The 144,179-nt window shown below is 41.9% G+C and overlaps 1 protein-coding gene across 1 annotated transcript; it reads right to left on the bottom strand.

Moving 5' to 3' along the window:
- Positions 1 to 45,881: 45,881 nt before the first annotated feature.
- On the bottom strand, positions 45,882 to 142,186 carry LOC120831963 (leucine-rich repeat transmembrane neuronal protein 4). The gene is made up of 3 exons (XM_040197933.2): positions 141,479 to 142,186; positions 132,897 to 134,458; positions 45,882 to 46,335 (listed from the first exon to the last, which is right to left on the bottom strand). The coding sequence occupies exons 1-3, from the start codon at positions 141,480 to 141,482 to the stop codon at positions 46,018 to 46,020; spliced, it is 1,884 nt and encodes a 627-aa protein (XP_040053867.1). The 5' UTR covers positions 141,483 to 142,186; the 3' UTR covers positions 45,882 to 46,017.
- Between the last annotated feature and the right edge of the window lie 1,993 nt (positions 142,187 to 144,179).

The following is a 144,179-nucleotide window of genomic DNA, read 5'->3' as shown; positions in this document are numbered from 1 at the left end:
AAAACAATTGTATGCATGCAGCATTTAACAAAACTCAACAGTAATGTTGGACTGTTATATCCACAGGGATGAGTTTCCCAAATATAATTTTCTCCATAATGTCAGCGCCGCAAAGCTAATTCCCGGAAGCAGGGTGGCAGCAGGAGTTTGAGAGGGTGCTATCTCAATAACACTTAAAATAACAACGTAAAAAGACTTCTTTGGGAGTTATGACGAATGAGAAGTGTGAGACTTTATATTGGATAATTGATGACTTAGAAGTAGCTCTTGATTAAATTGGAACAATAGACGCTGTAGTGGATAATTATAAGTTGCCAAGTGCCCTGAGTCACTCTTCATGATTGCATTAGCATTGCAGAAAAGAAGAAAAGAACACATTTTAACAAATATCAACAGAAATAAAGGTTAATACTAGCACATCTCTGTTGGAATCAGCTCCAAGACTGTCGATCAGATGAGTACACGTGTCAAATTAAGCATTGTGGCCACACACAGGATATCGTAAGCATGCTTTCTGATGGTAAAAAGAAAACAATTTGTAATTCTGTCTAAAACTGTTAGCTTGAGGTTCTGAGCCAGGATAAGGAGCTTCTATTGTGTTGCAATGGCAACCTGTGATGTTGAAAAGGGAAGCCAATGTGGAAGTGCCTTAAACCTACATTATTTGTAATAGCAATGCAAGGAGACTTCTCTGGTTACCAAAAGATGTCTGATTAATTAGTAAATGAAAAAGGGACGCTTACTTCTCAGTTGATTTTTTACATGAGTTAATGGTCTTAATATTAAGCCTTCGTGTTTTTAAATACAGCATCATGTTCCTTGTGGCTACTGCAGCATTATGCTATCTTGGATTTGTGCATATTTTCTTATTCGAAATTGAACCCTTTTTTAGTTCAGTCAGAGTGTTAATTGGAACATTTTGGTCACCAAAATAATGCGTTATTCAGCGTTCAGTTTATATAGCTCCAACCTCTGTCAATATTAGTCAGAGAAAAAAAAGGCAATGGTCAAATACTATAAGTTAGACCCAGAATCAGAAGCTATTTATTTATTGCCACGCATGTTACACAGGAATTTGTCTTGGTGATTGGTGCGATATCAGAATATACCAGCAAAAATGTACATTATAGACAGTATGTTAAAACATGTGTATATGGTCACATATTTCCATGGTAAGAACTTGAGGCTTCAAAAAAGCAGGCCTAAGCCAAAAGGACAACTGCACAGTGACTAAGCCCACCAGCATGCAGTCTTTGGGGCTAGCTTGTAGTTTTTTAGTATGATGAATCATAGTATGTTCACTGTCACCATCATCTGCCATCATTACGCAATGATCCCCTGATTACAGTTACAAGATAAAACACAGAGGTTATCTTATCTATCTTACCCCTGATGACCATATAGTCATGAATGGTGATTTCAAGAAGTGATTTATATGAAAATTAGAATTACAATACTGTACTTTCTTGTTGAATTGAACGGGAAAATGTGTGCAAACCTTTGACTGGTACTGTATATTATAATAACCTCAATATATTGTATCTGTCCAGCATACACACTCATCCACCCAGCTACAAAGCAGTGTTGTACTTGAAGTGAGACGCATAACCTCAGTGTGCTGGCTTGAGCATATTGAGTGTCTCAACACTATCGCACGCTTCTATTGCTTTCTCTGATGAAAGCAGGTAATCTGTAAATCTGGTTGGCTGGATCCAGGTGAGGTTCCATCCTGAACGTTTTAATGGTGCTAACAGGATCACCATTGGTGGATGAGACCAGGAAAGATAATAATGGAGGAAAAGGAGTGCTGCTATTGATTGTGCTCCCTTCCTTTTGAACGGGCTTCTTGAGTGCTTGGTTGTTTGTTTAAGCTCATCCTGGATATCTGTCCGTATATATTATTTTGCAAAAAAAAAGGTTGTTACCTAATCTATCTTTTTATATGTTTACATGAGTCACATCACATTGTTGTGGGAAAATGTTTTTTTTTTTAATTCCATAAAAGGCATTAGCTCCCAAAATTGAAAATGTGAAACAAATTCATCAAGCCTCTGTCAAAAACACAATAGTTGGAAAAACTCAGTGAACTCAAAAACTTGATTTGTCCAAAGGTTTAAATCCTTTGCGGGGATGAAGGGGAAACCCTATGTCCTAATCATCAAATCAGTTTATATGTTACCAGTGAAGAAATAAATTAGTATAACATACAAAAAACTTTTTTTTAAGAACCACATGTGAAAAAATAAAGCATGGAGTTGCCAAGCAAAAAATACATGGGAAGGGAAAATCTGGATTTCCGGGTCTGGTTTCAACCACTTTTTTGATCGTCTGATCCTACTAACACCACTAGGTAAAGCGCGTCTTTGATGAACAAAATGTACATAAGCTTAGTGAGCTAATTACATATTTACTAACTTGTTGGAGTTTTGTTTGGAGCAAACGATTAAGTATATATTTGTTCGTGATGAGTCGACAATATTTCTGTATTTTTCGCTTCAATGTTCAATAATGTTCAACAACTTTATTTTTCAAAAGATGAAAACTTTTGGGCTAGATTTGGCCCCATAGTTTTATCCCTTCGGTTTTGCCAAATCACTCTTTTATTTATTGCATAAACAACTTGTCACTCAAGTCAGTAGTCACATGTAATTAGAATATCGCAGGCCTGATTTAATATGTTCAATGTTTATGGACACCTACATTTAAATTCTCATCAGAGCCCTCCGAGGTGTCCAATCTGAAGAAAAACTTGAATAAATTAAGTGCCGGTTACACAATTATTTTTCAAAGCTGATTCAAAGGACTCAAACTGAGCTCAAGATTTTCAAAAAGTGAAGATAAAAGTCACCTTCTGGCTGGTAATTCAGAGTATAATAATTGCTATGGAAATAAGGAAGGTATCTAGAAAAAAAACGTTTTTACATTATTGTGCAGAATTGTACACCCTTCTTCTTTGACCTCCTTACTCCTCCACTTGGACCCAATTGTTGCATGACCTGCAGATACAACTGCAAATGCTATCCATGTTTGAGTCAAACTGGAGAGACAACTAAGGTCTCAAAACCCCTGAGATAAGTAAACTGTTTCTTTTTTTATATTGGATAACCACTATCACTTGGAAAGGGAAACACATTCTGGGAAACAGCAGCAAGTTGCTCCAAGTGTTTCCCGTCAGCTTCCTATATTCACCCACCAAAGGTCAATCAATTCAGAAGAAAGTGGTGTTTGATGTGTTCCGTTTTCCACAGGCATCACCTTAGTTGGATAAGGGCCTCATTTTAACCAACAACTCCTTCATTTAGTTTTGGCATTGAGGAAAGTTGGGTCAAGGTGTTCCATTACACGGTAGCAATTTAGAAAAGTGGATTGAGCCTGGCTTTCAGATGGGCCCCATGGCAAGGAAGAGTTAAAGGGAAGTGGTTGAGAATAAGATACTTGCTCTCCAGGGGTCACCTTTGCAAATCCGCCTCACTGTAAAGAATGACTGCTGCCAGAAACCATCCGAACTTTTTGGATGAATACATCCTTTCCCAATCTTCTCTTCCAAAGTGTTGTCGCTTCAGCTATCATAGAGGTTCTACTTTTCATACAACTATGAATTTGGAAAAAACATATCTGTCAATAACATAGTTTATAATATTTTGTACCTTGTGGCAAGGACAAAGCAGTTTATTATTTCTGTATATCAAACTGGTTTTAGGAACCGAAACATCATTGGTTTGCTCCAAAACCTCTGCCACGGTCTAAAAAATCTGCAGCAAAAAGGAGGATTATGAGAAGTCAGACTTTCTGATTTGTTCTGAATTTTTCATCCTTGTTGTCCTCTTTGAAACATGTTGTATTGATTTCCCTTTTTCTGTTGTTTGCCTCTTTGTTGCTAGTTTTTTACGCATGGTTTAGCAAAATTCACCCGGAGGCAATAGAAAATGCATGAAGAAAAAGAGACATCAGGGGTGATAGACGATGGGTACTTTTCATTTGAAAATATCTAAGTATCAAGTGCGAGCATGCAAAGAGGACAAAAAAATAATAGAAAACAATCAGTAGCTCTTAAGCATTGCTTTTATTTGGAGGGTTAAAACCCAAAGATCCCGATGGATGTGGGGTAACTTCAGATTGAACCCTAACCTTAATGCAGACAATCACGTGTACTACGTGCTTCCTAGACAATCTTTGTCAGAAAATATAATTACAGCGCTTTGTGTTGTCCAGGCTGACCTTTGAAAGCCTGTGAGGACAGAGCCAGGACAGTTTTTGTATAGAACCCTCCACCCAAAGAGAGACACTAAATGAAAAAAAAAAACATTTGGAAATGTCATGATATGTCGCAACCACATTGTTTACTGTTGTGATCTTAAAAGGCCAGACCTCAGTCATCCATCAGTGTAAAATGCTTGATATAGAGCAGGCTATTGAATACATTTTGTATGGAATCTGGTCCAATTAATTGAGGCCTGTCAATAGAGATTGAATTATTCAGTGCTGTTGTGCACCAGTGGAAGAGTGAGGATAAATCTAATTCTATAAGTGGGATTATAGAAGTCTAGGTAATATTGAAATCAATAAAAGAGGGAGGAAAAAAACAACAAAAAAATAGTCTACAGTATGCATTGCTCTTCAGAAAATCCATTTTGGGACCTTGGGACATATAATAATTCAAAAGTGGGGGGATTATTTCCTGCGTGCTGTTCTGGCTGAGATATACAGTCCAGAGGCCGCGCATAGGTCAGTACCGTTTTTTTAACTATCATCTTGGGAAGGGCTATGGTCGGTGCATAGCTTACAAGGTATTTTCGCCCCCCCGAGAAAGGTTGGGGCCATTTACAGATAGTGGCTGCCGGTTTGGGGAGTAAAATACGCCTGAATACATAGTTGGTGAGACAGGATGTCGTGTTCAGCGTTGATATATCTATCCAAACGCTAAAAAGTCCATGGTAAATATATTCAAAATAATCACAGATTGGCCGCTGGAATAATATACGTCCTTTTTTGAATGGTCAGTGGATGGAGTTGGGCAGTTTATTGCTAGACTTTATATGCGCACCGACGGCATTCGCAGTTAATCACACTTCAGAATTAATGCAACCGTATAGTTCATGATAAATAGGTTAACCATGAGACCTGCATGCAGAAATGCTGTTTAAGAATGTTTAGGGTCCATGGATAAATTGTGGCACAGTAAATCGGAAGAGGAAGTGTGTCTAGGCGGGGGTTTGCCGGCATTGAGCAGCAGTGAATCCTCCTTTGCAGTGGAAACACACCTGCAATCTGTTTGATTTAACGTTGGCTGACAGAGAGAGAGGAAAGGGAGGGCTTGGAATAAGTGAGTAGGGAGAGACACTGTGTACAGAAAAAAAAAAGAGTGAAGGGTAGGGAGTGGTGGAAGATAGGCCGAGAGATAAAGGGAGATTGAGCGAAAGAATAAGACTCCTCTTGGAAGATGGCCGACAGCTTTCTTGTAGAGGAGAGAGGAAGTCACTGAAGCGAAGGAAACACGTCCCCTTCTCTGCTCTTCCTGGAGCTGACACCTTTCCTCGCGTAAAGGTCATCCTCCCTTTTTCTCCACTATCCAAACTAACTGACTGTCACTCACAGATATCTTCTTTAACACCACCTGTCTCTGTTGGACTGTATCCATTTCTTACTTCCATGGACATTGACAGTGACAACCCCATATCATTTAAAGCAAAGCAAGCCCAAATATTTGGGCTTGCTTTGCTTTAAATTGTCTAATTTATATATATATATATATATATAAATAAATTAGACAATTATATAATTATAGACATTTGTAAATTAGACAATTATATAATATATATATATACAAACAGCCCTGGGCTCCTCTCCACTCATCGCCAGATTATTCCTTGACCAGTGGTATTGAATCTCAGCCGCTCTATGCCTTCCTCTAACTGAATAGTTGTTTTGTATTTCCTGGTTTTTGGTACTCTCTAACCTCTCCCACCTCTGCCTAGGACTCCTGCACAACAGACCAGCCACTGCCGCTCATTCCTGTACGCTCTCGTCACCTCCACCAGACCTTTCCCTCTCCCGTAAATCATCTTCATTATTAATGAACCATATACTCCAACTCTGCCGTCCAGTGTCTGCTCTTGGATTTAGCTAAAACCAACCCGAACCCAGCCATATACAACACTTTTGGAGGAACTGGAACGGCTCATCGCCCCAACATCCGTTGGATCCGTGGCATCTAACAATGCTCTTGTGACAATGTAAAATGCACAGTTCATGTTTCTTGTAACTTTTCACTTTCATTTTTTAAAATGCATTCCTTTCCGTCTGGCTGGATTAATGGATTTCAATTATATGAACAACAATAATGAAAATCTCCTTTTTTCACCTTATTAAAAATGTGGCCGTAAACTAAGAAACATTTTCGTATCCCACTTATCCTCAGATCTCTGCACCAGCTACCTGTTGATTTAACTCATTATCATCAAAGCCCAAAGGTAGCTTGTCAGAGGATATGTCCTCGCTGCCAGAGACATTTCTGCTGTCATTGTTACAAAATCTGAACAGACGCAAAGGTTATGAAACTTTTTGAATGACTTGCCTGGGGGATTAGGGCTTTGATTAAGTTTAACATTTTAATATAATGAGCTTATCAGTGACATAAGAAAAAGAAATATGCTAGGTTAATCATTATGTTTTTTCCTCTGTTTAAAATGTAGTATTTTGTGTGGGTGTTGAAAAATAAAATGTGCCATTCATATTATATCACGATTGTATTGTCTGATCTGGAGAAACTAATCTTTCACTGAGTTATGAATAATATATTTAATGGAAAGGGTTTCATGTCACAAAGAAGAAGGAAATGACGTGAGAGCATGTCAGCTTAATCAGCCTGGATGCAATTCAAGACTTAACTACATGCAATAATTATCCTTGTTGAAAGTTTCGCACCAATGGAAAGTAAAACTTGAATTGCAGAAAAGAAAAGTAAGAGAAATGATAATGGTCCTGGAGAAACTGTTTTGTTTCTGTGATTCACTTAGTCTGACCAAAGGCACAACAATAACATTTTCCTGCTTGCTGGTAAAACATTAAGACAGCTTGTGGTGTAGGGACATGTGGAGGTCCCAGAGGAAAAGTCATACTTTCAAGAAAGGACCAATCTTTCATGTACACTAAAGATAGTCAACTGGATAAAGGACAAGTCACTCTCAAATGTCACATGTGAAAAGGTCAAGTTTTTAGAATTGAGGAAATTATAGCAGTTATGGAATAAAAAGTAATTATGTTTTCACTTGGGTCGTTAAGTTTGTGTTGGCTCAGAATAAACCCTTCATAACTATTAAGCGGCTCCTCTTTATGGAGCCAACCAATTTCCTACAGTAGCCCGGAAGGGACAAACCATGCACCAGCTTTGTTTTTGCTGTTGCAGTACTACATGCCAAGGAATCCACTGCTCCTTCAACTAGTAGAATTCCCAAATGAAATAAAAGTAATCTCCTGAGGACCACAAATGTCTGTGTTACGCCGCTAGGGCCACAAGGGTCTAGACTCAAAAGCAGACTCAAGGCGGAGTAGTCAGAGGCCAAAATAGTCTTTACTTCAGGCAGGTAGTCAGACAGAGAAGGTGGATCAATCCAAAATCGGCAGGCAAAGGTTGACGGAGGGACAGAAATGGGTCAAAATACGGGAAGGCACACTCAGGAGAATCGCTGGTAAGCTCATTGGAAACAAAGAGACAAACTGGCACAGAACAAGCTGTTGGCACAGAGTAAATACACAGGAGAACGAGACATAGGTGGAAACAATAAGGGTGGGGCTTACAGAGGGCGGCGGTACACAGGGAGAGGGAAAGGTGAGTGACAGAAACACAACAGAAAACAACATGTGACCTAATGCCCCAGTCTGGGTGTTACAGTCTGTCAATAATGCCCTGCCAAGTTGTTGAGGTATTTAAGTGGTTGATCAACCTACCGTCACTGCCATCCATGAAGGCTTTAAAACTTGTATGTGCGACGAAATCATGAAAAACCAATTGCTCGTTAAGTGTTGTTTGCTTAAAGCGAGGGAAATTTCATTAAAACTGTCACGCCACGCTACCTTTAAATTGCCTTTTGCTTGCAGTTCAAATTGCTATGTTCCTGAGAGTGTATGTCAGTAATAATACTGACCAAAGTGGAAGTCTTAAGGCCTGTAAGTACTCACGTTATGCTTTCTCTTATATTCATGCATGCATAAGTCATGATGCTCATTGTTTAAAAAGGTACATGTGCCCGTGATAACGCTACCACAGCCGGGTTCCGTAAGGACGCACGGACACGCGTTGAGAGCAATAAGACTTTTATTTTGCAAGAGATCAGTGGGCAGGATTGAGGCCGCTCGTTGCGCTGTTGCTCGGCTCCGCTCTGTCCTGCTCAGCTCTGCACAGCTCAGCTCTCGTGCTCTGCGCCACTCTCGTGCTCTGCTCCGCTCACGTGCCTCGATCTGGATCCTGCTCACTGATTTTACCAAAGAGACAATCAGTGCAGATTATTTCCACCTGTGCTTTCTCCTCAACTACCGGCACAGTCCCCTGAACCACTCCCCCGCTCTCCCCCCTGAAGCTGAGCTAACCACGCCCCGCCACCACAGTACAAAATGGAAATTTGATGTGTGAATTTGATGACTTAGTGTGTTCTGTCGAAGGTTGTTTAACTGCATCTGACTGCGTTAAACATTTTTGTTAAGACAATTTCTCTTCAGGTTTTCCACATCAGAGTCATATTCACCCACTAGCTCAAGCACTCCACATGCCTCCACATATACATTGGTAATGACAGCCCAGGAATCCAAGATAGCGGACAAGCTTGAAATCATTTGGGCTTTTATTGATTTACTTTTCCTCTTTTAATTTCAGCTCTTAATCTTTATTTTATTCAACTAGCTGAGCCACCCTCAGAGCACATCAAGGCCTCTCATATCCTCACAATCAGAAAATGTATTAGTTCAACATCAAACCATTTAAATTAAGTTGAATGAAAAGATTATCACCAGTGATAAAAAATCAGGGTGATTAGAACCAACCATGCAGACTGAAGAGGTTACACCAGAGTGATCAACGGGGCAGCCCACACAATGAATACACTGGATAGTGTCGTGTTCAAAAATGAAGAAACGCCGGACGGACAAAGGGCACCGCAGATCTAAAGGTTAAAATCAAATGTATTTAATAAAAGAGATGGTGTTGTGGTAAAAAGAACATCTCACCTGAGGAGCCGCTGGTCTCTGCAACCATCCCTAGTGCCCGTCTGCTACCTCCACCAGCGAACTCGAGAACAATTGTTGCCTACAGGTATTTATACCAATCCGTAAAGGTGTGAAAGTTAGTGTCCACACCCCTTGGAGTGGTCTTCTGGTGAGTTCAATGTGACTCGGATTTTGAATGACCCTTAGTCAATATCAGTTGTTGTGCAAGTATTACATGCATGCATTCGAGTTGATTACATTACATTAAATACAATCATGACTGTACAATTACCATGGTTTTACAGTATTGTCATTACTTTATTTATTACAGTTTCAGAATTATGGCTGTATTCTGGTGTACACTATATGCATTTGATTAATTTCATGAACCGGGTCGTCAGTTTATTTCTAATATCCTACAATAGCAAAAGGTAGAATACAAGTATTCATGTGCCTCACTAAGTGACATTATGAATTCCTTTTATTGCAGACAGCGTTTAGTGCCTATTCATCAACATATTTTTGTACAGCATAAAACACACTGAGATATCCACCTTTTGTAAATTCTTTGGGTGGTAGCACATCACAATTGTTTTTGAAGTTTCGATTGTGTGCATTCAAGTTTTCCTAGTACAATTTTTTTCTTTCCCTTTTTAAAGGAAATTTAATGTTGGACATGTTGGTTTAAAAGTGAATTGTCCACTATCTCCCATGTGGTATTTATAGATATTTAGAACTTCCCAAATTGACACGCCTTTGTGACCACTCATCTGGATTACTGCAACGCACTTTATATGGGGATCAGTGGGTCCTCAATTGCACGTCTTTAACTGGTGCAAAATGCAGTTGCACGCCTTTTAACTGGCACAAGGAAGTTTGAGCACATTTCACCGATTTTAGTTTCACTCCACTGGTTACCCGTGCATTTAAGAATTTATTTTAAAATTCTTTTAATTGCTTTTAAATCTCTATTTGGTTTTGCCTCATCTTACATCTCTGAACTTTTGCACCCCCACACACCCAGCTGCTCCTGAGGGTTCCGAAAACAAGGCTGAAGCCCAGAGGGGACCGAGCATTTTCTGTTGCAGCTCCAAAACTTTGGAACAAACTGCCGCTGCACATTAGACAGGCCTCCCCACTATCTAATTTTAAAACTCTTCTTAAAACGTACCTTTTTTCTTTGGCTTTTAACACTACGTAGGTTGTTGATTTTACGTGCACGACAGTCGATTTATTTATTTATTTATTATGTTTTATTGTGTTTATTTCATTGTACAGCACTTTTTGTGTTCATTTTAACTGTGCTTTATAAATAAAACGGATTGGACTCTGAATGAACCAATCTAGACCGTCAAAGGGTCCTATTAACAAAACAACCAATATATTCCATTATATATTTCCTCCCTCCAACCATGGTTTTAATTTAACACGTTAGCGTGGGGTAACCACGTTCTGACCGCCTTTTAAAAATCCCTGAATCTTACCCCATTCGGAAGAATCCATTTAAACCATTCATTCCTTCATTCAAGAGTTCCTATGTCTGTTGAGCACTGACTATTTCCACGGCACAAAACACATGTGATGAACTTTTCCTTCACATCCCTTACACTTTTAAACATCTTGTAAAGAAGTAGTTTTTGGCAGGGATATATTCTATTGGTGTATTGGTCTTTAGGGTTGTCTTCTTTGGTTTGTTTGTTTTAATAGATTGTGTTTAACACAGGTTTAATGTAGGGTTGGTATACAAATAAATCAACTTCATTGTGCGTTACGTTTTATACTTAACCCAATGGGAGGCAAAGGAATTGTACAAAAATTGCGTTATATTGTGCAAGACTTCTTTCCTCATGTCCCGCCCACGTCCATGCCTAAATCTACAGCGTGCATATGCACTTGTGATAATGTGCTCATGTGTTTGAGAGAATGTTGTTTCAGACCCGTCAACCTAGACCTTTCCCTCTCCCTGTCATCCCTGCGGGCGTGCGAGCGTTGGAGCGTTAAGGCGAGCGCCACTTTCTACTCCCCTCATTGAGGATGCCAGTCGTCTCCTATGGTTTCCTGCAGGCACAGCGGCAGCCGACAGATGTCAAGGAGAAGAGAAGAAGATATTGAACGTATAACAACAACAACAACAACAACAACAACAACAGCAGCAGCAACAAATTCGAGAGGCGGGAGAACGCATCGGCCCATCGCAATCACTCCATAACCTTTTTTAACAATGTAGGAGGAGGAGAGAGCGGTGTTCTTCTGTCTACATCAGTGGGAATGATAGATACAGCCAAGACTCAAGAGAAAAAGAGAAGTTAGTGCCAGTTCCCACAGGGGGAAGCAGTTTCTCCGCTCCTCCTAATCATACTGCGTCCCCCATTTGAGAGCCAGAATGGCTAAAAGAATTATTGAATCTCAGGCTCATCTACTTGGTCTGATGAACCAGAAAAGAGAATCACAGTCACAGTATTCACTTTGATAAGGATTCCAACATGATGAAGTAAAAAAAAAAAGAATCATGACGCTTTAAGGAACACTCGTAGCACGTGCACGAAGCAGGTTGGCACAGTTTGTCATGACAATAACAGCTATTAACATACAGTAAAATAACGTACAAAATCTATTTCACAAGCTTTGAATTCAGTTCCTATTTTTATGAAAAAAACATCAAAGCGCATGTGGTTGCCTGTGTGGAGGAATGATTGCAAATTACAAGGCGATTTATTTCCATGTTACCGCAGGATGCACTGTTTTCTAAACAGTCAGAACGCGAGGGCATGACCCTGTCTCCACATCAAAATCCCCTGTGGTTGTCAGCTGAATGGATAGATTTGGACAGCAACATTACCCGTAGGCAGCCGAATTGATTTTAGCTTATGGAAGGCATGGATGTGCGGGAGGCATGAATAAGAGGAGTTTTAAACATGATTATGCATTCCTCTCTTCCACTTCTAAAATCCTCAATTCCCTTTCTTTGTGTACGTTTGCCATCCGCCCAGAGGAGCAAGAGATAATGCGCCCTCACTGTCCAGAACAACAGCCAAAGGCTAGTCAAATGCATGCAGTATTTGGAGAGAGTATACTTTTACTCTACTCCTCCAAGCCAACATTATTTCAAGTACGCACAAGCCCAGGCGAAGATAATAGCAGGAAGGGATTACATTTATTTCCCTGTTGCCAGATATCCAAGATATATTTCCCAGTAGTTGTACTCCGCATCCCTCTTCTCCTCTCTCAGCTCTTGGAAGGATCAGCCTGACATGCCAAAACAATGTTTCTGCAGCATATTTGTTTTTTTCGCTCCATGCGCTCAAGTCTCATTCCGAGATCTGAGCGCTTAGCAGTGTGGAGTAGCTGGGGGGATTTCCCTGGCGCAGGACGTTAATCACTACAAAACAGATTCAGCTGAGTCCTTTTGTTGGAATCTGACTCAATGAGCCAAGCAAATGCACACCTGACAAGGAAAGCACTTTCATAGTTTGGGAACTTTTTGTTGGCATTGAAATGCAAGCAAACGGTTAGGTTGCACGAAAAAAGATGTACTGTCTGAAATGTCATGTTACATTGCAGTTCTTATATTGAACTTTAAATCAGGAAATGAAAACGGTGATTCCTCAGAGAATTTACTGCAGTTTCACAATGTCTTCAATATATCATCATTAGAAGAAAGTGGACTACGGGGGGAATCTAGGGTTCGTCTCAAAGCTCCGATATACATAGTGTACTAAACGTGAATTGAATATGATGATTAATGTCAGATACTTAATATTCGGTTCCTTGGTGAAAACAAATGGAATGGCTAATATACTTATATTAGTTAACGACCGTTCAAATAAATTGAGACACATTGCTGAATAATCTTACATAATCATTTCTCAAACTTTAGTTAAATATATACCTTCTTGGCAAAATAGTGAAATGGAGGTAGAACTTCATCTTGCATCCGCACCCTATTCATTTTCCACCAAATCATATTTCCCGCTACTTGCGGTGTTACGGACCCCGGATTGACTGCAAATGATCATCGCTTTGTTTCAAATGATCTTGGGATATTCAAAATGAATGTTGTGAAAGGAAAAACAAATGCCTGTCTTATTTAGACATTTGGAATATGTATAGCCATAATCTACACCAGATGAATGGAAGCCATCCAAAGCAAAGTACCACACATGCTTTAATGCTCTCTCTCATTTGACAGAAGAGATTCAATTATACTGTACAATATTGAGGCTGGGGGGGCATTCATATATAATTTCCTCTGCAATAAAAGGTTAATTATATGCTCGGAGTGTTTTTTTTATACATATGAAGTTATTAATTTAAAATGTTTGAACAGACATAACTACTGTATAGTTCATGTAACAATTAGACAAGTGGCTTATTTCTACTGAAGCGTAATTAAAAGTGGTTTGATTTGATTTTTTTATAAGAGCTGAAGTCTGGAGGTTATGGCTTACGTTTTTTTAACTTTTGGACGATCGATTGACATACAATCGCAACAGTTCTACGTAGACGGTGATTGTAAATGCCTTTGCAATTCATCGCTGTCCATTGACAGAGGTTGTTGAAGTGAGAGACAAAGAGAAAAAAAAAAGTTCTCAATAAGTCTGGCAATGGCAACGCATTGATTTAGTGTCATTGAAAGCCAAGCCTGAACATTTTTCTATTGGCCATTTAGAAATGGCAGAAATGTGAGGTTGGATTGCATGTGCAGGTTGGTCCCTAAACAACCTTCGGTCGTGCGGTGCACACGTTTTCCGTGTCTGAACTTTGTTTGTCTATGTATGTGTGCCATTTTTTTTGCTTCGATTTTGTTGTCTTTGTTTTTTCAGAATTTCACTCACAGAATTGCTACCCGGGTAATTAATATTAACATTGACATTGTTTGATAAAATAATTGTCTTCATTTCTATCTGCCCTTCAGCAGGCGAGAGAGCCAGCAGCCAATAGGCTGGCTAATCCCCCAACCTCCATCCTGCTTGTTCAGGTGACAGTATTATTCAGGCCAGCGGACATGGCTCAAACAGTCTTCTTCCAAACACGACACAGCAATAACCATGTCATTCCAAGGTGAGCGGGGCTGCTTCTGGGAAGAGTGAAAATGCTCAGAGGAGAAGATACCGCTTGCCTTCTGACACCTTTCTTCTTACAGTCAATTCAGCTGTGTTCAATTCATTTAAAGAGCAATTTATCAGCTTTGGAATTCACGTACAACGTCTTTGACCGCAACCAAATTCATCAATAATCAATCAATAGAAAAGAAAATGATAATTGGAAGAAAGCCTCGATCAGTTTTGGTTCTCTCTCATCCTGTCAAGTTGGTTGTGGGTTCAGTAGTTTGGAATATTATCCTGTTACACAGGATTGTGTTAATAGCTGTAGCTCAGTTCAGCTGGTTTCCTATTTTAACAATGTGATTCATTTCTGTGCAATACACGAAATACAAAAAAAAAAAAAAGAAGAAAGATGGAGCAGTAGTGAAATAGACTTTCCAGGCTACCAATGCACCTGCACCCTCTGCTTGGTACAAACATTGCATTGGAGCAGCATCTGAGACACACACACACACAGCTATGCCAACCCACACACAGAGCAGCATAAATAGACAGCAAACAGGGCAGATGCATTCGGGATGCTGCTGTTCACTGGGGTCCAAACTGCTTGGTATTTTTTTCCCTTTTATTCTTCTCTTTACCAGTCCCCAATTCTACCCTCCATCTAATCATAGTTATTTATGGAAGCTTTTTTTATTGTTAATTTCGGTTCTCTCCCCATTTATTTCCTCCCTGAACATTCGAAGACTGCCCCGATTACTGTTATCCATCATTTGTTTGTATTCCCATTTGGAAAGAAGGACGGCGCTTCCGTTATTGCATTATAATTTCCTGCAGAAGTTACAGAAGGCCAAGGCTAAAAATCCTCCCAAAGATGATATGCTGCTCCTTTGTCTCCTTTTCAAAGCTCTCTCATGTCAATATGAACCAAACACAGCCTTGTCACAGAGCTGACATTGAAGAGTGGACGATGCTTCACGGAGGGACACCGTTGATAAGGTTTTCACAAAAAGTGTAAAACTTTCAAAAAAAGATCAACTGTCGAGAGTCTTTCGTCCCGCACAATTCGAATAGGGCTGTCAGGGAAATACAGTTGAAAGTACTGATACAAAACATCATATTCCTTGTGGTTGTCAGGCTGCTTTCATGCCTTGTGCATTCGCTCAGAGACAAGTTGTTTTTTGACATGCCGGTCTTTTATTTTGAGTCCTTTGTGACATCTGTGAATTGTTTGACTGCTCTACAATAAAAATTGAGGTTAAGCACCATATATGCACTTGGCTGTTAACTCCAGAACAGCTCCTGGCTTTCAGAGGGACAAGTATTTCTCCTTGTGCAGAATTATGATGCTCCACGCAGCACGCATACTGAACAATAACATCACATATCTGTCACGATGTATTCCAGAGGTGGCTATGTGTTAAGGGGTGTAGTTGGTGGACCCAAATGCACACGCACAGCAGTTTGATTTGTAGCCAATGATTTTATTTGTGAAGTGAACAAAAAACAAACAAACAGGCAAATAATCAAAAGGGGAACAGAAAGCGCTCCTCGGGTTCTACTGGGGTCGGGAGGGAATCTCCACCGACGTCTTGCTGTCTGGGGCGGATAAAGCAGGGTTCTGGTGTGGAAACCCGTCGCTCGACACGCCTTTATGCCCGTCACTGGTGATCCCCGGAATGAGCCACAGCTGAGCTATTGAGAGAAGGGTGGGACCGGAGGCGGAACGCAGGGTTGGAAACTCTAGGTTGACAAAAACAACGAAACAAAAGCACAGACAGGGGGGAAAAAACTGATAAGCAGATAGGGACCCTAATACTATGTGTCTCATTGTGTTAACAAAACAACAAATGGGAGCCAAGGAGGAGGGTGGGGGCAGTATTCTCTCTGAGCCGTGTATCCACGGTAACTCTGCTTTAGCGGGGGGAGTCATCTCATGTTACATCAGCCTAACAACTGCTATGAGGCTACCGCGTTGGATAAATGGCGTTGCCGGCCTGCCGGGAGGCTGAGTGGGGTTGCGACATTGTCTGGAGAGGCCATTGTCAACTGATTCACTACAGGCATTTTTTCACCGGTCTCAGGAAAGAGCAGGCTTCCAGGTGCTCGCCGTTCTCTGTCCTCTCATTAAGCAGCTGCCGGGGACACGCTTCTGGGCAGCGCTTCTGCGGCCCGCCATGATGTGTTGATCCTCTCGGCTTACATCCAAACCCAGGGGGATCTCGCTATACTTAGAAAGACCATCATAAGCATATCTGCAATAACATTATCAGGCAGAAATGAAAAATAAGGCCGGGCAAAGATTTTGGGGTTATTCAAGCTTAGTAGAGTAGTTAGCATCTGCTGTCTAATCTGTCTTAGGGCAATGTCCTATCAGAATAATGAGGACAGATATACTCCAGCTTTGGAGACTGTGCAAAGCAATCTTTGTCCACATTAATATGTAATTCATTCAGCGGCTAGCAGGACAATTCCATATCTCCATATCAGAGAGGAATAACTCATGTACAGTGAGCATACAAGACCGTTATATAATGACCAACTACTTGAAGTAAAGCCACTCTAATAATTGAGTAAGACTCAAAGCGTTGAACAAAACTTTGAACAGATTAGTTTCCAATCTTGGTATTTGGTGGAAAGGAACAGCAACCATTAGAAAGAGAGGACTTAAACTGTATTTCAACATAAAAAACTCAGCCCTATAAATACAAAGTTCTGGAATCTGTAAATAGTAAGCAATATGTATTTTTGTGTTCTTCGTGCCATTATACAAGAAATATGCTGAGCAGAAAAAGAGCAGTGCCAACATATGTTTTATTTAATTGATCTCAAAGCCAAATTGATAATTAAACAAAATAGACTGTACAGTAAATATTATACAACAAAATTCAAACATTTGGTTACAAGGTTTTATTTTTTTAAATGTTCATGAAAACACTGTGTGTAATTCCTTGGATTTTGTGTTCTCTGAATTTATCACAATTTCTCAAAATAAACATGAGAGTGCTATCCTTTTGGTAAATGTGTGAAGGTAAATATAAATTACCAATATTGCATACGCCCATTATTGAAAGGACTGCCAGTAGCATAAAGGTGGAGGAGATTGAGCATGTTTGACCTTATTTTATCTTATCCATCCATCCATCCATTGTCAGACCGCTTATCCTGCACACAGGGTCGCTGGAGTCCATCCCAGCCAACTTCGGGCGATAGACAGGGTACACCCTGGATTGGTCGCCAGCCAATCGCAGGGCAACACAGAGACACACAACCATTCACACTCACATTCACACAACTACGGGCAATTTAAAGTCCCCAATTAACCTGATCCCCAGAGCATGTCTTTGGACTGTGGGAGGAAGCCGGAGAACCCGGAGAGAACCCACGCAGACACGGGGAGAACATGCAGACTCCACACAGAAAGGCCACTGGGCGGAATCGAACCCAGGACCTTCTTGCTGTGAGGCGACAGTGCTAACCACCACGCCACCGTGTATTTTATCTTATGGAATTGTTAATTCACTGAAATATACAACTTTGGATTAGCCATGCAAGTGGATTAAAACATAACAACTACTGCTGAGGGACCCTTTTAGGCAAAGCCTCACCTGCACCACAATGTCTAACATCAAAAACATTGCTGCTACACAATGTGTGCATCTGTATAAATTTTAAGCAAGGCATCGTTGTAAGCGAACCTGCATGCTCAGCAAACCCTCATTGAATAAATAAAGCTTAAAATAGAGAGAGGAAGACATGTGACGAAAGGCATGAGACAGATTCCATGATCGTGCAAGTCCATATTATGCACCTACAGTGTGCGATTGCCCGGACACCAAGGCAGCCCCCTAGATAGAATTTAATATAAAGAAAGAAACACTATTTCAGGGGCACAATCCAAGGCTTTGACAGGAAGGAACTGCATTTCACAGAGTGCTGTGCAACTTTGTCAGGTAAACGTGACTGTTAGGGACAGGCAAAGATTGATGGAATCTTTTTTTTTCCTTGGCTCAGCAGTCTTTGATTTCCACGGCGCCAGGGAGGAGGAAAGGGAGAGGGAAGGACGGAGGAATGATAGATAGGAACTCATGTCATTTATATCTCCATAGGTCACTCTATCTCACCACCGATACAGAGAAAGAGAGAAAGAAGACATGCATTAAGTCTCGGGATTTAGAAAACATCCGTGTCCATGGCATCCTCTTTTAAAACACTGCAGCGCTTGGGTTCAGACATTTCTGTGATTATGAGTGCATGCTGTCTCAATTAGCATCGAGGCTCTTTTGCGTGATCGGGGGCAAAATAAGTAACTGTTTTCAAGTCCTTGAAGCGTAACTGTGTAGTGATTTTCAATTTCCACCTTTTGCTGCCTTGCCAGTGCCAGCTAACATTAACATTTACTAGGGGGCAAAGCATGAGGATGATTTGAGTTTAGAGCAGAAGTGCCTCTCCTTGTAATGGCTTGTGCTGAGACATTGGTCAATAAAAGCCTTCAGGGTTTCCAGGCCACATGACTGACAGGCTTTACAAAAAACAGGGACATGGTGGCTAAAGGAGCACATCAGTTCTTATTGTATTACATTTAGTTGTTTTGCTTGCTTTAAGTAAGGTATGGTAGCTGTTTGGTGGTGTACTTCTTTGCTGGCCGTTGTTTTACCAGCTTTGACAGTCATTAGTTGTGCTTGCGGTGGGGTGAAGATGACTTACTACGTCTACCTTTTTCCATCCATCCATCCATTCATCCTTTTCATAAATAAAATAAAAAATAAAAAATTCAAAATGTAATTTTGAGAGGTCTAAAGGTTTTATATTTCATCATTCGAGCAACTACGTCTTCATTTTGTCATCCTTTATTATTTAGGCTCAGATAGTGTTTTGGACTTTTCTGCTAATCAATTATTTGTAGTCTTATCCTACAAGGATAATGCTTTATATTTGATGTTTGAATAAACTTAGTGGACCAGTGGAGTCTTGATAATTTCAGTATTGTGTGAGCTCGTCATTAAAATATGTGCAGATATCATTAAACTGTTCCTAGATGGGGGATCATTTCAACGGTTCTGGGCAAACTGGCATCCGCTAACTGACTGCCTACTTTTAATGTTGAGACTGGACAATATTGCGTCTTCCAGATGATTTTGTGCTTTGGGTCTGTTTTTTTTTTCATTTCTGTTTTTGCATGTTCCCACTTCTCCATTAGTTAGTTAATATTAATGCTGGCCCTATCCTTGTTTTTTTTCAATCATCGTTGGAGTCCCGCATGAGTTCCACCCTTGTGCTTGACTGCTGTTTTGGAGTCCCGCATGAGTTCCACCCTTGTGCTTGACTGCTGTTTTGTGCTTGTAAGCATTTTTTCAATTAAAACACTACATTGTCCCTGCTGCCTCCTGATCTTAGTCTGCGTCCAACTCTGGTGGCCTGCTCTCCATATTGTGACGCTGGTCGGGTCTGCCAAGTCTAGGTCAAGGTGCAAACCGACAGCGGTTTTCTGACCCTTGAATGAATCACCTAGAAAAGAATTGCACAACTTACCTTGGAAAAAAAACAAACCAGTGGAGTCAAACCTGTGAGGAGAGCTTGCTGGAAGGCATCTGGTGGGACCCCCACTTGCAGGGAATTGCAGGGCATTACGGCTAGGTGCACGTATAACGTCCCCACTCTTGTGGTAAGGACAGGAGCTGGTTTTTGGACTAGTAACAACTATAACTAAATATATTTGGGCCCACGCATAATGATGGTTCAGAAATTTGATATACGGTTTTATATAACATTTCTATCTGTAGCTATTCAAGTGATTTCAAGTATTTATATTTATTAAAACTCCCACTTCCCTTGCTGCCAGGTCACCTGTCTTGAATAACAAAATCTGTAAAGGATACGTCAGATGTGTCTTTTGAAGCGGGGACAAAACACTGCATTCGTATGCCGCATTTGAGTGGGAGGAGCTAAGGAATGGGACGGCTAAGTTGCAGCCGAATTGATGGTTGACGAATGATGAGCAGCCGCCCAATTGGAACCTAGCTGCTGATGGTTGTTTGTGCTCATGCAACAAACAACAGCCCGACCTCATTTGAGTCTATGTGTCGTTACGGAAACTGTGCCTAATTGGAGCCTTCCAGGGTTCTGCTCTGGGACTTAAATACTATCAAGCATATGGATAAACCTAGAAGGGAATCATTGGTAAGAATAGCCTGCCTGATACGAATCAAGTAGTGCTTTGCTATTGGAAAAAGGGACCTCAGATTCGGGAGGAGCAATGTAGGTTCTGTCCTCGCTGTGGTGCAGCAAAACAGCTGTTTACTCTCACAGGGGTGTTGGAGCGGTCATGGGATTGGCTGATCAAATCTACAAGTGATGTACTTTCTAGAATTAGAAAAGGCTTATGATAGCATCCCTCAGGGAAACCAGTGGGATGTGCTGCAGGAATACTGGGCAAAGGGGTTGCTGCTGCGCGCCATGGGGTCATTGTTAGACAAAAGCAGCGTTCGTATGCTCATCAGATAGTCCAAATCATATTCAGTGGATGTTGGGTTTTTCGAATGGTTGTCCCTTGCCCAAAATAATGACTCTGCAGATACGAGCGGCAGGAATGAACGTCTATTTGTTGCAGGTACGAGATATTCGTCTATTGTTTATCCCTTTGCCTTTAATACTGTTTTCCGCTGAAGTCCTGACGGCAGCCAATCAGCAGGTGGGAAGACAGGAAAGAAAGCGCCAGGAAGTGGAGCGCGCGGGAGGAACGGGGGAGAACAGGATGGCAGCTGTTTGACCCAGCAGAAACGGTTTGAAAGCAATGACGTTTAGACCCAATATCGCTTAGCGTGAACGACACCAGGAGATTGCCGTTTTGCCTCTGGAGTGTGTAGCCGTTCGAGACGCTGGCGAGTCGCGCTACGGCGGCCAGAGGAAAAAGTTGTAATCGCGGGAGTTGTAATTGCGGTCAACTTTCATCTTTGCCGCCGCGGAGATTGACGGATCCCTGCCACCCAGAGACAGAGCTCCGATAACGAGTGCAAACTAGAGGGACACGTAAGGTGAAGTAACCCAACTTTGTACTATTTAGCAGCAGGCTACACAGAAGAATAACTTTGCCCGGATTGGATTGATTTTTCGTTACCACCAGCTAGAACCAAAACACTTTTTTGGCTACCTTATTTTATTTGGTACTCAGTGACGTTTATTGTGTACTGTCTTTGGTCACTGCTGTTAATTTCCTGTCATGTCTTCCTGTGATGAAACTATATTATTCATTATCAACTGAAAGCGTGAAGGGTGATTTAGGGTAACCAACCCATTCCTATATACTTTGTATTTGTTTGTTTATTTTCCTAGTGCAATTAGATGAATAAATCATTATAGATTTTCATTGTTCAAATGATGTGCTTATACTGTGCTCTTCTTTATGCTTCTCTGAAGTAGGGGCGTCTCATCCTCTGTCAGTATATGGTAGTAGAGGAAAATATCGGGTAAGTTGCACATTGGGGGGGGGGGGGGGGGGGGGTATTCATATTCAGTGAATTGCCAACAGGGTGAGTGATGGTTTTTCTGGTATATACAAGTTAAGTTACCCAGGAGCTTTGTTGACATAGACCTAGCTAACATTAGCTACAGCTTGATGAATTGAGTCATTTAACACAGCAAGAGAGAACGCGACGTTGGCCAGCTAGCTAAAGCTCCGGTGGAAAATGATTAGCTAACGCTACCGTTTTTGAGGAGGTAGATTTTGAGTTGAAGGGACTGACAAGGCAGAAGGTAAAGTGGTCCACCGTTCTATCAATAAGCAGACCTGCCAACCTGATATGCATTTTGACTTCAATAGTTGAGTCATGCATTAGTTATAACTCATGCAGCAATGAATCTAGAAAAGACTTACTGAATTGCAACACGCAGGTTCAAAGTAACAGATCAAGTGTGTTACCAACTATAAGCATGAAAATTAAGTTAATTAATATTTTCTTTTTATTTTAATCTTTCTGTTCCTATACTGCTTATGCTGTGCTGTAGTCTTGGCAACCACTTCTGTCTTGTCACCACTACCACAACACCCTCAAACGCCCCCTCCTCTTCCATTTCTCTCAGTTTCTTTTTTGTTTTTTTGACTCTCTATTCTAACCCCTTGAAGCTGCTTTACTCCCAAATCAAGTGTGAGCAGAATATCACTCAATTGCTTTTTTGTCTCCCCTCTAGCTTTATTCTCACACTCCTTTCTTCTTGGCTCCTCTGTCTCCTCTGCAAAAACCTGCCTGGCTTTCTCAGTTGAGTGACATGCCTTTCAATCTTTGATCGATTTTCTTGGCCCTCTGTCCCCATTTTTTTCCTTCGGTCCTTCCCGCAAACACACACCCACACTGGTCTCTTTCCTAATGGCTGCAATTGAACATCTTCCAGTAGCCGAGAATTCCCTCCAACTGTTACCCATCCATCCCATTTACTGTACAAACACACGACATGTGTGCCACCCATTCAATAATTTGTCTATTTCCTTCATGGTTTGCTGACATAGATTTACCGTTCTAAAACAAGAACACGGTCAAACAATTCTAACATTACTCCATGCAACACAGAAAAATGTTAAATGACCCGTCATGTTGTATCTGTGCAGAAGAATGCTGTAGCCAGGCTAGTTCCTTGTAACTGCCTTACTGAGGGGAAGAACCTTTGTGCTATTCCTGCACAAGCGCATCCATAGACTGTAGGCATCAAGCTTTCCCCATAAGAACCATTTTTTATATGCATATGCACCTCTGCTAACTCTTTATTATTTAATATGTGCATTCTGTTCCTTAGCCCTAACCCCCCATGCTTTTCATCATACAAAACAAAGGTGTTTACAAGATTCAGTACAGAACCTGCTGCTAGATATTTGAGGCACTGCAGAGATGCAAATTAGACACTAGTGAAAATTCTACAGCCACTAATCCATTTTCGATGCATATTCACACTCTGCCATCTCTTTCATGAATCAGAATAAAATGTCAAGACGTGATAAGGCCCTGGCAAATTTGAATGATTGCTTTAAGCACAACAAATGTCCAGGAAAAGAACATCAAGTCATTAAATTAACAAGTATGACGTTAATGACAGGAAAGTACATGACCGAACACACAAAGTAATTTATATTTTGCCTTTACTTTCCTAAGCAAGCACTTTTCAATTTCATGCGGACTGGGAATGCGTACAAAACGTGTACAGACAGCTTTTGGCTGATCTGTTTATGTTCACAGAAACATCTGGAATCTTTTTGCATATTAAAAATATTTTGTTAATGACCGATATTGGCACTGTAGAGCAGCGTTCTAATGTCCTTATTTAACACAAACTTTTTGCATTTTCTGTTACTTTGGATAACAAATATTTTCAACAGACGAGTGAAATAATTCAGCAGATTTAATAATTAAAAAAATCAAATATCTCAAAGGCTTTTGAAGATTACTAACCCTGGCTTTGATATACATGTTGTTACCTACACCTCGAGTCCCACACACAGTTGGCTGTATTCCATCTGTGGGAAACGTGTGCTCTTCTTTAAGCCTCTGAAGGGCCGTGCCAACCGACACACTGGATTAGCATTTCGTGGTGGTGGGATGGCCTAAATTACCACTCTTTCGTAGCTACTTCTGCTGGTGACACATTTAGATTTCACATCGACTATAATTACACAATTATTGTATGGTATAATCAGAATATTCAGGCTGAATTTTTTCCAATTTAAAAAACTGCCACCAATAATAACTGCGATTGAGGGGTTTCATTGGCATTTCATCCAAACCGACAAACACAAAAAAGGTTTCTTTGTTTATGTTCTCCCCGATTCTTAGCATGTGTGGCTTTGCCTATCAGAGCTGCAGCCCCCAATCAGACAGCTGAAGGGAGAATGCTTGACATGAAGAAACTATTTTCTCGGCTGATTTTCTCATCCTCCTTGTTCCACTGATCCAACTTGGACAAGGAAGGGAGGGGGTTATCTTTGGAATATCTGTTAACATCCTAATTGTAAATGACAAGCACAGTGGCGCGTGCAGCCCTACAGGGGAGATCAAAGAGTTGGAGCTCTGTGAGACATCAAGTATAGATTGGAACCTAACCGCCCCCCACCCCCCCCCCCCACACACACACACACACCCTTGGCTTGGCTAATTAACACCTAGCTCCGACTAATTAGCTAAATCTACTGGCAATCCGTAAAAAGCACCCAGAAAGAGGAAGAAGAAACAGGAAAAGTTGAAGATTTACAACCTGACGTTGGACCTCATGTCCCCGGAGCCTGTACTTGTCTCCAGGAGCTAATAGAGGAACAGGTGTTCTCCTCCCTCTGCTCTACCGCAGAGAGCGGTGAAAAGAGAGAAAACAAATCGTAGCTGGTGCTTTGTATTGATAGTACTGCCTCTTAAGTGATCCCAGTGGGGTTTTGTTCATGCTGTGATATGCGCGACAGTTCATGTCAAAAAATTAATAGGCATCAGTTTCAGCATCACCTAACCTCAACAATAACTCCATCAAAACATACTTACAATTTTCCACGTTCAGCTTCGACAAACAAGTGCAGCCAATAGGAACATCTTCAAGAGTAACAAAGTACAGGTTTGTTTTCCTCAATACATGAGGAATTTGTCATTCAAAATGAATTTACCTACTATTGGCATAGCACTGATAATCCTTCCCAGTCTGACAAAAAGACGCCTCAAGGCTGTTTCAGCTGACAGATTGAAGACTGCTGCAATAAAAAGCCTCTCAGCTTGGCTGCCTTGGCAACAAGAAAGCAGTAATTATATAAAATGATATATCCTAGCTGGTTGCTCTCTGCTGGCACTGATACATTTTGAGGTTGAGCACCTCTGAAAAATGATTATTCTGCAACAAGCACTTGAAAACTTAAATAAAATAATTTATTATTCCACATATTGAGAGAGAAATTGCATTGGATACTACTAGATTTGCTCTATTGCCCTGCGCTACTTAAGGATAGTTTAAAAAAAAGGAAACCCACGATAGCCTGTGCCGTGTGTTGATCCTAAGAGGAAACAGCCTGCATCAAAAATGTATTAAACCCAGCACATTATTCTTGGCTTAACTCGTTGACAGTTTCTTTCCCCTTGCCCGGCTCTTCAAATAAATACAAGAGCCCATGTTTGCCCTGCTGATGGAAATCCATGATAGAGGAAGATGCTGTGAAAAGCCAAAGCAGAGCTGACGCTGAGAGGACAGTCATTCTGCTGTGCTGATTACAGACGGTAATTAAGACACTGATCCTGTAATTAAGCGGCGGCAGGTAGCAGGTGCTTAGAATACGTAATCTTTTGTCCCTCTTTATTCCTCAATCCTCACGACAGAGAATCTCACACAAATATTGGAACGAGGTGCTCACCACAGGTTATCATATTGGAAAACGATTGTCCTCCCCCCGGAGCTGTCGCCAGATTATACATTTTGAGCTAAGTCACTCTTGGCGTTGGTGGATTTCATCTGTATCTCCATCCCGTTTGTCTGTCTCATTCTAGTCATTCTCATACTAATCCTCCTTTTTCTTCGCTGAGGCTCTTCTTTAAGTTCATCCCTGTGTTTTAGCTAGAGCTAAATTCCCCCGTCAAATATTCCAAAATATTTCCCAATTGCCCGGAGCTCCACGCTTGATGGCTGGGCTAAGTGGGATAAGAGAAGGTGACGCAGTTACACAAAACTTCACTCTCATCCCGGATATCTGACAGTAGACAGTAGTGACTATCTGGGGTCCGTGTAGTCTATATTTGCATTACTAAAGCACACTGTCCTCCCTCGGGGTGGCTGACAAAAAATGAAAAGGTCCTGGTCATGTTTTCCTGATTTTAAAAAAAAAAAGGAAAGTAACTATTAGGAAGTAAACACTCTCTTCCAGTAGGTGGCGCTGTAAACACAGAATAAGCAGATGCTGCAAATAAATAAGCAAATCTTTCAGAGTATGTATGGAATGTGTGGCTGAACTTCAAACCTCCCTCCCTGTGATGTTTGGTTAGTTACGCTTTGGCTGGTGGGGGCATTAGATCCCGTAACAGTACTTACTGTGATGGGTAAACTTAACTTGAACTATTGTAAGCCGTTTATAAGCTGTTTATATTTTGAACCTGCAGTGAGAATTGTGCAACAGTAGTGAAGAAGTATCATTGTATTGTTAATGAGGAAATAACTTCAAACCAATAACTGAGAGACACGAGGGGATTTTTGTAATAATAAAAAAAGATAAATAAGGAACAGTGGATTATTGAACCAGGAGGGCATTTGATAATATACATGTGTGAACGTCTGTGTGTTGAGGGGTATACTGCGGCTTCGCCGCTGTGGCCTCCGGTAGGGCGTATATGAGTTTGGGCGTACTGTACTGCCCGTGGTGCTCATGGAGCGGCATCTTGTAGCATAAAAAGGTGTAGAATCTGAGCCTGTTACAGTAAATTGAAAAGCTGATGCATTTTGAAATCTGCGCGGCACCTTGCAACCACAACCAAAGGCTTATTAATCACTCTAGCCACTCTGTTGGTAGTGTGATCTATTGAAATGTTATTTGCTTTGACTTCTGGAGGCTAAACTTATAAAAAACTTGCATGCATTTTTTTTAAAAGACATTACCAATTGAGAAGTCAGCCCTTCCAGTTTGAGCTGAGAGTTTGAGCTTTGCAACTGCTCAACAGTGAAAGTAATGAGAGCTACATTTTACTTGCAACTCGGAGGCGTGATTCATATCTTTAGAAGTGATTCATTTCTTTAGAAGTGAGCTACCTTGATGCAAACGAGTACTCTACTGAAAGGTTTTTCTGTGTGTATTTTTTGATTGAAGGTAAGATCTATTTCTTGAGTTTATCTCATTTTATTTTAGATCATCAAGGTTTATTTGATGGAGAGAAAGAAAAATAGTGCGTTGGAGATGAGCACCATGGATATTTGTTGAAGAGGACAGATTCAGGGCGATTGAGGATTGGAGAGGACCACAAATGAGTCAAGGGCTGCTGTCTGGAGCCTGGACCGAAAGGTCGGATAAAAATTATTTCTTTTAATTCTTTACATTTTTTGTTTCCAAAGAATGGACGCTGAGTGGCATTTTCACATCAATGCAATGCGATCAATTTCAATTTGAGAAAAGGACTTATACCAGAGGGAGATCACAACCCAACAGCTTAAACCAAGGACAGATATATTGTAAGTATACCAAAGGGGGCAATGAAACGAATTATTAAGGACACATCTAAATCCACCACTTCCTTCCTTTCTGGGGACAATATGGATTGCCGGATTTTCTTACAATGAGAGCGAATAGAAGGACTGCTTGAGCTCTGCTCCGGTCCAGAGGTCAGAGGCTATGCAGCAGCTTCCTCACAGGTCCTTTGGATAATTTCCTCCCTCCGGCCATTAGACTCCCGCTCTCCCTGTTGCTGCCCTGCAGAGACCAATGTGCCTTTGATAAATTTTGATTGAAATTAGTGGCTGTTACAGCTCTACACTGCACTATTTTGGCCGAGGGCTGAAAGGGGGCAATATGTCTGTTATTAAGTTTAATTTCTTCTTCTCTAAAGTGGGGATGGAAAAGAAAACGCTACAAGAAAAATAATATTCACCTGTAGGATTGCATGTAGAAGAAAAAGAGTTTGGATTGGACTGTATGTACAAAGGCATACTCTGTTCATTATTGGATGTGCTCATGGTGCCCAAGCTGCAGCGTTTCAGCTTGATTACTGTTCAAGACTACTGAGCTGTTTGTGAGATTCATTCATTCATTCATTCATTCATCTTCCCACTCGGCTTCTACCAAACGTGTCTGTTTTTATTACCCCTTTGAGGAAAAATAAGATTGCGTAAAAATGTCTGAGCTAGAAGGAAAACGTTCAGTAAATAGAGCATAAATAAGGATTTCTCCTTTTTTAATAGTCTGTTCTGCTATTCAATATTCAGTATTTATCACATTATGCCTCGCAATTGCTTGCACAGGGCAATGGTATATATTATTCTAGCAGATATTATCCTGCAGGAACGAGAAAACTATCAACAAATGAAACATGCTCAACTCCCGTTGAACGGCCCCATTGTTTCTGCACTCACTTTTGTTCATTTTGGGGCTACAAATGAATATTCTTGTGCGTGGGAGGGCAGAGTCATAGCTGGAGTTCTGGTAATTGTTTTTGGCATGAAATTCCTCATGGAATAGAGCCGTTTTTTGTGGCTAACCGTATAGGCAAAAGTCATCCATGATTTGTCATGTAATGCCACATGCATCCAGAGTTGTGGCTCTTTTGGAATGATCACAAATAAGCACACTTTTTATCCTTCTGTCTACAGTCAATAACATTTTTAATTGAACACATCTGGCAGTGATGAAAAGGTAATTTGAGTACAAAAATAGGATTTCTTCAATATTTAATTAATTTCTATTTTCAGACAAAACCTACTATTGCTCTTTCTAAAACTCTCTAGGCTGGTTTCAGACTGTTTTTTGTTAGGATTCACAACATAACTCAGGCTTCAACAAAATTACTTTTAATAACTCAAAAATGTGCCTGGGAGCAAACAGGAAACAAGGTTAAGGAAACATCAGAGCACAACGGTCAGGGTCAAAGGGGAAACCACGAATAACACACAAACCGACGACAATACAAGTGACACACAGGATTAAAAGTGGACATATTATTCCACTTTGACCCTGACCGTTTTGACCATCAACCCTCAAAGGCTGGAAAAAACAACTTGCAGATTTGTTTATGATTTCTTTAATTCATTAATACTAATTAAACAACCTGTTTCGAAGTTCTGGGGTTAGCCAGGTGAGTCCCTTAAATGGCCTTGGCCCTCCCCCCAGCACATCCCCCCCCAAACACGTCAAAGCACTCAACCCTCAAAATGCACTGTAGTCAGCTGCACGATTCTCTACATGACATCCCGGGCTTAGACGGTACATGAAAGAAATTGAATCATTTCATATATGAAAACCATGTGCCGGCAAGAATTGGGAAAAAGCTGTGGGTTTGCGCAATCATTTTGAAACCTATAATGCACGATTCGCGCAAAGATTGGGCTGATTCGTAGAGGAGGGCGGCTAAAAGAGACAAGCGCTGAAACACAACGTTTCGGACAAAAGGTAAATACAGGAATATTAACACAGACAATAGGAAAAAAATGTGCTTTTCAAACAGCATATCATGTGAACGTATTATGGTGGAAACACGTAATACAAGTATTGGTCCTAAAATCAGCATGATATGTCTTTAAATACAGTGAGGAGGTGCAGGTGTTTGGACACAGGTGGGAACAATCAGGGATGAGGCACAAAGGAAGGCGGGCAAACACACCAGGAGAGGAAGTGAAGTTAACCCAGCCAGTCAGCTTGTAGGCTGATAATAGGCCTTGCCAAAAGGACAGGATGCAAATTAAGTCAAAGGTGACGGAGCAGGTCCAGTTTAATGTTTTATTTCTAATGTAGAATTGTATATTGGCAGGTAAGTTGAAAAAGGTTAGGCGATCACGTTCAATGCTAATGGCAGCTCTTTGGCAGGGAACGATGGAACTGGGCTGACATATGAAGTGAGAGGCAGATGAGGCAACGAAATGAGGGGAGTTGGGAGAGGTATGTAGATGGGCGAGGGATTCTAATTAAGGAGACATACTTTGAAAGCCAAACTAGCACTTTGCAAAACTTGAAAAGACTCATTCAGGTCTCTATAGGATCATTGTTCACTGTAGCTCAGGGAAAGAGCCAAGCTGCATATGTAGTACAAAAGGCACTTAATGCCTAGGACTTAACTGGAATAATATTAATACAAACACTACATAGCATTTTCTTTTAAAATCCCACTTGGGGATCCAACAATACTCTCATTTGCAGATTTAAGTGTTCGTACATGTTTACCCCTCTCCTCTCTTCTCCACAGTCATCAACCATACTCTTTCTTAGCCAGCTACGCTGCTTGTACTCTCCTTAGACAGATTAGACGGATACATAGCAAGAAACTATGCTTCACAGGGAATTTAATTATGACAATGCCAATTGTTGAGCTGAATCTTGACTACACTTCCCAGAGTGCACCAGCAGAAAGCACTAATTGTGGAGCACCTGTGTAGAGGTCCTCATTCCCTTTTTAAACCGGCACAGCGGAGAAGAGACACAAGTTACTCTACGGTTCGGTCCAAAGACGCCAATGGTCGGTGAGATTTTATTTACTTTTGTTTAAAATACTGATTCATGTTTAAAGCATGGGTAACTGCGTAGATTAGGGTGAATCATTGCAGCATCAAGTTAATTGTCAGGATTTGCTAAAATATTTCATTCAATTTGAAAGTATAAGCTGTTTATTTAAATGTAAACCCAGTTAAAAACTTAATTTGGGAATGTTTAATGTGAATGTTTTAATTTTAAAAGGTAATTTGTTCTTTGTCTTTAAAGGTTTACAACCTAACTCTGAACTGGCAAATCAGTGGACAAAGGCAAAAGAAAAACTAAATAAAAGTGTTTGAGCCAGAAACTTTGAGTTGTTCTCGTGTCCTTTGGATTGTGCGCTGGAGATAACTTGACACCAATTGTGGAAAAACTGAAACTATATGGAATGATGTATTAAACAAATGGATTGAAAATGGACAGTATTATACCTGTTAGAGTCCGTCAAATGTTACTGCCTCTAATTTGACCATTTGCCGTCTGGTTTATGTATTAAACTCAAGTGCTGTGAGTAAGGGCGTAGTGATGTCCTCATGCATATGTGCAGTGGTTGACATTTTTACAAAACTCATGTGGAGTGGGCATTTTTTGCTATTCTAAGCCAATATACTACGGCTGCCAATGGATTGAAAAAACTAATTGATCTCACATCTTTAAATTCATCTTTATTAATCCTGATTTAAAATCTAATAAATTAACAAGTAAATCACTTTAGACTGTGTGATTTCGACACTTTAATTGTATTTTCTTTAAAGACAACTACACACATTTGATCATCTTTGAGGCAGAATACCACCAGGTCGAACATGTTTAACTAGCAACTCTTCCTGGTGTCCTCACGCACTTTGCTCTACATTTAACGGCTGTCTTTTGAAGTGCAAACAATCTTACGACATTTAACCTGGACGTTTTCCAAACCACTTTCGTTTAGGGAACCAGTGATGGTCCTCTGCAGGCCTGTTGTGATGGAAGTAGCCTAGGAGCTAGCTTAGCCTAGCGATGCGTAAAGTGGTCCGTTTGCCTTCCATCTATTCCTTGCTTTCAATACTGAAGGTCCTACCCAGTGGAGTGTATTAGTCTAGCCTTCCTTCACAATACTTTCAAATACACGTGTGTGTGTTTCTTGATGCAGAGTCTCTTCTGTCTCAAGAGACACTGCATCAAGAAAAAAAAAAACTATCGTTGTTAGAGTCAAAGAGTTTTGGATCTGTAGTGATTGGACCCCATGAGAGGGATTGAAAGGTAGTTAGATGTGGTTTGTAGACAGTTTGAAACCCCAGGCAAAATATACAGTCAAATCAACAGTTGTGCATTCCAACTACCTTGCCAGTCCAGGAAATATATTTTTCCTAGCTGTAAAACTTAATTTAACAAAGTTTGAAAATATTGCAACACTAGAAGATTCTGCAGCAAAAAAATATCAAAGAAAGGATTACTGTGAAGAGAGAATACCTAAACTAGTTTGTATTATATAAGTTAAGACTGTTGAAATATCAATGATCAGCATTGAATTAGATTTGTAAATCACAAACCAAACCAATAAAAAATTGAGATGCAATACTGACTGACAGCATTTAGGTGTACAAGGCAATATTATATATACAGTTTACTTTATTTTGAGCACATTTTGAGATGAATATGCTTAACTCTGGGTCAGTAGGTATAGTTTGCTAGATGAATATGCTGAACTCTGGGTTAGTATGAGAAAGTTATACGTATAATAACAGAGCCTTAAGGATGAATGTCATCAGAGAAAAATCACACAATAAAGACACTGGAACCACAGGGTAGAATTAGTATGAGCTATATTGTAGTTGTGTCTACAGTTGGTGGTTTGGCAAATAAGTCAGATTTTTTAATTTTTTTTGAAGCATCTTCCTCCAGGCAGCTCTTCTTTTTAGCCTTTAGTTCAGTTCCACCTTTAAAAGGATTTACAATTTGGTGCCGTGCTGCCGGCTCGCGCTCCAAAACGGCTTAGTCTGCGACCGAGTAACGTGTTGAGTAGGTAGGCTAGAGCAGTGGTGTGAAAAAGAGGGCAAAAATGAATAACTGCCATGAATATCAAGATTCTAGGGCTGTCCATAGATTAACTACATTAATGAACGAGTAATTACTTTTAGACATGCTAGACATGTTTCTTTTTTTTAACACAAAACTAACAAATTACAATACACCCTTCATGTCTCCCATGCAATCCCTTGCTGTGAGCGTGCGCTGTGCAGGCCCGCCTCTTTCACGACTAGAGAAGCCTCCAGATTGGTGGCTAGTTGCTTTTGCAGTTCCTTCTGGGTCTTTTAATATCAGCAGTGTGCGTCCTATTGACCGGCGGGCCAGTTATGATACACATATACACATATGATGTTTACTCGCGGGCCGGATACCGCAGGCCAAACACTGTAAACTAAGATAACTAACTTTAGGCGTTAGAGTGAATTTAACATGTTCTAGGAAGCAGAGAAAATAGTCAGGTCCAGCGGTGTCAGAGGATCAGCTGGTTGGTGGTGGAGGCGGCCGTATTGGACCAGCCCAACTCAGTCAGTCTACCGGGGATTTCCCCGGTATCCCCTATCACCAATCCGCCCCTGGCCATCTGGAAACCTCATTTATATGAAGAATGTGTCTATACCAACACCATCTTTGAAAGAACCTTTCCAAGTGTGTGCATCCGCATTGGTCTTCCCCGTCATCATGTGACACCGCAGCGTAGGCAGCAGTTTAAGCACATTGCTTTTCCTTCAGCACCCTGCTTTCCCTCCATTACACCCTGATGCTTTCTGCTAGAAGTAAAAATCTGTCTGGGTAATACTTTTCCAATTTCGTCGGGGAAACATTGCTGACCTTGATTGTGCATCTACAAATCTTGGAATGTCTGCAAACAAGCTTTGTTCTGCTCTGTCACAGGGGGGTGGACTCTCCCTCTACTGCATCAGTGGGTTGTTTGGACAGAAAACACTGGCTTAAAGCCTTTGCTGCTGGCATCCAACAGTCAGGCTGTTGCCCACTTCTGTGTGTTTCTCTGAGAGGAAAGCATTAAGTCCAAAGATGTAATGTCAACAAATGTCTTTCCAGGGCAAACATGTTTTTTTCAAGGAAAAAAATATATATTCCAAACTAGAAGTTTCCCCACAGAGTAACCTTAACGGCACACTACTCAAAAGCTGAGATAGATTGAATATATAAATTCAATGTCTATTTAAGCAGCATAACCTCTTAGTTGAGGTTTAAACCTTGTGGCTGGACTTGAAATAGGAACATAAACTACGGTTTCTGAAATTTTTTGAGTTATTGTGAATTTACATCCTTAACACTAAAAAATGGGTCTTATAGTACAAAGTTGTGTGTATATTTAACTGTTTTCTACTACGTTTTCTAGTGTTCAAATTGTTTGCATGGTAAAACTAATAAAGTGAAGGATTTGAAAACAACTACAGGTATGACTACAAGTAACCTGATGCCAAAATGGAAGAACTTTTATCAATTTAGCTTCGCAACACCAGATAGGAGAAATACCTTAAAAACTAACGTAAACAACGAAGTAATGGACAATAAATGCCATGGGATCGCTCAACACCTGGAAGACAGTGAAGAGGGGAATCTAGTTGATATGCACTAATGTTAAATGTTTTTCTCAGAACGGGACTAGCCACAGTTAACATTAATATCAAATGCAAAGTCACATTAGTCCACACTATTTATTTAATGCTTTCACTTTGGATATTCTGTCTGTTTAGCATTTTTTCATGTGGAGTGGACACAGAACATATAATAAAGGATATTATTACACCTGTTTTTAATATGAAAACATATTTCAAGCTCATTTCATTGATTTATTGATTTATGGTTAGCACCATTGTTATGCTTTTCATTTTTTCACTTTTCTGTATCTTCCCTTTTTCCTGCGTGGCTGTAAATGTAAATGTAAATCATTCATGAACACATATCATATCATACATATTTTAAATGCTGTAAGAAAAAGGTGCCTACAAACAAAAACCAAAAGAGAGCAACTACAGTGAAATGCAAACTATTTTTAAACTAAGGACTGCTCATTTTAGCTCAAGGGGAAGATGCATAGCAGTGTGTAAAAGGAAAGTGCCAAAAGGAACAAGAAAAGGGCTTTCTTTGGCTTTCTATAGAGGGCAACAATTGTGGATGAAATTTACTCAAGCTTGCCCCAGACTGTTGAAAGCCAGTGTTGGCTATATGAGGACAAGACATTTTTTACATGCCTGAGGAGCTCCATTACTTACAGCAGATTTACATTTCCCTGGTTGGGGGAAAAAAGGTAAAAAAAGAGAGTTACTGTTGCAAAACGTTAAGAAACAACTTCACAGTGTATCAAACCTGTGACATGTCAACTACCTTCCTGTCGAGAGTTGCCCCCCCACCCCCTTTAACACGTCACCACCACAATGGTATAAAAAGGTCACTGCGAACAGATGCCGCAAACTTACCCACCCAATCAACCGCCAGCCAAAAGGTTTTTTTTTGCACGCAATGAGATGAGGGGTGCTGTGTGCAATCAGCTGAAAGAGGCTGACCTCTCGGCCGAGTAAGACCTTTTTTTAACCTTTCCAATAAGGCGTCTATGCAGGAAAAAGCTGGTACCCTTCCAAAGCAAAGCAACTTGGAATAAATTGACATGATGCTGCTCAAAGCATTTCAGTGAATCTTCTAAAAAGATTGGGTTGAAATAGGTACATGTTTTGTGGTCGCTTAATGCTAACTTGTGTTTAATAATAATGGAAATATACTGTATCTATACAGAACGTTTTTCTTCTCACTAATGAAGGTGTGTTGTAATGCTTTAATGAACATGATTTTAGATATATTTTAGCAGTTGGAAAAAGGTCATGAACCAGTGTGTTGCCCAAATGATGGTGTGCCACCATCAGGATGAGAACAGTACAAGATAGAAAAGGCCCTCATGTCCCGGGTGCTGCTGTGAGCCGGGGTGTCAGCGAGCCTGTTGTGTTCCTCACCGAGGCGGCATCTGAAGTGAAAAACGGGCTGGAGCAAACAGATCTCTCGTTGTCTCACAGACTGCCGCAGCTCCTTTTGATGAAGGTATTTGGTTTACTCAGAACGCGCCAGTCACATTCATCCATGCGTTTACATCCCGAGTGCTTGTATGACAGCGCCGTCTAACGATGGTCTCCAAATTAAACACAAACCCCCAAATATATGCTTTGTGGCCACCTTCTTTTCCTTTCTTTGGTGGCATTTTCCTAAGATTTCCACCCTCAGCATCAAGTGGACTCACAGCACACCTCAGCTGGAGGCGTGGCATTGTGGGAGGAGCTTCATTGATAGAGAAGCTACAATTTAGTTTTTTGCAGGAGCGTCATTGATATGGACAATCTGTAATTTAACCTTTCTCTTTGGATAAAAACCATGTTTGACCACCACCACCAATTTTAGAACCAGTTACACTCAAGGTTCACCCATTTGGGTTCGGAACCGAGCAGAACCAACTTCCAACAGAAATATTGTGTACTCATTACGAGTAAAATCGAAGAAGAGCTAGCCGTGACGACGCTGGACACTGATGAAGTATTTCGAACAAACCTTGCCAAAATCACAGCAAAAATAACCACCAATTCAGCATATAAAAGTACCTATGTACCTTTGAATGAATTAAATCAGGTTTTTTTCCAGCGAGAAACGTCCTTCCACCATTGTATACTCTACACATTTTGACTTCGGAGTGGCTTCGGAAGTCAATTATTTCCATTCGAAAAAGTGATTGAAACATACAAATTGGCCAACCACAGCCGGACTAAGGAAAAAAATCCACATTTTGCTCATGCTTCTGGGCCTCAAAAAGCCTGTTCTCGAGTTTATCAACCTAAAACTTTACATTTGTACTGTGCACACACTGGGCTGTCACACATATGTGCTCTTAGCCTGGTATCTCCATGCTTTATAGGCTGTGATTTTATTTCAGGCGAATCTCAAGGCTCAAAAGTTCCATCCATCCATCCATCCATCTGCAAACCTCTTATCCTGCACACACGGTCGCGGGGGGGCTGGAGTCTATCCCAGCCTACATCGGGAAATAGACAGGGTCCAGCCAATCGCAGGGTTACACATAACCATTCACATTCACACACCTACGGGCAATTTAGAGTTACCAATCAACCTGATCCCCAGAGCATGTCTTTGGACTGTGGGAGGAAGCCGGAGTACCCGGAGAGAACCCACGCAGACACGGGGAGTACATGCAGACTCCACACAGAAAGGCCACTGGGCGGAGTCGAACCCGGGACCTTCTTGCTGTGAGTGCTAACAACCACACCACCGTGCCGCTCAAAAGTTATATCAATCAATTTCTTCACCAGTAACATATAAACTTTATATATATTTTACAAATCAGAACACTCTCAGTGTCAGGATCAGGGTAGGCAGACGGGCATCAAAACGCAGACGGGGAACAGGCAAGACATTCACACACAGGGCTTAAATACACTGGAGAGGTGCAGGTGATTGGACACAGGTGGAAACAATTTGGGACACGGCAGACAATCATAGGGGGTGACAGGACAAGGCAGGAAGTAAAGTAACCCAGGGACTAGGGTTGCCACCTTTAGTACAGAAAAATAAGGGACGCTTCCTCCCACTCTCGTTGGTACTTTTGCATCTGTTTTTGCTTCAGAGCATATAATAAATAGAATAAATTGTCCAGATAGACAAAGTAGTTAGAGTTATTACACTTCTTATCACGCTATGCAATCTTCGGAGCAGAACAGATTCATGAAAGTATTTTCACAGGTGTTGATGAGTATTATGAGGCAAATATGACGCTGGGAGGGGAAAATCAAAGTATAACCACTACAAAAATAGAGACTACATCACTGGCTACACCCTATGTTATGGTTATGTGTTTTCAGAGAAACGCTGGGACACGCACACGCAAGAGCCCCTTGCATGCTGCTTGCGTGCTTTTTTACCCTTTCTTGCGTGCTTGCGTCCGCCGACCAAATCTTTCAAAGTTTTATCAAAAATGTATCAAAAGCTACGCAAGCCTCACGCAGCCCACAAGGCTGTGATTGGTCTGCCAACTACATCCTTTCCGGAGTCTCACATTTCTGATTTCATAGCATAATACCGCCATATTTAAAAGGAAGATTTTTGAATGAGTCAGATTGAAGAGCTTTTGTGAAAAGAAATATGGAAATATGACCACTTATACAACCTGTCATTGGCGGACTATGAGGACGCGCAGATGGCCTCTGATTCATCGAGGGAGGTGTCCGCAAACGTCGGTTTGCCGATCGAGGGGTGTGGGAAGTTGTGGAGGAAAATACGGGACAAATATGTCCGCGATGAAAAGCAACAGTGGCGATGCACGGGGCAAAAAAGTCTCTGCTTTTGATGTATCCCTAAATAAACAAACCAATGACTTCCACACACAAAGAGGTCATTTTCTAGGTCGTCCTGGACAAAAAACGTTAGTCCACCAATTGATCTGTTTGTGAATTTCTTTGCAACACACGCAACCCTTGAACCATAAATTAAAACAAGTCCATCGACACAACTCTCCGAAAAGCCGCAGCTGCAGTTGCAGAAGCATGCCAGACCCTATAGAAGAGACACATACCCTGAAACTACACTTCTGTGTCACTTAAGCAAAGATGAAAACATACATTCCTGGTGAGTACATATCTGGTAAGTGTTAGGGATTTAAGCCAGAAGTGCACCCCTAGTCAGGAAATTATAGTACGTGTGAAATAATGTTTAGTGTTAGAATTATAGTTTGTGTGATATTAGATATTAGGTATTACATTAACATGTTAGATGAAGTGAATACAATTTGAATCAAACACAATTCATAGTCATTTAAATCCTATAAACACTGTACACATTAACATTCTGTCACAATGTGATGTTAAAACCTGGGGACGGATGCCAATTGCCGTCCTTTATGGATTTCTCCCAATTTTATCCCCAAAGAGGGTTTTTTGGAAGTTTTTTCTCCTGTCAGGTAGTAAATGAACAACTTAATGTAAGGCGGCCAACTGGCGCAAATGTCTTGAGAATTGAACCACATGAACTGTCTTAGATCTTATGATGAAGTGTGATGAACGGGGATCATTAATGATGGGTTGCTGTAATTAAAGTGTACTAGTTAAAAGATGAAGACACTATGCATTCTTTGTTAAATTCACTCATTGAGGCATAAAGCCAACTGTATCTACATTGAATGCATTGGAATGTGAGGGACAGATAGTACAGTGAGGTTTCAGGTTACAGCTGCAGCTTCACACCTCGACGTGAAGGGGACAGTCCAGGAGGTAACCCTTTGAAGAAGAAGCCAATGACATTCAAATGCACCAAGGAAGACACACCTCAAGAGTTTTCATAGGACCAAAGCGGGGAAAGGACTGTTAGAATTTTCCTGCAGCCGCTTTGATAAGTCGCTTTAGACTTGCTCAGAGGATTCTCTATTTCGCAAAATATTTTACTGTTCGCTTAGTATTTCACTTTGTAATTGTATCCCTTATAACGTTGTTTAGTTATTAAATACTTTTTGATTTTTGAATTCAAGCAAGCTGACCCTTTTGATTCTTCGTTTCCGGCCGGGACAAAGGAGTGAGGCCTCCCTCGAGAGCTTTCCGAAACCCTAACATAAGCAATATCTTTGTCAAGTATGAAGCTGCTATAGTAGTAGTAGTAGTAGTAGTAGTAGTGGTAGTAGTAGTGGTGGTGGTTAGTTTTGTGGCTGAAGTGCAACTTTCAGACTGATGGACAAGTTTAAAAAAACAGTTGTACTTTTGTGGACATCAGCAGAGGGGATGACAATATTCTCCCTTTTAGAAATAACTATGTATCTCTTACTGTGCTCTGTGTTTCTTGTTCTTATGCTGCTCTCTATGGAACTTTCTTGCTATTTGAAGGTTTTGTCCTCCCATCAGGCTCACCACAGGCTGTGAGAGTCCAGCTGGTTGTTATTTTTCTCCGTCTCATTGGACTCTGTGATTGCACTCCTGCAGGTGGTGAACGGTCGAGATTACACTCATTACTGAGAATTTGTTTAGATTTTTGAATGAGTGTTGAAATATTCAACTTGTTGGTTACAGTCCAACCTATTGCTGCGTTCTGAGTTGCGTGGGCTCTTGGGTGGCTTCACGCGTCTCACTGACGTCACTGAAGGTAGGCATGTGTCCCTGCTCCCATCCCTGTTCGGCTGATTTCACCCAATGTTAGTGACAGAGGGTAAAGCATCATTCCATGCAGCAGACCGTTTTTTCACTGGACAAGGCTAACATATCCCAGGAGCAGGTGGACCTGAGAACCAGTTTCCGGCTCCATTCATTATTTTTGCACGACTAAATTTTCTCCTAATTCTAGTCTTTTCATAAGGTCCCTCCGTAATAACCTTTTTTCGTTATATGAGAGATTGTATCTGGGAAAATAAAAGAGTATTTCAATTTCATATTTTGGAGAGAAATGATTTTATTGGTTATATTATATCCAACATTATTGATGATGTTACTAACTCAATGTTCTAGGGTTAAACTATTTCTACTAAGATAAAAACACTAAGCAGGTCCGTCTCCAATTTCTTTGCTATTTTTCTTGTTTCGTTCTTTGAGGTGACACACTGCTGCAGTCTTTGACAGGAAAAAATTACTTTTTGTTTCTCTGTGGTATGAACCCAGCATGCTTTATTAAAAAGGTCCGCATGAAATATCAAATGCTATTGAATCATTTTTACTCAGCTGCTTCTAATGCTTGCTTTGTTTTTGTCCACATAATTCTTATGGTGAGAAAGAAACGATCACTTTTCCTCACAAGGATACACTGAAATACAGTCAAGTCAACCTTTCATAGACACTATGAAAGGTTGACTGATTAATAAATGAATGGAGAGGTGGATGAGTTGTGGCTGTTGGTGTCACTCACTGTACGGTAAGTCTACAAAAATGATCCTTTTGAAATGCAACACTGGATGGATTCTCACTGTGTTTGTTTACGTAGATACTTGTTCCACAGCTTCAACTTTGTAGTGGTTACATTTCTCATTTTAGTTGGTTGCTAAGCTACAAAAGGCAAACCGTAAGACGCAAAGAAGAATTAGAGAAACTTCCCAGAAATAGGTGTGCCACACTTGTGGAATCATACCCAAGAAGACTTGAGGCTGTAATTGCTGCCAAAAGTGCTTCAACATATTATTGAGCAAAGGCCGTGAATACTTATGTACATGTTATGTTTTCGTCCTTTATTTTTAACAGATTTGCAAAAAACAGTTTTCACTTTGTCGTTATGGGTGTGTGTAGAATGTTGAGGAAAATAATGAATTTAATCCATTTTGGAATAAGGCTGTAACATAGCAAAATGTGGAAAAAGTGAAGCGCTGTGAATACTTTCCGGGTCTCATATTGTTGTTTTGACTCTAACACTGTAACACTCTAACACAGCATTTTAATTAAGTTCTCTTTTACTGCACGTTCCATTAAAGTAAACACGACATGGTAACTCCCATCTTTAGATGTTTATTTCTGATATCATCATCAAAATTTTTACAAAATATTTTCTGACAATAATATACTCAAAGAAGAGCCATATTTTTCGCTTGGACCAGGTCCCCACAAAAATGCTTTAGGTCTGAATACAGTAAAAAGAATATATATCCAAATAGGATTAACAAAAAAAATAAAATAATTGAACAACAAAAACAACTACCAAAGAAAACAATGCAGCGCATATTTACATCTAGAGAAAGCAATGCATCCTGCAAGAGATTGACGAAAAGGAGACAGTGGGCCTCCCCTGGTATTATGTGAAAAGCATCTAAGTATCAGCAAAAACCCCCAAAAGGAAATAGAGGACTTTGAACCAAGGAAGCAAAGACTAGACTTCTCTGCTATTGCTTTCTAGCTGCCTTTCTCTGCTGTCTGTCTTCCTGCAATCTCAAACCAAAAGCAGCAGTACAACACAGCCCATATGAAAAAAATCCTTTCTTTCTTCAGTGCTTACATTAAATCCTATTAGGGGTGTAAACTGGGCTTTTTTGGGAAGAAAAAAAAAATTAATGTGTGTTTCCCTGACAGAGGTTAATGATCCTGCCTTCCCCATTTCCCCTCTCACACAACCAATGGCACAATAACAGAGGAAGGACAATGCAGGTCAGAGGTGAAAGACTGCTCATGGTAATCATGGAACAATAACCATCAATAGAGACAGGGCATTGCCTGAATATCGCTATATTAGGGACGTTGATTTGGAGGAGGTAGAGGAAGTGCTGCTAGACACACACAAACTTTGGCCATCTGGGAACATGCAGGGATGCTAACTCACTAGCGATCCTCCCAGTCATTGCCTTTTAGCATGACAACGTTATTCATCCTTACCACTTGGCAGACTGCACGCACACACTAATGACACCAACAAAAATAGAAACTCGAATTAGGAGTCGAAGTGGCAGATGGGGAGCATTAACTTATTTTTTTCTGCTTAGCCTCCCTGTTCTGTGTATAAGTGCTGACTCTCTGGACTCATGACAGTATGCCATGTGGGTATGTCCCAACGCTGCCTGTGGGTTAGACACAGATGTATGATAGAGGGAGAAAAATTGTGTAGCGCGACTCCACGTCTGGCTCAGAATTAATTTTCATCAGGTAATGGATTAGAACTTGCTGAACCGTCGCATATGGCCTTGGGTGATCTGAAATGGATGGCAGCTTCAAAAACTGCAGCCATTTATTATCATTCATCTAGGAGTGTGTGATTTTGCAGTCAAATTTTGGATTTATATATTTTATATGCGTGATTGTTCTTCATTTAAAGACCAAAAAGGTTTCTTGCTAACAGATAAATAAATAAAGCGAGTCTCTGTTTATCCGTGTATGCGATTAAGCATCATTGTTGAGAAAACGCCAGTTGAGCGTGTGCTACATGTAACTTGTAGGAATACTTACATGTGTGCCGATAAATCACAAGGCTGTGATTTTAACAGCATTTCTTTTTTATACTTACACATTTGTCCCTCCATATCATCCCTTTTTGTAAGGAGTGTCTGCGTCTTCCCCTTGTCTCCCTGGCTTTCCCTTCCGAGATTTGCACGGAAATATTAAGCATTTTGCTGCAATTTTCAGACCTTTATTCACCCTTCCATAAGCCCCCAACCAAAGAAATATTATTTTAAAGAAAAGCAAAATGTTTTCAGTGGCCATTAGATCCTAAAAATAAACAGAAGGGGCAGGGATTGTGGGGGGAGAGCTTGGTTTGTTCAAAACCATAAAGAAACAAACCCGAGGAAGAAAATAAAGCCTGGGTGGGCTGCAGACATTTGGCTCAAACATGCAATCATTATCATGCTGGGCCTGTGCTTCCAGCTCTACGACAGCAAAAAAAAAAGACTGTCAAATAATTAGTGGCAGCAGGATTCAGCCATTCCGGCAAACATATCCGATCCTATCAGGGAGGTAGTCACGATTAATCAATCGCTATTAGTAGTTGATTTAATTATGAACAAACAAAGATTTGAATATGATCTTCTAATTACACAGAAAGGGTGAAATAGCTTTGATTATTGTGTTTAGACCGAATTGAACAATTATAGTTGAAAAAAAAAATGAAGTAATTACTATGTATGCGGTAGTGGGCGTTTTTTTGCCGGAGAGTATTAAACGGAGAGTCCTTCCCCGGAGTGAGTGCCCGGAGCAGGTCAATTTATGTCTTTAACAGCCTGTGCAATGCCAGTGAATTGTACTTTCGGCGAGACAGGGTCAGGGACGGGTCAGCAAACAAGTTGCTTTAAAAAAGGGAGAAAAAAAAAGTGAAGTTGTCCGTGACACGTGCTGCTGGTTCTAGGGCGCTACACACAGGAAATTTCTCATGTGCTGTTTGTCTCCGGTTTAACGCTCCTCCCTAACTGGACATACTTTCCCAAAATATCAGCATGCAGACAGAAATAGAACATCATTAAACAGGTTCACCCGAGTCACCCGGAGGCAGACATCAAATTCAGGCCAAGGAGTTAGCAGGGGTGATATAGAGCAAGGCAAGACAATACATGGATAGAATTGAGAGTGCTCCCATTATAAAGACATCGGCACAGTTGCTATTACAAAGTAAACTCCACCACTATTAAGCAACCGTACTGAGCAAATCAACTGCTTCTTTATCCATTTATCCTGTACACGGAGGGGACTCGACCCCCGAATTGGTTGTGAAAACATGAATACTTGTTGGGTCACCTGTTATTTGTAGGTACAAACACAATAATGGCACATCACAAAAGAGCTTTCTAATTTCACCTCTTGGCACAAAGAATAGCACACTTCCTCTCACTGAGTAGACCTTGAAATGGCATAGTGATGTATTCTCAAACGTGGGTTGGGATGTGAACGCTATGGCCACCCTCTGCCACATAAAACATGTCAGAACAGAAAATCTGGATCTCTGTCAGGTTGGATGCTTGAAGTGTATCTTAAAAAACAGGGTTCCCAATATTTCCCTCCTTCCTGTGAGTCGGTAAAACAAATCGATTTGAAAAACAGCTTCAGTAACATAATTGTTTTTTGATGGTGGAATAGTGGAGGGAGCAGATAGAAAAATATTTATCATTGAAACAAAAAGAACGTTACAGTGCAGAACCTCTCCACCGAGTTGTCTTGGTAACAGATTCCCACTGGAAAGTGAATAAGGCTCATCTTCATTGCACAAGCAGTTTTGTGTTTAAGAAGAATTAAAATTCATATTTTTTTCCTTCATCTTTAAAGATTCACTATTTACACGATAAATAAGTTCTATTTGATTTTTTCCTCTCATAGAATTTCTTGACATCATCTTTGAACACTTAAAAAAAAAAGTATTTTTTGTTCCAAGACACAAAGACAAAATAACAACAAATAAAAAATATCCCTATTTTTTTCTCTTATCTTGTGGATACGGGCGGGGCATTTTGGCCCCTCGCAATATCATCTGTGGATCAACCGGTTGCACCGTTTCCACATCTGCAGAGAGTGCGGCTGCTGACATGTGAGAAACGAGTCGGCGTGCTGCTGGGCTAAAGCTGCAGATCACATTCGACAGGCCATCATGGCCGTGTCTCATGTCCTCATTACCTCCACAAGTCAACAGTAGCCATGGACAAAGGGTCACCGAGTGCAACAAAGTCCAGCACTGCAGGCACGCTTTCTGTAAAAAAAAAGATGATGTCAGGCAATATTCCCAGTGTGGTCCATGGGTTTGTAAGCAGGTTAAAGAGAAGTCAACGTGCCAGTTCAACATGCCCCCACTAGGCACTGTTGTTTTCTGCTGTGGAGGGAGGGGGGCGCGGTGGGAGCACATGGCCGGAGCCTTGCCAACACAGCAAGAAGGTGCTCACCACATGGTCCAATGTAATAAAAGTCAGACATTGACATGGCGATGTTTCAAATGACTAATGTTTGGGGCAGTGAGAGTGGTTTGACCTTCAGTAAAGTGAACCTTTTTTTGTAAGAATATGTACAATACTTCAAATGTGTGCATTCAAATGTACTTATTTTGCCCCCCCCCCCCCCCCCCCCCCCAAGGTTGACCTTCTTTAAAGCATAGTGAGTCATTCAGCTGGGATATAATCATACACAAAGACCTGCCATTCTGCTGAGAGAAGGGACCCCCTCCATGTTGAAGAAATTCATGAAATTAACACACCACATTACATCACTTCTCAAGTGTTGTGTTGCTATTTTGTAGCGTCATCAGTTCAAATTGATGTTGGGAGGACAGTGCAATCATCATAATTAATTTGTCTAAACATTTCTCTTCCACTACCACTCTCTTATTTGTTGTCTGCTTACTCTGCCAAACTGTTAAGACGAGCCTGGTCCGTCTGAAACCAACAGGGGGGTTTGTTTGTAAATGGGAATGTTTGTTGGTAGAGGTTGTTGCAGTAGTGCCATTTTAAGAATGGTCCCAGCAAAAGTAGCTTATGTGCATTAAAAATATAATAACAAAATAAAACAACATGTTAACATACAAGTAAACTCTTTGGTTTGACATGCACATTAATGGAATACAGTATGAAGTCCCACATGTAAAGAAACAACAAAAGTAAGACGATGGATCAATCCATCCTTTGACATGTTTCGAGAGAACAACTTGTCTTTATGAAATACTGACTCGATATTTTAATATTAATCACAGTAAGAAGCCCCTTGAAATGTCCTACTCCATCTCTTTATGTTTAACTTCTCTAGTGCCCTCTCATGATTGAAATCCAGTGTTTATTGCACTTCCCCATAACTACTGACTCGTGCATGTGAACTGCTGTCAACTGGTTCCTCAAGACCGGATGTGGAAACAAGGTAATGCTTTTTTTCTGTCCTAATGCCATATGACCTCCCATGATACAGTATTTTATATAGGGAGTTTTGAAAAAAGAAATCAAAATCATGTGGAAAGATGTCTCACCCTCGACTGTATGTGATTGAGACTGCGTGTTTCAGATGCAGACTCCCTCCAGGCAGAATTAGAAAAATGTCTTGTCCTCCAGTTCAAATACTCATGTTCTGAAAACAAGGGCCCACTGAATAACCAGCTCGCCGGCCTCTTCCTAACAAAGTCACATCAAATCAAAAGGCCCTTGGCCCACTTCCAGCAACTGGACCAATCCTGCTAGCGTCCGAATTTCAGCGTCCCCGTGCGTTCGGCGGGGGGGAAAGGCCCGCTGCTGGGACCGTCAGTCGGCGGTCTGAGGGTGGGCGGCGGAGGAGAGCGAGGCCCTGGCATGGGGGCACCCATGCTGGCAGCGGAGGGCACGGCCGGCAGCGCCACTGTCTGTATGGTGCCCCTATCACATGGCCCCAGGTCCTCCAGGCCCTGTGGGGGTCCCTCATAGCCCATGTTGAGCCGCAGGGGTTGATGGGCCTGGCAGTAGTCCACGATGGGCTGCTCGTAGCGGTAGAAGGTCAGCGCACCTAGCTGGTGGGGAACCTGTTTTAGACGGACAGAGACCAGAGGGGGAAGAGACAGAGGTAGGATGCGATGGACAGGAGAACGTTGGTAGAGGGTACATGAGTAGGATCGTACAAGAGTGAGGGAGTGAGGAGACAAAGAAGGACAGGGAGAGAAAGAAATACGTCAGCTAAATAAAAAAAGTTCTTCGTAAAACCAAATAATAATAATATGATCAGCATAGTTTTTAACATAATATTCATTTTTTTTTTGCATACAGATTCTTTTAGGGCCATTTTATTGTGATCATGTTGAAACAACCATTCAAAAACTGCTAGCTCTGGTTGTACTGATGCTACAACAGCCACAGCTGTTTTACTTTTCGAATAGATATTAAACACTTTAAAATTGTTTTTTTCATTTCATTTAATTTCAACATTTCATTGTGCCTGTGTGACTCTAAGCCTACAACACAGTTAGTTTGGCAGTTAACTGTTTACAGATTACAGAGGGCCCTCTGTAATCATCCTCGCATGGTGACCACCTGAGCCCGCAGCTTCCCGCAAACCCATTTGCTGCAAAGTCCCTCCAAAAACGTGGGCTGCGAAGCATCTGCTACAACTGCTTTTGTTTGTTTAAAAAATATGAGAAGCGTTACACTCCTACACAGAAAGACAATTTGCATTTGCATGTCAAGATGTATATATGAATGACACACAGGCCGCGCTATATTACGACCTCTACGACCTCTTATGAGTTGAACCGTTTTATAAAAGAGCTGGAGCGAATAAGCCTGCAGCTCTCTCTCCGGTGCCATGTCACTTGTGTCTCTGCCAGGAGCACTCGTCACATCTGGCTGTGTGTCTGGTCGTGTGTTCCCTCCCCAAAACCGTAATACCGTGCCAAACAAAACAGATGAGAGCCTCGTGACACCCTGTCTACCCGACTAAATCGCAAACTTATTCGCGTAAAAAAAAGGAGGCCAATTAAGGGATTTCTAACAGGCTGTGTTAACAGCAGGGTAAGATGGCAGCTGACCTAGATTAAACGCCGCAACCTGGCAGAGTGACAGATCATCACGGCTGTACACGCAGGCGACAACAAACACACGACTACAGTTGGAGCTGCAGATATGACACCAAAAAGGAAAACATGAATAACGCCTGACACTGGAGGAGTTGTTGCAGTCAATCATAACTGCACCGTCTACCCTGCACCTCTTTGAGGTTCCCATTGATGGTAACTAGATTTTGAGAGAGAAAAAAATAATGTGTGTCCAAACTTTTGACTGTTACTGTATGTATGCTACTTATAGATACATTCACAAGAATGATTTGCTTCAAATTACCCAATTTACAAAAGTTACATTTTTCCACTCATCCCTGTTGGTATCTAGACATGTAGTTTGTTTCGAAGCACCAAGATTATTGGTTTTGAAAGGTGAAGTCAATGCAGAGGTTCCTTTACTGCATTTTTTCTACTTTTCCACTCTTCCGGTTGCATGAATAATTCTGATAGCAAACATTGTAAACATGAGTTAAACTCTCTCCTCACATTTCTGGCTCGCAGTAGCCAAAAAACAAGATGGCCATTGAACTCATGATGTGACGGTGACCACGTCTTCCCCTCATATACAGTGTAGGGCTGTCACTCAATTAGTACTTTTCCAAAGCATTCCAAACAACATTCGATAACCTGAAAGGAACATATTCTAAAAATCATCATGGATGATGCCTATCTACCAACCAAAGGTAAGAAAATGTCATTTGAAATTTGTTGAACTTAATAGTAATGCCAAGGAAACTACAAATTAGGTCTCAGAGGATCAAAGCAAAGTCAACTGAGAAAAAAAGAGAATCACTGCTACTTGACCCAGAAGTTATTAATATGCTTTTACAATGTATAGACTTATCACATTGGGAGTAAACATTTATGAAACTTAGAATAATTCATGGCAAGACTGTACATATGCTGGTCTGGAAGGGGGAATAGTGTGTGTTTGTGTGTGTCTGAGCAGGCTCAGAATTCAAAGTCAAATGGAAACAGTCCAGGCTAACGCTGCTCGGTGGTTCAGGAATTACCCTGGACTGCGTACAAAGTGGCTTTATCTCAGCCCCACGGGGCTGAAATAAAGCCACTTTGTACGCATTAAGACCACTACTGTTTTAGATTAAACAAACCAAAAGTATTTGTTGCCTCAAGCTTTTACTGCAACGTGCTTCAATGATTCAGTGCATTATAATTCAGCACAGTTGCAGTGGTGTATTCTACATTCATGCTCAGAGCATTCTTGTCTGGAGATAATATTCACGTAAAATGTTCTGCTCTCAGTCCTCTATCCCAGCCTCTTTTTTTCAGCTCCATCTACACACCTTCACAGCCACGGCTTTCCTTCTTTTCATCTCTTGATCCCCCCTCAAATGGACACGTTAAACGTGGCTGACTCATTACATTTCAGGCACTCAGTGGATTAATCCCCTCATTCACCTTTTAGTTTATACCCTTCGTCACCACCTCCACCACCACAACCACAGCTCTGCTCAGAGGTCCAACTGACTTGGACTGGCCATTTCTGGCCACATTGTTGTGGCAGAAATCTGGCCCATGGTGGAGAGCGTGATTGAGTTTGTGTTGTGTTTGTGAAAAGTGCAAGAGTTCTTATTTTTCTGAACCCCTGTGACCTTTCGGCAGAACCTGCTGGCAGTCACAACGTCAAACTCATCCTGCAGGCCGCACTGGACCCCCCATTAGTGTCCTTACTTTGCAATATCCAACTTTACTTAATGGCTGAGTTGGTCAGGGTGAAAAGCTGTGCAAGGTGGGGCACATAGTGTAGTGGAAATAGGAAGCATTCCGAGATGTCAGTATGCAGCAGTTAATAGGAAAGTACAAGCACATTTTTCAATCATGCATTTGTGTCTAAAGTGTGACCAGTGTGGAGGCAGATCTATCACTTACGCCAAGTATGCAACGGAACTACGATGGACAGAATTCCCTTTGAAACTCCAGTGTTCCCATCTACAGCCAGTGTGCGTTAGATAAGCAGCTCATTCCAAGGTAACAAAAAAACAATCTTTATTTTAGATAATTTAACACTAATATTTAATATTTTATTTTAAATTTTATTTCTGCCCAAATATTATCCTGAATGCTACACACTGACAATTTAGTACAGAGGAACCCCGAAGAAGTTATATTCCCTTTGAGAAGAAGATATGTGAGCATTATATTGTAATGGGAAAATGATATGTGACCCTTTTAAATGCTTCATTTGTATAACCAGTTTATTAGTTGCAAGTGGTTAGATCACAAAGGCCCTGACATAAGAACTGATGTCTCCCACTTGGATTAGATGTTTCCAGCGTCATAGCTGTAGAGATTGAACAAAGTGTTTGTTATGTCTATGACCACCTTTGTTTTAGCATGTTGGGAGAGCAAGGATACGGTCAAAGAGCTGACGTGTCTTACATGGATAAGATGTTCCCAGTACCCTGGCTGTAGATACTCAACAAGATGGTCAAAGGTTTCTGTTGACGCCACCGATATCTAAACTTAGGTATAAGAACTGCCTCGATGTGTTGGGAAGAAAAGGACATATATATGATATATACATATATATCATATATATATATATCATATATATATATATATATATATATATATATATATATATATATATAATATAAAGGTTGGGCACTTTTAAGGTATTCTATGTGCAGTGCAGTTGTCATTGTGTGTATGCATTGAAAGGTCACCAACAATAAAAGGTCAAAGTTAAGATGGATTGACCTTTGGACCCAATCTGTGCGAGGGAGCAATGATGAATTTAACTCCACCTCAAGGTTTCTCATCTCCATGGGACAAAAATGGTTTACTCACAAAGCAATTCCGTTGCTGATCATGCGTATCATGTGTGTGGGCGCTTTAGTAGGTACAAGTGCATCATCCTATGTGCTGCATTGTTTACTACATCCTTTAAATATCAGAAAAACAGATAGGAACTCAACTTCAAATGCTGCACCACTTGAGGATTTATTTTTTTTGTGCTTCTTTGCCACATGTACCTGGTTGTGCTCTGGCTAACAATGACTGGCATCCTGCCTCTTTATCTCCAAACACACAAGAGTGACCTTAGAGCCATTTGGTCCCCCAAGCATTGAAGCAACCTGCCCAAGGGGATTAACGACCAAGATCAGTGTTTTAGGTTAAATCTTTCTTAAACTGGCTTTCATCTGAGATGCTTATGTTTCTTCTGATTATCGTTTCCTTAAATTTTTCTCGGTTTTGTGACACCTTTAAACCACTGTGCGCCACCATTTGCCTGATTAACCCAAGACTGTAAAAAACCTGATTAGAGAATTCCTCCATCCATGGTTATTTCCACGTTACTTTCTCACCACAGCTGTAGTTTGCAAGGGTAGTTTCTTAAAAAGACCCAAATCCCATAAATAATTTCCTTCACAGCCCTGCAGCGCCCCTCTGGAGTTGTGTGTCTTTCTTTCCTTCAAGCTTTTATGAGCAACGAAGAAGACTGTAACTGTGGCACGGGGAGACCACACCAACGTCTCCCTGGGCTTCAGGAGCATTACGGTTCAAAAGTCTGCCGCTCTCAAGTCACCGTATTGTGGCACGCAGCAGGATGATGCAGGGAAGAGGAGGTGCAACAGACTCCCAGTAAAATGCAAATTTCCTTTGATTATGATTCACAGAGTCTTCTTTGTTGGTACACTTGCGAATCAAGTTGAGAAATTCCTTATTATTGAAGCATCTTGAGTTATTTTTGTCTGCCTCAAAGGATGTCACACAGTATTCCCAAATATGTATTTTGTCACACATTGTTAAAAATAATGGTTTTACATGCAGCATGGTTTTCAGCATGTGTATATTTATCCATATTTCATTTTGAAATACAAACCGATTTTAATGCCAATCACCTTGTGGAATCATTGAAACAAACATCTAATTATTCTTTCCTTTGTCTAATTTTCATCCCTCTAGTTTACTTTGTAAAAGTAGAGCGATCTATTACGAATAACTTTTGCCCATCTATATTTAAAGTAGGCTGTGATGCATATTTGATGTGTCCAGCATCATGTTGTTCAAACTGTTTTTATTTCACCATGTCCCACAGTGGTGTGTTGTTGTAGTACTGCCACTGGGGAGCTCAGCTACCACTAAGCTCTGGGTTTAGTTTTTCACCAGGCTTTTTCCATGCAGAACACAATAATTTCCTCTCCCACCACTACTCTCGTCTTCGCCTTTAGTTGCATATTGCTTAATAAATAATAAATTGGTATTACATTACCTTGTAGTAAACAGTATCAATATGAGGAAGCAATGCTACATGTTTTAATACCATAGATATAATTGGTAGTAGCACTAGTAACAGCACAAAGTAAATAGATGGTGGGGGTGTTTGGTGGTAATACTGTAAAGGGTTGTAGAACTGCTAGGATTGGATGTGGTGGTAGTAATAGTGAGGTTGATATAGATGTTTTAGCAGTAGTGGTGAGTGTATTGGTGGCAATGATAACACTGTTAGTGATGGTCGTGGTAGTAGTGGTAGTAGTATAAGTAGTGGTGGTGGAAATGGATGTTGGAGCGGTGGAGGTAAAGGTACTGCTAGTGGTGGTAATAGTAAGAAAGTGGTAGAAATCAAAGTGGTGGATGAGGTGGAAGTAGTAAGAGCGGCATTAGGGGTGAAGCATAGGGGTAGTGCTGGATGTGGTGGTGGTTCATTCCGGCTTGTTCAGTAGCTGTGTCAGCAGACTAAAGATCAGTGAAACAGGTGACAGAGTGATCCTGAACAGCTGCAGCTTGCAATGTGCCATGTGTGTGTAAATATGTATATACCGATGTCTCTTCCACACCAAATGGTTAATTATGCTCCGTGAAATCATAAATCCACTCTCATAATTGAAGCAACTTCATCACACGTCCTCTGCAAACTGCTGTGCTGCTTGTGTGCGTCCATGAGACTTCCAAAGGTAAGTTGCAAGGTTGTCGGCACGGATGTTGCCAGGCGTGCATCAGTGACCACCAGTTGCCTGGACGTGTCTGAGGGGGTGTGAAGCTAAACACCATCGGTTTGTTTTTAGATAGGACATCCCGAGAGGAAGACTTCCCAGCTGCGTGTGCGAGTGAGCACGTCGCATTTCTAAAAAAGTGCTGCCGTCACGGACAGAGTGGCTGCTTTTGATTCACTCTTCCTCCTCCCCGAACGTCCTGATACGACAAAGGCAAACTAAGGAGTCACTGCGGGTTCTTACAGAGACTCTGGGATCATTAATTAACGCCCACTTTTCAATCATCGAATCAAGCGCCCCCAAGTGATCCCATCTAATCTGTCCTAAAATCATACTGTGCCCACGTACTCCAATTCACCCAGAAATTGATCACATGGCGGAGGCTAAAGACGCTCTAACTACTGCTCTATTGTGTCTCAAGACAAGCTTCCGCTGGATTCAAGAGGCCTCGCAGGACATCGCCAGCCACAAAGCCATAAAGGGTCAGTTAACTTGATAGCCAGAATATACAACCTTGACATTTCCGTCGTAGAGCTGTGTGAAAATGAGCCCACATGCCCACATTTTAAACTAATTGATTCTCTAAACAAGCCGTTAGCCTCCTGCTAATTCCTTAATGACTGGAGGTCCCTTTATGTGCCGTGACTCTTAACTACAGGTCCCTTTACCACACACACACACACACACACACACACACACACAGATAGAAGGAAACACTAGTAAACTACTAAAACATGCAGAATTCACTTAGGTAGTGGGGTTAAAGGGGGAAAGAGGATAACTGGGAGAAGACATAAAAGTAGAGCACAGGAATGGATGGAACCCTCCCCCTTCACGCACTGATGGGTACCCAGCTTCGGCTCATCACAGCCTCCTCCCACAGTGCGGTTCATACAGTAGAGGAGCTTCCGCCAACCTCAGCAAATGGGCCGTGAAATGTTAGTCAATGCTTGACACTTTCCTGAGCCCGGCTTGCATTCTCACCCCCCCCTCCACACACACACACACACACACACACACACTGTGTTACACAAGCATGCATGAAGCACAACACACATTACCTCACTTAATCAACGTGGGGACGGAAAATGTGTGAAACAATGGGAGAGCCTGAAGTGTACAGTATATGCTTACTCTTGTACGCTTAATTATTTTCAAACAGTTTCATGTTAGCTCACTTTTGTCAGAGCAAACTAAGGCTGCAACTGATGATTTTTAACTGATGATTATACTTTTCCCCCCCTGATTTTACCATATGAAAATGTCAGGAAAAAAATTATTAAAACCAACTTGTTTTGTCCGGCCACAAGTTAAAAAACACTATTTGTTCATTTAAACTGATAGAAAACAACTGGAAATGATCACATTTCTAAGCTGGAACCAGTAAATATTTTTCACTTTTCATCAGGTGGTGATGAATTGATTATCATAATTGAGTATTTTCTCTGCAATCTCGGTTCAACCAGCTGAAGCGCGTGATTTCCTGTCTTATGTTGCCCTGGGTCTACCTCTCAGGCTACATACAAGCTGCCTTGTGTGTTAGTACCTTTAGGCGCTACTTAGCGAAAAACAAAAGTAATTCACCTTCTCTGCATGCAGAATGAAATATACTCACTTTTTAGAATAGCACATGATATCAGAAGAGATACAAAATTTTAAGTAACTAAATAATTATTGTATGTTTTGTTTATTAGTTACCAGCACCTCAATTAAATCTGGGTGGCATAGAGTAAATTGCAAATACCTTGTTCAGCTAAAACCAACCGTCCTTTTATTTATGTGTTCCATATCTATGCAAATGATCGAAGTAAACTACAATGGGTCTGCACAGAGAATATTTACTTCCCTACAGTCTGGACTTGTAGGAAACGGGCAGGCAAGATCACTGCAGAACTTTCACACCGTGGACACAACCTTTTCTAACTCCTCCCCTCTGGTAGGCGCTACAGAGCACTGTACGGCAAAAACACCAGACACAGGAACTGCTCCTTCCCTCAGGCCATCTCTTAGATAAACTGTTGTTGTTGTATATATATAAATTATGTTCTTACATGTATGAATATATTCATATCAACATTTTATAATTGTTAAATGTTTATACCCTCACTGCCTATCCTTTTATTCATATTAAGAAACTTTATGTATAGTATGTAAAGCAAGATGAAAAAAGAGACAAATTCCATGTATGGTAAGCATACTTGGCCAATGCAGTTCATTCTGATTCTGAATTGCCTACAGCTCCACGCAGATTATGAAGGTGGAATGACAGTTGTGTCAAAGGAGAACAATTTGTAGTTACAGTTCTGCTCCCCCCGCAATGAATTAAAAGTCCCAAATGTCTTTGCTGGTCAGTGTCTCGCCTTATACGCTGCTTCCAGTCGCAGCGGCCCTGGTAGTGTGCTCTGAGTAATGAGCATGACCCAACACAAACGCTGTAGAGCCAACTTGGCTCAATAGCGGGAGCGTCAGTCTCACTTTAATCAGGGATATTGGGCAGGAGTGTGCCTGGGAAGGCTTTTAAAGACCTGACTAATAAGACAAGTCACAGTGAGTTGGGCAGGAGCCAGAGCCGACACACAGACCTTCTCCCTATCTGCTTACCATCCTGACTCATCGCGGACTGTCTCAACATTCGGACACAGATGGCCTTTTTTTCTTTTTTGGAACGAAGCTGGATATTTAACAATTCAAACAAACAACAGAAAAAACATGGCAACGCAGCACATGCCCTTCACATGCTTGATGATTTTGGTCGCGGTGGCTCTTTGCGGATTTGGATCCCTTGCGGCACCGCATTCAAAGTTGAGGCGAGGATCAGGAGCGGTCGTGGTTCAAAGAAGATTTGGCTCCTCGAAACAACGCGTGTCCGATTCGGAATTACATGTGTGAAATGTCTGTTTGTTTTTATCATGGCTTGGCGAGGCGCTCTTCCTCATCCGTCGGCCTCTGGCACACAGCAGTGAGGCAGTGATTGAGCAGTTTGAAGCTCATTTGATTGGGGAGGAAGATAGAATAAAAGCTGGGGAGATACAGATAGGGAGGTACAGGGAGATGCATTGCACGGACGCCTCTTACTGTTCTGTTGCGTAACGCATATAATACTCCTCAATTAAAGGGAAACACAGGTTTCAAGCACTTAATTGAACAAATGATTGCAGATGTTACATGGTGGTATAAGATACGCCTAAAGAATTATTAGGAACACCTGTTCAATTTCTGCAATTATCTTATCAACCAATCACATGGCGGTTGCTTCACTGCATTTAGGGGTGTGTGTCAAGGATGCGTGGAGGAGGCAGGACTCAAACGCAGACTTCTTGGAAAGCAAAAGACTTTAATTGTCAAAAAGGCAAAAGCAAAAGGCCAAGGGGCAAAAACACACAGGAACCAGGGGAAAAACGGCAGACAGGAACTACAAACATCCACGACGAAAGACAATGACGCGACAAGTGACACAAGAGACACACAGCTTAAATATACAAGGGAGGTGCAGGTGATTGGACACAGGTGGAAACTATTAGACGATCACAGGGGATGACAGGACGAGGCAGGAAGTGAAGTTACCCGGGGACACGAGTGGCAGAAAACTACAAAATACGACAGGAAGTGAACCACACCGTGACAGTACCCCCCCCCCCCCCCCCCCTCAAGGGCCGAATTCCAGACAGCTCACACTAGAGAGCGGACAAGGGGTGGGAGGGAGGGAAACTCGTTGGTCGGACCACCCGGGAGCCTCTGGGGGTCGGCCTGGTGGACAGGCACATGGCCGGGGAGCCTCCGGTGGTCGGCCCGACGGACGGTCATTTGGCCGGCTCCGGAGCGGCGACTGCAGGGCACCGAACATCTCTGGAATGGCAGGCTCTGAGACACGGGAAACCTCCGGGGTCGTCAGTGGCAGCTCGGGGACACGGGAAACCTCCGGGGTAGTCGGCGGCAGCTCAGGGACACGGGAAACCTCCGGGGGAGTCGGCGGCGGCTCGGGGACACGGAACACGTCCGTGGGAGTCGGCGGCGGCTCGGGGACACGGAACACGTCCGTAGTAGTCGGCGGCGGCTCCAGCTCGGGGACACAGAACAGGTCCGCAGTAGTCGGCGGCGGCTCCAGCTCGGGGACACGGAACACGTCCGCAGTAGTCGGCGGCGGCTCCAGCCCGGGGACACGGAACACGTCCGCAGTAGTAGGCGGCGGCTCCAGCTCGAGGACACGGAACACCTCAGCAGTCGGCGGCTCAGCCCCTCCCATAACCCCCCCTCAACGGCCGGATCCCAGACGGCCCTCAAATCACCAATGGGAGGGTGGGAGAGGACCATGGGATGGGAGGGACGGAGCCTGAGTCTCGGAGCGGGGACTTGGGGCATCGGGGTAATGAGTCTCGGAGCGGGGACTGGCCGAGTCGGGGTCGGGGCTGAGAGTCTCGGGGTCGGAGGACCGAGTCGGGGAAAGGGAGATTGCAGCGGCGGCCCAGCGGGAACGGGAGATTGCACACCGTGACAGTGTGGTCCTGGTCAAGACAATCTCCTGAACTCTAAACTGAATGTCAGAATGGGAAAGAAAGGTGATTTAAGCAATTTTGAGCGTGGCATGGTTGTTGGTGCCAGAAGGGCCGGTCTGAGTATTTCACAATCCTCTCAGTTACTGGGATTTTCACGCACAACCATTTCTAGGGTTTACAAAGAATGGTGTGAAAAGGGAAAAACATCTAGTATGCGGCAGCCCTGCTGGGGGAAATTCCTTGTTGATGCTAGAGGTCAGAGGGGAATGGGCCGACTGATTTAAGCTGATAGAAGAGCAACTTTGACTGAAATAACCACTCGTTACAACCGAGGTATGCAGCAAAGCATTTGTGAAGCCACAACACGCATAACCTTGAGGCGGATGGGCTACAACAGCAGAAGACCCCACCGGGTACCACTCATCTCCACTACAAATAGGAAAAAGAGGCTACAATTTGCAAGAGCTCACCAAAATTAGACAGTTGAAGACTGGAAAAATGTTGCCTGGTCTGATGAGTCTCGATTTCTGTTGAGACATTTAGATGGCAAAGTCAGAGTTTGGCGTAAACAGAATGAGAACATGGATCCATCATGCCTTGTTACCACTGTGCAGGCTGGTGATGGTGGTGTAATGGTGTGGGGGATGTTTTCTTGGCACACTTTAGGCCCCTTAGTGCCAATTGGGCATTGTTTAAATGCCACTGCCTACCTGAGCATTGTTTCTGACCATGTCCATCCCTTTATGGCCACCATGTACCCATCCTCTGATGGCTGCTTCCAGCAGGATAATGCACCATGTCACAAAGCTCGAATCATTTCAAATTGGTTTCTTGAACATGACAATGAGTTCACTGTACTAAAATGGCCCCCACAGTCACCAGATCTCAACCCAATAGAGCATCTTTGGGATGTGGTGGAACAGGAGCGTATTATCCTTTGAAAGATTATTAACAAGCTTAACAAGTATTAGAATGTCCGATAAAGAAGATCCTGTAAACTATTTAGTCAAGGGCTAGAATTTAATGATAATTTATATTTGTCTGTTTTTTAGATTTGAATAGAGGTTATTTCTATCAGTAAAAAAAGAAACTAGTATTTTTACTGGTGATGTGATCTCATCCCTACTCATCACAGCTTGCCGTGTGGGCAGAATCAAGCATCAAGTTTGCTTTAACTTACTGCCACTACCAGAGCTGTATACTCCATCCCTACATTACTCCGACATCTGGTAAGCTCACTTCAGTTTATCAGCTGGAAAAAGCCACCATGGCCATGGCCATGATCCAACATGGCGATGGTCAAATAGCCGAACTCAAGCTTTCGAAAACAGCAGTCCGCATACCAATGGGTACCAACATATCCACTTGTTACTGACTCTATGGGCAAAAAACCCTCAGAGCATTCTACACCTGGGACTGCTTCTGGGTTGTATCCTGGCTGGTACGGTAAAAGGCTTTTGTCAGTGACCTTTTATAAATCCAATCCCATAACACACTAAAAGAAAAAGGATCGCCCTGCTTTAAAAAAGCTCATACCTTGAACCAGTAAAAGGTTACAGTTGGTGTGGTTTCTTTTACTTTACTACGCACATACATATGCATGGAGCAGCCACTAATTTAAATTAAAGCGATAACAACAGCTTATTTGACGGTAATTATGATAGATTGCGGAGTGTTGAATTAATGAGGAGGCGTATGTTTTCATCTGGAAAAAGTAATTAGCCATTGGGCTGAAGTAATCGAGGGAAAATCCAGGTCGCTACAGGCAGTCCCTGAGGGGACAGTTTTGCATACGCGCAAGGCGTAGCAAATCCCCCCGAGACAGCACCTGGTCACTGAGGAACCTTGACCAGAACGTTCCTAAGGGGGGCAGAACATCCCTAGTCTGAATTTCAATTAGAAGTTGAGCAAGTGGAACTAAACCCGACAGCGGCTAAGCAATGCAGTTGCTGTGGGAAAAATCTCCTATGATCATCTCTCTATTCGTTTGAAAGAAGTGCAGTCCGGTGCTCGTTTCCCCTCTCTCAATTTAGTTTGATACAAGAGATTTAATTTCCAAGTTAAGACCATAGAATCTGTATTCATTGGTTTAAAGTGAACTGCATAACACTACCAGCTAAGTAAGTTAAATATAATTGAATTTCATGCTTTTCACTTCATATCTTTTCCAATCCCCATCAATCTCCAGCTTAACCCAAAGTTGTCTACGGATAGTATAGCTCCATGTTGAGAGCTTTGTGGAGGCAATAATTCTGCTATAAATTCTATTTTTAGCACCGTTGAAAGTCAAAAATGTTTGCATGCAGATAAAAGACTAAACAGATGAATTTAGATGTCTATCTTATGTTTTGCTGCCATAAACTTTACGTATGTGTCTTGTACTGTGCTATAAACTACTGTAAGCTAAGTAAAATCAAAGGTTTGGCTATAAGAGTAGACTGATGAGAACAAAACAACTTTACCATGTTGTTCATCTTGTAACACACACAGAGCAAAACATGTTGCTGCGAGCAGCAGAGATGAGCAAACAATGAGTGACAGGGCCGATGGCGCCGCGGTAAACCTTATGAGATGCCTGTTTAGCAAATGGTAATTAAAACCGCCTGAATCCTCAAATCCCTGATAAATATTTCATCAGGTGGCTCCTAGTGATTGCTGTTGTAATTGAGCAACAGTATTCAAATTGCCTTCAGTAATATTACAGCCACACCTCCTCAAAATCTCCCCACTCACTCTTTGTCTCACAGATGGCACCGGGAACACAAAGTGTGTATAGAAGTACTGTACACATACTTGCATACAAATACACACACTGACACTGAGCAATGGCAGGTCACATCAGTCTTGTACACAATCTTATCTTATTTTTAACAAAATAACTGTATTCTTCACACTGCCAAATAATAAAAAATTACTTTCCCAGTTCAAACTCATATATTGTAAAAACATGATAATTTATTCCATGCCTTTCACCCATGCCTGCATGCTGTGATAATTCCATGAGTAGATAATAGATATATGGATGTCAAACCAATGTACAATAGGAATATGGGAATAGAAATACTGCTCCTCCTGTTGTCAACGAGATTTATAAGAATGCGTTTTGAGGGATGAGCCGCTTGGACCTGCATACATACACATTTTTAATATTGGGTTGGGGCACTGCAGGATTTCAAAGCACTCCTGTAGACACACAAGGTCACAAAACTAGAATTGGCTGTAGTTTGAACAGCAGTAGGTCCGGGCCCACTCGGTGTTTCCATGCATTGCCAGGCTCCTTGTCACTATTTCTGTTTCCCTCATCTTTACATCTTTTTCTTTTTCTTTTTGTTGCTTCGCTTAAGTTGCAAAAATGATTCAGAGACATGGTAAAATATATCAACATGTGCTCATCAAGTCAACCATGTCTGTTTAAAATCAATCCAAATAAGTATTGTTTCAATGATTCTGCATGTGTTAACTTTATGCTTGTTGAGTTTTAAAAAAACTTTTTTTCACAAAAATCATTTTGTGATACTGAAAGCAAATTAATTACGATTTAGCCCACAACAGCGAGTATGAAACAACCAGCGAGTTGCCACTTTTCAGCTTTTTCATATTGAAATATTGAGTCTTGGAGCAGCTGGGGTTTGATCCGCCAACCCTGTGGTTCCTGGGGCACCGACTCTTCTCCATGCGCCACGGTCGCCCCTATAAATGGATATATTGTACAAATGGAGATTTTAAACAGTTTGAGCATTTTGTTAGAACAAATATTGGTAGGATACATTTTGTACAATAAGTAATTTGGAGTACAACTAAAAGGGAAAGACGAGGCACTGTGTATGAATCTTTTTCAGTAGAGCAGCGGTTCCCAAACTCGAGAATGCCGCGGCCCAATTTGAAATCAGAAAATCTTTTGTGGCCCACCCAAACCTTTAATCACAACTCCGATCAAAACATAAACTAGGGATAATTAAATAAAGCAAAGAATTTAACCCATTTAAAAATGTATTAACCTACAATGTATGTTTTGTATAACATTTTCTTCGGAGCTCATGTGCCGTGTTTTCCGCACAATAAGGCGCACCTTCAATGAATGACCTATTTTAGAACATTTTTCATATATAGCGCGCATCGGATTATAATGAGCATAAGTAACTGCAGTCAAACGTTTGACGTCGGGGCGGGGGGGGGGGGGGGGGGGGTGGAGACTGCTCTCAGCGTCCGATCGATGCTGCAAGGTACGTCCGCTCCCGCCGCCCCCCTCGCCATCCACGCCTTAAATCTTCGGCTGCGCCGCCTGCCAAGGGCCCCTTTTAGAATAACTTATTTTCCCCGTTAAGATGGTTCAGCTACTGTAAAGAAAAGGGCACCGTCTCTCGCTCTTTAATCTCATGAAATGCTCGGCAAGAACAACAGCTTTGTTTCTCCGACGCGCCTTGAAACAAGCTCCATATCTCGCGCGCTTGAGCGCCCGCTCAGCATCTCGCCGTCGTAGACCGAGCTTTGGCATGTTTGGCAGAGCGCCTTGAGCGCCATGTACAACCAGTATAGATCAACCAATTAACCAATTGATCCACATATAAGGCGCTCCGGATTATAAGGCGTACTGTCGTTTTTTTGAGAAAATGAAAGGCTTTTAAGTGCGCCTTGGAGTGCGGAAAATGCGGTATATTTACTTTAATACTACAAGAGGGCGCCGCATTTGACATTGTTTTGTATGGCGGCGCCTTTTGTTGAATAACGACAGGCAGACAAGAGCAGCCGTTTTGAGCGAGAGCCTTATTGTTTTATTAATCTGTTCGTTTAAATTCTTTGTGCTTCATCAATTAATGTTTCACATAACTAATGTGCCGCATCATAAATATTTTGATATTCATTTCAAACATTCAAACTTTTTTCAATGTTTTAAAAACATTTTCTTTATTTATTGTAAATGACCTCACGCCGCCCACTTGCAGTACCTTCGTGGCCCACACTTTGGGAATCGCTGCAGTAGAGTAAAAGATTGAATATGTTTATTTACTTGAGTAAATACCGTTTCTGATATTTCTTAACAATATGTCTGCTGCGGTCTGCAGTCTGCCAGCTCATTAGTCAGCTAGTCACTGGAGGACAGGCCTGCCGGGCTTGTCTCTGTTTATTTGAGCAGGGAGAATTAAATTGTGACGCTGATTTACCTCCAGATGAAACATCCGCAGTGTTGTCAAATTGAAACTAAGAAGTGTGAGGAAATGTGTTCCCTTCACCCATTGTGCTTGGGGGGTGGGGGGGGGGGGGGCTTGAAGCTTTTCACAACACCTTAACTTCAAACCTTTTAACAACATAAAGGTTTAATAAAACGATCGTTCAAAATGTCATTTAGACTAAGGATTAGGAGCACTTTGTTTCAACCTAACAAACGTTAATGGAGGACTAAACACCGGGTCGAGTCACGGAGGAGAGCTCAATTTGTATCCTTGCAGGTACTCCAATAAAATTGAAAGCTGACAGATGTAGAACAACTGGCTCGTTGTAACTGGACTGCAAAAATCAAACATCCCCCAACCAAGCAGATCTGTGGGAACGGCCCTCTCAATGGACTGCTGATGGTTAGATGTGAGCAAGGACTGAGGACCTCAGGGATCCCTCTTGTCCTCTCAAGGCGACTATCTGTCTGCGATGACATCAGAGACAAATCCTCGTGTTTATGGAGAAATACAGATGTTCATCAATACAGTCAAACTGTCGCAGGGCGCATCTTCATACAGATCACTAATACTTACCTAAATATCCTACTGAGACTTCAACACACGTTTTATTAAGTGTAGTTGGATGTCCTTGTCAGGCAAATTAAGAAATATATTCCTTTTGTGTTTTTGAGGTGAGGAGATAATTGTGTTTTATTCTTCAGCTCCTTCAGCGGGTTAACTCTACGTTTTGGATAAGTACACATTACATCAGCTTGAGTCTGTAAGGATATTTCTGGGCTGACCATAACAATAACAAAGATAGTCATATTAAATGCTCTTGTTTATTTTCCTCGGTCTTCACTACCTTTATAGTTACTACACATGATTAGTTTGACATTTGGCTGCATCTGACAGTAGTTGTTCAGCTTGTTGACAGGACTGCTGTCTGTCTGGAAACAAAGAGGATATGAAATGCGACTTGAGGTGTAGTATTTTTGCGATTTTGATTTACCTTCAATATTTCAGAAACAGATTTTAGCGCTTTTGATTTGATTTTTTTAGTCTCTGGCACTAAGTAATTATTTGACTCGACTACTGTACTGTAAAGAAAGAAAATGAATCTGATAACTGTTACTGAAGAAAATGTAATAAAGTGTGCTTTTTTTGGATGAAACTCAACTTGATTTACTGAATAATCGTCTTCATCGGAAATCAAACACATCCAGCACTATAAAGGTTGAGTTTTGAATAGGATTTGTATGATGTTTGTATGCTCCAGTTTTAATGAGTACTGACACAAAAGTTTGTTGTTTCTTTCCACAGCAAAAGCATTAATCGGTTGCCAATCGCATCATCCTGACGAGGCTTGCCACCATGGATTAAACACTGATAGGAAAAGGCTTCATACTAATGTGAGACATAGCTTCACGGAGAAAAGTTAGAAAGGTCCAGTCTGTGATGTGAAGACTACAAAGAACATATCTGCTACAGAAAATATCATAAACTGGACAGGATGTGTCAGAAACCGCCTGCGGGTAGACGTATCACTGTATTTGAATCAGCTCCTTATCAAATGCCAGATACTGGCTGCATTTGATGTGTAGCACACTGATATACATGACAAACGGTCCAACCGACGATGCTGCGAGAGTCTTATCACATCTAATGGCCTAAAAATGCAGAGCATTGTTCCATACTGAGAACAAAAAAAAAGAAAAAAAATAGGAATCAAAAGGTTGAGCCCACTTTCTTCAGTCTCAGTGATGCGGAACGCAGAGCCGTTCCTTCACTTCTTGTGTGTCGGAGTAGACATCAAAGCGCCCTGATGGCTTTAGCCCTTTTCATTGCAGCCCTCCTGGGGTAATTGCAGTTTCTTCCTTACTTTTAAAGCCCTGTCAGTCTGCCGGGGCTAAATGACAGCCTAGTGGTAACCGAATTACAGAGAGGAGAGGGAGCCAAAGAAGCACCTTCCTCAGACTAAGTGGTCTGATTGCTCGGTCGTGTCCCGGCAGTAAGAATGCCGCTTCCACGGCGACACCTCCAGACATACATCAAAAAGTTCCCACAAGTGTCTGATGCAAAGTCGACTGAATTGAGCTTTTGTATTTTGGAAACGATTGAGTAGTTTCTGAAGGGTGTCACATGTGTCTTGTTGACTTAATATTAACTACGACAAATTGGCTGTTTCTTTTTTTTCCAGTGGCAGCAAGGCTGCGTGTTCTTTCAAAATATGTTGTCTGGAGAAACCGTTAAAGTACACAACATTGTTAAGATGGCTTTCACTTCCATTTTAGTATGAATATTTGTCTCGTTTGCGAAATCCCGTTTGATATCACAGAATGTGGTACCCCGGCGTGGCTGTCATTATTACACTACTATGGCAAAGCAAGTCGTGTAAATGCTCAAATTTCTCCGAGGCTTTGCTCCACAGCTAGAGTTTTTTGAATTTTAGTGTAAGAAATCACATCTTCAAATCAGACTGTTAACTGAAAGGGACTTGAAATAATTGCAGCAGCTGTTTGATCATGATGAAACAACACTCAACATGACTCTTCATAGTAAATGAGAGGGACATGGATAACGACCAAACTCCATAGTAAAGCTGTCTGTTGGCTTTTCATGTGGCGGAGCTCCAAATTCAAATAAATACACAAATCATTTACAAAAGTAAAATAAGTAGATAAGATGTGATTACTGGAGGTAACATTTCTCTTAGCTGGTCTTTGTTTAGCCTCCATCATATCAGTAGTGGACCACATGACTGTATCCAATATTCAACAAGAACAAACCAGACAACCAGTCAAATACTTTGGCAGCCTAGCAACAGTCTAACTCAACAGATGTTTGACTCTAGATAATGCTTTCATTGGTTGCCGCAGGTTTTGGCCGTCTGCATCTCCTTTTTTGCCTGTGTTAAAATTGTCATTGCGCCCCCCCCTACCCGCTGTTCCCCAGCTACCACCCCGGCTAGCACGAAGATAAGAAAACTGAAACGGAATGTTTGATCTGGCATCTGGAGGCTACGTTGTTCAGACAATTGTTGAGCTTAATTACAGTAAAATGCAATTGGCTTGATTGTTCTATTTCCTTCAGACAGTATCATGTTAGGAAGTAATGAGTGTTTGTCTCAGACTTTTCTTTTTGAGGGTCCTTCCAGGTCATTACTCTACATTAATCTTTGGTATAACCAAAACTAAAGTTGTCATAATGGGCTGACTAACTGTAATTTTAAATTACTTTTTAAATAGCATGATTATCAAAGACTTGAAGGAAATGTAAAACACGCAAAACAAAACAAATTGTAAGTAAAAGACAAAAAAAAAAACTGTGTTGAGGAATTGTCTAAGAAGTGACATTGTTGTTTTTTATGACGGACTATTCAACACTGTAGATCTCTTTTGACTACAGATAACTCAATGCTTTTACTGGAATCGTAACATGTTATCGATATCTGCTGACGTGTATCTTTGAATGTGTAGTCCGTCAAGAGTTTTCAAGCTGGAAAAAAATGCCCCACAGTAAGCTATAATGACATCCCTCTCAATTCAGTCTTCATCAATACTGCCTCAAAGGAGGACAATAGAGGGTCTACAGATGAAACTAGAGTGTGGAATTTTCCATGCAATCCATTTAAAGGGAGGGGATTTCCTTCGATTCAGAGCGACATGAACATGATAACAGTCAAAGTTCAGTATTAATCACAAGGGTTTAAGCTGGAAAGTCCTCCAGAGGACAGTGTCAGAAAAATGGTATGCTGTTTTTGGAATGTTGCTCAGCAACCTGATAAATGACCAACTGTGTGATTTATTTAAAGCTATTTTGTTGATTAACCATATCTAAAAAAAATTAAAAATCAACAACAAAACTAATGTAGAGTATATTACAGGACTTCTCAGCTGAACTGTGTACAGATATCCTGATTGGTGCCGACAGGTAAATTGGGAAAGGCAAAAAAGAAACGGAGCGAGGTAGGAGATGCAGACTGAGGAGGGGGGGCTGTGGCGAGAGGACACATGAGAATACAGTCATGCGCCTAGTGAGCCGTGGCGCTCATGGCTGGGCAGTGGCACTCATTATTGATGTAGTCGAAAATGTGCGCCGACAGGAAACGAAGCTGCCAGCTGTCCCCCCCATTATGACATTATCTCAGAAGGATGGCCGACAGCGGCAGTGTATCCTATCACCCTAGCCCCCCTTTGGCATATCCAGAGCAGAGCTCAGTCCCACAGCGGACGTGCGTGCTTACACATGTATACACACACGCGCGGAGGCAACAAAAAAAAAATTAAAAGGGAAAATCACATAGACATTTATTCCCAAACGCACACATAGACTGGCTAAAAAGCAATGCCCTCCGACAGCATCAACAATGTCCTATCGCGGCCCCCAACCCAACAACACACTTTGATTCAGAAGAAATTGCAGACAAAATGTGGGATGTGACATGGAGATTATGCCGTTATTAAAACTCTGGGCTGGATGAAAGCAGAAGTGGACATGCGTCAAGTCCCACAGCAAATTTGCTAGATTTAATGTGCTTACTCTGTAATGTTCCTCCAGTGTTCAAAGGATATTGACTGTGAATTATGTGGTTAGGAGTGTGAAAAAAAGCATAAGAGAGCGAGAATAAGGCTGGGAATTGGACCTATAAAGAAATAAAGGATTGGTTAGCCGAAATGACAAAACCAAACCAATCTACATACTTAGCTTTGTATTATCATAATTGTTTTTGGTATTTAAGCTCCCTTCGTTCAAGGGAAATCCTGCTACAGCACACAATTATAGTACGTAAATTTCCACCTTGTTTTTTCATATTTAGTTTTAACACAGGTTCCCTTGTACAATGAAATATTTTTGGCCTGTCAACTCGAATATAAACACACCGGTCACATAAACTATACAATTACAATACTATCATATAAACACATTGATCAAATTGAAAGACAATGTTGTATTAAAATACAAAAGAAATCTAAGTCAAAGAATTATGAGAAAATACAATATATTTCAACATATTGACTCACCCATGATGCCTGGAAGTTAGATACTTGATGTATCTGTCTTCGTATCAGGTATAGCGTGTTGATATACACTCTTAACCGTGTCTTTTAAAAACATAAAACTTAGTTTGTTTGAGGCAACACAATCAATTAGTTATGTTTAGGAAGAGTTAAGTTGACGAATGACTCTGAGTGACAAACGAGACACATGACCAGTGTATAACCACACAAACAACTCAAATGACCAAGGAATACTTCAGGTTTGTCGGCTCTTGGAACAAATTTGCAGTCAGTACTAGTTTCCTTTGACCACAACCTCGTACCTTCCCGTCCCGTTGACTAAAATTGAGCCAAGTGGGAAAGAGCCTGTTGTTGAGGCGCACAGAACAATCTGTAATGGGGCATCCCAGCAACCTCTGGCTCACGCTAAATATGCCACAGTGATGTTTAACCTATAGAGAGAACAAGAGGCACAACCAGTTTTTCATTGACAGTCTCCTAAGGTGAGGAAGTAGGTGTACACACATTTGCATCCTATACTTTGAATACACCAGCCAGTGAAGGAAGGATATGCATATAATACCACCTTGTTTTTTATGCACATACCAATGAGCTTCTCGTGCGCAGTCGGTGCAGGTGACGTGCCTGCTTATGGGAACGGGTTCATTAAAAGCTGAAAGAGAGCGACTTCCCTTGTAGGGCATTAATAGCTGCTCATGTTAACATTCCTGCTCACCCTTATAGGTGTAGCTAACATTCATGCTAAGGAGGACTTACCCAGAAACTGAAAAACACTGCAACAGGCAGAAATAGAAATGTGAACTCTGCCCGGCAACCAGCCGGCAATGGGATTGCAGCGCCAAGTGGTGTGCCACGTTAGCGGGCAGACCCCCTCGGGGCCAGGAGGTTTCGCTGAACGGGACAGACGGAACAGGGTGGATGCGAATAAGACCTCCTCCGCACCAGCTTTCCACTTGAACTCTGAATGTGTCGCAAAGATGACTGATTTCGTTTCTAAATTATTCTTGAGTTTTCTCTTATGCAATAAGGCCAAGAAGACACACTTTGTTTAATTAAAATCCTGAGAAAAAAATGTATACTTTTTAGCTGTTTCCTGTTTAGAAATTGGGAACAACAGCTTTTCAAAATCATTTTCATTGCTCTGAGTGCCACTGAGTCATCACCCAGGGAGATCAGGAAGCATTTTTTTCTTTTTATAATTAACAGTTCTTGCTTTCTACATACTCATGTAGTGGATTGTCAATATATTTGCTGTGCTGCCTGGCGAGACCATAGTGTTATGTTCTTAAGTGCATAACCTCATCAGCTCTGACCAAATGAAAGTGGCCACTGAACTCTGTGGTGTGAAACCCTCTGGAGCCCTACAAGGTTGTACTTTCTTGGCTAAAAGGTAAAGGAATATCAACACACACACACAACTGTCATTCTTAAGAAAGGGGATATGATCTTTGAGAAATGTTGCTGATGTTGATGCAAAAGTTTGGAATTTTTTTCTTGCTGCCAGAGTATCTTTTTATCATTGGTGAATTTAATTGAATACTTGTTGCATTCATTAATTTAGCTGACGGCCTCAGTTGTGTCAGTCCAGGTTGTTTAACTCCGCGAACAAACATTCCCAATGTGTCGAAATACACTTTGTAGCTCCAATGTTTTCCCTACAATTATGACAGAGGGGGCCCCCCCATCCCAGTTCCCGCCCCACTTATTCTGCGCAAACACAGAATATGTCTGTGTATGCGCGCATATAATAATAATACCTGGATTCAAACATTATGATCACGTTTTCGATGTATTTGGCAGCGGTTATTCTCTACCGAGTGGCATTTTCAAGGTGGCATTGTAACCAAATTAATATTACATTTCTGTAACCTGTTTATATCCTCTGCTATGCTGTAAATTGCAGGGATCTTTGTGTCCCCCCCCTCACGCTATTATTTTCAAGCCTATTAACTGCTTTGTTTGGCATGAAATGATACATCAGTGTGTTGCACGTGTGCTGAATCCAAACTACGTATCCCTTGTGTTATAGTGTGTTTTAGGTGCAGACTTGTTTAGGCCAGAAAGTACATAGACCCGCAGCAACCATATTTTTTTCCACAAAACCAGTTGGCATCATGGTTACATGTCATCATTTTTGAGGATCAGTAAGAGCTACATCAAGAACCTATTATAGGCAATTTGAAATGCCTGTAATAGTTTGCTGCTTGAGGTAAATGTAACCTCATGCTCAAACATAAGTTTTTAAAGGAAAGGTGTAAGGGGGTTGTTTGTTTGCTCAGCAAATGGATGCAAATGACACAATGTGCTCCAGTAGACAGCCGGCAGAGCAGTGGGTTTTGAGCTCTCTTGCAACAACTTTTTTTTACTATTCAGCTGTCTGGGGGGTTTCACATGGACTGGTTTTGACTCCCTTTCACCCCCACGTTGCACAAGAGTGCATTCGGGAGGTCCAATGAATAAAAATGCCATGTCAACGAGGAAAGAAGAAAGAAAATCTCCACTCCGAGCTGTCAGTGATTTTCCCTTCTCGCCTTTAGCAAGAATTGAAAGAAAGTCCACCTTTCTCACATAAATTGGCTCGGAGATTTATTTCTCCCCTGACATTCTCTCTGGAGATGCCACGGGGAAACCTGGGCATCTGCTCTTTGGAGGGAGATGACAGGGCTATTGTTGGGGGCGGCGGCAGTGGAAAGCTATTCCCTCGCCTCGTCCCACTCTGTCCCTTTTCTATTTCTCTCTCACTCTTGTGACACTTTCCTTCTGGAGCTTCTCTGAGGGCGACAAGTGTCAGCCACTTAAAAGGCAAACGCCAAGGCTCTTGTTCGTCTATTTTACCTATTAATTTCAATATCTTGCTGCTTCATCAAATGCTAAATCCCAAGAGACCATCCGGCTGAATCATCGTTGTCAGGTAAGAACATGCATCATGACAAATGGCAAGTCAGACGCTCTCTTGGGTTTAAAAATACTCTGAAAAGTAATTATTACGCTCTATCACCACCACCCTTTCTGATCTCAAAGAAAAGGGATGTATGGAAGAAATATTAATAGAAAAATAAAAGAGTATTCAACAATCTCGCTATGGTTATATTTTAGGACCGCAGAGATAAGTGCTAGTCGTTCGCTCACTATAAGCTGCTCATGCGATGCAATTGCATTCAGGAATCTGGCTGACTGGGTCAAATTGCTCCTACAGGCCATCCAAGGCATCTGGGAGGGCGACGTGGGTGTCAAGGCAACCGAGACTTGGTCGCAGACGTCATTCGGGTGGGTGGGGGGGGGGGGGGGGGGGCAAGATTAGGGTAGTATAACATGGCAGACCCCCTAATCCATCATCTGGGAGATTACAGGAACATGACATAGCGCACCACCAAATCCCCTTTAAATCATCGAAACGTTCCATTCTCAGCCAATGGCGCTGGAGGAAGAACAATAAGGGCTCGGGGGAGAGAGGGAGCTGTCGCAGAACATCCCTCGCCCCCTGCGCCATTGCTGGCTTGGTTCAAGACACTCACAAGCAGCTTAGGTTTCAGTATTATTGAAGAGCTACTGTAGAAGGGGCTGAGTCAATTAATCCAGAATACTGTTTTTTGTAAGAGAGGATGAGAAGAGATGGGGGATGTAGGGAACAGCAGACGGATGCTCTTCTTTGACGTCCCGCGGGCTCGTAAAAAGCCCTCCGTGGCGTAGTTGATAGTTGTAGTTGGCATCTGTGTAAATCTTGTCATACTCGGTGAAAACACTGTCTCAATCAATTTCCTTTAAAGAAATGAAAGATTTTTGAGTTATTTCAAAGTCAGGGGAATGTGTTCCACATGATGTAAGGGAAAGAAAAAAAGGCACAAAGTGAGGTTTAAAGGGATATTTTCAAACAAAGTGAGAACATGCAGAAAATCCTCTAAAAGTAAAACATGACTCAAACTATTTTTTGATCAGCAGACACAATTATTAAAACATGTAAGAAAATAAAACTTTCAAATAAAGTTTAATAGAAACTCTTAAAATAGAAGCAATACTTGTCACAATTATTTTGCTCCAAAATACGTGTATTGGCTTTGGAGTCCAAAAAGAGAAATTGTTGACTTGTTCTACCACGGCTTCAAGCCAATTACTATCAAGGTGGCGCTCATAATCAATATATGTACAGTATATATACAGATAATTACTACAGACAAAACACTTCAGTGAGACTTCCTGCATTGTATATCTTCATGATAATACAATGCAATGATCTTTTAAACATTCCAAAAAAGATCAAAGAAGGTCTTTAAAAAACCTTTGTACAAAATGTGAATATACCGCTTTGACAAAACAACATGATTGGTTTCACGGGGCATATTTTTCTGATCTTTCATGCTGCAATAAAAGGCATCAACCAGTGAAGTTGTGCAAAGAATTGTGCATATTTAACCACTCGGTGGTTCCAGTCCAAGTCACCATGAAGATAAATCCACTGGAATTACCAATACATTCAAACATTTCTGGCAGGACCCTTAATTGTGAAGGTATCAAGTTTAAATTGCTTTCGGGTAACTTTAACTTTGCTGTATTTGGGGGTTTTATGTTAAAAGTAATCCTTGTGGAGGCAAGTTAAACAGCTGTCACAAAAGGGTGGCCCAAGAGAACAGCTCTAACAATGAGCTTTTCCATCCAGACTAATCGCTCTCATTGGAAAGGGTGACTTGAACCCTCCAGTTATGTGGAAAAAAAGAATGTTAATAAATACAAAATGAAAGTAGCTTTCATGGAAACGCCACAGACTTCATTTCCATTTCATCCTGTATTTTATTCATGTGTCAGTACTATGGAGTCTTTAATCGTAATGTTTCTGGCTTCTTCAGAAATGAACTGAACCTGTTTGTGTAAACACAATCAATCTCCCTGAGAGCTCTCGTTTGTTTCTGTTTGTTCTAATATTAGCAACCAACATCTGTACAGCCTCATCTTTTCTGACCTCTTAGACCGAGGATTAGACTGATGTCACTCCCCCTTAATCATTTTATACGACATGGTTGCACATGAATTGCACATGTGCTCTGCACTTTCAGATAATATCTTCTTCATTGGAAGCACAACTTGCATTTTCAGGATTCAGTTCGCTTCAAGTGGATGCAGCTATCCAAATTCCACCTTCCAATGGCACTCAACTTTTGAATATTTTTGTTACACTTTTCAAAAGGAGACTTGGTCATGTTGATCTTGCAGCACCGTTTCTGATTGTGTAACTTGTGTAAAGGAAAATAATGAACTCTGCGCACAGCCTTTCATATTTCAAGCTCAGTTTGACGCCTACAAGCCACCTAGTTTTGCCACGAATGATATGAATCATAGATTCGTGAAGCTGTGGGGTACCGCACATGTCATAAGGTTAGCCAAATTAATGTTTAAATATAATAATAATAATAATGTTTAAACATGTGTGGATGTGGTGAAAGGAATTCACACTCTCTAGTCAGGTTGTTAACAAAAATAGTTTAAACGTCAAAATAGGTATAATACACTTGTGGCCAGCGTGCATTTCTTCTACAAGGCCATCAGACATCCAGGCGACCTGAAATCGGACTAAGTATCTTTTTCTTTAAACCAAGCTAGTCTGAATCAAATTAGACATCTTAAACTCTCAGTTTGTCAAAACACCACATGGTGATTGATCACTGATTAGGGTGTCAAGCAATTGGTGTTTTGCATTTTGAGGAGTTTCTGTCGAGGCCAATCGACCTTTTGTCTCCTAAACAACGGGGGAGTGGTCAGCGCAGCCGTAGCCGACTTCCACTAACGAGGGAGTACTTAACTAGAGGTCGAGTGAAGCTTCAGCGTTTGCTTATCCTCGCAGCACGAAGACGAGCAGGACAAAGACAATGGAGTCTTTCGTGGGAGTCAAGACGAGCAGGACAAAGACTAGGGAGTCTTTCGTGGAGTCTTCGGGGCGGGTAAATGCGGCGCCTCCCTCTGCTACTTTTAATAATGTGTTTGACCCCTTTACCCATACCTGTTCGAATCTCTTCCCGCAGATACCACAGGCCTCGGGCTAGATCTGCTCTCTATTGTAACCTCTCCTCTCTCCCCTATCCCACCCGCTCCACACACGTCCAGCATCTCATCACAGGAGGCCTCTGGAACTGCCAGTCAGCTACTCGCAAGGCAGACTTCCTCTCCGGCTTCGCTATCCAGCAGTCGCTTGACTTCCTCGCTCTCACAGAGACTTTGATCACACCTGAGAACACCTCCACCCCAGCCGCTCTCTGCTCCGCCTTCTCCTTCAGCCACACACCCAGGCCCACTGGTAGGGGTGGTGGCACAGGTCTACTCATTTCACCCAAATGGAGCTTTTCTCTTTACCCTCTTCCACCATCCACCCCACTATCTTTCGAATTCCATGCTGTAACAGTTACTCACCCGGTGCAATTAACCATTGTTGTCCTTTACCGTCCGCCAGTCTCCTTGGGTCATTTCTTGGAAGAACTGGACATTCTCCTGTCCAACTTCCCTGAAAATGGCCCTCCACCCATCCTCCTGGGTGACTTTAACATCCAGACAGAAGTCATCTGACCTTACACCTACTTTCTTCTTTCGCTCTGTCACTCAGTCCCTCTCCTCCTACTCACAAAGCCGGGAAATCACCGTGACTACATCTTCACTAGAAACCGCTCTACCACAAACCTCTCTGTAACTCCACTTCATGTGTCTGACCACTTCTTCATCTCTTCCTCTCTCCCACTCGAACAAGCTGCCCCATTGACTGACTCCGTACCTTTTTGGCGCAATATTCGCTCCCTCTCTCCTTCCTCCCTGGCATCCTTTGTTCGATCAGCTCTCCCTTCTACTGACTTCTTCTCACTCTTGCATCCGAACGCTGCTGCTGCTGAGACTCAACTCTTTCCTCCTCTCTAGACTCTCTCTGCCCTCTTACGACTCGACGGACTGGCAAATCCCCTCCGGTTCCGTGGCTGTCTCAACCGGTGCGTGCCATGAGAGCCACCATGCGAGCATCAGAAAGGAGATGGCGTAAATATAAACTACCTGATGACCTGCTTGAATTTCAATCTCTTCTCTCCTCCTCAAAGTGCTTTCTACCAATCCAGAATCAAATCTTCATTTTCTAACCCCAAAACTCTTTTCGATATTCTCCAACCTCCTCGAACCCCTTGAAGTCCTCCTCCACCCTTCTTCCAGGAGACTTTGTCAACTACTTTACCAAGAAAATAGCTGACATGCGCTCCTTTCTCAAACCCACCTCCTACTTCTTGCGTCCCACTGACTTCATCTCTATCGCCCTCACTTTCCTCTTTCACCCCCCTGTCTCCTAACCAAATTCTTACCCTAGTAACCTCTGCCCGTTCGACCACCTGCCCTCTTGACCCCATTCCATCACATCTTCTACAATCTATCACACCTGACCTTCTTTTCCTCATCTGTCTCATCAACAATGCTGTTATCTGGCAGTTTTCCCAATTCTCTGAAGGAGGCAAGAGTTAACCCTCTCCTGAAGAAACCTACCCTCAACCCTTCTGAAGAAAATGACTACAGACCGGTCTCTTCTTCCCTTTTTGTCCAAAACTCTGCGATCTTAAACCAACTCTCCTCCTATCTCCACCGTAACAACCTCCTTGACCCACACCAGTCAGGCTTCAAGGCAGGCCATTCTACAGAGACTGCTCTCCTTGCTGTCTCAGAGCAACTCCACACCGCTAGAGCCACCTCTCTCTCCTCTGTCCTCATCCTTCTGGACCTGTCTGCTGCATTTGACACTGTCAACCACCAGATCCTTATTTCCTCCCTTCAGGAACTTGGTGTCACAGGCTCTGCTTTCTCCCTTCTCTCGTCCTACCTCGACGGCCGCACCTACCGGGTAACCTGGCGAGGATCTGTGTCCCCTTACTACTGGAGTTCCTCAGGGTTCCATCCTGGGTCCTCTTCTCGCTCTACACCAACTCTCTCGACGCTGTCATTCGCTCGCATGGCTTTTCCTACCACAGCTATGCCGATGACACACAACTAATTCTCTCCTTCCTTCCCTCGGACACCCAGGTGGCGGCGCGGATCTCTGCCTGTCTAACTGACATCTCTCAGTGGATGTCCGCTCACCATCTGAAAATCAACCCTAACAAGACTGAACTACTTCTCCTTCCGGGAAAACATTCTCCGACCCAGGACTTGACTGTCAACTTTGGCAACTCCGTGCTAACTCCCACTTTAACCTCAAGGAACCTCGACAGCCAACTTTCCCTGACTTCCAACATCACTGCGACAACACGATCCTGCAGATACACTCTCTACAACATCAGGAGAATAAGTCATCTCCTCACTCAGAAGGCGGCCCAGGTACTGATTCAGGCTCTTGTCATCTCACGCCTGGACTATTGCAACTCCCTTCGGGCAGGTCTCCCTGCTACCGCCATTCGACCTCTGCAGCTCATCCAGAATGCAGCAGCTTGACTGGTCTTTAACCTTCCTAAATTCTCCCACACTACTCCACTCCTCCACTCTCTTCACTGGCTACCGGTGGCTGCCCGCATCCAGTTCAAAACATTGGAGCTCACGTACCATGCTGTGAATGGATCGGGTCCCGTCTACATCCAGGACATGGTCAAACCCTACATCCCGACCCGCACTCTCCGCATCGGCAAAACTGCTCGTCCCTCCCTCAGAGCAAAACACTTGACTAGATCACGACTCCTTGCTAGAAATGGTGGAATGAGCTGTCTGAAGACACCAGGACCGCAGAGAGCCTTCACATCTTCCGCCGTAAACTAAAGGCACACTTCTTCAGACTCTACCTCGACTAAAAGACTAACAAATTGTAGCACTTAAATTGTACTTATAACGCCACTCATCTATTGTAAATTGGCTTATTTGAGGAAATTGCACTTTCTTGTTTCTTGTTCTCCTGAGTTTGTACCCTATGGTTGAATGCACTTATTGTAAGTCGCTTTGGATAAAAGTGTCCGCTAAATGACATGTAATGTGGCTGAAGATGCATTACTTCATATAAGGCGCTGTTAAGCAGATAGTTAAATAGTGATGGGTTAAGGTTACCAAGATAATCATAACACGAGACTTAATAAAAGTTAGTCTTCAGAAAGTATTAATATTACATTAAGTCTGTTGAATGTACATTATATACACTAACAGTGTATACATATTTGTTTTCCCATGTTGTGAGAATTGATTATCATTTGAAAAAGGACCCAGTTTCCAATCCTTTCTGAGATCAGCTCTCAGAGTCAAACTTAAAAGTCTGCATCATTGACTTTTACTTTGTTTGTCATGAAGTGCATTTGTAATTAACACAATAATTTGAGGGAATCAGGTTATCACATGGCATTGTGTGTATACGCTACATCTGATCGGTCGAACAAAAGGGTTAAATACCTTAAAGGTCAGAAAATGTATCTGTTCTGAAAACATTAACGTTTTCAAAACATTCTATGCAAAAATGTTGGGCAGAAGAAATGCGCACTTTGGCAACATTAAACCATTCAGTGCTATTTTTACCAAGAGAAAGCATGTTCATTATTGATCCACTGACTGTGTGCATACTTTTCTCCCTCTTTTCGTTTTTTTTATATCGATTTGCATTGTATGACACTTTACAGAAGCCCTTCATATCAGTTGCCAAGGCAATTTAGTCTCTGCTGTTAGCATATCATCTATCTGGTCCGTGTTTATGTAATTTGTTACACAAACTCATCAACCTTGAAATAAACGTTTCTCGGATATGTACATGTACTGCTTTGAATAGATCCGGCGGCTTGAAAGGAAGCTAGTGCCGGTTAGGAGAAAAATATGCTGCCTAGAAAATCATCTTGTCAGTGCCAATTAATTCTGCATGAATCTTTAAACAATATGTCAAAAGGAAAATCAAAGACAGAGATTAAGCATTCATGTTCCTGGAAAATAAACATCACAGTTGACATCTCATGGTCATCTCATCCCAGTGTAGCTCATCCATGTATGGGCACAAGCGCGCCACAAGAGCCTTTATTGTTTTTCTTCTCTTTTCAAAAGTAGCAAATATTTTGGTGTCCAGCAGCGAGTCAAAATGCCTTGATGTATTTCTTATGAACTGTGAGCTGAAATCGACATGCTGCAGCTGCTTCCACGACACATACACCGAATACACATAGTCTGCATTTCAATTCCCAACGGGGTGACGCTCTCAGCTGCAGAACTACCCAAATGAGAGTTGGTTCGTTTGTCATTCTTTAAGTGCATTTGTCCTTTACCTTTTGTCCGCAAATCGACTTGCCGCTGTAATTCAGAAGAAAATATTCTCTTGATCTTTTTAAAGTCTGCCTCTTTACTTCAAGCAGGAAGACTTCAGGTCTCTCACCTGAAGTGTGCCACAGCTGTTTCATATGGAAACCATCGTGGCGTAAATGAAAACAGGCACAATTTAAAAAAATGGAAAGAGTTGTTTGAATGAAATAAATGTTGCCACTGTGTCTGTCTTTGATATGCGTACGGTGTTCTTTTCTCTATTTCGAGCCGGCTGCAGGCATTTAAAGAAAAAAAAAAAAAGAGTCGACCAGGGCCGTGTGTGCTGTCATGATGGCAGCTGGGTCCATCCTCCTTTGGTGGGGGGGCTTGGGATGCCTTTGAATGAGATTCAAGCTGAAACACATTCCAATCACTGGTTCTTGCCATTCCCCTCTCTCAACTCTCCCCTGCTGGGCTTTTGTGCAAGACAATGTAGTCCTGTTGGCACATGTGAGTGCATGGTGTGTTTGTGAGGGTATGCGATAGAGAAATAGAGAGGGAGGAATGGAAAACAAACAGGGTGGGGATGGACTGAGGGTATGTATATGAACATATGACATGAAGTATATATATATATATATATATACACTTCATGTCATATGTTCATATATATATATGTATATATATGTATATATATATATATGTATATATATATATATATATATATATATATATATATATATATATATATATATATATATATATATATATATATATATATATATATATACACATACACACACACCGCCTGCAGTAATGACTTCAGATGAGAGCACAGGTGTGCAGATCATCCAACGCTGTCACATGGCACTGCACGGACGGACAGACGGACGGACGGACGAACGACAACGATAAGGAACTAGTGGTTAGGGTTAAGTTTTTGTTTGACTAAGAAATCATTTTCTTCTCCGGTGACGCTTTAAGTTGTTTATGGTTTTCGTTGGAGCTGTATTTTTCTGGACACAATACCACAAAATAAAGCATTTTCCTTCATTCAATAACCCTCTGTAAGTGGTTATTCGTTATCTCTCATGCACTGCTCCACTATAGCTGGCCATAAGGACCGCCCGTGACCTTACTATATATATATATACACACATATACACACACACACACACACACACACACACACACACACACACACACACACACACACACACACACACACATATACACATATATACACACACACACACACACACACACATATACACATATATACACACACACATATACACATATATACACACACACACACATATACACAAATATACACACACACACACACATATACACACACACACACATATACACAAATATACACACACACACACACACATATACACACACACACATATACACATACATACACACACACACATATACACATACATACACACACATATATACACATACACATATATATACATACACATATATATACACATACACATATATATATAAATACATACATATACATACACATACATATTTAAAATGATCCGATGGGGGTGATAAAGGATGAGGAGAATGTGCGCATGTGGGCCCCTGCAGTGCAATGTGACAGGGTTGGACAATCTGCACACCTGTGCTCTCATCTGCTCCTCTGTGGGAGGACAGATATTAAGTCATTACTGTAGGCGGTGCGAGCACACTCTGATCACACACGTAGGGCCAGTGTGGTGGATCATGCGGGCGTCGTAGTCATTTGGGGTTTTTTTCCATCAGAATCCTGAGCGTAAAATAAAGAAAATCAAACTGCTGCTTCGGAGCACTTTACAAAAGGCACCGCCTCCTTGAGGTGATTGAACGATAGAAGAAAATATTGTATATTGTATGTTGAATTCTGCTTTTTTTTTTACATGAATGGAAATACTGTAGGGATTCAGTATTCAAGCCGATGGATGAAAAAAAGTGGAGGAAAGGAAGATGGTATTTTTGTACATCTGAGCAGCGTTTTGAAAGTAAAATACCAGCAGCTCCTTACAATCACTAGATTCAGACAGACTAGATAAAGTTACGACTAGACGCAATCAAGGTCCAACTGGACATGAATTCAGTGAGCTACAAAAGCATTACGCCACATCCAACATTGCAGCACATTTCACCCACACAATGACATAAATGGAACAAAAAAAAAAATCCCCGCTCTCAAGAAATGTGCCGTAAGTTAACCGCGCAGAACATCACACTGGAAGGCCGATCCTGCTCAACAGTGTAACACAGCGGGTAGCATACACTGCTCCGGGGCAAAAGATTTCAAGGACCATGATGACACTGTGATGCCATACCTGTAGTCTTGCAGATTAAACATCCTGCTATGAGCCATGCAGAAAGCAAACATGTCCCACTACAGGAAGAATAGCTACTTTGGGTTTGTTTTTAAATAATGCTTTTAGATATCGGGAGTATTCAAATTATTTGAAAACCACCTTCTGTGAGCAATGACGGACAAATTGTATTTTTAATGAGGTTTCAGACATCCATAGTGATGAAAATGAATCTGCTTTAGCCGCACCCCCCCCCATCCTCCCTTTAGAGAGGTGTACCTGGAGTTTACAATAATTGTGTTTCCTGTTTCCGAGAATAAACCTGCGGCCATTCCCTTGGTTTATTCATGAGATGGACTGTTAGGGGCGGGGTGGGGTGGTCAGGATGAAAGGCAGAACATGAGACATGCGACACAGGGAGAATTCCTAACTAGATGGGATGAAAAAGTAAACACAATCTCCTGCAATTTGCCTATCAATCAGGCCAGCATGTCTCTGGGAGAAGGGGCCTAATTACGGCCCAAATGAACATTGACTGTTTTCTAATGGAATTATTCAGACAGCTTGTGTTTGTATTAGCCAGTTCCTCATTTGCTATTCCCATTCATTAGGGCTGCAAATTACACTTTGGTGGTCTTGGGCAAATTATTACTTTTTCTGCTAAATCCAGAAGCCCGGTCATCCTCGGGAGGATTCGCTTCCCCAACCCGTTGTCTCCTCCCACCGCGCAGACCCAAACCTCGGCCACTGTCCATGTTCTCTCTTTTCCTCCCCTCTGGATGGCTTTGGCAGGAGTGTCAGCCGCTGTCAGCACCCCTGGTGACTTGGGAGGAGGATTATGTATCCGTGGTCGGCCGTTAACCATGAGTAAAGTCAAATAAAACACTTTGAAGACGGAAAAGGGGCCAGGCCAACGGAGCGCAATGAGACACAGAGAGACAGGTTGACCTACGCAGGAGGATGGAGAAGTGAGGTATGATCCAAAGCTGGGGACGTGTTGGTGGGATCGGGAAGGGACGCTGGTAACAGGAGCTACGCCATATGAACATTGGCAAGGAAGAAAACGATTTCTTCTACCATTGCTGTCAAATCTTCTGAGACATGGGGAGTGGGGGGGTGGCATGTTGTGAATGTGTGTCTGGATGACAGAGATGGGAGAAAGAGGGAGGGATTGACTCGTAATTTCCCGGGCCTCATTAGTGTTCTCGCTCTTTTGGGGCATTTGTTGCGGACTCAATTCAATTGCACCTACAGCAACTTCCCTCTGCACGATGACCTCCATCAGAGTTAATTGAGGAGCAGCAATAATGCTCAAGGTGGCTGGGGGGGACTCTAGAGAGTCTATAGGGGAGCAATGCCTCCTCTAGTGGCACGCTCGCGGCTCTCTGAGTGCCGAATTTGGGGCCTGGAGAGACATCGCACGGCACACAGCATCCAAGCTGGGTGCTTTGTGAGGCTCCACCAAAGTCATCATTAAAGTTGCATAATGCCTCTTGGCTGCCAACGACAATAACTTATGACATCTGTCTCGGCGTGTCGTGTTGGCTGTCACAAGCAGTTACGAGCCCAGTCCTACTGCGGTAATCGTCGGGAAGATGGATTACTGAGGATTTTGGGAGACACAGACTCTATTGTTTGCCGCCATGTGGCAGGCCGATTTAAATGTTGTGAACAGAGAGGTAACACTGTCAGCCTAGCGAGGCTCTTATAATGGCGGTTTGTGCATTTTCTTCTCCTGTTTATGTTGCTTTCTAATGAAATAGAGGGATACACGTTGATCAGGCGCAGATAAAATCACAAAAAAGGCCTTAGCGCTTAATGGTGTGGGAATACAAATGGAACACAACTTAATGGCATAATTGAGATGGTAGATGGGGCTGTTATTAACATGACACCTTGAATTAATCAGCCCCTCAGTTTAGTCCCAAAGAGATAAGAGGCAGACAGTCAGGATGAAAGACTTGATTGGGTAGGGAAAACAGAATCCAGAAAGGACTTTGCTATGGGAAAATATACATCTATTTACAGTGGCAATGTCTTGGGAAATTAGAATGGAGAGAATGTAGAGAAAAAAATAAAGGGGGGGGGGGGGGGGTCGAGGTGTTAAGATTTGGACATGTCTTTAAAACACACACGCACACACACACACAGAAGAGCCAATTATAGTATAGCAACGATACAGTTAACTTCTATTCCAATGATAATTAAACTGGAGCCGGAGAATCATACAGCTATCAGTGGAAATATGCTTGGCTTAGAAAAAAATACTGGAAACCGAATTCATATGCAGATAATAAAGCACATGAGAGACACTTAATTAAATCATTAACACGAGATGAAGAAAAAGAGGCCCGTAGCCCATCGACGGAAATACAAATCATTTAGCCTCCCCTGGAAATAATTAAAGAGTGTCACATCAGTGAAGACTAATGGCACGTGGTGATGCTGCTGGGGCCTGACATGGCAGCTCCTCGACGTCTCCTCTCAGATGTCTTTGGGCCCTTATGTCTGGTTTTAGCACCTGTCTAGATGTGTCTGCGCAAGTGTTGTGGATATTGCAGGCATGTCCTCTCGTGTCGGCTACATATCCTCTTAACCCACGTGGCTTGGCAAATTAGGGAGTGTGTAGGTAGGTTGCCGCGTTGCAACAATAAGAACCGGAACAATTGCAACTACCTTGGGCTTCCAATCTCGGAATCAAATAGCGCCCGCTCTCCTGTGAAGAGCACCTATGCCCAGAGTGGCTCTCTTAGCACTCCGGCAGATGTCTTATTCAGAATCTATCAGCAAGTAATATCCCGGAGCAACTACTGTATATCTGATAACTGACGGTGCACAACCCCTGACTTCCTCCTCCATTTCCTGAGAGGAAGCCTTCAGAGGGAGCGCACTGCTGCGGATGAAACTCACACAGCTCCACTTTATTTGCCCGGTTAAAAAAAGATGGCAAGAGCAAAGAAGCGTCGAAGAGATTTTCTTTGTCCCCCTGAGAGGGGACAGGACGCTTAGTTTTCTCTCACAAGCCAGGAGTGGAAATACGTTTAGATACCGCAACCTGAGATTGGCGCATTCGAGAGCCAAACCAGCGCCTGCAAAAAAACACTGTCAACTAGATGCCTGAGCAACTTTAGAACGCTGTGCTTTTATGTTCAAAAGGCAGGGTGAACATTCAAATGATTTAATATGCATCCACTTGAATTGCCACGGCTGTCGGCAGCTGTTAACCATTCTTCTTCAGAGAGAGAGAGAGGCCTCTCGCAGAGTGGATGGAAGCCGCCCGAGTGCACAGGAACCAATTTTAGATGAAAACCCCACACAGGGCAGGGAGTTTTCTTCTTCTACGTGCTGCATTTTCCTTTTGACATCTTAAAAGCCATTAGTTCAGCAATGCACATCAATGCTTTACACAATAGGACCTGGAATCCTGCCTTTTAGACATTATACAGGGAAAAGCGACAGCGCAGGCTCGTAAAGAGGGAATGCACGGAAAAGACTAAAGAGAAATACAGTAATTCAGAAAGCAACGATTTGGGCAGGGACAACGGCAAAACGAAAGAGCATCTTTAGAAACACAAAAGCCTTGGAGAGTTGCGCTAGCCGGCCAAATCCATTAAGTCTTAATAAAAAAGACCATCGCAAGGGCAGTAAACTTCATCCAGTCTGTTAACCTTGAAGCGGCTCACTTAGTTATTTTTTTATGGTTTAACAAAGTATGTTTAGCTGCCCTCTAGATCCTCCTAAGGCTCAAACCTTTAGATTAAAGATCATGATAAATATATATGAAATGTGTGCACTGCTTAATTCTCAAACAATGCTCACTTCGCTGAACCTAGAACCATACTTGTCCTTACTTAAGACATATAAATTACCTCCACTGTTACATGCAAATTCCTTTAAAAAAACAGAGGAATTGATGTTCAAATACTTTATTATTTATACATATTTTATTATTTTAATGATAGCAAATATAACAATAGTTCCCTTCAGGAAAAGGAAAAGCTAGGCATGCTATAACATAACCTCATGAGTACTGCAACTCCATTGTGCAATTTATATAAAAAAAGAAAATAAATCCACAATGACTTTTCTTGCACTGTTTGACATGTGCAAGAAAAGGTTCCTAGTTGTTGGGTTGTGTTCAACCTTCATCAAGGAGAAAAAACAGCTCCTAACAACCCTAATTGAGTGTGTAGTTAGTCATATGTGAAGGTAATTGTGGAGACCGGGTTGGCCAGACGGTGGTCTCTTTTTTGCTGCTGCTCTCCAACTTTCAAATGAAGATATAGTTCCTGTGCTCTTGCCTTTGTCGTCTTGGTCTGTGCAAATACATGTTTGAGTGGCATTTGTTTATTGGGCAGCAACTTTATTGGGCAGTTTCAAAATCCTCACAGTTGATATCAAAACAATCTGGGTATATTTCAACCGTTGTCAGCAACTAAAACAAAATTCAAATGTCCATGCATTAAGGTTTTTGCATGCAAAAGAGAGATCTGACCTTAGAATATAAGACACCCACTAAAGGGACTATAAATAATAATAAAAGGAGAAGGCTGTGATTGCTGTGCATTGGATGTCTTGAAATTCACGGCAGTTCCGCAACATTCACCGCCACTGACCGAGCAGCATCGTTGTTAGGTGAGCACCTAATGACACTTTGAGACAGCACCCTGCTTATTGAGAAATGGAACAGTTGAACGCCTTAGCACCAACCAGCAGCGCTGCGCGACCGGAGCTGAACCCGCTCGCAGACAGGTGAGGAAGGAGTGCAGGGACAAGTGATGATCACAAGCGGTGATTTGACCATTACTAGTTGTGTCATTTTGTGCGGTAAGGGGGCGGGGAAGTCGCAGTTGAAGACTCATAGCCTGTATCCAAGGAGACAAAACATCTGGTGGTTTATCTATGGAAGATAACCTCTTTGGTAATCAGACAATCATCCTTTATAACCCCCCCATATGATGCTTCTTAACCTCAGTATATTGTGTCGGTCATCAGTCATTCAAACAGGTACGGCCGGTTCGATCCCCCAAAATAGAGATTGCTGCAGTTGGGCGAATAAAACCCAAGGTTCAATAACTGCAGGAGATGAAAATCTATAGCTCAAAAAAAGAAGAAAACTGTTTTAAAAAAGCCCATGACATCTTCAAGACTATCCATTTAGAGTGTAGAATTAATGTACACTCCTCTGCTTGACATCGGGACTTTATTCTTACCACAACGAATCCTAAGGGGATTTCCCAAAGGATGCTATAAAAAACACTCCATCCACAGCAGCACTCCCCTGAAAGCAATCCTCAACGCTCGTGCGTTATTTCCTTCTCTGACTGATCCCTTCTTCCCTCTTGTACAGGAGTGTGTGCATCTGACACACACACATACACAAACACAAACAATGTGGTGGTGTGGTGGGGGGGGCGAGGGTCTGATTGCCTTTTTATCCACCCCTGAAAGGGCCGGCCACCTGGCTCCGGCTCACCTTCAATAGGGTTCGTTATTGCGGATGTGCACCCGTCGAGACACAACCCCCCCCCCCCCCCCTCTTACGGCTCCTGAAAAACCCTTCTCCTCTTGTCGACCTGTCACGCCACGAAAAGGCTACAAAAAGGCCACAGCGTTGTCTGCCAGCGCTAACCAACCTGCCTCTGTCGGCAGTTTCCTATCCACCCCCCCGCCCCCCTCCCATCGAGGACACTTCTTCCTGCAGCATTAAAACAATCCCTCCTCCTCTAAAGACCTTGGTGTCTGTAAATTATATATGCCCCGGTGTAAACCCCCCCTCCTAGTTTAGAGGGTTTAACGGCGTATGGAGGAGTGGGCGGGGGTGGTTAAGAAACAGGGGGTGAGGTTGGGAGTACGTGTGGGCTGAGTTTTCATGTCTTTTATAAACTCTTTAACACCCCTGCCCGCATAGTAGTCGGTTAAAAAAACAATAGGGGAAACCGCATTTAAAGCAGCGAAAACACCCTGTTGGACAGACGCTGTCTTTGCGCAAAAGCAGCAATAAAAGAAAAAAACAAACAGACTTTAATCGATCCAAAAATTCTATGAAAAACCAGACCCATTGATGTCACATGTATACAGGCAAAGATGACAGCGAGTAAACCCACGGATTTGGAATTTCCTCCAGTTGTGTAAAGAGATATACCTCCGCTTGGTGTGTTTGTTTTTTTCTCACTGGACAGTATTATGCATGAGGAGAAACACACACTTGCAGAGCGAGAGACTCTTTATTGTCTATTTTGCAGTTTCTTTAAATAAATCCCTGGGTTACCCTTAAATATTAAAGGTGTTTTCACAGTCCCTCTCTTAGAAAACCACACTTCTTCACACTTACTCAAACGTCTGTGCAGTAGGAGGAAATGGATTGCCTCTCTTTTATTCACATTTTCACTTGCTCCAAAGCCCAAATGGTTCAAAACACAGGAAAACAATTAAAAAACATGATGAACTGAATTTGATCAAGTGTGGACATGATTTTCTCTTATATAATACAAACAACATTATCCAAAGATGCATGTCCACCACGTTTTTCACTCATTTTAACTGTCATTTTGACTGTGTTTCATTTAAAGCTTTAAAAGGTTCAGTTTGCCTCCTTTTTATGTGGATGTCCAGTTGAAAAAATAAATGCCTCTATGTTGAACGTGACAGCTGAGTTTGCATCCAGCGCATTAGACATACCAGAGGATATGGTAGTGCATCCTTGTAGATGGAGGCGCTGCCAGCACGGTTCAAACAGCACGCGCTGCGGATTGTATTGCTTCAATCCTCTCTATTTACCACCAGCACTGATTGGACATCTACAAAAATGGGTGGAGGATTTTCCCTGTAAGTACCTACCAGTGCAACATCAGGGAAAAACATTGCTGGAGTCTAGGCGTGTGCGTGCGATGCGGAAGCTAAATGGAGGGCAACTTTGTGTATCTGTGTGTGTTTGTGTGCATGTTTGATGGGGACTGTGATTGTATTTTCCTTTCTCCTGTCCCCTGAGAAGGTGACATGGTTTGTATTGTAATTCCAATCTCATTTCCTACGATGCAGCGGTGACTGCAGACTTGTCACTCAGAGCAGAGAATAGGCCTGTCAATCAGTTGAGGACCCATTACCGGGGCAACGGCGGTTAGATGACACAGTTTGCTCGGCTCCTTGTTAGCATAACTAAGTTTTAATACTTTTTGTCCACAGGCACATCAATTATAAGAATTATATAAAAGAATTGGTTACTGCAGGGGAACAAAAAAATTATAGAAAGAAGAAAAATCTACTAGTGGATTACAGGGTCTTTGTTGAAAGACAATAATTCAGAGAACCTTATAAAAAATAAAAATAAAAAGATGTGACATCGAGACTGTTTTTACCATGTGCTAAAACGATGGCATGAAAATAAAAGCGTGTAAAGTACAGTGCAGTCAAATGCTTGCACACACATTCTTGTTGAATTGAATGAGAAAATGTGTCCTCATTGTTGACTGGTACTGTATGAGATGATAAACAGCCGTGGGCCGCAGACAGGGCAGAAGGACACACATTGGCATGCAAGGAGCAAAAAGCCAACAAATGAACAGAAAGCAAGTGCAAGGTTGATTTGACAGAAATAATTTTAAAAAGGAGATTCAGTCACAGACAAAGAGTGAGCAGGGTGCGGTGCGTGACAGGTGGGAGTAGGTGGCGGCGGGGGTCTTCAGCACCACCGTTTCCCTTTTAGCAGAGCGAATACCATCTATCATGCAGTCAGTCACAGGCGAGACCGTTTCCTGTCATGGCAGAATAATGCAAAAAGAGAGCCCGGGGGGGGCGGCTAAAACTAAAAAAATGTAAATCATGAATATGACCGACGGATGTGTTTACGACTGTGTGAAACAAATGCATATTCTGTCCAGTCTTTGGAGCCGGCTGTTAAAGTAAGTCTTCATATGTAACAAAATGTTTGACTGTATTCTCTAACAGTTATTCTAAACTTTACTTATATGACATCTGCGTGGTTTAAGCTCCAGTAATTAAACTTTTTTGCTTCTTAATGCTCTAAATTAAAAAAGCACATTTGAAGTCTTTTGTGGTTCTGGTTGCTGGATAACTGGAATCTTTTAAATATCGCAAATGACGCTTGGTCAGAACCCTTGGCGTCACTTTCTAAAATACACATTGTGAACTTTGAACTCTTGATATAACAAACACAAGATTGGCCTTTAATTTAACTTGGTGTCTCAGGCTCTGCTCTCTCCCTTCTCTCGTCCTACCTCGACGGCCGCACCTACCGGGTAACCTGGCGAGGATCTGTGTCAGAACCTTGTCCTCTTACTACGGGAGTTGCGCAGGGTTCCGTCCTGGGTCCCCTTCTCTTCTCGCTCTACACCAACTCTCTTGGCGCTGTCATTCGCTCGCATGGCTTTTCCTACCACAGCTATGCCGATGACACAAAACTAATTCTCTCCATCCCTCCCTCGGAGACCCAGGTGGCGACACGGATCTCTGCCTGTCTGACTGACATCTCTCAGTGGATGTCCGCCCACCATCTGAAAATCAACCCAGACAAGACTGAACTACTTATCTTTCCAGGAAAAGACTCTCCGACCCAGGACTTAACTGTCAACTTTGGCAACTCCATGTTAACGCCCACTTTAACCGCTAGGAACCTCGGCGTCACAATCGACAGCCAACTCTCCCTGACTCCCAACATTACTGCGACAACACGACCCTGTACATACACTCTCTACAACATCAGGAGAATACGTCCTCTTCTCACTCAGAAGGCTGCCCAGGTACTGATTCAGGCTCTTGTCATCTCACGCCTGGACTATTGCAACTCCCTCCTGGCTGGTCTCCCTGCTACCGCCATTCGACCTCTGCAGCTCATCCAGAATGCAGCAGCTTGACTGGTCTTTAACCTTCCTAAATTCTCCCACACTACTCCACTCCTCCGCTCTCTTCACTGGCTACCGGTGGCTGCCCGCATCCAGTTCAAAACATTGGAGCTCACGTACCATGCTGTGAATGGATCGGGTCCCGTCTACATCCAGGACATGGTCAAACCCTACATCCCGACCCGCACTCTCCGCATCGGCAAAACTGCTCGTCCCTCCCTCAGAGCAAAACACTTGACTAGATCACGACTCCTTGCTAGAAATGGTGGAATGAGCTGTCTGAAGACACCAGGACCGCAGAGAGCCTTCACATCTTCCGCCGCAAACTAAAGGCACACTTCTTCAGACTCTACCTCGGATTTTGTTCAGGCGGTGGAGCATGAACATGTTTCTCCCTCCACAGTCGATGGTGACAAAAAAAGCCCTAAATCAATGCTTATGTTGCACAATGCCAGCAGGATGTCTAGCTTACTGTCCGCTATTGTGTTAACCATTTGTCCATAGGTATATCATGTGTGAGCATCTGACTGTCTGTCCGGTTTGGTTGCAGCCAGTGGCCAATATGGTCATTACCTTCAAGAGTGAGGCTACTGACCGGCGTCTGTACTCGCATGTGAAATACAAGCAGAACGCCTAAATCCATTTACTGGTGGGTGTTTGAATCCCCGGCATAACCCCTGGAGAGAGTGAGAAAGAGATTAAAAAAAGAGAGAGAGCAAAGAAGGTCTGCTTTGCATTTTTTTCATTTAATATTTCGTCTCCCCTGCCTCATTGTGTATTGGAACAAAAGCACACCCGTAAAAACTGTTTCATGCTCAAAAGGCCTGCAACGATTATGATTTCTGTGCTGCGTTGAGGGGAAAGACAAATTCTGTTTCTGTGTGCAGCGGACTGAATGAGGCCACATGTGTTATAAACTCCCAGTTTGTTGGTGCTGTAAAGTACAAACAAGACGCTGTTGGAAGAAAAAAAAACGGAATCAAGTGTGCATCACCCAGGATCTTTGGACGTGGGGGGGTAGTGCAAACTAGACCTCTTGACAAAAAGCCTCAGGAGCCATTAGGGTGAGGAACTGCAAAACACTTAACCCTTTTATCAGCCGGACCTCATTCATCGCCTCCATTCGTTTTTGTATTCCGCTCAAACCCTGGTTTTCTCTCCTTTCCTTTCTCTTGAGGGTTAGCCTCTCTTCTTATTCTCTGTTATGTATGCATTTTTTCCCTCCCCCCCTCTCGCTCTCCCCCTCTAATTTTTCCTCTCTTGCTCTCTTTTTCACTCCATCTCCCCTGTCTCTGACGAACGAAGGGCTCCACAGGGGACCAGGTATCGATTGTACTGAGTCAGCTATGTCCACTTTAATTCATTAAACCCCCACTGTCAATGCCCAATGGGCAATTTCAATAATGTAAAGGAACGGCCAGGAGCCTGGTGTGTCGGGTGCGTAAGTGTGTATATATAAGGTCCTAATGGAAGCAATAATTGCACATACGTAAAAAAAAAATGAAATGAAAAATATTTGCAGGGACCCTTCTGTTTGTCATGGAATGAGAAATAAACGAAAAGCTATGAATCAAGACGTAGAATGCAAAACCAATATGTTCATCCAACTCAAGAAGAAAGTAATTGAAGTAATGCATATAATAACTTTTACAATTATTATATGCAACAATTTAGACATGCACACCCCTATTTGCATGCATGCATCACACGACTAACACTTGAGCTGAAATCAAATTATTCTTCGTGTTTATTGGTTTGAGCACATTTCTGATAAGAGCTGAAAATGAGCTTTTAAAGAGTGAATCGTTATCCAAGCTTCTCAGTACTTTATGACAGACTCTACATTTTGGTTGGACTGGCAAGTGAAAAAAGAAAAAGAAAGTAATGGGAAGAAAAATTGTGAGTAGCAACATGAACATAAGCAGCAGAGCAAAACTAATTGGGGTGGATTTTTCTTCAATTGTGACGTTGGACTGTTTCATCTCTTTAAAAAACAACAGTTGTATCGCAAACTGGTCCGATTCCTGTCGTAAGGCGCTCTCCCAGCGACACGAAAATAAAGCTTGAGAAATATAGAAACGGAGCCTTGTGCGTCCAATCACATTACACACTTGTCAGCTTAAAAGGTCAACATATTAGTTTGGTTCCCAACTGTGATTGCTGCTTGCTGCGGTTTGCTCATTGTGTTTACACATTTAGCACAAATGAAGATAACATCAAACGATATGAAAATCTTCTGCTTTTCCTAGCAGACGGTTCCTTTTTTTTTTCAAACGAAGCAGCTTAAACAAAGGGAGAAGTGTCTAGTGTCTCCACGCAGAGATTCATCGCACATTGTGACACGGGATGTTAGTTAGAGTAAGGAGGGCATCGCCTCAATCGTTTCCATCCGCGATGATCGATACGAGGAGGCGGCCATCCATCGGCATCTATCTGGAGTGCTTCTTCCCTCCTACGGCCGCGACCCATCAGGCCACAGTTGGAGGCCTGCTTACGCTAATGCAAGCTGCGCCCCCTGCTCAGCAGGCTGTGTGCTCTCAACATGTGTGAAGCTCTCCTGCATTTACACGCCCCCACCCCTCGCAGGGCTTTTGCTGCTGTAGAATGGACAGTAATAGTAGGACATTGTGTGCAAGGGTTCCTCTGGTCTCTTCTAGCCACTAAGGTCATCATTTAAGGATTTGCTTGTGAGGTGGATTGATTTCTAGAACCATCTGGCCTTCATAACTTCATCATATGCAGACATGACATGGAGGCTTCTTCTTCCTAATACATATTTTCATTCCATTGTTGTGTGTACACTAGCGCACATGCATACCTAAGCATGATTAGTCACCCTACCTCCCTCTGTGTACTTAGTGTGCACGTGGCTGTGGGTATGTGTGTCTGTGTGTGTGTTCCCCGGGGGATGAAGCAGTGGTATTCAGCAGGCCTTATTAAAATGCCAGTCTGGCCTAACAGAGTTGGGGAAGGCACTGTCCTTGGTTCTTCTCATCACCCTGAAACCCCAATACACTCAGAGCCCCCCCTCTCTCCTCCTCTCAAACAAACACACACACTGACTTCGCAGTAGGCCGAGACATCAGGAGCTTTGTTGTTTTTTCTGCCCGTAACCTCACTATCTCCCTTTCCCTCCCATTGACGTTGTCTCTCCCTCGGAACAAAAGAGCAAGGTCAACAGCTTTCAGGAGGAACTTAATGCACCCTCTGATTTACTGAGATTGGTACATGCTTAATTCATGTATTTTATGTTTAATGTTTATCCATTAGGGTGATGTTATCCATGAGAACTCGCACTACCTGTCTGATATATATATATATATATATATATTTTTTTTTTTTCATTTTTGTTGGTGTATCTAAATGGTAATGAAGGTTCAATACAGAGTTTCCATTCGTATGCCTTTGTATGGGTACTCGAAGTATATAAAAATGTTTCGGAAATTCAAAGACGACAGTGTTTAAGCTTTAAATCCTGTTGCCAGAATAATGCCCAGATGTTTTTATTTTTTAACGGAGGGGAGAATTGCCCCTACTTAGGTCAAACCGATTAATCACTCCAACCGTAGGCCTTCACAGCGATAAGAGAAATCCTGTAGCATTCCTAATTTTTGTCTTGGAACCAAATCTGTTGAAATGAAAATGAAATCTGTATTTTCTTTTCCCCATGCTTCCTTTGCAGTTTTAGTTATAGCTAAGCACAATGTCAATTTGGACACATTTTGGGATGACACTGACCTTGACTGCTCCAATCCAATCTGAGTATTACGCTCAAATAACGTGTACATTTTGGGGGAAAAAATAAAAACCAAGATCTTAACAGAGCTCTTTAGATATATACCAATGCCGTTATTTGAGTTAAGTCAGACTCCACAGTACTACAGTGACATCGAAAGAATCACTGATATAAAACCTAACTCTGGTGGCTCAACCCTAATTTTACTCTGCAGACACCTGAATTTCAGCTCTGTCTGAGGCTGAAAAAAAACAAAACCTGAAAGGACAGATAGATGAAAAGCAGCAGCATCAGTCTAGAGTCCTGTATACAAAGCCACCGCCTCCCAACTATACTTGTACATCAACATTGTACCCAGTCAGTGTCCCCCCCCCCCCCCCCCCCCCACCTCCACTCCCGTCTGCTTGCATTTTCGTGAGAAAGTCCGGGTTACTGACCCAATGTCTGTTCTGCACGTGACTCCCCGACAGCTGCCAGGACTCCTTTCTGTATCGTTGCGTCAGCATTCAAAATGTACAACTGTATTTTCATATATATTAAACAGCCAACCCTCAACCTCATGATTGGCACACAGTGCATGCAGCCATGGCGGTATGAATGGATCCATATGACATCGGCCTCCGCAGTGCAGAGTTTTAACCTAGATAGCGGAACACACTTTATATGAAACTCCTTCAGCAATTGGAGGAGCCTGCGGCGCCTCTCGCTCTGCATTCACTTCTGACACTCCATCTCTATTTGTCATTCACTTATACAGCGGGAACCAAGTGGCTCCAGAGCGCCACATCCTCTCACCTTCAGAGCCTAATGAACACGTTGAAATCCAATGAATTTTAATTTGCCGTTACATATTAGGACCAGGGGTAAAAGCGGGGGGTGGGGGGGGGGGGGGGTTATTAGGAGGGAAATTGAAAAGAAAGACTTCTTGACTTCCTGCACATTCTTCTTGAAAAGAAGAAAGAAGAGAATTAAAAAAAACAATTAGGTTTGAACCTATAATCTCCATCTTAATGGATGGAGAGGTACTTGAAGGGGAGTCAGAGCTTATCTTCCTCACTCTGTTCTTCTCATGCCCTCTAATAAGTCTCATAGTCAAATAATAGAAAGGTAGACAGCAAGGTGTTGACGTGTTTTCTTCTATATCAGTTACTTGTTATTTTGAAGGAAAAAAATAAGGTTAAGGAAAAAATCTGCCAACGGCGATATTTGACAGGAACATGTGTGCCCCCTTTCTTTTAACTCCCATAGGAAAACAATATCTTCAGGGTCTGAGATTTCTGTGTTTGCTTTCTGCATCCTTCTGCAAACCATATCTCACATTCTGGTGCTAATGCTAAAATGCTAGTTCTAAAATCTGTGACGATGCAAGAGATGGGTATGCAAACATGCACGCAATATGTCTCCAGGCTACACAAACAAAAACACTCCACCCTCACCTTCACTCCCAAATACGCTTTGGTGCCCTCATATGGGCTTTTGGAATGCACCTTGGTTATAATTAACAACTGGCCTAGAAATTGTTTGCTCGTCCGACATACCCGGATTCCTGGAAGAGAAGCACCTAGAAGGAATGTTATCATCCTGTCCTGAATTAGTAATTCAAAAGTCTGACTTGCCGGACTTTAATCGACAGCCGCACTTCAAATGTACTTGTTTCACCTTCTTCTAAATAATTCCCCTTATTTATTTTTTGTCTTTCCATAAAACACACACAATTCAAGTGATTTGAATGAAAAACTGGGCCAAACCGAACCAGTCAATTTCCAACAAAAATGAGGTGAGGTTTTGAACAAAATTATGAAATGAATCAGTTTTTTATCTCCATGTTTTATCTGACTCAGGCGATTCTCAATATCTAAAGTTTTCTTTGGTGTTTTACGTTGATTTATTTCTTCACCTGTAACATGTAAACTAATTTGGAACAATCAGAACACTAACAGGGGATCCCCTTTATCCTCACAGAAAATAAATTGTCCTTTGTATTACACTATTTATCAAGGGTGTGCCATTTTCGAAACAGAGGCCAAAAAACAGGCTAGGTCAAAGGGGTTAGCTGTATTCCAGTCACATTAAAGAACCTAAACACCAGCAACATTGTGTGCGTGCCGGCAAGTGTGTGGCTGTGATTTTACCGTCTCTTCCAACCCTGTTTTACCACTCCATGTTAGCACTTCTCAAAAGCATCACTCTGCGAAATCACTGGAGCACAAGTGATTTTCAAACTGCAGAGGATATACTGAGCTGCAGGTAGTAGTTCACCAGCCGCTATAAAGCATGGCACTGTCATTGCTGCTGACAGCATGAATTGTCACCTGTGAGCTACATCCATCATGCGCAGCTATCAGCCAGAGTCGGTGTCTCATCTCCCTCTGTAGCCAACTTACTGCTTTCTCAAGAGCAAATTTAGGTGCAGGTTGCACACACACATCTTAGGCAAGTATTCTCAATTCTCAAACTCGATTAGTCTTTGTTTTTATTTTGCGCATATACTGTACTTCACAGAGTAAGTCAGTGTAGCAAGTGTGAAATACAGAAGCTAATAGCCAAATATTGCAGTCATCAAATCAGGCGGAAAAACCATGCCTCAGGATAAATTCTTTGTGTATGATGAATACATAGATTGCCACCATGTTGAGCGTTATAAGACAGGTATCTTGCAAAGCACGAATACAGTACTGTATGTCTTATTAGTCTGATCACACAGCACTTTTCCCTGTATCCTACATAATGTGCTAATCCTATAGCTATATCTCCAAAATATTGTTATGAAAGACCAAAATTAAGATTAAGTCAACATACTGCACATACGGCTCGTATGCAAACCTCAGTTTTCTATGATCCTTGACATGTCTGACAAAAGATGGGAAAGGAAGAGGTGACTGAAATGTTAATGATTGACCACGTGATGAAAAAAAAATGTGAAAAGATTTACGGGAAGAGGCAGCACCTCTTCATCATCCCATCATATAGAATTAATTATAAAAACTAAAAACACACATATTTCCGACAAGCTGACCAACGTACATGAAATTCTATTATTTTATTGAATGGTTCTAAAAAGCTGACACACCAGAAAAATACTTACAGATAAATGGTCATATTCTGAGAAATGATTAGAACACAAAACAATTAATAGCCCTCTGTGCCTTTAAAAGCAATTGTTAGTCAAAGATGTGTTGTTATATATTTCTTTGCCAGCAGTGAAAATCCAGCACCGTTTCTGTGGCAACTGGATTTCAAAGCATCAGTGCTGAATGCCAGACATCATTGGAAATAGAAGATTATGTAAGTCTGATGCCCGAAAATCATTGCAAATTGAAAACTGGTGAGCAGAAAACAAACATTTAGAGCAGGATATGTTGCAAAAAAAGAAAAAAGAGGAAAGAGTCCTTTGGAATGGAGGGAAAAAACAGCAATGGACGCTGTGGCAGAAACGTACATGTGGTCGTGACGCACACATAAAGAAAAACTCAGCTATAACTTTGCACATACATTTGATTCATCTCTGTGGGGGTTGTGCCTGGACATCAAAACCCTCCTCCTCCTACACCTCCTCCTCCTCCTCCTCTCCCTCCTCATCCATCCTGTGGTCGGGGTTGAGCCAGTCTTCCCACATATCACCCCCCCTCCCTTCGCTGCCTCTGCCCTGTTTGCTTCTCACCCACTGGTAAACATTTCATCACTCCTCAAGGAGACCCATAAAACACAGTCACCGCTCAGCGGATGATGCACCAGGAACACAGCAGCGCATCTTTTTTTCTTTGCCTTTAAAAGGGAAAGTGTGACTAGATCGGCACACATTTAAAGGGCAAATCGGCATGAGCATTTCATTTTAAAGTACGATGGGGTGTTCCCCGGAGCTTAACAGATCATTATTATCATTATTAGAGGGGAAATATCATGAGGTTATTCTGTTGCCTAGATACGGGGAAAAATAATTGGGCACCTAATCTCATTGTTTGTTATCTAATGCTTAAATTGAAACGCTGGTGCTATTTTGCACAGCACAGATACAATAGTTGCATAGTACAGAGAGCAGACATGTATGTTACAAAAAGCTGCTTTGCTTTACTGTTTTCATCAAGCGTGTAAAGTGGCACAGACTTGGATTAGCGCAACCTCCCAAACATACATCCCGTCTCCTCCCTCCAAGTATCCCAGTAGTGCATATTTGGAGGGGGAGTCGGCTTGGCTCGCTGCGTTCTCACTCGCATCTCTGCTGAGCCCAGAGGAGAGAGGAGCTCATTACAAACTCTGAAATATTTACAAGCTATTATAGAACTGTTCCTTTTCTCAGATGTGCTTTTATTTGTTTACCTCTGTATTAAAGCACAGAGTAGGTGATTAAAATATGCTAAATGTTTGTTTCTCTCGGCGAGGGAGGGAGAGGGAGACGACTGCTGTGTACCTCTGAACCTCGACTTGCAAGCAGAGGCGGGAAACTAGAAACCCGGCGCACCAGCTTTGTGGTGGGAGTAAAGCTTTGCCTGGAATGTGAAATTGTGTGCTAAACTGTTGAATTAGCATCTAGAGCGGCCGATCTTAATTTGTTGTTGTCAAACAGAGATGTCCACATCGATGAGCCACTCGGAGCTGGCTTCTTACTTTGCCCCCTTTCAATACCGATGTGTTTGTCAGAATTCATCTTGAGCTGATCGCAGGCATCTGTTTTGGAAGCAGGGGACAGAATTACGTGGTAATTTGCTAGTACAAATTGAGAGTTTTGATAAACTGCTTCTTTTATGTCCAAGGGGATGTCCATTTTCATTACATGTAATTGTTTCTCAGTCATGCGTAAAGAAAAGCAACTTCTAATTGGTCTTGTGGGAAATCTGATCAAGGACTCTGGCTGATAGGAGCCTTCATAAAGCAGGTTCAGACCACAGAGAATAGATTTAGATGTGAAGAAAATGGGGCGAAAAGCTTTTACAATTACTAATCTCTGCAGTATTTTGGAACGAATAACTTTCCATACCAATCGACTTGTCAAAATGAGATACACTTCTGTGCACTATAATGTCAAGATAATTCAAAATTAAATTCAGAACCTACGTAGAAAAATACACTTGCTGTATGGGATTGGTGTTTTCGTTTAGAGTGTGATGCCAAAAACAGCTGCGGTTTCGGCCAAAAAGGAGCCATGACTGCTTTTGATGAAGATTTTGCTTTTTATTGGTTTAAAATGTGCTTGTAAACATCGTCTCTTGACGCCAACTTTGGTGTCTCACATAGGAAAAGGAAGTCCGGATAGACAGTGTTTACTACAGAATTCACCAAAACGCTTGTACATCGTCAGATCTGAAATTGTAGTTTTTATGGCCAGTTTGGTTGAGACAACAATAGAATGTGTTGCTAAACTTGCTTATGTTAGGTTAGTTACTAATCAGGTTACGTAAAAGCTGTCTGTTTGACCAAACCATAGGCCCGACTTCCTCCCAAAGAAGATTTTCTCTTCCTTTGATTTACTACGTCAGTTACTCTGTGGGTTGAATACAGATGCTGGTCGTTTTTTAGTTGGAGCTTGAATAAAGCCTGATGCGTCTCACACAAATGCTAAAGCGGTCCTCTGTGTGTTGGTTTTGGATCAATGGATAGATACATAAATACATTGATAGCTGGATAGTTGTTGGGCACTGTGTTACAGTTAAAGAAAATGGTAACATTGTCTCCATGTTGATTAACACTACTACTGCCAACTACTGCTAACTACTACAACTTTCAGGAATGATAGCTGCAACTGAGAAGAACCCAGTGGAAGGAACCCAAAGAACCCCCTATAATAAAAAAAGAAAGATGGGTCCAGGCAGAAGAAATGAGCGGGAAGGGGTAGGAGGGTTATAACTCACACCCGCTCTTCGGGGCAAGGTCTCTAAATCACAGTGAAATGTGGACAGCTTGTCAATGGTGTGGCACGAGCCACAGCTGTTGAGCAACGCCACACACACGAACGCAGGGCAGGGCTTTAGTGAGGGCCTCTATCAACCTACCTGGAGAGTCTAGTTCTTTATATTTCCAGCGTTACCACCAAAGCGTGGCCTTCAATGCGCACACATAATGTCCACAGACATCTCCTGGAGAAGAACATTCCATGGTACATCCAACCACTTTCCCTTTTCAGCAGAGGAGTGTCTTCGGCACATTAGCAAAGAGCCTCCTGGCCCTCAGCCGGGTAGTTACAATGACAGGTGGCTTGCATAAGAGTTTATTAGGACGTTTTTTATGGTTCATCTAGTCTTCACCTTAGCTATTCATCTTCAACAGCAACAGTTATATCAGATGTATTCATTTGTCTTAAGATTCCATGGTCGGGGTGAAAAAACATTAGAGTGACTGTCGTCTCGCAAAATCAATTTTGAATGCAAGCCTCTTCGTGTGGATTCAATGAATGGCATTTTCCACATTGAGGCAGCTTACATTAAATCAATAGGATGACCTCAGTTCAGATAGTGTCTATCTACTGCAAATTAAAATGGATATTAGCTGTAAATCAGATATTGTTTCTCAGCATTGCTGAAGAGATATTGGAAATGGATTGAAATTGTGTTTTAGTTAACGTCATCTAGCTGGTAAAGTTTCATTTTTTAGTTCTGCATGAAGAGCAGAAAGGCCATATTTGTTAGCACAATGAGGATACATATACTCAGTAATATACTCAGTAATATTATTTTCATACTCTGTAGATGATTACAGAAGCATTGAGCATTATATAACAATGATTACAGATAAACATATTGTATGTTGGAACACATAAAAACATTTCCCTGCAAGGTGGGTCACGTGTGTATGTGCATGTATAAAAAAAATAAATGAATCCAATACTCCAAATATATAACTTCTTGTGAACTGTCAAAATGTCATTCCTCCTTAAAAATTGCATGGTGCCCTTATAAAACGTGCAATTCAGTGTGTTCATATTAATATGTTTGAGATGAAGATGTCCTCTATATTTGTTGAATGTAAAGATGACATGTATGTGAATTATTGTTGCTGTTGTAAACTACGGCAGACTTTTACCCTACTATCTTCTCAATTCTTTTATTATTTACCAATCATAATCTTGTTAAAAAAAAAAAATCCTAGTCCAACGCTGTACACTGGAGAAAATAACACATAATTTAATACATGAATAATTCTGCTGCGGTTTTCAAAAAGACCATCAGGCCCCGCTGTTTTGCTTGCAGGTATACAGTACATCTCTATTTGTTCAATAATTAAACTATTAAAATGCTTTATTTAGCAGACCCTGTTGGCTCCATCTTCTTCCCATTTCTGCCTTTGGAGTGTGGACAGTGTTTTTAATGGAAAAAACAATTCTCCACACGCAGGGTGGCGGCGCTGGTGACTCACAGCAACCACATGTTTATGGAAAAATATATTCTCGGATATGGCAAGCTGAGTTCATGCATCTCCTTCAGAAACAGCAGCAGAGGATCAAAAATGGCACCAGAGTCTTTTCTTACGAAGCCAGCCATCAACTATCTGGAAGACAGTCAATTAGCTGTGCACCGCCCCTTGTCAGCGGGATACTACTTCCCTCCCTGTCAATCAATGTAGATAGCTGTCAATCACAGAGTTGAAAATGAAAAATCCGGAGAATCCCATAATACCCCGACTGTGTGAAGGCTGTTGAAACGGAGCGTCTGGTCCGAGGCTGTTCGTTCCTTGCCTCACACAGTCGCCTTCGCCCGAACCCCCGCTGTCTGCCCCCATACTCATTTGCAGTCAGCTCGCTTTGTTTTTATATGAAGAAATCGCTCTGGCCCCTCCACAGGCTTCTGCATGCTTTGTGTCCGAGCTCCCACATGAGAGGAGGAGTTGGAAACGGATACCTGCCGAGTTAAGCAAAGCGGCTCAGTTGCCAGCCTGATGCATCATAAAGGACTACAAAGGACGCCCAAAACATATTAGCGTGGGGATCTTACTTTGTTGTTTTGACAAACGAGAGAGGACAGGATAAAGAAATTCAAAGGGGGACAAGTTGGAAACTGTCTTGCTTGGCAATGCTTTTCTTGAAGAAGTTCAGAAAAAGGATGTGGCAGATCAAAAGTGCTTGATCCTGTTTGCAAGGTGCAAGCTAGTTTTAGTCATGTTGGACACTAATGGAAACCGTTATAAAACAGTCATACAACTATTCTGGAGGGGTACATGATTGTTATTTTGCAATTGTGCAGTGATTTAATGCCTAATATCTACATATTTAGCGGATTTATTAAAAGGTGACGCACATCGTGCCACTACTTAAATTGCCATTTTCCAACTTTTCAAGTATGCATTGTGCACATACTTGAATGCAACGGTTTGGATTATGTTTTTCCAGGTTGGATATGGCAAAGCGCATGCACAATTGCTGGATAGCTCTAGGATTGAGGCTTTTCAGAAAATAAAAATTACAATACAATAAGTTGAGATGAAGCTGGTGGTCCCTGACTTAGCGCCATCAGTAATAGCCTTACCAAGTATATGGCGGGCGGAGAATTGGTGTTCACAGCGCCAGAATGCATTTAAGTTTTGTAAGCTATGCTCATGGTCAAATGAACACGGTGTGCAAGTGTCAGCATCGGAGCAAAATTAGAATTTTTTGGTTTGCAACGATGTGGCAGAAAACAACATGGAAACAAATTTTTGGAAAAAGGTTAATGTCATCTCACAATTATTGGTCATCTCACAACTTCCTAACAGGTCGTAGGGTGATGGCACTTGTTTTATTATGGTTAACAAGATGAAATTAAATGTATGGTTAAGACAACAAAACCATTTGGTTATGTTTAGGTACAATGTTATAGTTCAATTCAAACACAAAACTAATGTTAGAATGCCAATACCGATATAGATCTATACTATCAATCAGTTTGCCTCTCCTCCCTCACAACATTTTTTTAAATTATAGATTTCCCAGCCATGCCTCAGTTAGGAAAGAAATACAGGGATTTGTTCAGCTTAGCCACGATGGAACGTGGCAGGAAATCTAAATAAGCTTATAAAGAAAGATATGACCAGAGGGAGGGAGGGATGTGTGACAAACTGCCGGCAATAAAGGAGGTAGCGAACTCCCACTCCACCCAAACTCCACCGGGCGTGTGAGCACCCAGTCCCCATCAGACTCAGCATCCCCCTCTGTACGGTGACACAGAAAGAACAGAGGGAACAAGAGCGCCGTGACAACCTGAGGGAGCTGAGTGAAACCTCCTAGCACAGGAGGTGAGATGAGGGGAAGGGGGGGAGAAGAATGCTTGCAAATGAGGTTCAAAGGCATATGCAAAATTCACACACAGGCAGGAAAGAAAGACGGAAGGAAAGCTGTTCGCTGTTCTGCTTGTGTTTCAGCATCCGTTCCAAAAAAAAGAAATCACATTATTCCCCAGTTTGTATGTTGTGAGTTATCTATGGAAACTGATCACTACAAGGGGGCAGATAGGAAATACAAAATACTAGCAGAATTAACATCATGGCATGCCAACAACAACAGAATTAAAAACATATTGACTAAAAATATATGAGTTATAAGAACTTGTGATCGATGGATTATTTTTTCCAGTTAAAGTCCTTATCCCACTCAAAACACATTTTGACGTGCTATTTACCTGGGGGTTTGTTAGAAGCGCATCAGAGCCTGTCATAACTGAGTACCGTGCACCTCTGCAGCGCTGGGGGGCCGGGGGCCTGTGTGCCGTTCACCTCACACCTTGCTAATGGCCATCTGTGGTCATTATAGCCCACCAATGAGTCATGGCCACGTTCCTAAAAGCAGCTTTGTCGTTGCCGCCGCTGTTGTTACTTACTTTGGCGGTTGTTATCAATGTTTGTTCTCGCAATCTACCCCGTCAAACAAACCGCGTTGACCCACCGTTGCGCTTGTGGTCATGCAAGGCGTTGTTTATCTGCCAGGATGACGGGCGAGCCACGCACGCGCACACACACTAAATATGGACTGCAGAGTGTATCCTTTTCATTCTGGTTCAGGTATCCCCCCGCTCTTACTCCACATCTCTTCTATTCAGCTTCTTCAATCTCTCTCCATCTCCCTGCCCTCTCACCAGTATTTCAGCAGTTTCCCAGGCCCAGCCGCGGATTAGATCACTGTGGCTCAACCCATAGTGGTTTTCCATCAGGCCGGAGAATGGTGGGCTGTTTCATGACAAAACTCATTCCTCATGTAAGAACTAATGCACTGTAGGCGAAGTGCTGGCTGTGGCACGGCCTGGCATATGCAGATTCAGCTACTGCTGCCCCCAGATAAAACCCCAGCAGCAAAATAAAGCGAAACCCATAATGGGATGTAGTTGGGGGGGGGGGGGGATTTATCGGCCTGGCGAATGGTGTCTTTATCGGTTTTTGTGCAGGGGCGGACAGCTGCAATTCCACAATGTGTGACTACATGCCTCGCAGTGTGAGCATGCATTTATATGAGTGTTTTCCAAGCACCTTTTGTGTGCGTTGATGATAGCGTCCAATAATGACTGAACAACTGTGTACGTGTGGATGCATTTCTTTTATTTCTCATCAAATTTGTGGGTATAGTGGTTGGCCGATGAGTTTAAGAAAGGGCAACGAGTGCTTCCCCTCACCCCCGCTAGTGGGCAGCTCCAAGCAGGCTTACCAAAAACAATATAAAATCCAGCCCCCTTCCCCGTGCCTTCAGTAATTACACCCATGGGGGACAAAGGGTAGGGAGGAATACCAATGAGCGAGGAGAACGGAGGTGAGGGAGGAGAGCGGCTTGGATTCTCATTCAAATGTGCATGGACAAAGCCTCTGACATGGGTGAGGACTCGCTTCCAAAAAGAATGGAACCTCGCAATGCAGAAGCCGAAGCATGTAAATACAATTCAACATCATTCAACTATAGGAGGTGGGCAAGGCAGTGAAGACCCCTACTTTGGGAGCATTTGGGGAAGTTAAAGATACGGAGTGATATGGTACGAGGGGAGGTTATATAGTGAAGATATATTAAAGTCAAGTGAAATATTTTTTTTTTCGGGTAAAAGGAACAAGGAAGAGCAGAAGAAGGCACAAAGAAAATGACGAGGCGGCAATCATATAGAGCGTCCATCTGGTTCTACAAACTTCAAACACCAAGCTTTTTTGGGAGAGTGAGAGACTCAGACAAGCCACTATCTGAACCAGTTTCCCTGACCTTTGAGCGGCGCTGTGATAGCCCCATGGACACAAATGCACAAACGGGTGGTGCGTTTTCATTGATAGATGGATGCGGAGTGAGAGAACGGGCATTGTGCCTCGGTCTATCATCCGAACAACAGTATCTCTCTCAGGGAGCCCTTCCGCTTTCACACCGACCCTAGTGGCTTTGGCTGTGGGCGGATCTGCCAAGCCTTCTCACCCATGGCCGCCAAACAAGGAATTATCCTTTGCTTGCTTGCCCTCTTGCTCATTTCCTACCCTGCTTCCATTTCCCTGTCTCTCTCGCTACTTCTGGTGGAATGAAGCCACTGACAGGCAGATGGGCAGATGGGGATCGACAATGTTCCCCAGGCCGAAAGCTAATTGGGAGAGACTAGGAGAGGATTTGGCGCTGCTGAATAGTCCTGACATGATGGGGAAATCAATGCACACTTCCAGTGTATTTGAATCACGGCCGAAGTGAGAAACCACAGCCTTGATGTCGTCTCTGCTTGGAGTCATTAGGAGTTCTGTCTCAACTCTGACCCCTCGAACTGACAACCCGGCTCCAAAACAAAACCAGCATGGCTGGTACCGTGGGAATCGGGGAGGTGATGAAACCCAACACTGCATTGAGTATGCTTACTTCTCATCTCTTCGTACCATCCGCCCGAAAGATTGACGTGATCAGAACTTGAACAGAGTACTTTTACCATGTTTACATGAGGCATGATTGACACTGTGCTTTGAGCAAAATGTCTCATTATAGATAGAATTACTAGCTTTCTGTCTTGAAATAATAGCTTATTTGGGTATACAAATTGGAATAAATAGTACGGTTAATAACAAAAACAAGTATTTTCTGGCTTCTATTTTTTATTTAATGATCAGTAGGAGTCTAGATTTGACAGTGTAGAGTTACAAAAAGTATAGCTCCAATTCACACACAAGTGTTCACTGCTTAACAAGTTTAAATGTTGCCAGCAAATGAGAGAATACCAATAAACTACTACAATTACTGCACCCTTGTTGTTTTTCCTCACATCGCCATGGGGAAACCAATAAGAATCTGTTGTGTGGATTCAATCAGAGTACAAGCAATAGTAAATGCTACTGAAAACACATCTGTCTTCATCCATGTTTACAGTTATTTGTGATTTATCCCTGAACCTTTTTATTGACTTTTGTAACGCTTAAACTTCTTTACTTTGATCAACCTCATATATCAACAATGTCCATGAACTCAATGACATTTAGACTGTTGTGTTACAAATGAATTAAATTACAAAAGTGGTAACAGAAAAAAAGGAGAAATATATATATAATTAATACATCTTGGAAGACAGAAGCCTTTAATTAACCCGGTATGGAAGTAAATCTGTGTCATCGGATTTTGAAAGAAAAAGGTGATTGAATTTCTAGCACTGAATATTTATGCATTGAAATCATGTATCTGAATGTTTTTCAACGTTAAAATATTCAACTGCAAAAAATTCAACCGCAAAAAATTCAATGCAAAAAAATTCAAACCGCAACATCCGGGAACCCAAGGAAGAGCAATCGATTCTAGATTCAAGATCGGGAGCGTGCGTCAAGCAAAAGGAGCGAGCGCCCCAATACAACTTCGGCTTGTCGACTATGATGACCGGATTTCAGCCATGTCCATTAATACACTGCATGAAAAGTGGGATTTTCGGCAGTATGCGGCACTGTAAATTGTCGTGGAATTTCAGGTTTGCGGCAATTTGCGGGCAACGCCGAAAACTGCCGTAAATTGTCAGAAATTGACGTGGGCCTCCCTTGGCAGTTGTCCCCCCATCACCCCCCTCCTCCTAATTCTAGAGGAGGCTTTGACATGTAAATGTAAATGCTGTTAGCTAAGCAAATGCAAATCAGGGTCGCAGAGGGAGTTTTAGCCCAGGTGACATTTTTTTAAAAGGTAAGAAAATCTCTGGTACAAATAGATCAGGCTCAGTAGCCTAATTATAGACTCTTACATTTGAGCTTGAATTGATTTATTTAATTCAAATATGCTAGATTACTGTGTACGCCATTAGCAATGGCAAATGCTATGTAAAAAAGATACACAAAATAACTTCTTTAAAAAATTAGTTTTAATCAAGGTAAAATGAGCATTCCATGCAGACAACATTTGAATCAGCATGAGGGGTCTGCAGAGATCAGTCTGCTAGAGCTCGACTACAGTGCATAGTGGCAGGACTACAGTCACCTTTTCTTTGGTCTTACTTAAATGCACAGAGGATGTATTAACCACACATCTTCTAGCAATGCGCTCAACTGGCAGAAATGATGCTGGGTACGACGTGTCTGTTCCCTGCAAGCCCCAAACTTCTATTGGCTTTTCATAAAAATGTCTGTCCGGGTGATGAAGCCAGGAAACTTGTGCAAGAACATGTTTAAATGCCGTACCCTTTGACACAACATTAACAACTATAAACTGCTTTATAATGGCTGGTCGTAGTTCTGCTAGAGGGTCAAGGACGGGTTCCTCAAAACTGTTGTGTTTCCACACCACTTAGCATGAACATATGCTGACCTTTATGCTCTGCATCTATCGATTGAGTAAGTTATATTCATATATGTTACCCGTTTACATGTCATGGCAAAACATTCAACGTCAGTGACACAAGGGTACATCTGATGATACATTGTCAACATTGCATGTCTGTCAGACTCAAGATTGTCTGGTGGAATGGAGAAAGAGGCACCACTGTACAGTTTTCTTGGGAAAGTCGTTCTGCTGACACCAAAACACTGCTTTACATAAAGCATATCAGCTGTTTCAAAGTCCCAACCATTTGTCTTCCTAAAATACTGGTCCTTCCGTATAACAATAACCTCATATGTGATTGGAGGACCCTTAGACTCCTCGTCCAATCACGTGTGAGGTCATAGGCATGACTGATACAGCAGTACTTGCAAGACGAGCATACAAACAGACACGTGTGTTACTATACTCAGAAGAACTGTATCTCCAGTTCCTTTGTTTGGTTTTTGCTGGTTCGTGAATAATGGCGGGACGACGTCTCGCGTTCAACTCGCCTTCAACTCCTCTCCGCGGTCACCAACTTTCGGCCAGTCCGCAGACAGACGAGAAGAAGCTGCAGAGTGCTCTCAGTGGATCGTCTCATCAACTCCAACAACAAACTGCCGATATCAACGAGCGGTTCGCTCCACTGGAGCGTTCGGGACTCTGCGGGTTTCTGTCCATGGAGGAGAGGAACCGACTCAAAGAAGAGGAGACGGGCGCACAATCCCAAGATAGCGGTAAGAATACGTTCGATGACTGCAAGCTAAGCTAAAAGTAGCGTAGCCTCAAGCTAAGCTAAGAGTAGCCTAGTAGCCTTACAAGTGAGCAGAAACAGCTTTATTAAAGTGTGTTTTCTTTGCCGTGTCGTTTACAGGAAGCGGTGCGCCGTCTTCACAACTCCGAGACAAACTACAGGCGCTACGAACCGGAGCAAGGGTCAGATTTACAGAATATGCTTTCATTCTGCGCTATAAGGAAATATATACGTATAGATACCGATCATAACTGTTTTTTACAGTTTTTACAGTACAGTTTTTTTTTAGCTGTCGTTTTTACAGCTGCTGGAATCGAGACAAAGTGCGCTGGCTGATGACGAGGTGGAACGCTGGAAATCCGCCACCGTGGAGCTCACGTCGGACGGAGGGGACGGCGTTGTTGGCCGGGTCTCGGGTGGATTGTACGGTCGCCACACGCACACGAGCCGCCTGCACAACAGACCTGCCTCGGAAAACACGGCGCCAGTGACGGTCAACAACCCCGAGGAGGCAAACGGACAGTTTACTGAGCTGTAGTTTTTAAACCGCCTTTACCCAAGTGTGGGCAGATCCTCACTTTGTATGTAGTTGTTGTTTGTGTGTTGTTAATAAAGCTTTTTCTTTGCATAAACATGTGGCAAATGTTCATTTTCTCTATAAATTCATTGATGTCCTGGTTGGTATCCTAATAATAGTGTAGTAGCCTGCATAGGATAACCATGAAATGAATATACAGCATAATATGAATATATAAATAAAATGAGGCGGGTGACCAATAGCGACAGATCTGCCAACCAATCACGAGTGATTGAAAGTTGTGGTTTCATCCAATCATGAACAAGGAAACTCAAGGCTGGTCTGCCCACGTGTGGTTTTGCTGCCAATCACGAGTGATTTCATTTGTTAGTAAGTTGTGGTTTCATCCAATAAGGAGTAAGGATATTCAAGCCCGCTCGGCCACCCGCGGCTTCGCTGCATTCATATGCTAATTCGGGCCATTCGCACCTCCGCCAGCTCTCCACCTACGTCATGGTTCGTTTCTGACAATTTGTGGCACAGACAAACGCGACGTGCGCGGGTTGCAAATTGTCGGAAATTGTCGGAAATTAGGGAGATTTCCGGGCGTTTACGGGGACAAAAATCTCACTTTTCATGCAGTGATAATGGGGCTTCGTTGAGTGTTTTAACTTTAACTTCATATCTGTAAGATTCAGTAATAGACAGCTGATGCTGGGATGCTTCGACGAGCTATTAGGAGTGATTGGCGGAGTTTTGAAACCAGGAACGCGCCTGTAGAGCGCATAGGAGCCGCTGAAGCGTAGTGGGGGGGGGGGCAGCAGCTTTAGCGGAGCGTGTGCAGACGCATAACCCCGACAGTACGTGCAGGTTATGCTGTTTACACGCACGATCATTGCATGTCCAACAGTGATGGGGCTTCGGTGTGTTTTAACTACGACTTAAAAAGGAAGTATGCCATTTGCATGAATATAAAACCGCACGCACGCACGCACGCACGCACGCACGCACGCACGCACGCACGCACGCACGCACGCACGCACGCACGCACGCACGATATACAGGGACATCCGTGACTAAGGACAATGACGCCACCAGTGACAAACAACACCACTGCTTAAATACACAAGGGAGGTGCAGGTGATTGGACACAGGTGGAAACAATCCGACGATCACAGGGGATGACAGGACCAGGCAGGAAGTGAAGTTACCCGGGGACACACGTGGCAGAAAACTACAAAATACGACAGGAAGTGCACCACACCGTGATATGGATTCTCGATCACAGATGATTATGAATTTGCGGCTTAGAGGGGAAGTCGATATGTGGTATATAGGATCATTTGACCGCTTTGCACGGTTATACAGTATATATATATATATATATATATATATATATATATATATATATATATGCTTCTGAAACCCAAATGTATTATCCAGACATAGCACCTAGTATGCTTCAGTGGAGGTGAATTGGACCTTGATTATAACCCTACACAGTAAACACATCATGAAAACGGCACAGTGCTACTGTACGTCTGTCAGTACCATTGGGTGTTACTCAATGCCAGAATGGGACAGGGTGTCACAGCATTTGCTCTGGGAAGGAAACACCCTAAGAAATCCCACCTACAACTAGGAAAATCAGAAATAGACAAAGATAACGTTACAATCACTACACATCTCTCTGCATGGGACGGATTGTCCTCATCATTTGGAAAAGTGGACATTTTTTTCAAACTCCTTTTTTTCTTCTTTAATTGTCAGGTCTGATTGTGAGCAAGTCAACAGCGCCGGAATGAATACCAACCACAAAACACTTAGAATCCCCCTTAAAGCACCACACTATCACTAACAACCCCCTGCTCCCCGACCTCCACCTCGGTAGAAGTACCTCAAACAATTGCACTGTTGACTCACCAAAATCACAATAGTCAACCGATTTCCTTGCTTGCCTCCAGTGGTATCTACGAATGCAGGTAAGATTAGGTTTCAGCTAATCTTTTGGGATTGCAACACACTGAAATAAATTAAATAATAATAATTCAACATCAATTTTGAGTCTTAACGAAAAACGGGCTGCTAATGATAATCAATGATGCCCATTAAAAAATCTCCTTTTGAACATCTTTGAAAGAAGGACTCCACTGGTGGTAAAATTCGTGGCCAATATTGATGGTTAAGTTTAGCCAGGAGGAAAAATACATCTTTATTATCATTGAAAAATACAGCTATTTCAACGTTATTATTGAATTTATCACCTCAAACTTCTGAAGAACACAAATTCAATCATACAAATTCATGGAGCAACCTTTAATATAACCTTCTTCAGAATGAACAATTCTTTTTTTTTGTGGGGGAATAACTGCAAACTGCTTTCCACTAAACAAAATGTTTCTGTCCGTCCTTAAAACTGACAAAAACATTTGTTTTGTTAAACCAGAAAGAAGTCTAACTAGATAAACATTAGCAGTGTTTCACACAAACACACACACACACACCATACATGGGCAAGCCTTAAATTATGCTCAGTAGACTCCTTTAATATGTCGTATTCAATAGTAGGCTGAAAGCAACGCGGCAAACATTGGGAAGTAAAAATGTTTGGCTGAACCATAAACAACAGCTTTCCGTGTGTTTTTTCTATTCTTAAGACACTAATTTGTCAACAGCAATTTCTTTTTTGTTGCAAAGCGTTTTTTCGCACCCCGGAATTTGTTATTTGTATGAACAGACCCTTTACACACAGTGATGACATCTGAAAATGGGGTTTAGAATGTTCCCTTTTTTGCTTTTGCAACACTTATTAAACCACTCGGATGAACTCCCTGCTGTTTGTGACTATGCAGCACGACTTATCCTGGATCACAGCGCTGATACATTTCATCCCGGGGATTTCGCGGATATCACGGGAACCGTCCTAAACTCATAGGTTTTTTCTTATCTTGAAAGACAGCCGTGGGGATCTTAACCTTAGCACTCTTCGTTCCGTTGGACAAATCGCTATCTCCGGGGGCTCCGGTCTTCCTTTTTTTTGTCTTTCAGCTCTTCCCAGAACACGAGCAAAACTTGGAGAGTACAAGAGTCTCTGCGAACAGCAACCTGATTGTTGTGGAGATGTTAAACACAGATGAAACGCATTAGCGACAGCACGACAGACTGTTAAAGTCACTCTCGCAGTTGGTGTTTGATGTAGAACAAGCAGAGTCGTGATCAAAAGGCCGCATCTTGATATGAGTGGGATTGAACACTGAGAGCGGATGTGATGACAAATATAGAAGAAGATGCAAGACTTTTCCCACAGAGACATAACATGTGTTCATTAACGTTCTGTGTAAAACAGGAAGAACGGCACTTCTTAAACACCTCATCCAACAGTTTAGCAAAAAACAGAAACAGAGAGGGGGTGGGCATTCCCAGTTGTCATGGAAACATCGTCCGTCCTGGTGACTTTGCCCCCGATTGTGACAGGCGCTTCCTTTACGACGACAGATGAAATGAAAAACAGACAATTCTCATTCTCTACCAGTCAGCCATTATATATGAACCCTGCTTCTCCGCTCTCTAGCTCTCGTCCATGTCCCCGTCTCTTATTTCATCGCTCCTATCTTAGGGAAGACAAACCTCTGTGTCTGTCTGCCTCTCAAAGGAAAAAAAAAACATTCAAACTGTGAGAAGTTGTTTATAGTGTGCAGACAGCGTCCTCCTGGGGTGCTGGTGTCCCAGAAAGCCTTGCAAATGCATTGGGAGATCAGTTTTCCGAGATCCTCATCCCCACCGAGCTCACATCTTCCACGCCCCTTCTCCCAAATACAGAAGAAATGAATAGAAATGTGCAAATACTGGTGAACATTTGCAATGAACTTATGTATTTGATACTATTTTCCTTTCCCATCATCTCTGTAAGGAACTCTTTGAGAGAAATGGTGGAGTATCCTGGAGGTATACAGAGAACATCGCTCAGGTTGAGAGGTAAAGCTGTTGTTTCAGTTGTACTATATGTGCCTGTGAGTCTATGTGCACGCAAGTGGTGGAAAGGGATTCCTTAAATATCTTATGCAACAGCTCTGTCCGAAAACCTCGGAAATGAGTCAGCAAGTTCTTTTTGGGGATTTTGGTAAAAATTCTGAAATACGGAATAATCACATTTTGTTCCACAAAAATAATTCATCAGTAAACACCCCTATTGTTTGTCAAGGGAACCGGTGAAATGCAAACTTCTGAGACTGGCCTATAAAGACGCATCATCCATGCACCAGTCTGTAGCCGCATTTTAAATCTCTAAATCGACAGCTAATGAATGCTGAATACATAGCAGCTGATCTAGAATGCACTTTAAGTATTACAATCTGTGTTGTGGCTTAAAAAAACATTGCAAGTCAACTCACTACTTTTTAAATTTGTTTTGAAGAATTTCAACATCGTTAGGAGCACAGTAGGAAACTAATTGACAAGCACGAACGGATTTTCTCTCAGGTGAAAGAGGCGCAGCTGTCAGTTCTTGACGACTTTCAGCTGTTGCACCTCGGAAACCCAATTTGAAAGGGACCGTGACAGGTGAAAGTGATCGCACCACACCGACTGTTCAAATAATCCAAGTCAAAATTCAGTGTGTTCCTGTCTCTGTGGGCCGCAAATAGCATCAATAACCACCATTTTCAGCATGTGCCTCTCAGCATTTAGTTATACTGCTCCAGTCATGTAGTGTAAACATGTTCTTTGAAACAATCTTTTCTGACGCAAGGTTTCATTATTCTCTCATGAGGTAACTCCAATTCAACACAGGACTTGTTATGACTTCTCGCTATACAACATGAGCGGGACCTACTAAAATGAGTGCAGATTATATATCCCCAGTAAGAACTAAAATAATCTCATTATCTTAATAAGTGACTTTCAGAGGAAAGTGAATTATTTTAACCCTGTGTGCAATTCTTCAGTGAAGATCCTGGAACATGTCCCTGCATGGTATTATACATTATACAGATAAAGCCCTCAGTGGATAAGTTCATTCAGGAAAGCCCGCTGGTAGTCACGGCAAGGGACGTGTTTACTGCTCCAGTGTCTACTTGTGGGTATTAAACCAAACCCCGTGCGGAAAGTAGGCCATGCAAATGATGCAGAGGAGGCCCTGGGTAAGTGAGAGAGAGGGAGTTATAGAAATAAAGACGCTGAAGAAATGGGCCACACTTAACAGGCCAAAGTATTTCCTTTTCAGCATCAAAAATCTGATATTCTCTAAAAGAAAATGCGAATCCCGGCATCAAATATACAATAAATGTGGGGGAGATTTTTTTAAAAGCGTCAAAGGAAAGCAGACTGAACAGATTTATGCTCATCTCTCAGGGATCGGTACAGTTATGTCTGCGGACTGAAGTGTGAGCGATGAGGCACCAGTTCAGAGCACAGAACCATGAAAGCACCCACATCTAGGATCACACAGCCTTGGATTAATTTGAAATTAAGGCCAGGGGCAAGAATATGGAGAGGAACCGCCAAGTTGCTGCACAAGTTTTCTACAGGAAGCTGACAACTGCGGCTTGTGTTTCTGGAAACGTTCGCTTCTCAGAAGGGATCACGCCGTCCGCAGGCTGAGCACAATGAGTTACACAAAGCTACAGCACACTGCACAAGGTGTTCACGTCTCAATCGTAAACCAAACAAGTATCCTCAAGGAACCCCTCAGAAATATCATCTGAAACAATCCCAAGGAGGCTTTTTTTTGTGTTTTTATCGAGCTCACTGCGAAATGCCACCAGAGCCTGATCTAATATGGTGGAAGGCAATCACGAGCAAGGCTTGACATTTGAAACATTATTACAGGGGAGCACAGACGGAAAGAAGGGATTTTCGGCTCCTGGAGTGTAAAAGACAGCTTCACCTCAACCCGTTGGAAATTGGAGGTCAGATGTGAACGTAAAAAAAAAAAATCTATTTATAATGATGTTGAGTAAAAAGTCGGGTTGAAAAAACAACAACTGGCAAGTGTTCAATGTACGTATATGCAGCAAGGATGCAAGATGACCTTGTTATGTGAATAACCCTTTTTTACAGGAGAGAAAAGAAAATCCCTCCAGTTATTTATCAAATTATGGTCCATTGGCAGTGTGGCAGATTTGGCTCAGGTAATTATCACCTTCTGTTCTCTCATATTTTTCATCGTCTTTTTTTATATACATGATGGAGTGGAGGTCGGTTACAGGCTGCCTTTAAAGATGCATGTGCACTCCCGAACCCCATCCAACTTAAATCCATTAACTTCTTCCTAATGCGCTGTTTTTCATTTTAAATATTTTGGTAATTTATCATTTAACGAAAAGCTTTTTTAAATCTAGATATAAATATATATTAAAAGTCCTAGCAGAACAAGCTTGTCCTCAATGTAAGAGTATTTTTTTGCACAGAGTTAGATGAGAAGATATATGCACATAACCCAAAAATCCTCTCTCAGGTGGTCGTGATGTGCATATTTGAGTTGATCTGCTGACAAGGTGGTCGTTTTCAGAGCAGAGCTGAACAAAGCTGTCTGATACCCCTTGTCGGGAAGAAAATTTCATAAGAAATAAAAATCATCTGGAAAACACAATTATGTTGGAAACTAATTTGACGACAAATAAATAAGATAACATAGTATCCCCTGATAAATTTCCGCGCGCAAATATCTGCCTTTTTACAAATGAAGGCAACACACAGCAGCATGATGGGATACACTTAATTAAGATAATTAAGATGTATAGTAGTAAAAGAAGGATTCAGCAATACAGTAAGAAACTAAAATAATACACATTTCCACAGCAAATAAGCCAGGCATACACTTTTTTAATAACACTAATTTCTTATAAATAATAAGAAGAGTGCTTCTCTGCAACATTAATTCTATGTTTGAAGTGGAGTATAACCCTATTCACGCAGGAAAGATGAAGCCAACCCTGATAAGTTCAACATGAAGCTCATTAAAGAGCCAGCGTGGCACGCGAAAATGTCAACAGTTAGTCTTGATCAGTATTCACACAGTGCAGTCATTTTGAATGGCCACGGCCACAAGTGGAAATAACCGGCTCATTATTCTGGGCACAGAGTGCCGTTAATGTCAGCATCTTTGAGCTCAGCAGCTCCTGCCCTGGCCCGTTTTCCCTGCCAATCTGGAGGGATGCATTCAGCAGCTTTACCCTGCACTGGCATTTGCAGATTACTACCACGATTACTGAGCGCAAAGCAGGGCGCTCGGGGGCGTTGCAAGCGGCTGACCACCTGCATTGTGAGACGGCCCATGTATCTTGAAAAAAAACACTCTCTGTTGACAATGGCTGGACTTATTTTGTGTCGTGGCCTCTCGGGGCAACACCGTGCAGATTGCCGTAGATTTTGCCTCAGCTGCCCTCTGCAGCAGCATGCACCACGTTTATCGCCTTGGAGCACATTGTATGCGTTCGATCATGCCAGCAAAAAAACAGACGGAACAGGACTGAATGGGAGGAACTACTGCAAAAAGCACATGAGAGCACATGAGAAACTATAGGGGAAGGGGAGCTTCAGAAGATGGGCGAGTGTGTCAAGGACGGTGTGGGAGGCTAATTAAGGAAGGCAGGATTAATTAGGCTTCCTAAGGTTGAGGTTCATGCCAGCACAAGGGGCCCCAAAGCAGATCCCAAAAGACAGCCCATAGATTCACTGGACTGTCTGTTTTGTCTCTAGCAACGGAGGCCATTGTGGGAGTCACGCAGTAAATTTAGTAAATTACAGTAAAATTGCAGTAAAACAAACACAGCCTGTTACGTGCCAGTTGTTTTTAATTTACTGCAAGCCCCATGTGGTTATAGATGCTTTAATTTACAAAAAGTTCAATTTAATAGTTGACGTCCTTTGCTTTGTGACACAATGCTATAGGGCTGTAACAACGTATCGCCGAAATCGTTAAAAATCGTTAATTTTAATGATAGTTTAATCGTATATTATTAAGTGATGACGACAAATTTAATTATCGATCTGTTGTGTCGCGCAATTATTACGTCACTCAATGAGTTGCGGAGATGCGCGCAGAGCATAAAAAAGAAATAAAAGAGCAGCCAGTAGCGTTCTGACGATTTTTGCTGCTTTGTCGAGAATTGCTACCGCCGCATATATCGATGGCTCTGTCTATCGATTCATGCTACCCTAAAAAAATGCTACTTTATTGTTGACACAAAAGAAATAGCAACTGCTTATCACTCATTAATCTACATGTTATTGCTACATGTTATTACTACCTGAAAAAAGATTGGGCAGTAATGCTTGTGTGCTGTGAGCCCCTAAACTAGTGTGCAATCTAAGCTATAGGTTATTTATCTTAAATAAGCCAAAAGTGCGAAGAAAGGGGGTTTTGGTGGATGTTTCTCACTGTGTTTCTGCAAATGGAAAACGGACTACGGATAATAGAGTGGATACACAGTCCATGCAATTATTTAATATTTAATTTCAAGAGAACAGTCATTGTACAATCTACATGCTCAATGTACTTTTTAACTTGGCCAAAAGAGGAAATAATCGGAATATTGAGGATGTTACTCGCCGTTAACACGTCGTTCACCGACAGGGTTGGAAAATATTATGGGCGTGTCAAGGAAACTTGGAAAATCGACTCGGCGCATGCGCACGCATGCACAATACCACAAAGTAGCAGTTCTCGACAAGTAGCACAAAATGATAGAACACCAGCAGTTGCTGTGAGTCACATGTAGGGTGACCATATCCATAACACTAAAAAGGAGGACACTATGCGGCATTTTGTCTGTAAATCAGGGGTGTCAAACTCATTTCAGGTTTGGGGGGGTGCAGATGGAACGGCCAACGAAGGTGGCGCGGCTCTTTAAGGCTGGCGCATGTTTTTGCGTCGACGCACTCGTTTCAATTCATGGTTCTAAAAGTCTTGCGTGTGTGGCAGAGCAATTCACCTCCAGAACAACAGGTGGAGTAACGTGTTTCTGTTGAAGACGACCTAGAGAGTCACGTCTTTGGGTGTGGAAGTCGTTGGTTGGTTTATTTATTTATCAGAGACTTTATTGCCCCGTGCATCGCCACTGCTGCTTTTCATCGCGGACACATTTCCCCAGTATTTCCCTCCACAACTTTGTTCATCTCTCGACCGGCAAGGGAGATCTCCCTCCATGAATCCAACCCGCCAATGACGGCTTATAGAAGCGGTCATATTTACGCATTTCTTCGGACAAAAGTTCTTCAATCTCATCCGTTCTCTCGTAAACATTCTTCGTTTTAATAATGGCGGTATCGGGCTATGAAAATGGAAATGTGAGATTGTGAGACCAATCGCATCCTTGTTCGCTGCGGGAGGCTTGCGTCGCTTGCGTTGAAAGCGACGCAAGCCTAGAAAAATGGGTCGACGCACGCAAGGACGCAAGGAGGTGTGAAAAGGCACACAAGGGACACGCAAGGGGGTCTTGCGTCTGCGTCGCTCTGAAAACGCAGAAGCATCAGAAGCCGGACGTCTGGTTACCCTAATCATATGGCGCAGGCAGAGAAGTCTGTTCGACTTAAGTCGTCCAAGTGTCCGAGCATTTCAGACTAAATTAAACTAAAAAAGTGTGTCAATGGCAAAATATGCAAAGTCGACCTAACATGGCACGGGAGCACCACGTTGTCGCAGCCCTGCTGCTGCTGTTTACACGTCATCCAGCTGAAGAAGCTAGCGTTAGCTCGCTAATAACAGCAGTAAGTTAGCAAGACTAAAGACACATTTTTATTTACTCAACTTTGTTAGACCATTTATTTTTCAATCTGTTTTTCTGTATTTTTTGCGCTTTGTCCCATATTGGTTATTGTTGACAAATATATTTGTGTGTGCTGTACTTTTCTCATAGCACTAGCACTATTTTATAGCTGTATTTAGATACAGCTATAAACGCTGTGTACATTTACTTAACTTGCACTACAATGATGGTGATAATTTAATGAATAAGCTTCACGTGAACATGGCCGTTGAGTGTGTAGAGAACAAGTTAAAACAAATCCTTTTTTTTCTGATTTGTATTTCTTCTATTTTTTTATGTTCAAGGAGCAGAACCTGTTTGTGAACTTATTTTTGCAATGTGAATTAGCAGTTCTGCTTTAGAATAAAGAGTGGAAATTAAAGCTTTTAATGCTGTTTTTTATCCGATTCATCAAAAATATAATTGGACGATTAATCGATCATCAAAATAATCGTTAGTTGCAGCCACTCAGGTTGCACTCTTCCAAATATTTGCTTTTCAAGTAACAATGGAGCCCATCTTGCAGCACTTTGGGACGCATACAATACATACAAAACCACCCTGGACAAAAACTGTTTGTGTTCCTTCCATCTAGCAGGAGGCTGAGGTACATCAGGACCAAGACGTCGCGCCACAAAAGAACAGTTTCTTCCCATCGGCAGTCGGGCTCATCAACAGAGGTGCCCACTCACTGACTCTGACATCCTGCCGGTCACTCCCTTCACACTCCACATGCACTTTACACTTTTTAAACTTTTATTCCTTTTATTTTTAAACTAACACATACCCTTATATACTAACGCGTAGCATATTTTATTTTATTCCTTGCACTATGTCGTCTTATGTCTTGTTGTCCATTGTCTAACTGTCTCCTGCTATGCTCCAATCGCCAAGTCAAATTCATTATATGTCTGACATATTTTGGTAATGAATGTTTCCTGATTCCTGATGACCCTCAAACTGTATTAAAATGATTTTTTAACAATGCAACGTTTTAGTCTCACTTAAATCGAAAAAGTATGGAACATTAATGGGATAATACATGAGACGTGATAAGGGGTGTAACGATTCATTTTAACACCGATTCAAATCGCGATTCATGGTTGCCGATTCGATTCATGGACGATCTGGGTTAGTTTAGAACGATTCGATTTGATTCAGTGACTTGAAATCGATTCAGTAACTTTACTGGACAGTGCAGGCGAAGTTTTTGAGATCCCTGTTGTTTCTTGTAAGGAAATCAGGTTTAAATAAATTATGGATATTATAAACAAGCAAACAACAATTAATGGCAAATGTATTAACCTTTTATTTGAATCAAGTGTCATTTTCAATGTAAACATTACACAATAATTACACATTTTTTTACACATTTTTTTGTACAAAATTAATGAGTATTTATTTCATATCTTTATAAAAAATAAAAAGGAAAACAGAAAAAAGCAAGGGATCTAAAGTTATATCTTCCCTTTTGTTTGTCTTTCCACTCACCCATTTCTTGCCCACAGTAAATTCATTCAATATCAGTCCATCATGTTGAAGAGACACAATGACACTTTCATCACCCTATTATCTTCAGCGTTGCTTTCAACGGTTCTTACCTTTTTACGTGATGAAAATGGAACAACGAGGCTTAGCAGAAGATGTTATTCCTTTTCAATCTCGACAGCCACAGCCAAGTAGACAAGTGTCCCCTTCACCCGGCGGGCAAATTAAGACGAAACCTCAGCTGTCACCAAAAGGAGCAGAAAGCTTACTCAGTCCATATTAAAATTATATGCAGGAGAGATGGTGGGTTACAGTTGAAAAAAAAGTTATAATAATAATTATTACGTAATGGTGGATGAATCAGAGATGCAAATTAAATGAGTCATTGCACACTATGTAGAACATTTTTTTAATTCTAAATTGGTCCTTACCTGTGAGATTGTATTTTTCTTTTATTCATCTTTTAATATATTTTGGATGGAGCATGAACATATTAATTTCCATTGCAGTTTTAGGCTGTTTTGCACGACAAAAATGATAAAAACGCAGCCCGTCCCAGATCTGTGTGTCCACTGCGTTTCCAAAAGCAATTCATTTGATCTTCTAGGATGTGCAGTGTACAAGATTTATCAGTTTTGGTAAAACTACTAGGCTCTACATGTTGTCCGCAACTTGTCTCCTTCACTGCAGCTCCCAAATCAACCCACAATCCAACTCACTTCGCTGGAGTCAACTTTAGGTGAGTTGGTTCCTCGCTAATGTCGCAAGGAGCGCTTGCTGGGACCCCGCTTTGACAACACACACGCTCCCAACACCAACAATGGCCAAATGCTCCCAAAGGCTACAGCGATACGCTGTGAACGGGCACCCCCACTTTTTTCAAGTCGCGATGGCAGGAGCAATGCTATTGACCCATTTAAGCAGGCATGTGCTCCCTAAGGGCAATGCCCCAAACGTGTTACATTAGTAAAATTAATGCAGAGCCTTCCCTAAAAAAAGCCCCTACCTTTTGCTGTTGATGACAGAGACACTCCACTCCAGTTCAGAATGCAATACAAGCCTGCCTGTAGCTCTTTCACCTAATATACTTGATGGGATGAAAATTCATTGTGGGTCCCGGCTTTGATGGGCCTCATGAAATGGTTGCATATGAAAAAAAACAAAAGAAAACGTGTGGGGTCTGGGGGGCTGGTGTCTCCATTTCTGGGTTGATTGACACTCCAGCTCACAGCGAGTAATTCATTCTGAGAGGGAGGAACAAGTGCCCCCTCTTCAACTCCCAGTGCAAGTTTATGATAATCCTAATAAATTATGATGCGCCGCACAGACATTAAAAACTCTGATTGGCACTAAATCAAACAGTCTGTGTCTCGCAGGTCAAAGAGAGCTGAGAGTGACTGTGTGTGCACTCTGCACCACTACAACTATCAATTTCTCTTTGTTGTCAAATCCCCCATCACTCCAGTCCACCTGCCATTTATCTCTTATCTTGCCTTTTGTCGAACCTTATCTTGGCTCAACTCGTACTTTTCCATTGCTTTGGAAGGTCTTTTTCTGTACCAAATTGTTTTCATTGCAGCCAACTTGATAAATACAGTGAAAGCGTAAAATGTTTGCCTGTGAATAAAAGTACAATTTCCCCAGTACCTTGTGTACTATACAAGGCTCTAAACCAAGAGGAGATTGGCGGGCCGGGAGACTTTTCTGAAGATGTTTTTGATTGTGTTTGTGTCCTTTTTGGCATGAGATATAATTTGAAAGGATAACCAAATAGACATAACCACCACTCTGTTCAACCAATGCAGTTGTGGGTTCAAAACGTTTATGTGTTATCCCATTTCCAGTTGGCCATTCATGATGAATATTGCCTTGCACTGACCCTTATAAAAAAAAATTGAATTTGTGGAGAGCTCACACTTTGAAAAATATTGAAATGTTACTGGCCAAGAACCCAACCACTACAACTAGTAGTGCCTTTCCAAAACCTAATTTAAAAGTCTGAATCCTTCTTTAGACGCAAGAGCATGTTTATATCATAGCAATGAAGCAGCATTGTCTAATCGGACATGCAGTGGTGAGCAATTCCTTTAATCAGAATGGAGGAAAGATTGGTGGAGGTGATTAAATGGCCTATATGCAATGACTGTGATGCACTCTGCAATGTGTCTCGTCTCAATTGTTCCACGTTACAAAGAGCACTATTTTACCGCTTGGTGAGAGCACCCAGTAAATCATACACCCCGGTGAATTTTTTAGCACTGAGGGTAGTGACCCCATCCATTCACAAACAGGCCGCTTGTTAATGGTTATAATCGGTGGCAAAACAGCAGTGGGGAAATCATACCTCATGGGCTGCATGTCAGTGCAGATGAATGAGGATGAGTTTGCCGTGCAGGAAAGACCTGTCCAACAAGAACAGTTGATGTTTGAATAACATAGTGGCTGCATCTGATGATAATGGTCATTTTGTTTTTCACATCACACAGGATATTTCCTTAACAACGATACCACACAGATACCCACATTCAAACATATAAGCAACAGTCAGAATGGAGAGAGATTCCTTTCGTGAGTGATTTTTAGTTTGCTCTTTTGCTTGAAAGCAATGAGGTCCTCAAACATCTATTAAGTCACACAAAGAATAAATGCCCTTTTAGAACCTGTAAAGCAGACCAATCATTCACTGGTAGAGTCATTAGGACGGTAAGAGGAGACAACCTGACAATCATTATTCTTCTTGGATCATTACATTTTTTTATACAGTACGGTAGAGGTATAACTTTATAACAACTAATAACCTACAACAAACACTCTTTAACAGCGTAATACACCACGACACAACAGCTTGTGACGCCCTAAAATCGATTCCTTGTCAAAACCTAGCACCTACATTACCTAAAATTTGATACGTGGCCTTTAATGATAGTAGGCATTCAGAGCTGCTGCGACTGTAATAGACAACTATTCTGTTAAGCAGCTAATAGCAGCTAATGTAGACTCCAGGTGCTAGACCCAAGCAGTGATAAGGAAAGCAAGTTACAGCACTTAGTCGGGTAATTTATACTCCTTTCCAACTACAAAATACAACACCGAACCAACTAAGATGATCTCCCATGCCTCCTTCGTTCAGACAACTCCCTCTTGAGTTACAAAACCATTTTACCAGTGTTTCTAAAACCTCTGGACAAGCTAAAGTTCCTGACCATTTTTTTTTACTGCCAGTATCAGCCTTCATTGTCTTGAATAGATAAACCAGTCATTTACAAAAGGTTCACGTTGAAAAAATGTGTTATAAAAACAAAATATGTTTTTTGCTTTGAATCTCAATCTTATCCTCCATGCTGGATAGAAAAAATATCAAAAGAATGACCTCAACAAAAATCAGCCATTATGTGATTATGGTCAGTAAAAATGAATACTATAATTACAGCCTGTATTCTTCAAGATGGCCAAGGACAATGTGGAAGAGATTTAATTTACAACAAACAAAGGCCTCCAGGTGGATTTTTACACTTCATTTTATGATGATCTTTATATGTGATCTTCTCTCTCACATTTCCAAGAGCCAGTTGATGAATATAGAGAGGGGTCCGGGTGCCTAAGTAGTCTCGCTAGCTTCATGGCACAATCCATCCCCAACGTATCCATTGTCACTTTTGTCAATACAAAGCTTTTATTACCTTGCAAATTTAATAGAAAAGAGGGACTGTTGTTTTTACGGTGAAATAGGGCTTTCAAAATATATGACTTGTAACACGGAAGGTGTTGAGCGGTATAGCAGATATTGCTCATGTGTACTCCAGAGCTATAATACTGTTGTCTCCCTTATCTTTTCCTTTCCAAAAATGTTTGTTTGTGTCAGAACGAAAAAAAAACAGTGAACAACAAGTTGGGACTTATTCTGCAGGACAAGTGTTTATATTATGTTCTTCGCAGCTCGGACATGTGGGGCCGGAATACTAAAGTGAAGCTGTGGGAGAATAGAAGTCATCAATCATGAGAGGTGTGCATTTTCCCGCAGTGGAAGACAGCCTGAACTCCGGGCCGATGCAGCGAGGCCACAGCGTGGGACGCTGGAGGTTGACAGAGACAGGTAATTAACTAAAAATAATATGTGCTCGACACAGCCGAGAAAAAAAATAGCTGAGAGGAATAGGAGACACGTCGGTATGAACACCAAGAATAGCCGAGCCGGGGAGAGATTGCAGGCAGGCGCGCGAGGATGCGTGCACATGCTGGTCCAACACCTACACGCCTGAGAAGGATCATACTTGAAAGGCATTGGAAAGGTTGCTTCGATTTTCAACATCAATATATTTCGCCCACCCGCTTCATGTGCGTTCTTTACACACAAAGCATAAAAGGCTGGCAGCACATCACAGTCGGGGAATACGACGTCTGATTGCTCGGCCTCTCTACGACTCGTGTCGGACTGGTGTAACGTGTAGAAATGTTAGGGAGTGGCCACCTCGACCAGCATGCAAGCGCTTATACAAAAAAGAAATGTTAAAAAGTAATTAAAATAGTAATGATCAAAATATATACTTCACATAAATATGTATAAAGACAAAACATTTTTCTTCTTAAAATGCCAATAAACATGGTTGTCAGATGTTACTGAAACCATAGAAATGGTTCCGTGGTCCCACCCAACAGTTAAAAGCCTAATGACATTCCTTTATGCTTTCACATTCATTATTGTTGATTATATTTCTGTCTATCAACTCTAGTCAATTATCTACTAATTGACTCAGCACTACAATAACAACTTAAATGTCTCCAGTGTTGACAGGAAACTATGTGCTCATCTGGGCCTGTGTTGAACAGTCTGTTCGACAGGGTTATTGAAATAGTCAAATAATGCATTCATACTGTAATTTTTCCATTTTCTATTGTTTAACCCACTATTAACCCACAGTTTGACACAATGTTGATTAAAAGTGCCCTTTAACTATGAAACACACACATACACACACACACCATTGCCGGTGCATAGTAGTTTTGATCTGACCACTGAGGGAAAAACATGCCAATCTGCTGGGCCTATTATCGTACTTAAAAAAAAAGAAACTCTGAGCCATCACCGATTAGATGATGGACAGCTGTCCGCAGACAAAGGACTGTGTCTTTGTGGACAGACGCCTGCCAATCTAACTGTAGAGTCTGGATGACTGCCTGATTTGTGCTAGATTTCTGGCTGTTTTCTCCTGTCCACCTGTCCACCACTCCGGTGCACGTACTTCTCTGCCAGGTTCACTCGCCTACATGTTTGACTCCACTGTTGAATCTGCTGAACGGGGTGACTTGACTGCTGTCAGTACCAATATGCACACATGGGGACACCTTCAATACAGTTGCAGATAGTCTTAACAATGCATTTGTTTTAATACAATCCATACAAAGATTTTTTCGTTAGTAAGAATATGCTGCTTAAGCCTGCTAATCCTGTATGAAAAGCAATGTATGGACTTTAATTTGCACGGTGAGTCAATAGCAAGAATAGAGAGTCAGTATAGTCTACGCGATACGCAGGTATACGCCGTGTACCCACTAGGAAAAGTCAAGGATTTCCGTATACCCACCAACAAAAGCGCGATGATACATAACAACATCGATGTGACAGAACGTTCTAACTGTCATTCATAAATTCACCCCGTCTGAAGGCAGTCACGCATGTGCGATCTACCGTGGGAGATGACCAAAACTTTAGCGATCCTCGCTTGCCAACGGACGCATTCTCCTAACTAACGGACGCCCCCCCCAGTCAGCCGGCAGTCACAGTATGCTCACAACAAAAATATAGACTACACCACTGTAGAGAGTGTATAAGAAGCACAAGTAGTCCTTCTTTTTCGTATGTTGTCCATCAACATCCTGGTTTTTGGCTGTCGCCATCTGGGTTCATGGCAATCAGAAGTGACAACCAAATACTGAACACGACATTTAACTTTCATGAGGAAAAAAAAGTAGGGTGATTTTCTATTCGACACCATTAGATTATTGTTAGTGTTTTATCAAAAAGTCTGATTTCTGATCTTATTTTTGTTTGTATGATTACTGTATCACAGTGCCGAAGCTAGTCACACATGACATGCAGGGGGTAACGCGGGTGTGCTGGGAAGCGCAAGGTTGGAGGTTCGAGTCCCAGTGTCCCTGAGCAAGACACCTAACCCCTAATTGCTCCCTGGGCCAAATGTAAGTCTAATGTAAGTCGCTTTGGCCTGTAATCAATGTACCATGCAAACCAGTAAGATTCGATCTCGTTTCTCAAAGCAGCTTTATTGTTGATCCTGACGTCTACAGATATGGTCCCATGAAAGTTCATGAACCGATCCGTACATTCTTACATCCTGAAGACGTGTAAGCAATTAAGTGGAAACAGCTGACAAGGTGGGCCGAGGACACATTGCATCGGTGACCCGAGAAGATTTTCCGGTGAGCAAGTGAAAGAATTTTTCCACACAATCATTCCAATGACTTTTTACTCTCCTCTGGTTTATAAAATATAAAAGTTCTATCACAAGAGACATGAATGTCAGTGGAACTATAACCCTCTTTGTTCTTTCGTTATAGGAAAAGCAGACTAGAGACACAGTTATGTGGTCTTTTTGTACTCAGTCCACCCACCGAGAACAAGGCCTCAACCCTCTGGTTTCAAACTCTTCCACTAATTGCAGGAGTTGTTTAATTAGGATGCACTTTAGAGCTTGAGGACGATTCTTCCAAGAAGTAAGGGATTAAGAGTTTATTTCCTTGAAAGATGCAGTGTTTAATTCTTAGAATGTTTCTTGACACAGGCCCCCCATGTATAGAACAAATGTAAATAGAAATGTAAAAAAAAAGGACTTTGGAAAGACTCGTTATGCAAGGATGACAGGCTAATTACACTTGACTCTTTGTCAAATGATTAAATAGCACATCATGTAGTTCTGGTAAGAGTGAACAGATCTGCACATATTGTGCAGATGTGCTCTAAAAAAAAAAAAAAAGAAAATATGAAAAAAGAAAAATATAATTTAAATAGTTAATCATAGGCACTGATTTGTCGCGCTTTACCTCTTAATTTTAAGTCACATCAGGCATGGAAACAGATGCTCTGCTGCAGGTACTTAGCTGTCAAGTCAAATGCATGTCTATGAGTGACTTATCCTTCCTTATGGTCAACTGACACAAATATTTGAATTTGAATGATAAATGCGAATAGTGCTAATAAGGCATGCTGAAAATTGAGTGCTTCATTGTTCTGGATCCACACCAATGTCTACCCTTGTTTACCTTGATTCCACACAGCTAACCAGCAATTGAAATTACAAACAAGCAACATACAATCAACTATGGAGGGAATCAAATCTCAAAGTGAAATGCAAAAAAGTATTCATATTTGTTTTTGGGAAATATGCTAAAATCTCAAGTGCAACCGCAATTGTGCACTTTACTAAATTACATCATCTTTATCATCTATCAGATTCCAACTGTTCAACTTTCCTGTCTTTCCTCTTAAAGGAAAATAAAAACAGAGGCAAAGGCACTGTATAATGCAGCTGTCAGTCCTTGATTGCAAAGCAAAACATACGAAGACGACGCAGAGGAACTTGATTTATTTTTTGTGATTATCCGTCTCACTTTGAATAGAATATAGAATCCTTATTTGAAGTTACCTGCGGCTTTAATCTCATGTTTGCTGACAACAAGTAGAGTGTTTCCCCTACCATTATATATAGGGGGGGGGGGGGGCTCATACAGGTGAACACGCTCCCATCAGCGGCCAGACAGGAAAATGTCGGTGTCTGGATTGCTGCATTGTGTAACATTACATTATGTGCAATTAATGTAGCATTCCTGTTTTACAACAGCTATAATTGCTGTCATTGTAACCTTTTTCGATCTATTCACATTAGTTACGACAGCCAATTCTGTCAATCTGCTCCAAATGGGGGGGGGTGGGTGAGAAGAACAAGCGCTGTAGAGCAGCAGTACTTTTATCAGTAGGTAGTGAAACCAGAAAGTTGCAGTAAAAACGGCAAAACATCTGTGTGAAACCAAAATGGCTTTCAAATTGAACACACCGCCAGTGCTAAATAAAATAAATAAATAATTGCTCAGCGGGCAGATAGACAGCAAGCACGTCGAAGGAAATTTGTCGAAGAATTTGAGATGACCGTGGCTGACCAGCAGCGCGCCTAACAGAGGCAGCGCGTCACCACGCTCAACATTAGCGATGCACGTGGGTTGCACGGTGGAAACTGGGGCAAAAAGAGTCTTTCCTCTTTTCCAAGGTAGTGTAATTGCTATATTGGTGATCTAACACCCTCATTAGTCGTGGATCAAACACCGGTGCAGAAGGCAGCGGCGTGGAACCAGGGTGTGAAACAGACAGGATTAGAAGGATGAGAGAGATGTTCTCCCAAGCGCAGTGCATGTTTGAAGTCTCCCACACGGCTAATTGTCGACTGAAGACACTCTCATTCAGAAGTTCAGCCTCCCCACTGAATTACAGATAGCCCGCTTGCCTTTGGCTCTCCTCCCGGTGTTTGTGTTGATTTCTTTTTGGGGAGCAATTAACAATCTGACACCATGACCTTGCACCGTGGAAAGAAAGGAGAACGGCAGGGAGAGAAGGAAATTCTTCATACCTGCAGAAACAGCTCCAACTGTGCAGCGACACAGGTCGAGTTAGTAACAGCATGGTGAACGTTTTCACATTTATGCATAACTGTGTGCATATTTTAATTTCAGAGTGTTACATCACGGCTTTTGACCGACACAGAAGCAACCAATTTCAGGCATCCAATAAACCACACAAAATGCTTTCTCATATCATAAATATTTAACAAATCCGCGAGAAAATAGTGGATATAAATCGAGTTAGCAATTAGAGTTTGTAAGTGTATGTACACGCCTCAATTTGAGGTACTCAACAGGCAAGATGGCACCATTGGTTCCAGGGTGAACAACGCACTCATTTTTCCTGATAAGCAACCTTGTGTCCTTGGGAATAATTGCTGTGATCTCAATATACGAGGGATGAAAACAGCATGATTTTATCCTGATAAGAAAAGTCATCTGAAGGTGGTTGGGGTGGGCGGTGTGGCATAAAAAGCATTTTCATTGTCACTTTGAATGTATTTTTTTGTGTTTTGTTACTCAGTGCCATGCAAGGTAACATTGTCGAGAAGCTTTGCCAGGATGGAATATAATGGGAAATGTCATCAGTAGGAGTCCAAACACTATTGCGATTATCATTCAGCACGTTTGCTCGTAAAAAGAAGTTGATATATTTTCTGTCAACCAAGTTTTGGTATTTTTTGCGCATGGCAGTTTAGCCCAGACATGTGAGCGCATATGTTTGTGTATGCAAGCATGTGATGCACCAGCAGACACAGCGCAGAGTCTTCCCGAAGCAACTAAGTTGTACAGTAAACCTAGGGGTAACACTGGATACAATGTGTTTTTTTTTTTTCTTTTGAGGTGTGTAAAGGCCGTTATACGTGGGCGGTGATGAATAAATAGGATCAAAATGCTAGGATTGGGCAATCAAAAATATTCCTACAGGCATCTGTGTCAATCTTAGCTATAACGCTTTATTAATATAACAATTAAATATAGATATATGAAGGCAAACTAGCCCTGGGTGTCTGTTTCCATGTTATTCTCTAAGTACTGTAAGTAATAAATATGTCTGTGTTGTATGGTCACATTATTGTGTGAATTTCTTAATTATCAATTAATTGGTTTAGAATAAACTAAAATAAGATACATTTGACAGATATTATTATTGCGCAAAATAAAGCCCCACTGTGTTGAACTGATTCAAGCAAATGCGAGATCAAGGTTGAAGAGATGTTCTATAAATTCCAGATAGTACTTGTTACGTTACCAGGTACGTGCAAAAATTTGAACAATGTCCTTCTTTCCTGTAATGGGTTACATTTGCTCCAAGAAGAAAAACCTCAGCAAGTTAACAAGGCAAGGCCAAAGTATTTGTAAGTTCAGGAGGAGTAGGTAGGGAAATTATGTCTTGATTTCTGCATCAGGCAAATGTCTGGCACATTTAATTCAAAGATAGCTATATGCAGTGTGACATTATACCACGTGGATGAGATTGTACTTTTAATAAGGTCAGCATCAGCAATACATTACTGAGTCAATTAGGTACAGAACTGTAAGGTAGAAGGAACCAAACCAGTCAGAACCAAACATGGTGAAGCAGCGCTCATTTGTTCTGCTCTAAACCTCAGATTAAGATTTAAGACTTTTCTGTTTGCTGCTGCTTTTAATTGAACCAGATTCAAGGATAAAGTGGATGCTTTTAAACCCTATTTCATAAACTGCATCACAACTTGTTTTCTATTTTATCCTTGTTTGTTCTAAATGTCCTTTTCATTTGCCTCCATGTTTTGATGGTTTTGATGGGTTTACGTGAAGCGCTTTGAGTTGTCTTGTTGAAATGTGCCATACAAAAACTTTGGCCTTGCCTTGCCTTGGTGGAGAGCTGAACAGATGATGACATGCATTGCGAGACACATTTAGCGAGATAACAGAAAAGGTAAGCAAGAAGAAAGGACTCATTTTTAAAAAAGGACAGCGTTAACTTGTAGTGTGATCCTACAATGGAATACAGAAAAAATGCAGTGAATGGAAAAGAGATGCTCTGTTACATGAAAAGGAGACATGAGTGGCACAGCCTCAAGTTCAGCTCAAATGCACGGGCCACAAGGGCACCGCTAGAAAGGAAAAAGATCAAACCAAGATGGGGATGAAGTGATACAAATAATCCACGCTCTGGGAAGGTTGAAGCGAGGTAGGAAAATGAGTATTGGCAATTTACTAGAAAGGCTACCGACCAAACATCCGTGTCAGAGTTGAACCTGGTCGCTGATAAAGGACAATCATGTGAAGAGGTCCCCGGTGAGTTATAGTGATAGCACAAAATCCAAATCATAAAAAAGGAATGAGTGACACACGGGAGGGAATAAACAATTCCCATTCAGAGGAGATGAACGCACCCCGTGCCGGAGCCTGTAGCCTGACGGGTAAGCAGCCGGAGATGCTGGCCCTTCCCACAGTGATTTATGTCCACACCAGAGCAACACAATGTAGGAACAAGATCGGAGCACATACTGAAATGAACTTGGGTCCGCTGACTGATAGATCCCGTCCCCTCTCCACAACGTTTTAGGGACAGAGCGACAGATAAGGCTCTGGAGAATACATTCTCTTCAGTATATATCTCAAGACACAAAATGGAGGTGAGCACGGGGAGACAAACTTGCTTCTCCTCAGTTTGCAAAAAGATTTAAAACGCTTGCATAGAGGCTGTAGCTGTAAATGACCAGAAGGCAACATGGCACAGCATGGATGGTAACAAAACCCCTACACGTGTATTGAATTAATTAACTAATAATTTGTAGAAAGAAGGCAAAGGAGGGCCACACACACAATAGCAACCCGTGCTACTATTGTACTTTTTCATTTATAGATGCTTTTATTAGCTTTATTTATTTGTATCGATATTTATAGAGAGTAAAAAAAATAGTAACGTTAATGAACACCTGTGTGTGCTGTTTTCCATACTGAGGCAAAGCCAAGGGATGTAGTGAATAGGAATTAAATCTCTAAAAACTAGGAGAGATTATATGATTCATAGTGTGGTTCATAGCATTGTGAAACTATGATTTGTTAGGAACCTTACCAATAATACTGTATATGAAAATACACATTCATTTTTTACTGTACTTATGTATAGAGAGCTTCCCTCACTCTCCATTTTAAGATTTTACTTTAATTACTGTTTTGCACTAAATGACTAAACTTAGTCTTAACTTTTCTTATGGGTCTTATTTTTTGTTGACAATCACAAATATTCCCAGTGTATATTTTTCACTGAGTGGTTAGACCCAGCTGGCTCCGAAATGTTGATTTGGCCCCTGGCACTCTTAGTACAGGGTAAATTCCTGCTTTATTTGGCTCACATCTAAAAGATCAAAGAACTACCTAAATTGCCAGGTTCAATCAAGTCCAGTTAAGCTAATGACAGACGCAATGATTTCAACTGTAAATCGCAGGCCTGCTCCTGGCTTACACTGCTGGAGAGGCTTGAAGGTAGTTTGTGTGGGGTTCCCCAAGAGAGAAAGCGGGATGGGGTTGAGGGAAACCTCTGCTGTCTCTATAAGCAATATAAGTGTGAAAATATTCCAATCCAATGAGGTATCAGAAATGAAAATAAATGTTGGGAATGATAATCAGCCATTTTATCCCTTGTGATGTGACATAGAAGAAGGATCCCAATTTACTTCTTTTGTTTGCCTTCACCTAGTACGACACAATTTCCTCCTTCCCATTGCAGCTGGTTCCTTCAGATTCCAAAGGCGTCTTTCAATCGTTTGTCCATCATAATCAGAATTGTGCATGACCAGGTACCAAACAAGGATAAGACATAATGAGGATCATAGTGAGAATCCAAGGATCCATATTGATTACTGTTTTCAAATATGTATTAATTAGTAGCATCTTCATCTAACAAAGGATATCAAAATTAAATCTTTATCCAACAAACTTGTTCTGGGGAATTAACAATATTCATCTTCATAACTTATTTTCATATTAACATTATTTTCTGCAGCTGTTTTGTTTTGTGTACTAAATTAGCTAATCATTAACATTAATGGGGATGGTCTCAAGAATAGGAACACCTCTATCAGCGTATTAAATCCAAATCACCCAAACAACAAAAATTTATTTCGTGCACCTTCATTTATAAGAAAGTGAATCTTAGTATCGAGACATATTTGCGATGATCTCGAGATCAATTATTATTTTCTACACATTATATAGAGCGTCTATACATTTTATGCATACTGTTGTCAGACTGTAGTGTGTATGGTTTGATCTGGAAACATTACACACATTTTATTTCCATGACAGCATCCGGCTGAGTGAGTTTAGGCCACCAAGGGTGTGTCATAAGCGCATAATTCAAATCAATGGTTGCTTGTACAGCATTAAGCAAAGCTGAAGATAATTAACCGCAGCATTGTTTTTTTCCCTCTTCCATCCATCTAGCATCAGTTTTCCATTAAAACTAAGAATGAAATTAAACCGAAAGCAGCACTGTAAGCTGAAATGATGCACTCAAATACAGCATACATAGGAGAGGGCAGTTCAAATAACAACAAAATGGCAACTGTGATTGGTCGTTCCTCTTAACAATACTGGAAGTACAACATGTTACCAAGCAAACTGCTATCAGGAGAGCCATACTCTCAGTAACAGTATCTGTATTTGTAGAAAATAATTTGAGGAATAGATTCCTCCTCCACCAATTGCTGTTATAGTCATTACTCCAGAGACAGCCTGCAAGAAATCCATGCGATGGAAATGCCGAGAGGATCTTGGAACTAGATTTAGTATGAGTGGGCAGGTAATGTGTAAATATATAGAGAGCTTAACCAAAATATGCGTTATGTCACTTGGATTACAACTTTTGATGGTGGGCTACCTAATTATCTGGGTGGGCATGGACCTTCCTTTGCTTTCTGATACTAGTGTGCTGGTTATAAGATTCATGATGAATACGTTCTTCCGGGAGATTTGGATAAATATAGTTCGGAAAACCTGTATAAACCTAGCAGAAGAATAAAATGTTTAACCAAGAATAGTACAGTATTTCAGGTACACAAGAGTGTAGCAGCTAAAAGCAAAAAGAGAAAAATAGTATTCCCACAGTTCTTTAAACTGTAAAACATGTTTTGAAGAAGTTCACTTGCTATGGTACAAAACATTTCAAAGGATTCCCACTCCTTTTGGGACTATCAAACACTACTTTCTGTGCGTGTATGTTACTAAATGTAATATTTTTCTCTTTTTTCTATGCCTGTGTAAGGTAAGGTTTGGAGGGCCAGTGATGGTGTGCATTTCAGCTTCAGTGACTAATCAATGAAGGTCAGAGTGAAGATGAAGGGAACATATTAGAAAATAATGTGCTGTTGGGGCATTATGGGTGTTATGTATTATCCAACTGTCTTGAGCCATAGCTGTGTCCAGAAAAATGTTAAGTCATTAGCTGGTGGAAGCTCTGTAGAGTGACAACAATGGCCTTTTTTCCTTCACATCCAGTGCAGAAGTGAATCGAACAACAAGATATTGTCCCTCCACACTACTGCTTATCAAGGATTAAATAGTAATAGAGCAAACACACAAAGCACAAAGCTTCTGATAGCCAAGCAAAAGGAAAACATACCTAAACAAGCAAGAATGTGTGATCACATATAGCTTTGCTAAGGCCCAAAATTATGCATAATAGGACATGCAATCAGACTGGTTTATCTGTATGTCTGTTCATTTCTTTTGTGGCAAAACAAATTCAGCAGAGATTAAGATTCAAGCAAATATACAAAAAAACATGCGAAAAAAGATCAGATTTCTTATTACATGCAAAGTGATGCTAAACCGCTTTGGTAATAATCCATGGGTACACAGTGTTTACCTAACCTGCTAGGTAAGCTAAAAGATTAATCATCTTTTGGAGCAGTGTAAATAATTACCTCTAGTCGCAGTGCTGTGGACAGAGTTTTGTTTAGGAGGAGTGGCGGTGGTGTGGGTCATACCTCGCATTCTCGGGAGCCTGAGATGGTATAGGTGCACGGTCCAGTGCCATTCACAAGGACATCCATGGCCTCAGAGTTGGTGGGCTTGTAGTCCACATAGTACTCCTGAAGTGGAGAGCTCAGAGTGCGCTCCGTCTCTCTAGCTTTCTTGCGTCGCTTGCGAGCTGCTGTCGAATGCTCCTGCAGCTGCTTGACACTGCTAGGATAGCGCTTCCAAGACACGTAGATTACCAACAGGATCATCGCAACCGATAGAAAAAGGGCGACGCTTCCAGCCACAATCTTGTGAAACGTCACAGGCTCCAAGTCTTGCTCTGGGGGAAGGGCCGCAGGTGGGGTAACAGCTGAGGATGTCGGACCACCTTTAGATCCCTCTCCTCTCTTTCCAGAACCAGTAGGTAGAGCCAGGATGGCTGGCCGGCGTTCAGTCTGCACGGGGACTCTGGCGAGGGTTGGAGGGATACTCTCAGTGAGCGTTGTCGCTGGATTTGAGTGACAGACACCAAAAGCTTCAACAGCATCCATTACCTTTTCACCCTGGGCTTTCTTTGGGGAGGCGCAGATCATTGTGGTCTCCTTTGCCCCTCTGAAGTTTCTCAGCCAGGCCACCAGAGGACAGATGGCAGGGCCACAGTCCCATACATTCCCAGCTAAGCTTATTGTAGTCAAAGAGATCCACGCATCAACCACCTCCTGAGAGACATTGGTCAGCTTGTTGGAGTCCAGGTTGAGGGTCTGCAGGTTAGGTAAGCATTGGTAAACAACTGCATCAACTTCCATCAGGTCATTTCCAGAAAGATCCAGTTTCTGGATGGAGGCCCAGGTCCAGGTTAGGCCCTGGTTCATTGAGCGAATTCGATTCCACTGCAAGTAAAGTGCCCGCAGATTGTAAAGGCGAGGGAAGTGGGAGAAATTGATCTTTGAGAACTGGTTATGCTCTAGATGCAGCTCAGTCAGCTTGACTAGGCCGGAAAATGCATTCCGAGTGATACTGCGCAGGCGGTTGTAACCAAAATCCAGGAACTCAAGATTTCTGCAATCTTGGAACAGACGCACTGGGACGGTTTTTAGAGAATTTGAGCGTATGTGAAGGCTGAGAAGCTTCCGTAGGCCTTGGAACTGCCCAGGCTGTAAGGCTTGCAGCTTGTTGTACGACAGGTCCAGGTTACGCAAATTGGGGACAGGGTGGAATGTGGTGTTGTGAAGCGATGTGATTTTGTTGGAACTCAATATCAACTCTTTCAGCCTGCGAACCCCCTGAAAGGCCATTCCATCCACAGAGGCAATGTAATTGTGGTCCAGATAGAGCCAGATAAGGTGGTTGAGGCCTAGAAACTGGCCTACACGAAGACTAGCGAGGCTGTTGTACCGTAAAGATAGGCCTTCACAGCCTCCTGAGAGGTTCTTGGGGACATCGCGAAAGGCGCTCGACTCACAATAGACAATTTTCCCATCACAGCGACAGCTCTTGGGGCACGGGCGCTCGCTCAAAGATGGGTTTGCCGCCAGCCACACCTGCATTAAGAGTTGGACCACTAGCCAGCGCCGCCGCAAAGCAGAGCCTACAGGTAGGGGTAGAGGGAGAGGAAAATGGCAAAGAAGAAAGAAGTTAAGTAGATGAGCATATTTCAGTAACACTATAAAGTAAAGAGAAATTAATATATTAGCTCACATACACTATGCACATACATCAAAAAGCTAACTGAATAATGCATTTTGTTTTGTTGGTAATACATAAGATGGGGGGGGACATCCTATCAGGTCGACAGAGGAGTGCGGAGGGACAGCAGCATTTTTCTCTCTGTCTGCTGGTAGGAGTGTGCTCACCTGTGTGTGCGTGCACGCGTCAGTGTGTGCCCATCAAGCAGAAAACAGACTTTCTTTGGGGGGGAGACGTTTGATGGGTGAGTCGGTCCCCCCCAATCAATGGTAGGGGAAACACTGGAGTAGAACGTCTTTTTTAGTAAGTCATGAATCATGGTGCCTTCCATCCACCTGTTTCTGGGGCTATAGATATGTTTACAACATAGTGCAACTTCTATAAAGGTTGGGGCAAAGGAAGTTGTGTTTAATAAAGATGAACACTTACATAGCTTTAGTATATACAAATAGAATTGACATCCTTATTAACCAAGGTTCATCTCAACAGCTTAGTTTTTTTTAAATCTGGAAAATCTTCTGCTATATGACTTGAATGATGTGACTCACACACCCCAAAGGCTTCAATGCAATTTGAATCATTTAATTTATGTATGAGGAGGTGAAAGGAAGCAAGATTCTGCACGTTGTGCTTCTTTTTCACAATTGTTTTTATATTTTCAGGACAGACTCTGCGGACTTCCAGTTTCAACAAACTAAATGTGGGGACTAAATTACGGGCGGGTAAGTTTTACTTAAAGCAGTAAAAGTAAAATGGAGTCTTTACTATAATCAGTTCTAGTGGTGAGTCCTATGGTAGAAGAAAGAAAGACCAGGGGTAGTCTATTTGACAGCAGCTTGTTTGGTACCAATTTGTTCTACATGACGGTGGAAATATTAATTTTAACAAGACACAGGCCTACAGCATGACTTGTTTGGACCCTGAGTGTTCCTCAGTTGTGTCTAATTATGACCGTGATCATTACCGTGATCGTACTGTGACTTAAAACTGTTGACGTAATTTTTAAGTTTGAATTAATGTAGTTCTATTTAAAAGCAGTAGGTGTTTTATTCTAATTCATATTGATCAATAAAGTATTCTATTATAATTTGTCATTTAAACACAAAAAGGTTTTATATTCAGATGCAGAACATTGTGTAGGCAGAACCTAAAATATGACTTAGCTGTTTCGATTGATGCAATTTGACCATGCACGTTTGCAATGAATACAGACTGACAATCAAAGATAACTTGCAGTTTGCTCAGTTGTATCTTTATCTATGTTTGTATTTAGTCATCCCATAAATCATCATTGCACCAATGGCCGTGGCAGATAAGTTTTGAAAGGCAGCGTGTAAAAAGCACATTAACATTCAAGAGCTGGTGGTTGTGTATATAATCCCGGAGGCGTTTTCAATTCAAAACTCTCGTACATTTCATGTACAACCAAAACAGAAGCAGTACAGGTTCAGGATGAATCATCGATTCCCCTTTCCAGTGGTTCAGATTAAAAAATCGTTATAAACCCTACGGAATTACACAACTCATCTGTGCAGCAGAAAATGCCAAAATGTGTCTTGTGGAGAACTACTACTTGTCTATGATGTAGATTTCTTAATTGTGTGTATATAGGCATGTGTAACCTCTCTTGGGGTAATATTGATCTGTTTATTCTGTCAGATTGTTAGGACTCAGCTAGCTTTTGGAGATGAATTGCTTTCCCATAATGTAAGTCATTGGATTTTATGATGCAGGTTATGGTGTTAGGTATGGGGGAAAATGTAAGTGTTTAAGCTTCTAATTAATGTAATTCCATGTAATGTCCACAAAAGTCATGGAAAGAAGAACTTGTAAGTGCGTGATGGTCTGTGTGTATCTTGTGTGTGCGTGTGTGTGTGTGAGAGAGAGATACTAGTAGTTCTCTATGATATCACTCCTTGTTCTCAGGTGAGGTAGAGTTGTTTCCATTAAAATCGTTCCCCTTTATAGAGCCACTAATGATGTGTCATTAAGATACATTGATTTCCCCTTGAGGGAGTGGTATGGAGGAATTCACTACTTATGTGTGTTTCCCAAGGCAATACCATCATGTGTGGACCTCATTACCTCTATCACAGTCATAGAAGATTAATACAATGGAAGTGGTGCACACTTTAATTAGCTTACAAATGTATGATGTGTTTGCACACCGCATGATGAATTTATCACGAAAGTGAATACGGTGCATTTACGTTGAGCTAAAAACATGGAATAACCGTAACAGTTGAGGTAATAACCGTTATTTGGATTTGTCTAGAGGTTTCCCTAATCTTTGCAGGATTTGTCAGAAATAATTCCCTGACATAGAGTGGCTGAGAGGCATCATGGAGCATATGCTAGCTAACATAGCCATTCAGCTCCTTGCCAAGCATCTGCTGATCCCATATGGATATTGACTGAGAGTGTGACTGAGGGGGAGAGACACACTTTCTGTTTGTTTTTCAAAGGGATTTTTTATCATTTCTTACGGATGGAGGGAACTATGGGAGTATACAGATAATTAGTGCTGGCTATTGATTAAACCAGCAGACACAACGATCACTATTGTTCGTCTTGGATTCCAACAATTGTAAATGTATTTCGATGAACGTTCCAGAGATAAAGATGGCAATCACAAGAATCAGTATATCTGAATTCAACTGACTTCTTTGTGTTTTTAAAGGTATGTGATTGTAGCTTAAACTTATTTTCCAACAACTCTGTGCCGCAAAGGCAAACAAAGGTAGAAACAGCAGACAAAGGCCAATAGAGAACAATGCCCACGTATAATATTGCATTTGAAGCTATGACTGGCAAATGTGTGGGCTGGTAAACATGAATGAACGTTTTCTAAATGTTGCCGTGAGTCCCAGGAGGCTCGGAAAGGGACCCCTGTTGCTTTTAATTCCTATGTGCATTATTAGGCTTGCTTTATTAGATATGACACCGACAACTCTTTCAGATTGAGCCTCCCTCAAAAGTCCACCCCACCCCTGTCTGACAATGTTCACAGTTTAATGAGCGCCCCCTACGCTAATGCCACTGTAAGTCATCTCCTTCCCTACTACTTCTCTAATCATATTGAAAAAGGTGCACAAGTCACCCTTTGAGCTGTCACTCTGCGGGTTTGTGTCTCCCTTACCTCTCACTTGTGCACCACTCCACAATACTTTTTTTATGCAGGACATAGTTGAATGAATAATTTCTCCCTTGTTCTGCTCTGTCTTTTTTGAAAATGTATTCAAGTCCTTGAACCACAGAGGCATCTGGGCTGTTGCTGTAATGTCATGTAGGAATCTCCGCAGCTCTTTCAGTTATCTTGCAGATTTACGTTCTACCCTTCAAACACCTCCATTTCTTGTTTCGATCAGACCCCACCTGGACAAGCACTCGTCTTAGGTCCAGAATTTTCAATTTCTACGCCTCACCTGCTGTAGGTTATCTGTCTAGGTCTGATATGAATGGACGGAATGGAGTCTCAGCTTAGGTTTATGTCAAGGTATGTGAATAATGCTTAGTTATGTAGCAAACGGCCCTGCCGCCGTCTGCACGGAAGAAAGCTGCTTCCTGCCTCTCAAACAAAACACACAGAGACAGTAAGTGCACTTAACTGCTGACCTAAAATAAAACCAAATGTAGCTTAATAACTTGGCAAACGGACTTGCTAACTGGTACACTTTGAGTGCACACAAGTGGCTCATTGCTATCTGCTGCCTGTCATTGACAAAGCGACTACCAGCCTCAGCCTTGACTACACAGAGAGGCTGGACAGGAGCCGAACATGCGGGGAAGGACGTCCCCGGACCAGCCTAAGCCATCCTATTAGGCTCCAATTATCTTTGAGATGATAGCAAGGCTGCCAAGTAAAGCTCATTCCAACAGTGGTTGGGAAACGGTGTGTCCTGGTATGTCCGCCTTGTATTTGCAGCACTGATTGTGGTAGAATATGGAAAAGCAATGCAGGGAGTACTGTCATGAATACTGTGCACACACCCATATGACCAATCAACCTTCATCTTTCACTGTGCCGCAGTGGAGAAAGCATCTCGCCCTATCTGAACTATGCTCGGGGTTCACTGCAGTAGGCCACTTACAGTTAGTAAACGCATCACAATGCTATATGTAGTTTATATGACGTGGATAAAAGATGGTCGTTTGGATTAAAAAAACAATGGAAGTGGCTCTGCTTGAGTGTGGAAGTGACTAGAAAGATAACTCAACATTGACTGTTCTGTTTTCACACGTGACACAAACTGTGTTCTGAGCTGAACTGAGTTCTTATTTTCCTCACTTTTGGCCAAATACAAAATGGAACATAATATTTGAAACAGGAACAAATTTGTCCATGGCATTTCACTGGCGTGTCGTGGCATGAAAACAACTCCCAATCCGTCCCCTTCAATTGCATATTGGCAATCTTTAACCCCAATTGCAATATATGAAAATAGAATTGGCCCTCTAACCTTAATAAATAAATCTGCAGGTAAATAAATGATAACCAGATAGAAGCTTTCCTCCTGTTCAGGGCTCATTACAAAGGTACATAGGTTTTAACTTACATACGTCCGTAAAAAAAAGGTTGTGCTTGTGGACCCCATGAATCCACAGTGATGGGATTTTGTTCTTAACTAGGCACGAAACCCCCCAACAAATAAGAACGCATACAATACAAACGTATCACTGAGAGTAGATTAATTGTCATTGCTCCAGTTTTACGTTTGTGAAGACCGCATTTAAGTTTTTCATCTTAATAATAATCAATGCTTGATTAGTCCCACAATTGGGAAATGTACACCCATTTTTACCCATCCCACACATTCGGGAGCAACGGGCTGCCGTGAGGCGCAATAAGTGTTAGGTGTCTTGTTGAGGGACATCTCTAAGGAACCATCAACATTAAGTTTGCCAGAGGATCTTCTCTACTCCAAGCGCCACGGTCTTGTGAATGATTAGATTAGATATTTGGAAAGTTAACTCAATACTTCTTGGAAGGCTATTTTATGGTTACGGTTAATATATATAACAAAATTCCCCATATCTCCCTCAAAGGGCCTGTTGACTTCCTCCCCGCCATGGCATTTAAACAATGCTACCTGTTGAATGTTGGATGGCCAGCCGAAGGTCATCTGCTTCCCTTAACACTGAGTACAGTGAACTTGCCGGACAAGCCACTGTTGCACCAATGCAGAGGAAAAATGCACCCGTTTTATTTTGTATTATGCAGACAGCATGTGGGGCGTCATTCAGGCCTCCTGAAATTCTGCACAGCACTGGCTGTGGCAGGGTTTTTTATACTCCCTACCACACTGTTCTCCTGCAAGGCAGATCTCTTAACGATATGGCCCATGAAACATAAGTGCATTGCATGCTGCTAATGAAGAGCATAACAGTCCGCTACACTTGCGGATGACTGAGATTACGTCGAAGCATAATCATGATATAATTGTGGGCAACAGCATGAAGCCATGGAGCCGACAAAAGTTGTGTTTTCGGGGCCGGTCTGTGCACATGGTCAGAGTCGATACCTATGCATGTCAACTACGCAGGGCTCTTCTGACATACTGTATTGAATGAACGAACAACAACCAGCCCATGAACTAGTAATCTATGATTAAGAATATATGGTTGCTTTGCAGCACACATAAATTACGTCTCCCACCGCCCCTCACTGTATGGCTTTTCTGCGCTGTTGTAGCTCATATTGATGTGGTGCAGTAACCTGCTGTGGGTCAATACATCATGCGGCCTCACAATTAATGGCAGAGCACCACTAGTGAACTTGGCCATCTGTACACCAGTTAGGGTGGTTGAGGAGATAAGGGCAACCCCAGACACAGATCAGACCAAGACAATGCACAGCTAAAACTAATAAAAAAGCCTGATTGATTTCTTTTTTCTTGAGAAAATGCATTGAATTACTATAACACAGACCACAATACCAAGACAGAGACAGAGGGGTTGGGGGCACGTAAATGACAGAGGACGGGGCAAACAATGATTCATTCCCATTATATATAATTGCAATATAATGGGAAAACATCGTGCACTCTGGCAAAGAGAGAAACAACCAGATGCATTGCTGAAGGAGTGGAGTGTACACGCGGGCGCGCACACACACACGCAGAGTATATTGATGGATCGACGGGCAGTTTATTGCTGGATTGTGGCGTGTCCCTCTCGGTGCCAGGTGCAGAACACCACGACTGTCTCTGAGAGAGAATCAGTCCACTAAGTAAAATACAAATCTGAACGGTCCCCGTTCCTTCAGCCCCTAAGAGTTCTAGGGAAGGGGTCAGCATCGGGCTCAAGCTGGACATACGCACAGTTTAAGACTGTGAATGATGCAGGGCGAAGCTCTGGAAAGTTGACTTGCATCCAGCGTGTGCCTCGATTAGTATTTCAGTCCACGCCAATGAGCCAGCGACTCTAACTAGTCGTGTGTGTGTGTGTGTGTGTGTGTTTGAGGGAGGGGGGGGGGGGGGGGGGGGTCGATCTCATTCTCATTTAGTCACACAGGTTTATTTTCTCGTCTAACGTTAGAGATTGTTGAACCAAATATTCAAGCGCACGACGTTGGGAAAGACAAGTACAGGCTCTACTCAGCCATACCGCCAAGAAATGGAGGGGAAAAAACAGATTGCAGCTCTGCGACTAACTGGCTTCAGCCACATCCTTCAAGCTCCCCGAACCACTTGACGAAAAGCACAAAAACGGGTATCAAGAGTGCATTTTGAAAATGAGATGACCGTTTTTTGTTTTATTCACAAATTTGAATCAACCCAGGTTTCAATCGGAAGAGACACATAGGCGCCGTTGTGGTGCATAGTGATAAAGGAAGACAGCAGGAGAAATATAAAATTATATATATATATATATATATAATTTTTAAAAACTGTAAAAGATGGTATAACGAAACAGAACTCACCCATGTCCGCGTCTCTGTCAGCTCCAGCCTACAGGTTTTAATGGGTTCTTGTGCGCGACATTCGAGTCCGCATGACGCGCTCTCAACAGACAGGTACCGTCCTAATCCACTAGCCCGGTCTCTCCGCGCAGACGCCGACTTCCAAAGCGCACCTTCCTTTTTTACTCTCACGGACCTGCTTTTGCTATCCGGTTTATTTCTGCATCTGTAGCCGTGCACCCGAAACGGGGCGAATGTCATTTACCTCCAACTCGAGATAAAAATAAATATCCTGTTTCCAGAACTCCCTATCCACGTCTTCGCAGTTTTTTTTCAAGTTCCATAAAAGGAGCACTGCAGTAGGCGTAGACAACAACGGAGCCGCGTTCAATTGATCCGTGTCCGTCTTAAACGGAGACTCCACAAAAAACGTGTCTCAAAAAACTTCACGTATTGGTTTGCATGGTGCACAAAATAAACAACAATATGTTATTTTTCACCAAGAGTCAAGCCGCACGCAGATTCCTCAACCAAGTGGAGCCCCTTGGAATCTACCCTCGAGGGTGCTCAGACGGATCGGCGCATGGCACACAGACGGAAAAAGTAACGTCCGGCTATAAGTCTCTGCGAACCTGCTGTGAAACGAGTCAAACGGAACAATCACATATCCCAAAATCCATCGTTTCCCTTGGAGTCTAAATCCGCTTTCGATCCACACTGTTTCGGAATGCACGCATGACGCCGTGGTTAATCACGTCCGCGTGTCAACGCAACTTTTTCAGGCAGAATCCGAATGCCCTCTTCTGGCGAGAGCGCATCCCGTGAACTTATCCGAGGGTGCGTCGAGAGTCGGATGTTATAGGTGGTAGGGCTTTTTTAGAGGAGGGGGCTGCCAGGGATGACACAGAAATGCATCTGCCTTCCTCCCCGTCATCACGGAGAAAGTAAAAACCAAACATCACAAGCGACTTCATTATTTAATTAATGTCTCATTATTGTCTTCTATGTGTTTCCAGTATCCAGTGTTTTATTGTATGCCCGAGAATGAGATACATGTGTCTATAATGCCTAATTAATTAGTTATTATTTCACATCTATGTGTGCTTATAGGGGCATGTGTGTGCTCTAAATTTGTGAGGACCCTGTTGGAGTGTCAGACCTTCACAGTGACAGTTGTTTAAGAGTTGAGAATCAATTTCAGCCCCAAGGTTAGAATAAGGTTTCGATTCAGGTTGGGTGACGGATCGCCGGCTAGTGTGATTATGTTTGTGGTTAGAATCATTGCAATGCAATATGTTGTGTTGCGAGGGTTCCTCGCAAGTACAGACACGCATGGGAGACCGTTAGAGCTGCAGGACCCTGTCCGTGGTCCTGTAATGGTGTGCGACTGAAGACACCAGTGGCTGATCCTCAAACTGCCAAGGGTTTTCTGATTCCTAGTTTCTAACAGTAACAGTTTCAAAGGAACGAAAGGAAGCAGAAGTTGTAAACAGAAATTGACGCTAACCCACATTGGAAATGAAAACTGCACTTAATTAATACTGGCCTCCCTCTTCGTCGCCCCTTGCTGCCTTTTTAGAGCTTGAGTGTATTTAAGAAAGGAACGAGCAGCTGCATTATTTTATGTGAATTACATATATATATATATATATATATATATATATATATATATATATATATGTGTGTGTGTGTGTGTGTGTGTATGTATGTACTCTATTCAAAGCTTATAAAGTTATTGTATGCATTGAAGTATATACTATTGTAGTATATATAGATGTATTTTTCCCTCCCAGGGAAAAAGTAAGAGGTCAGATTGACATTCTACTACAACATCAAAATACCACTAACTGAAGGGATGATTTAATACTTTTGATGTTTTGTTTGTAAAAATCCAAATAATATATATTTTTTTAATTATTTGCTACACCAGCATGGCATGCAGCTCTAACTATAAATTACGGGATACAGAAACAGAATAGGAATGAAGTAGTTTTCCATCATAGCACTTTTACTTCAGTAGACTGAATACCACATTAACCACCTACTTTCTTGGAGCCCTTGCTGAATAGAACATTCTGGGTGTCATATGTCTTTCATTGTGGAAGGTCGGACTATTTAAATGAAAATATCCTGCAGGTCTTTAAGCTAGCACAGAGGTTTGTACCCTGCGGCACCTCTTGCACTTATTCCCAGCTAATCACTTGGTAGGTAACTGCCACCAAATGGCCTTCCCTCTTCATCTTGTGGTATATTATATGCAGGCATAGTAATCAGGATTGTAGATCAGCGTCGGTAATACATGTCACATGAATGTCAAAGACATCTCTAAGCTCCAACACATTTTTTTGCAATAATCCTGTCCTGTTGCATCGGCAAATATCCATAATACCAAATTTCTTCACCCATTCATCTGCTCGGTTACATGTTTTCAATGCACCTCTCAAAGATCGTCTGAGACGATTCTCAGACAAGGTCTTCCAATCTTCTCGCTCCGTGGCTCACCCTCAGCTCCAATGCAATTTGGCTGATGACTTTACTCCTGGATGTGGTTCAACAAGCAGAGGCCATTCCGCTGACGGTGCTCAAAACCATTTATACCCTGTAAAGTTATGGAGACAGAGACAGTGCCAGTCCACAGCGGGAATTTCTATCCTGAAGAAATAGAACTGTGTAGTTTAACATCACCTTTCTTTTTACTCCACCAATGAGTTGCATCTGCTTG

The sequence above is a fragment of the Gasterosteus aculeatus genome, chromosome 14 (genome assembly GCF_964276395.1).
Source record: "Gasterosteus aculeatus chromosome 14, fGasAcu3.hap1.1, whole genome shotgun sequence".
Classification (NCBI taxonomy): domain Eukaryota; kingdom Metazoa; phylum Chordata; class Actinopteri; order Perciformes; family Gasterosteidae; genus Gasterosteus; species Gasterosteus aculeatus.
This window is presented reverse-complemented; position numbering and strand designations above follow the sequence as displayed.

Coding starts and splice junctions, on each gene's coding strand:
- LOC120831963 (XM_040197933.2), bottom strand. Junction 46,336..132,896: donor CAGGCTCCCGAGAATGCGAG/GTATGACCCACA, acceptor CGTCTAAAACAG/GTTCCCCACCAGCTAGGTGC.